Source organism: Triplophysa rosa, unplaced genomic scaffold (assembly GCF_024868665.1).
Source record: "Triplophysa rosa unplaced genomic scaffold, Trosa_1v2 scaffold221_ERROPOS574315, whole genome shotgun sequence".
Classification (NCBI taxonomy): Eukaryota; Metazoa; Chordata; class Actinopteri; order Cypriniformes; family Nemacheilidae; genus Triplophysa; species Triplophysa rosa.
In genome coordinates, this window is record NW_026634236.1 from 28,807 (window position 1) to 171,920 (window position 143,114).

At 41.2% G+C, this 143,114-nt stretch overlaps 9 protein-coding genes across 12 annotated transcripts in view; 5 read left to right on the top strand and 4 right to left on the bottom strand.

Annotated features, from left to right (window-relative positions):
- The first annotated feature begins 42,145 nt into the window (after positions 1 to 42,145).
- Positions 42,146 to 51,250, top strand: hs2st1a (heparan sulfate 2-O-sulfotransferase 1a). Its single transcript, XM_057327367.1, has 7 exons — positions 42,146 to 42,557; positions 46,336 to 46,568; positions 46,652 to 46,737; positions 47,928 to 48,066; positions 48,284 to 48,381; positions 48,459 to 48,616; positions 49,468 to 51,250. Exons 1-7 carry the CDS (start codon positions 42,434 to 42,436, stop codon positions 49,692 to 49,694), a joined length of 1,065 nt encoding a protein of 354 aa, XP_057183350.1. The 5' UTR covers positions 42,146 to 42,433; the 3' UTR covers positions 49,695 to 51,250.
- A 3,365-nt stretch (positions 51,251 to 54,615) lies between these two features.
- Positions 54,616 to 56,530, top strand: lmo4 (LIM domain only 4). Of its 2 annotated transcripts, none has more exons than XM_057327361.1 (4): positions 54,616 to 54,800; positions 54,998 to 55,250; positions 55,635 to 55,731; positions 55,889 to 56,530. In XM_057327361.1, exons 1-4 carry the CDS (start codon positions 54,770 to 54,772, stop codon positions 56,051 to 56,053), a joined length of 546 nt encoding a protein of 181 aa, XP_057183344.1. In that variant the 5' UTR covers positions 54,616 to 54,769; the 3' UTR covers positions 56,054 to 56,530. The 2 variants fall into 2 exon arrangements, with proteins under 2 accessions (XP_057183344.1, XP_057183345.1); XM_057327362.1 differs by having other exon boundaries at positions 55,028 to 55,250.
- Positions 56,531 to 57,551: 1,021 nt separating this feature from the next.
- On the top strand, positions 57,552 to 75,870 carry pkn2a (protein kinase N2a). Its single transcript, XM_057327359.1, has 22 exons — positions 57,552 to 57,858; positions 60,937 to 61,228; positions 63,923 to 64,077; positions 65,480 to 65,609; positions 66,345 to 66,490; positions 66,645 to 66,873; positions 67,115 to 67,300; positions 67,385 to 67,494; positions 67,603 to 67,746; positions 68,347 to 68,422; positions 71,309 to 71,468; positions 71,765 to 71,882; positions 72,109 to 72,233; positions 72,311 to 72,398; positions 72,528 to 72,619; positions 72,703 to 72,879; positions 73,004 to 73,066; positions 73,382 to 73,458; positions 73,540 to 73,682; positions 73,818 to 73,925; positions 74,041 to 74,121; positions 74,200 to 75,870. Exons 1-22 carry the CDS (start codon positions 57,838 to 57,840, stop codon positions 74,401 to 74,403), a joined length of 2,925 nt encoding a protein of 974 aa, XP_057183342.1. The 5' UTR covers positions 57,552 to 57,837; the 3' UTR covers positions 74,404 to 75,870.
- Positions 75,871 to 75,894: 24 nt separating this feature from the next.
- gtf2b (general transcription factor IIB) lies at positions 75,895 to 79,382 on the bottom strand. The gene is made up of 7 exons (XM_057327360.1): positions 79,315 to 79,382; positions 78,143 to 78,252; positions 77,901 to 78,034; positions 77,677 to 77,823; positions 77,459 to 77,588; positions 77,002 to 77,283; positions 75,895 to 76,565 (listed from the first exon to the last, which is right to left on the bottom strand). Exons 1-7 carry the CDS (start codon positions 79,329 to 79,331, stop codon positions 76,432 to 76,434), a joined length of 954 nt encoding a protein of 317 aa, XP_057183343.1. The 5' UTR covers positions 79,332 to 79,382; the 3' UTR covers positions 75,895 to 76,431.
- Positions 79,383 to 80,843: 1,461 nt separating this feature from the next.
- lrrc8da (leucine rich repeat containing 8 VRAC subunit Da) lies at positions 80,844 to 85,532 on the top strand. Its single transcript, XM_057327358.1, is given in 2 exon segments — positions 80,844 to 81,089; positions 81,875 to 85,532. A coding segment is annotated over 1 exon segment (2,502 nt). The 5' UTR covers positions 80,844 to 81,089; positions 81,875 to 81,876; the 3' UTR covers positions 84,379 to 85,532.
- Positions 85,533 to 86,197: 665 nt separating this feature from the next.
- znf644a (zinc finger protein 644a) lies at positions 86,198 to 96,556 on the bottom strand. 3 transcript variants are annotated; one of them, XM_057327365.1, is made up of 6 exons: positions 96,444 to 96,556; positions 93,283 to 95,149; positions 89,821 to 90,369; positions 89,021 to 89,146; positions 88,732 to 88,834; positions 86,198 to 88,640 (listed from the first exon to the last, which is right to left on the bottom strand). In XM_057327365.1, exons 2-6 carry the CDS (start codon positions 95,123 to 95,125, stop codon positions 88,433 to 88,435), a joined length of 2,829 nt encoding a protein of 942 aa, XP_057183348.1. In that variant the 5' UTR covers positions 95,126 to 95,149; positions 96,444 to 96,556; the 3' UTR covers positions 86,198 to 88,432. The 3 variants fall into 3 exon arrangements, with proteins under 3 accessions (XP_057183348.1, XP_057183347.1, XP_057183346.1); XM_057327364.1 differs by having other exon boundaries at positions 92,656 to 95,149; XM_057327363.1 differs by having other exon boundaries at positions 86,199 to 88,640; positions 92,521 to 95,149.
- Positions 96,557 to 97,532: 976 nt separating this feature from the next.
- On the top strand, positions 97,533 to 109,630 carry hfm1 (helicase for meiosis 1). The gene is made up of 38 exons (XM_057327354.1): positions 97,533 to 97,639; positions 97,757 to 97,866; positions 99,161 to 99,307; positions 99,980 to 100,021; positions 100,160 to 100,230; positions 100,311 to 100,443; positions 101,205 to 101,356; positions 101,679 to 101,756; positions 101,859 to 102,014; positions 102,099 to 102,299; positions 102,389 to 102,477; positions 102,679 to 102,722; positions 102,814 to 102,915; positions 103,014 to 103,159; positions 103,372 to 103,466; positions 103,579 to 103,712; positions 103,789 to 103,836; positions 103,942 to 104,022; positions 104,148 to 104,239; positions 104,314 to 104,420; positions 104,508 to 104,555; positions 105,119 to 105,216; positions 105,324 to 105,458; positions 105,576 to 105,661; positions 105,747 to 105,830; positions 105,921 to 106,078; positions 106,160 to 106,263; positions 106,371 to 106,580; positions 107,184 to 107,261; positions 107,339 to 107,460; positions 107,584 to 107,660; positions 107,764 to 107,858; positions 107,955 to 108,026; positions 108,696 to 108,950; positions 109,059 to 109,131; positions 109,231 to 109,264; positions 109,356 to 109,477; positions 109,564 to 109,630. The coding sequence occupies exons 1-38, from the start codon at positions 97,569 to 97,571 to the stop codon at positions 109,628 to 109,630; spliced, it is 4,017 nt and encodes a 1,338-aa protein (XP_057183337.1). The 5' UTR covers positions 97,533 to 97,568.
- Positions 109,631 to 109,997: 367 nt separating this feature from the next.
- cldn18 (claudin 18) lies at positions 109,998 to 112,017 on the bottom strand. The gene is made up of 5 exons (XM_057327366.1): positions 111,613 to 112,017; positions 111,032 to 111,196; positions 110,682 to 110,877; positions 110,442 to 110,540; positions 109,998 to 110,329 (listed from the first exon to the last, which is right to left on the bottom strand). The coding sequence occupies exons 1-5, from the start codon at positions 111,830 to 111,832 to the stop codon at positions 110,224 to 110,226; spliced, it is 786 nt and encodes a 261-aa protein (XP_057183349.1). The 5' UTR covers positions 111,833 to 112,017; the 3' UTR covers positions 109,998 to 110,223.
- A 13,911-nt stretch (positions 112,018 to 125,928) lies between these two features.
- LOC130550021 (cytidine monophosphate-N-acetylneuraminic acid hydroxylase-like) overlaps positions 125,929 to 143,114 on the bottom strand; it is a 35,918-nt gene continuing 18,732 nt past the window's right edge. Inside the window, exons 7-13 of the mRNA XM_057327355.1 lie at positions 135,505 to 135,642; positions 134,660 to 134,795; positions 134,373 to 134,516; positions 133,296 to 133,470; positions 133,069 to 133,185; positions 132,799 to 132,914; positions 125,929 to 126,917 (exon numbers count right to left, since the gene is read on the bottom strand). Of these exons, the coding sequence (XP_057183338.1) occupies positions 126,797 to 126,917; positions 132,799 to 132,914; positions 133,069 to 133,185; positions 133,296 to 133,470; positions 134,373 to 134,516; positions 134,660 to 134,795; positions 135,505 to 135,642 (947 nt within the window). The 3' untranslated portion in view covers positions 125,929 to 126,796. The remainder of the gene's footprint in view (positions 126,918 to 132,798; positions 132,915 to 133,068; positions 133,186 to 133,295; positions 133,471 to 134,372; positions 134,517 to 134,659; positions 134,796 to 135,504; positions 135,643 to 143,114) is intronic.

Sequence of the window (143,114 nt, forward strand, 5' to 3'; positions counted from 1 at the left end):
TCCCTGCGAGCCACACACATCCCAGGCGTCCTGAACCAGACAGCCGATGTGCTCTCTCGTCAGTTGACGCCTTGCGGAGAGTGGCGACTCCCTCCCCGCGCAGCCGGCTCATTTGGGGGCAGTTTGGCCAGGCACAGGTGGTCCTGTTGCCTCCCCGAACTCCTCCCATTGTCCGCTTGGGTACTCCCTGTCCGAGGTACCCTCGGCACGGATGCCCTTGCGCACAGCTGGCCGCGGGACAAGCGGAAGTACGCTTCCCCCCAGTGAGCCTCATTGCACAGGGCCTGTGCAAGGCCAGGGAAGAGGAGCATCAAGTGGTACTAGTTACGCCCCTTCGGCCTAACCAGGACTTGGTTCTCGGAGCTGAGGCTCTGACAACAACTCCCCCCTGGCCGCTCCCCCTGGCGGACAGCTTCCCCAGGGGAAGGGGCACGTTACGGCATCCCAGGCAAAACCTGGTCTCCATGTCTGGACGGGACGAGGAGATCCTGAGTGACCCACCCCCGGTCCGGTTGGGACGTCACTCAGGCTAGGGCTTCGGCCACTGGGCGGCTATACGCCCATAGGTGGCGCCTCTTCTCGTCCTGGTGCTCTTCTCGGCGAGAAGACCCGCGGAGTTGCTCGGTCGGGTACGAGCTGTCCCGTCCTCAAGAGAGACGGGGGAGTAACCTCTCCCCCTCCACACTGGGAATGTATGTAGCCGCTACGGCCGCTCATCATGACCCAAGTGCTGGGTAGCCTCTGGGACAGCACGACCTGGTCATTAGGTTCCTAAGGGGCGCGAGAGGGTGACCACCTTACCCCGCTCCGTACCCTCTTGCGAACTAGGTGGCGGGCCTCAAGAGGCCCTGCTCCCTTCGAGCCTTTCGGAGTTACCGCTCTTTCTCAGTCTTGATAAAGACGGTGTTCCGCATTGCGCTCACCTCCAAGAGGGTAGGGGATCTACAAGCACTCTCCGTGTCCGCAGATTGCCTAGAACTCGGGGCCGGGATTCTCACGTTATCTTGAGACCCCGCCCCGGCTACGTGCCCAAGGTTCCCACCACTCTCCCGAGAGACCAGGTGGTGAACCTGCAGGCGCTCCCCACCGGGGAGGAAGACCCAACCTATCCGTGCTGTGTCCAGTACGCGCACGGCGCCTCTGCTTGGACCGCACGCAGAGCCCAGAAGCTCTGAGCAGCTCTTTGTCTGTTTCGGAGGTCAGCAGGAGGGCTGTCTCCAAACAGAGGCTGGCGCACTGGATCGTGGATGCCCTCGTTAGGGCATACCGATCTTTTTTCCTACCCGTTGGGGGTGAGGCACACCCCTCGTGGCTGGCTCAGGGCGCCTCTCTGGCAGACATCTGCGGAGCTGCGGGTTGGGCTATGCCTAACAACTCCGTGAGGTTCTAATACCTACGCGCGGAACCGGTGTCAGCCCGCATCCTGGCAAGGTGTGGGACCGGCAGCCGGTAGGGCATACGCCTGCGGAAGCCCTTCCCCCTCCGGGGGGAGCAGTGGCGATCCCGCCTCACTTCTTTCCCCTCGGGTAAAGAACAGGCATTCCATCCATCACTAAGCACCCTTCCAGGGGACAGGCTGGGCAGAGCAGCCCTGCCCCCTTAGGCCGGGGAACAGTTGAGTTATCTCCCACATAGCTCTAACCGGACCTAGTGCTCCAGACGTGGTAACCCCCCCTCCGTGGGCTGTTCCGTCTGATGTATCCTCATGAATGGTTCCCACCTTGGCAACCCATGACCTCCCCAGGTGGACTCCCACCTTGCGGTTAACTCCTGCAGTCCGCACATTCCTCCCATGAGTTCTCCCCTGATGGTGAGACCATGTGGTGTCTCCACTAATTCCTCCCTACGGTAGGTAGTGGCCTCTGCAGCGTTTTTCCCCCAGGGGGGAATGATGCTTACCCAGTGGCCCGTACGGTGCCGGGCGGCTTCTCGCCATTTAGAGAATCAGGCCTCCGTCCGTGACGGCCGGCGTTAGGGGGCTTCCCAACTTTTTGTGGAAAGCTCTGGGTCCCCCTTCCTCTCCACTGGAAGGTCATAATTTCGCGCTAGCGTGTTCGTCTGACTCGCCCAGGCCAGTCAACGTCGCTCCGCAGAGATTGTGACGCGGCTCAGTGCTGTGGCGTTTTCCATAGGAACCCCATTCTGTCGGTTCGACACAACGTCGAGAGACCGACAGAAAGGGAACGTCTTGGTTACGGATGTAACCTCGGTTCCCTGATGGAGGGAACGAGACGTTGTGTCCCTCATGCCACAACACTGGCCGCCCACCCCAGCGGTCGGGGGAGGATGCTTTAGGCTCCTCAGACCAAAGGTGAATGAATGAGCACGCCGGCTTCCCTCTTATACCCGGACATCCGGGGAGGAGCCCGGCATGCAAATTTCATTCGCCAATTTTCATTGGCCTTTTCTAAATACTCAGAAGATGATAGGTTCTCAAGACAAACCCCATTCTGTTGGTTAGACACAACGTCTCGTTCCCTCCATCAGGGAACCGAGGTTACATCCGTAACCAAGACGATTTCATTAATATCATTTATTGCATATAAGCTAAAGAAACTGGACCATGATCCGAGATAACAATAGGATCATATTGGCACCTTGCTACTCTTGGAATCAGGTCATTAGAGATCAAAAAATAGTCAATACGAGAATGACCCTTCGTCACTGTAGAACAACATGAATATGTTCTTTTATTAGGGAACAACGTTCTCCATGGATCAGACAGATTTAGTTCTTTTATATAGTCCCAAATCTTTTCCTAGTCTGAGTGTGTGAAGAGATTCTCTTCATCTCTTCACGGGCTTCCTGTTTCCTGCATCGCTGCCGGCGGCTTGTTTGTATCAGTGCGCTTACCACTTCGCTCTAATATTAGTGTATTTTATTATCGTTAATTATTATTGTCGTTGCTAACTTATCCTGATATCTCTATAACCCTGTTCTTGTTATTTACTTGAAGAGTCTAAACCAAAAGTGATAGTTAACTTAATGCCGTTAGCATAGCAATAGAATGTTAGCTTGCTTTCTGTTTACACTGTGGAATATCATCTTGCCTCTGGTTTGTCTTGTGTGCTAACTGTTTCTCTTTTTAAGCCAGTATACTACGATCCATCGAGCAACCTTGGTAAGTTGGAATTGCACTTCAAATCCGGTGAGTTATGGCTTCTATTCCTATTATTGTTACTTGCACCTCATGTCATATGTTTAGCTTAGCCTTCTCTGTCAGCGGCGAGGGTTTTATACATGCGATAAATGCAGGGAAATAGTTAGGCTGACAGAGAAGATCTTAGAATTAGAGTCTCGCATCCAATCTTTATCTGAGGATAGTAAGAGTTTAATGACGATAGAAAACACTTTGGATGCGAGCAACATTAGCGCACACAGCTCGGTTCCGGTTGAAAATCCCCTGCAGATGGGAAACTTCGTGACTGTGAGACGGCGTAGTCGCAGGACAAAACATCACTCGACCGTTCCGATTACAGTCTCGAACAGGTTTGCCCCGCTCAGTGACGCACCGACTGAGAAACCTGCTGAAAGTGCCCTAGTTATCGGTGATTCTATTGTTCGGAACGTTAACATAGAGGCACCAGCCACCATAGTCAAATGTTTACCGGGAGCCAGAGCGCCTGACATCAAGTCAAATTTAAATGTGCTGGCTAAGGCTAATCGTAAATTCAGTAAGATTGTCATTCACGTCGGCACAAATGATGTTCGACTCCGTCAATCGGAGATCACAAAAGATAACATTAAAGAGGTGTGTGAGCTCGCAAGCATGATGTCAGACACTGTAATATTCTCTGGCCCCCTCAATGCTTATCGTGGTGATGAGATTTATAGCAGATTATCATCACTAAATGGCTGGTTGTCTGAGTGGTGCCTGCAGAATGATATAGTTTTTATAAATAACTGGAAGAGTTTTGAGGGCAGACCTGACCTGTTGAAACGAGATGGTCTCCATCCCTCCTGGGCTGGGACTTCCATCCTGTCTAGAAATATGGCAAAAAGTCTTAATGCTAATGCTAAAACTTGACTCGCTGGGGCCCAGGTCAGGGAGCAGACAGTATGGCTTAACCAACTGTCTGCTTGCCGTCTCACGTCGCAGAATACACAAAATGTACAACATGTAGTAATCCGTTCTCCCAAACATCACAAAATAGAGACTGTGTCTGTCCCCCGGATTAGCAAACATAAAATAATGCGTAAACCTCTTGAAAGTAATTTAATAAACGTTAAACAAACTAAACATGAACAAAATACAGATAATCAACTGTTACGACTCGGATTGCTAAATATTAGATCTCTCTCTAATAAAGCACTTTTTGTTAACGATATGATAACAGATCATAAAATAGACATGCTCTGTTTGACAGAAACATGGCTAAAACCAGATGATTATATTGCTTTAAATGAATCTGTCCCCCAAGATTATTATTATAAACACGAGCCTCGTCTAAAAGGCAGAGGGGGAGGTGTCGCAGCACTTTACAATAACTCTCTTAGCATTTCCCAGAAGTCGAACTCTAAATATAATTCTTTTGAAGTCATGGTTCTTCATGTTTCAACACCTAATACTAAAGATAAAACACTTTTTAAATTGATTCTAGCTATTGTATATAGGCCTCCAGGGCACCACACAGATTTTATTAAAGAATTTGGTGGGTTCTTATCAGAACTAGTACTGGCCGCAGATAGACTCCTTGTCGTTGGTGACTTTAACATCCACGTAGATAACGTTACAGATGCCTTAGGAATGGCTTTCAAAGACACTCTTAACTCCATGGGCATTAGTCAACATGTGTCAGGACCCACTCACCTTCGTAATCATACTTTAGATTTAATACTGTCTTACGGTATAAATGTGGACGACGTTAAAATCCTTCAGCAGAGTGAAGACATTTCGGATCATTATCTGGTATTATGTTTGCTTCACTGGCCTACGGCTGCAAATAAAACTCATTGTTACAAATATGGTAGAACAATAACTTCAACTACCAAAGATGCGTTTCTCGATAATCTGCCCGAATTGTCTCAAATCATGAGAAATAACGTTGAAGATCTTGACATTACCACTGAAAATTTTAATTCCACCTTCTCGGTAACGCTAGACAAAGTTGCTCCACTACGTTTAAAGAAGATTAAAAATGGCAGCCCCACACCGTGGTATAATGAACACACTCAGGCTCTAAAGAAAGCGGCCCGAAAAATGGAGCGCAACTTTAAGAAAACTAAATTAGAGGTATTTCGTACAGCATGGAAGGATAGTATTCGAAAATACAGGAAAGCCCTAATAACTTCTAGATCCGCCTACTTTTCATCACTAATAGAAGAAAACCAGCACAACCCTAGGTTTTTATTTAACACGGTGGCTAAATTAACAAAAAATAAATCGTCAGTGACTTCTGATCCTGTATATCAGCATAGCAGTGATGAATTTATGAACTACTTCACATATAAAATCCAAGATATTAGAGAAAAAATTATAACAATGCAATCAGAAGTGAAACCCGCTGAACAAACTAACTACAGCGCCCTTAAGGAGAAAATGCAATTATTTTATACCGTAGATCAAGATGAGCTGTCTAAAATTATTAGATCATCTAAATCAACAACATGCATACTAGACCCTATACCTACAAATCTACTGAAAGAGATGCTCCCAGAAATTATAGATCCTCTTCTTGGTATTATTAACTCATCTCTGACATTAGGACATGTGCCTAAAGCATATAAGGTGGCTGTTATAAGGCCCCTTGTCAAAAAACCCCAACTCGACCCTAGAGAACTAAGGAACTACAGGCCTATATCGAATCTACCTTTCATATCTAAAGTTCTGGAAAAAGTAGTTTCAACTCAATTATGCTCCTTCCTCCAAAGGAATGACATCAATGAAGAATTCCAGTCTGGATTTAGAGCATGTCACAGTACAGAGACTGCTTTGATCAGAGTTACAAATGATCTGCTATTGGCGTCTGACCGAGGTTGTATCTCGTTATTGGTGCTGCTAGACCTTAGTGCTGCATTCGATACCATTGACCACAGCACACTCCTACATAGACTCGAAAATTATGTCGGCATTAAGGGAATAGCTTTGAAATGGTTTAAATCTTATTTATCCGACCGTTTTCAATTTGTAGCAATAAACAATGAGGTGTCACGCAAATCGCAAGTCCAGTACGGTGTACCACAGGGCTCAGTCTTAGGGCCTCTGCTCTTCGCATTATACATGCTACCTCTAGGAGATATAATAAAGCGACACGGAGTTAGCTTTCACTGTTATGCTGATGATACTCAACTTTATATTTCCTCGAAGCCTCATGAAACACAGCAGTTCCATCGAATAATGGAATGCATAGTCGATATAAAAAACTGGATGAGTAACAACTTTTTATTACTGAACTCGGACAAAACGGAAGTGTTACTTATTGGACCGAAAACTGCTATAAGTAACAACCAAGAATACTGTTTAACTATTGACGGATGTTCCATAAAACCCTCGTCGTCAGCAAAGAATCTTGGCGTTCTATTCGATAGTAATCTGTCATTTGAGAGCCACGTCGCCAACACCTGTAAAATTGCGTTTTTCCATCTTAAGAATATATCTAAACTACGTCATATGCTGTCAATCTCAGATGCAGAGAAGTTAATTCATGCATTCATGACATCAAGACTAGATTACTGTAATGCACTGTTAGGTGGTTGCCCTGCAGGCTTATTACAAAAACTCCAATTGGTCCAAAACGCGGCAGCTCGAGTTCTTACACGTACAAAAAAGTATGAACATATTAGCCCGGTTCTGTCAACCTTGCACTGGTTACCTATAAAGCATCGCGTTAACTTTAAAATCTTGCTTATTACCTATAAAGCCTTACATGGTTTAGCTCCTCAGTACTTGAATGAACTCCTTTTGTATTACAGTCCTTCACGTGCATTACGCTCTCAGGCGTCCTGTCAGTTGGTAATACCTAGAATTTCAAAATCAAGTGCAGGTGGTAGATCCTTTTCCTATCTAGCGCCTAAACTTTGGAATAGTCTTCCCTGCACTGTCCGGGAGGCAGACACACTCTGTCAGTTTAAATCTAGACTAAAGACGCATCTTTTTAATCTTGCATACACTACTCTTCCATAATATAAATCTTCAGAGGGTTTAGGCTGCATTAGTTAGATCAACCGGAACCAAAAACACAACTGATGTACTTGTTGCATCAAAGAGTACAGAACAGTACTCTACTCTCAGCCAGTCTTGTCTCATTGTTCCAAGGTTACCACAGCGAGCAGGATGCAGTTCATGGCCTGACCTGATGGTAGAGCGGAGAATGGGAAGTGGGGACCTGACAAGAGCTGAGATGATAGAGCTGGATAAAGAAGGACGCGGTCTCTTGACATGTCTTCACCACAAAATTTCAAATGCTATTAGATTATTAATGATAATCTTAAACTATAATTTATTATATTAGTAAATTTATTTATTTTATTTAGCCTTGTTGTGCAAGCTCTCTGGAGCTTGTGCAGAGGCAGCAGCTTTTGCCAGAGGGGAACTGGAATCCCCTGGTTGGGCCTGGGTTCTCCTGATGTTTTTTTTCTCGATTAGAGTTTTGGGTTCCTCGCCACCGTTTGCATACTGTTTTTGCACTATCTGCCTGGCCGGGAGGGCTGCTTTAGAATTTTAAAGTTTTACTTAATTAATATTGCATATAGGAATTTATAGTCTGTTATATTTGACCTGTGCTTCTCTCTCCTTTATCCTAAATGTGTGCTCTCACTGAGCGTGTGTGTTTGTGTGTGTGTGTGTGCGTACTTGTCTGTGTAAGTACGTGTGTGTGCCTGTGTACGTACGTGTGTGTGTGTGTGTTGTGTGTGTGTGTGTGCGTGCGCATCCGTGTGTGTGTGTGTGTCTCTTCCATCGAGGTTGAGACAGCTAGAGGATACGTCGATGTCCCCCAGGTGGAGTATGCCGCCGCGGTGCACTCGTGCCCGTAGGCGGCGGCCACCTGGAGGGGGGTTCGACCTAGACTCCGGTCCAAAGCATGTGGGGTCTCAGCATCTCTGGTGTCGAGAGCTTACATTGCGGCGGACCAAGCTGCCTCCTCTCTCCACGCAATGGCTCCTGCCAGGCCAGGGCGTTGAGAGAGCTCCACGAGGGTAAGACCGACCCAGCGCTTATGCAGGAACTCCGCGCCGCCACCGACCTCACTCTACAGGCAACCGAGGAGACCACGCGGGCCCTGGGTCGGACGATGTCCACACTTGTGGTCCATGAGAAACTCCTCTGGCCGATCCTTGCGCAGATGAGTAACGCCGAGAACGTCCGCATTCTCGACGCACCCGTCTCGCAAGGGGGGGCTGGTTGGTGTTACTGTCGAGCCGCTGCGGCCCCGCTCACCCCGCGCCCGTCGGGGGGCGCGAGACCCGCACGCGGCCTCCCCCGGAGGGTTCTCGACGTTAAAGAAGCAGTCCTCCGTGCCGCGCCTCGGCCGCCTCGGCCGCCGAGTCCCCTTTGATGCCTCTCCAGCTCTGGCGCCCCCCACTCAGGTGCCCCCCCCTGGAGGAGACAGCGAAAAGGAGACCATCGCCCCATCAGCAGCCACGGTGAAGCGGCCCTCATGGGAAGACCTCAGGGGGATCAAGGCTACCATTGGGCCCGACCCCAGCCACATCGCTGGGAAGTCGGATAGGGACGGATCCTGCCCGTCTCTCCATCTGCCGGCCCCCTCCGGGGGGCTAGCGCCCACTTACTCTCTAAGGAGAGTTTCCTCTCTCTCTGGGTTATCACAGCCGCTCCCACCCTCTGCACGACGGTGAACGGTAAACTCGACATTGCGTCATGGCGAAGCGCAATGTCGAGTATAAACACCAGCCCTCAGCACTCTCAGTCAGACAGTGCGTTGAGCTGCGCAGTCGCCAGGCAGGAAAAAGAGCAGAGCCAATCTCCTCCCCGGCGGACCTCCCCCGGCAAGGAATCCGTACTGCTAGCCATTGAACCACCAACCGGGAGGATGATGAAAAAGATCGCACCTTTAGTCCCCGTCTCATTCTGGGAGCCTGTTCAGCTTCCCAGACTGTCAGGCTGGCTAGGGAAGACGATACGTCTCGGCTACGCGATCCAGTCGCCTCACGCCCGCCAAGTTCAGCATCCGATATACCTCAGTCAGAGGCTAGGAAGCTCCCCGACTTCGGGCCGAGGCCGCCACCCTTCTGTTGAAGGGAGTGATCGAGCCCGTCTCACCAGCCGAGATGTTCAGCGGGTTTTACAGCCTGTACTTCATTGTCCCCAAGAAAGGCGGGGGGTTGCGCCCTATCTTGGGCTGTGTGTTCTGAACAGGCACCTACACAGTAGCTGCCTTTCAGGTTGATCACACAGAAGCGCGTCCTGACGTCCGTCAGGTGTCAGGACTGGTTCATGGCAATCGACCTGAAGTATGCGAGGGAAGGAGGTGTGCGGGTACTAAACTATCTCCACGACTGGCTCAGTTTGGCGCACTCTCGAGATCTGTTGTGTACACACAGGGACCTGGTGCTCCGGCACCTAGATCGGTGGGGCTACAGGTCAACTGAGAAGTGCAAGCTCTCCCCGGTGCAGAGCGTCCTCTTTCTCGGTAGGGAACTTGACTCTGTCCTCATGAGTGGCCCTGAAGCTTTCAGACAGTCAGCGGGAACGCTGATTTCAGAGGCTCCTGGGATACATGGCATCCTCGGCAGGGGTGGTCCCCCTCGGGTTGATGCACATACGACCGCTCCAACACTGGCTACAGAGTCAAGTTCCTTGGAGAGCGTGGCACACCGGCAGCAGGCGTATGGTCAAACGCTTTCTGCCGATACACCCTAACCCCCTGGTCTCCATGACCTTCTTGGGGTTGGGGTGCTGTGTGCAAACGGGCAAGCACTGTCGGGGCGGTAGACGGGCCCCTGCCTGCGTTGGCATTTCAACTGCCTAGAGTTGTTGGTTGTGCTACTTGCATTGAGGAGGCTACTACCTCTCGTGCAGGGCAGGCACGTGCTGGTCCGGTCGGACAGCACAGCTGCTGTGGCGTATATCATTGGATTCGCTCACGGCAGCTAAACATGACTCGCCCGGCGCCTCCTCCTCTGGAGTCAGCAGGTGATTGTCCATTGTCCGCTTTGGTACTCCCTGTCCGAGGCAACCCTTGGCACGGATGCCCTTGCGCACAGCTGGCCGCGGGACAAGCGGAAGTACACTTCCCCCTAGTGAGCCTCATTGCATAGGTCCTGTGCAAGGCGAGGGAAGAGGAGCATCAAGTGGTACTAGTTACGCCCCTTGGCCTAACCAGGACTTGGTTCTCGGAGCTAATTCTCTGACACGACTCCCCCCTGGCCGCTCCCCCTGGCGAACTGCTTCCCCAGGGGAAGGGGCACGTTACGGCATCCCAGGCAGAACCTGGTCTCCATGTTGGACGGGACGAGGAGATCCTGAGTGACCCACCCCCGGTCTGGTTGGGACGTCACTCAGGCTAGGGCTTCGGCCACTGGGCAGCTATATGCCCATAGGTGGCGCCTCTTCTCGTCCTGGTGCTCTTCTCGGCGAGAAGACCCGCGGAGTTGCTCGGTCGGGTCCGACCAGTGGCGCAATTCCCGGAAGGGGGAAGAGGGGACATTCCCCGCACTTTTTGACACTTGACTTTTCGAATTAAAGCTTAATGATAAACCATGAAGTCTTGATTCTACATTTAGCATTAATTACATTTATTCCACTATTTGCATTAATGACCAGCATATTTATGAAAATACAACAACGTTTGGCAGAAACCAAATGGATAGCGTCCTTGTTATATCAATAAAAAGTAGTTTCACTTTTGACGATAGTTGTCTCTTGCCGGCCTAGTTGGCGCAGTTAGGCAGCGCGTCAGTCTCATAATCCAAAGGTTGTGAGTTCGAGCCTCACACGGGGCAGCATGGTAGTTTTATTTTTCAACAGCTTTCAGATGTGTCAGGGGTTTGGGCGTGATCAAGAGGCAGCGGCGCAGAGAACTGACTGCTGATGGTGGTCGTTTTCTTTACGAAGAAAGATGCAAAATCATCAGCTGTTAAGTCCGATGGAGGTGAGGGGGCAGGCGGGCAAAGAAGAGCAGAGTAGGTTTTTAAGAGAGTACGAGAGTCAGGCGAGTTGTTGATTTTAGCGTGGTAGTACTGGGTTTTCACAGAGGAGACATCAGCAGAGAAAGAAGATAGGAGAGACTGATAGAGACGGAGGTCAGTAGGTTCTTTAGATTTGTGCCACTTTCTCTCAGCAGACCTGAGCGTGGCACGATGCTCACAGAAAACATCAGCTAACCAGGGGGCAGAAGGGGATGCACGAGATGACCTAGATGTTAGAGGGCATAAACTGTCTAAGCAGAAGTTTAGTGTGGAGCAAAGAGTGTCGGTGGTGCTGTTAGTATCCACGAGAGAGAACTGTTCAGAGGGAGGGAGCGTGGCAGAGAACGCAAACATATTATTATGTCTATGATAAACACAACAAGAGGCTAAACCTGTCCCTGTATAGTGGCGTAACATCATCTGATTTGCTGATAAGGAACTATGCAATTGTGCATACAGAATAAAGCCTCGGTCACATTGTAGTTTGAGCACGCAACTATTTGTCATATGCAGCTGCGAATATGGGCGGGGAGCAGGATATGAGGTGCAAGAATGGAGGAGAGTCACATCCTGAGGAGAGAAAGGTCACGCTGTGACAAATCCATCTGGTCGCACATCTTCACGTGATGCGAATTCGCAGGCCAGAGTTCACCAAACTTGAACTTTGGAAGGCAGCGGCATGCGCAACTTTGCAGCAGAAGCTTGCGTTTCCGGTCTGTCGCATTCACAAGCGTATGAATGGAAGACAATGGAGCAAAGATACAGTTGTGGCCGTACCTTAACACATTCAACAATGCATAATTATTAAACCAAACACTATAACAATGTAAACATAATTAAAGTAAGGAGAAATAATGAATTACAATATGACAACATCAATACATCATCAGAGCTGTGTCTAAACATTAATGTTTTGCCTGATAAAGGTAGCTGATTACCTGAGATTGTCAAAGCTGTTTCACATTCAATTTTTAAATATATTTCATATAGCTTTTATCTGTTTAAAGTCTATCTAGCATCATAAGATATTTCACGCTATATGTTCCTCACACAGAACGGTTGTATTCCACCAGAGAGGACTGCGACTGCAACGCATCGTCATTTGGACTTTGGTATTAAATTATTGTGATCGCTTTTATCTGTCTGTCATGTTTTTCTATATACCGTACATGTTTTTAGAAATAGTTATGGCTAGGTTTAAAGGTAGGAGTAGGATTACTATACTATAAAATATATTTGGTCTAGTTTTATATCTTTTTATATTCGCTATAAAATGGGTAGGTTTAGATTTGGGGGTAGGTTAACGGGTCTAAAAATATAATTATAAAAAATTATAAAAAACAAACTGATTCAAATATTTTTATGATATAAAAGGTTCATAAATATTATATGTTTTTTAGCTAAAAATACGTACCAGTTTTTACGTTTTATACATTTCCGTAAGTTTTGTGCTTATAATGACTGAAGTCATTGTTTTTGGTAACAAGGATGAAACTAACCAGGTAAACTCATACCTTGATTTAAGAGGTTTAAAGACACAAAGTAAGGTAAAACATCTTGGTGTCATTTTAGAGTCTGACCTTAGTTTCAGCAGTCATGTCAAAGCAATAAGCAAATCAGTTTACTACCATCTCAGAAACATAGCCAGAATCAGATGTTTTGTCTCAAACCAAGATTTAGAGAAACTAGTTCATGCTTTCATCACCAGCAGGGTGGATTACTGTAATGGACTCCTTACAGGTCTTCTCAAAAAGACCATCAGACATCTGCAGCTCATACAGAGAACGCTGTTGCCAGGATTCTGACCAAATCCAAAAAATCTGAGCATCCACACATCACTCCAATCCTCAGGTCCTTACACTGGTTACCAGTTACTTTTAGAATTAACTTCAAAGTATTATTAATTGTCTATAAATCACTCAATGGTCTAGAACCTAAACACATTTCAGATATGCTTATTGAATATAAACCAAACAGACTTCTCAGATCATTAGGATCAAGTCAGTTAGAGATAACAACTGTTCACTCCAAACAAGGCGAGTCAGCGTTTAGCCATTATGCCACCCGTAGCTGGAATCTGCTTCCAGACGACATCAGACATTCACCAACAGCAGTTACGTTTAAATCCATATTAAAAACACAACTGTTTAGCTGTACATTTACAACATGTGCATTTACAACCTGCACTGTACTGGTTTACATCAACTGCACTTCTATTTCTAATTTCTCTTTCTTTTGCTCTTATTCTTTTTATATATACACTCACATTTTTAATCAATTTTATTGCTCTTTTATTGTCTCTTAAAATCTAAAGTATTTGTGATCTTAAATCATTTGCATTTAAATATACGTCTTATTTCTCTCTGTCAATCATTTTATGTAAAGCACTTTGAATTGCCCTTGTGTATGAAATGTGCTATATAAATAAACTTGCCTTGCCTTGCCTTATAAACTTTATGTACGAATAATTACGTATAAACAATGAGACCAGGCTGAAATGCCAGTGGGAGGAGCCCATGATGTGATGTAAATTGGTGTATGTATAGTGCTGTAGGAAAGTCATATAAGAATGAATCTTCCTTGTGTCATCACATGATGTATCCACAATTTTTACATTTGTGTATTTTATTTCAAAGAACTACAACAGTAAATGCTTTTGTTATTGATATGAGGAATGTTTCAATATATAAAACTGCAGGATGTATTCATTATACCAAGGTCTCTTAAACAGTATGCCAAAAGCTCAAACGATACTTGATAACCCACATGTTATTACCCCTTTAAAATATATTTAATGCATCTCAGTCACCTCATTAATACCCATCCCCTGAATCAAGTGAAAGTAATGAAATCTTGAATGGAGTTTCTCCTGAAGCTATTTTTTGAGCTGCTGCTCTGGTATTTTATGGAGCTCGGACACAGCTGTCAGTGCAGCTGAGAGGATGGGAGAGTGTAGGAGCTCCTCATTCCGTCTTCTGCGGTCTTCATCGATCATTCTCCAGAGGGAGGCTGTGAGTCCTCTCCGTGAACCCAATCAAAGCGGGTGTTCATTGAAAGTGTCTGCCAAGTGCCAAAAAACACATCCAAGCCTGGGTTAACCTCCAACAAGCAGAAATGGATATATTTTTCATCACTACGTTTGCTACATGTGTATATTATCAATGTGTTTTTAACTGATTGTCTAAGGCCTGCAACACATAATTACTGACATAATAATCAAATAGGTGTATTCAAGAATAATGCTCTGTCATGTACTGTGTCAGTTGGCTAAAAATATTGTTTTTGCTTTTAGGACCAACTGCAGTGAAGTGAAGTTACTACTTTGCTTAGTTATTGATTGTTTTACACTTGGCGTCTTGTCTGCTCTAGTAGTTTCTTCAGGGTCATCTTACTGTTATTGAGGCATTTGTTATGAGATATATCTATATGTATATACAGTATCTTTCAACTTTCATATAATTAATAAATATGTCAGTTCCAGTGGCAGCTAGTACTATGGCAAATATGCAAAAATGAGTTGGCATGTTTTGATTCATGGGCTGATGCTTTCTTTTATTATATTTTCCATTACATTTTAGGATCATGGACATTCTTGAAATTTACTTAGAAATATCATTAGATCCATTGACAAGTTAAAGACGAAGTGTAAAATACTGTTCCTTTTCTGTCGGTCTCTCGACGTTGTGTCGAGCCGACAGATGGGGTTCGCTCTTGAGAACCTATCAACTTCTGATTATTTAGAAAAGGCCAATGAAAATTGGCGAATGAATTTTGCATGCCGGGCTCCGCCCCGGATATCCGGGTATAAAAGGAAGACGGCGTGCTGCATTCATTCACCTTTTGGTCTTCAGAGCCTACGCATCTGATGATCTTTCTGCGATCTTCGTTGATCTACTTCTGAAGAAGCTATCTTCCTGCTGGAATCTACGACGTGGTGCAGCAGACGGTCCCTTCCTGCAGCGACTCTCCCCTGGGCGTCTCGGCAGTTCTGGAGGTGTTCGAGCAGATTTCCTTTTCTAAAAGAGCAAATTTCTCCAGCGTGGCATGGCCCGCTGTTCCATGTGACCATTCCCTAAGAGACGGTCCTACCCCGTCTTGTTCCTCGGCCACGTACTCGGGAGTGCGTGATGAAGATGAGATGTTCATTGCAGCATCGGAGGGTGACCTATTGGCATCAGACCCCGATGATTCCTCGGAGCTACCTCCCTCGGGGGGTCGAGCCCAGGAAGAGGCGGATGTCGAGATGTCAACCATGCTATTCCGGGCCGCCGCGAGCATTGGGCTGCAGTGCACAGCACCGCCTCTCCCCCAGCGCTCGCGGATGGATGGATACATGGTACCTGGGGTCCGAGCGCGACTCCCGGCCCTGGTCCCGTTCTTCCCGGAAGTGCATGAGGAGCTCAGTAAGACGTGGAACGCGCCCCTCATGGCTCGTTCCCGTCAGACCGGCCCTTACTTCCCTCGATGGTGTGGCAGCCCGAGGCTATGTCGAGCTTCCCCAGGTGGAGCGTGCTGTCGCGGTGCACCTGTGCCTGCAGACGGCGGCCACCTGGAGGGCTCGGCCTAGACTCTCGTCCAAGGCATGTAAGTTTTTGGCATCGCTGGTGTCGAAGGCTTACACTGCTGCGGGCCAAGCTGCCTCCTCCCTCCACGCCATGGCCATCCTGCAGGTACACCAGGCCAAGGCATTGAAGTAGCTCCACGAGGGTAAGACCGACTCAGCGGTAATGCAGGAACTCCGCACCGCCACCGATCTCGCTCTACGGGTGACTAAGGTGACGGCGCGGGCCCTGGATCAGGTGATGTCCACCATTGGTGGTCCAGGAGAGACACCTCTGGCTAAACCTTGCACAGATGAGGGACGCCGAGAAGGTTCGCTTTCTCGACGCTCCCATCTCGCAGGGTGGGCTATTTGGTGATACCGTCGAGGACTTCTCCCAGCAGTTCTCGGCGGGGAAGAAGCAGATGGAGGCGATAAAACACATCCTGCCCCACCGCTACTCGGCCGCCTTCAGGACTTCGAGATCCTGAGCGGTGTCTGCTCCCAGGCAGCCCCGGCCCCCTTCAACACCGGCTCCGGCTCCAGCGCCCCCTCCCCAGGCTGCCTCCCGGAAAAGGACATCGAAGGGGAAACCGCCACCCATCAGTGGCCGTCGCGGAAGCAGAAGCGGCCTGACGGGGGGACCCAGGGAGATCGAGGCTACCATCGGGCCCGACCCCAGCCACTCCAACACTGGGGGATCGGAGAGGGATGGTTCCTGCCCCATCTCACCACCTGCTGGCCCCCTCCGGGGGGCTAGCACCCACTTACTCACAAAAAGAGTTTCCTCTCTCTCTGGGTTGTCACAGCTGCTCCCACCCTCTGCACGATGGTGGACGGCAACTCGACGTTACGCCATGGCGAAGCACAACGTTGAGTATAAACACCAGACCCTCAGCACTCTCAGACAGACATTGCGTTGAGCTGCGTAATCGCCAGGCAGGAAAAACAGCAGAGCCGATCTCCTCCCCGGGGGCCCTCCCCCGGCATGCAAGGTATCCGTATTGCTGGCCATCGAGCCACCCCCCGCGTGGGGCGATGAAGCAGATCAAACCCCTAGTCCCCCTGTCTCAGTTCCTGGGAGCTTGGCTTCAGCTTCCCAGGCCGTCAGGCCGGCTAGGGAGGATGATCCGTCTCGGCTACGCGATCCAGTTCGCCAGACGCCCTCCCAAGTTTCAGGGCATCCTTTCCACCTCAGTCAGAGGTGGGGATGCGCCCGTGCTTCGGGCCGAGGTTGCCACCCTTCTGGCGAAGGGAGCGATCGAGCCCGTCCTACCAGCCGAGATGTTCAACGGGTTTTACAGCCCGTACTTCATTGTCCCAAAGAAAGGCGGGGGGCTGCGCCCCATCCTAGATCTGCGTGCCCTGATCAAGCACCTAAACAAGCTGCCGTTCAGGATGATAACGCAGAAGCGCATCCTGACCTCCGTCAGGCGTCAGGATTGGTTCATGGCAATCGACCTGAAGGACGCGTACTTTCACGTCTCGATCCTCCCTCGACATCGGCCGTTTCTGCGGTTCACTTTTGAGGGGCGGGCATATCAGTACAGGGTCCTCCCCTTCGGTCTCTCCCTGTCTCCACGCGTCTTCACAAAGATCGTGGAAGCCGCCCTCCTTCCCCTCAGGGAAGGAGGTGTGCGGGTACTGAACTATCTCGACGACAGGCTAGTCTTGGCACACTTGCGAGATCTGTTGTGTACACACAGGGACCTGGTGCTCCGGCACCTAGATCGGTTGGGGCTACAGGTCAACTGGGAAAAGAGCAAGCTCTCCCCCGTGCAGAGCATCATCTTTCTCAGTATGGAACTCGACTCGGTCTCCATGACAGCGCGACTGACTACAGAGTGCACCCAGTCAGTGTTGAACTGCCTGAAGGTCTTCAGGCAGTCAGCGGTCCCCCTGAAACAATTTCAGAGGCTCCTGGTATACATGGCATCCTCGGCGGGGGTGGTCCCCCTAGGGTTGATGCACATGCAACCGCTCCAACACTGGCTACAGAGCCGGGTTCCTTGGAGAGCGTGGCACACCGGCAGCAGGCATATGGTCATCACGCCTTTCTGCCGACGCACCCTGACCCCCTGGTCGTCCATGACCTTCTTGCGGACAGGAGTCCCCCTAGGGCAGGTGTCAAGGCACGTTGTAGTGACGACGGATGCCTCCCTGCAGGGTTGGGGTGCCGTGTGCAACGGGCACGCAGTGTCAGAGCGGTGGACGGGCCTCGGTATGCCTGCGTTGGCATATCAACTGACTAGAGTTGTTGGCTGTACTACTTGCACTGAGGAGGCTACAACCTCTCGTGCAGGACAAGCATGTGCTGGTCCGGTTGGACAGCACAGCTGCCATGGCGTATATCAATCGTCAGGGTGGCGTTTGCTCACGGCAGCTAACACGACTCGCCCGGCGCCTCCTCCTCTGGAGTCAGCAGGTGATTAGCGCCCTGCGAGCCACACACATCCCAGGCGTCCTGAATCAGACAGCCGACGCGCTCTCTCGTCAGTCGACGCCTTGTGGAGAGTGGTGACTCCATCCCCGTGCAGTCCAGGTCATTTGGGAGCAGTTCGGCCAGGCACAAGTGGACCTGTTTGCCTCCTCAGACTCCACTTTGGTACTCCCTGACCAAGGCACCCCTCGGCACGGATGCCCTTGCGCACAGCTGGCCGCGGGACAAGCGGAAGTATGCCTTCCCCCCCAGTGAGCCTCATTGCACAGACCCTGTGCAAGGTCAGGGAAGAGGAGCATCAAGTGGTACTAGTTGCGCCTTACTGGCCCAACCAGACTTGGTTCCCAGAGCTGGTGCTTCTGACAACAACTCCCCCCTGGCCGATTCCCCCGACAGAGGACCTTCTGTCACAGGGGAAGGGCACGTTATGGCATCCCAGGCCAGACCTCTGGAACCTCCATGTCTGGTCTCTGGACGGGACAAGGAGACCCTGAGTGGGCTATCCCCGGCTGTGGTGGAGACCATCACCCAGGCTAGGGCCCCTGCCACTAGGCGGCTGTACGCCTTGAAGTGGCGCCTCTTCTCGTCCTGGTGTTCTTCTTGCGGAAGACCCACAAGACCCACAGAGATGCTCGATCAGGCACGCACTGTCCTTCCTACAGGAGAGACTTGAGAGGAACCTCTCCCCCTCCACACTGAAAGTGTATGTTGCCAGAATAGCCGCACATCATGACCCAGTGGCTGGAAAGTCTCTAGGACAGCACGACCTGGTCATAAGGTTCCTTAGGGGCGCGAGAAGGGTGAATCGAAGTCGCCCGCGCTTCGTACCCTCTTAGGACCTGGAGGTGGTCCTGGGGGGCCTCCAGAGGCCACCCTTCGAGCCCCTGGGAGAGGCCGCTCTTTCTCACCTTACGATAAAGACGGCCCTCCTGGTGGCGCTCACCTCCATCAAGAGGGTGGGGGACCTGCAGGCATTCTCTGTGTCCACGGACTGCCTAGAATTCGGGCCTGGAGACTCTCACGTTATCCTGAGACCTCGGCCCGGCTACGTGCCCAAGGTTCCCACCACTCCCTTCCGGGACCCGGTGGTGAACTTGCAGGCACTCCCCTCAGGGGAGGAAGACCCAACCCCATCCGTGTTGTGTCCAGTACGCGCACTGCGCCTCTACTTGGACCGCACACAGAGCTTCAGAAGCTCTGAGCAGCTCTTTGTCTGTTTTGGAGGTCAGCAGAGGGGGAGGGCTGTCTCCAAACAGAGGCTGGCGCACAGGATCGTGGATGCCGCCGTTATGGCATACCGGTCCCAAGATCGCCCCTGTCCATTGGGAGGGAGGGCACACTCCACCCGGGTTGTGGCCTCCTCGTGGGCACTGGCTCAGGGCGCCACTCTGGCAGACATTTGAAGAGCTGCGGGTTGGGCTACGCCCAACACTTTCGCGAGGTTCTACAACCTGCGCATGGAACCAGTGTCAGCCCGCGTCCTGCAGGGCAACGTGCAGGACCGGCAGCTGGTAGGGTGTACGCCTGCGAAAGCCCTTCCCCCCTTCCGTAGGGGGGGTCAGCGGCTATATTCCGGCTCCCTTCTTTCCCCACTTGGTAAAGAACAGGTATTCCATCCATCACTAAGCACTCCCTGGGGACAGGCTGGGCAGAGCAGCCCTGCCCCCGTTGGCCGGGAAACAGCTGAGTTATCTACCACATAGCTCTAACCGGACCTAGTGCTCCAGACGTGCTAACCCCCCACCATGGGCGGTTCAGTCTGATGTATCCTCATGTATGGTTCCCAACTCGGCAACCCATGACCTCCCTAGGTGGACCTCCACCCTGCGGTTAACTCCTTCAGCCCGCACATTTTTCCATGAATTCTCCCCAGATGGTGAGACCATGTGCTGTCTCCACTATTCTTCCCTATGGTAGGTAGTGGTCTCTGTAGCGTTTTTCCCCCGGGGGGATTAATGCTTACCCAGTGGCCCTTACGGTGCCGGGCAGCTTCTCGCTGTTAGAGAATCAAGGCCTCCGCCCATGACGGCCTGTGGCAGGGGCTTCCCACCTTTTCTTCAAAAGCTCTGGGACCCCCTACCTCTCCACTGGATGGTTACAATTTCTCGCTAGCGCTCGCCTGACTCGCCCAGGCCAGTCAATGTCGCTCCGCCAGAGATTGTGACGTGGCACAGTGCTGTGGCGTTTTCCATAGGAACCCCATCTGTCGGCTCGACACAACGTCAAGAGACCGACAGAAAGGGAACGTCTTGGTTACGGATGTAACCTCAGTTCCCTGATGGAGGGAACGAGACGTTGTGTCCTTCTTGCCACAACGCTGGCCACCCACGGCAGTGGTCGGGGGATGCTCTCAGGCTCCTCAGACCAAGAGGTGAATGATTGCAGCATGCCGTCTTCCTTTTATACTCGGATATCCGGGGCGGAGCCCGACATGCAAAATTAATTCACCAATTTTCATTCGCCTTTTCTAAATAATCAGAAGATGATAGGTTCTCAAGTCAAACCCCATCTGTCAGCTCGACACAACGTCTCGTTCCCTCCATCAGGGAACTGAGGTTACATCCGTAACCAAGACGTTATAAGGCCCCTTGTCAAAAAACCCCAACTCGACCCTAGAGAACTAGGGAACTACAGGCCTATATCGAATCTACCTTTCATATCTAAAGTTCTGTAAAAAGTAGTTTCAACTCAATTATGCTCCTTCCTCCAAAGGAATGACATCAATGAAGAATTGAAGTCTGGATTTAGGGCATGTCACAGTACAGAGACTGCTTTGTTCAGAGTTACAAATGATCTGCTATTGGCGTCTGACCAAGGTTGTATCTCGTTATTGGTGCTGCTAGACCTTAGTGCTGCATTCGACACCATTTCCTACATAGACTCGAAAATTACGCCGGCATTAAAGGAATAGCTTTGAAATGGTTTAAATCTTATTTATCCGACCGTTTTCAATTTGTAGCAATAAACAATGAGGTGTCACGCAAATCACAAGTCCAGTACGGTGTACCACAGGGCTCAGTCCTAGGGCCTCTGCTCTTCGCATTATACATGCTACCTCTAGGAGATATAATAAAGCGACACGGAGTTAGCTTTCACTGTTATGCTGATGATACTCAACTTTATATTTCCTCGAAGCCTCATGAAACACAGCAGTTCCATCGAATAATGGAATGCATAGTCGATATAAAAAACTGGATGAGTAACAACTTTTTATTACTGAACTCGGACAAAACAGAAGTGTTACTTATTGGACCGAAAACTGCTATAAGTAACAACCAAGAATACTGCTTAACTATTGAAGGATGTTCCATAAAACCCTCGTCATCAGCAAAGAATCTTGGCGTTCTATTCGATAGTAATCTGTCATTTGAGAGCCACATCGCCAACACCTGTAAAATTGCATTTTTCCATTTTAAGAATATATCTAAACTACGTCATATGCTGTCAATGTCAGATGCAGAGAAGTTCATTCATTCATGACATCAAGACTAGATTACTGTAATGCACTGTTAGGTGGTTCCCCTGCTGGCTTATTACAAAAACTCCAGCTGGTCCAAAACGTGGCAGCTCGAGTTCTTACACGTATAAAAAAGTATGAACATATTATCCCGGTTCTGTCAACCTTGCACTGGTTACCTATAAAGGTTACCTCTCAGGCGTCCTGTCAGTTAGTAATACCTAGAATTTCAAAATCAAGTGCAGGTGGTAGATCCTTTTCCTATATAGCGCCTAAACTTTGGAATAGTCTTCCCTGCACTGTCCGGGAGGCAGACACACTCTGTCAGTTTAAATCTAGACTAAAGACGCATCTTTTTAATCTTGCATACACTACACTTCCATAATATAAATCCTCTGAGGGTTTAGGCTGCATTAGTTAGATCAACCGGAACCAAAAACACAACTGATGTACTTGTTGCATCGAAGAGTGCAGAACAGAAACTCTCAGCCAGTCTTGTGTCATTGTTCCAAGGTTACCACAGCGAGCAGGATCCAGTTCATGGCCAGACCTGATGGTAGAGCGGAGAATGGGAAGCGGCGACCTGACAAGAGCTGAGATAATAGAGCTGGATAAAGAAGGACGCGGTCACTTGACATGTCTTCACCACAAAATTTCAAATGCTATTAGATTATTAATGATAATCTTAAAACTATAATTTACCTTATTAGTAAGTTTATTTATTTTTATTTAGCCTTTATGCAAGCTCTGTGGAGCTTGTGCAGAGGCAGCAGCTTTTGCCAGAGGGGAACTGGAATCCCCTGGTTGAGACTGGGTTCTCCTGAGGTTTTTTTTCTCAATTAGAGTTTTGGGTTCCTCGCCACCATTTGCATGCTGTTCTTTTGGACTTGCCTGGCCGTGGGTGCTGCTTTAGAATTAGAATTTTAAAGTTTTACTTAATATTGCATATAGGAATTTATAGTCTGTTATATTTGACCTGTGCTTCTCTTTCCTTTATCTTAAATGTGTGCTCTCACTGTGCATGTGTCTGTGTGTGTGCGTACTTGTCTGTGTACGTGTGTGTGTGCGTGCGTGTCCATGTGTGTGTGTCTATGTCTATGTGTGCATATTGTGTGTGTGGAGTATTTTGTATGTGGGTATGTCTGTCTTCTGTGTTTTCACCTTTTTCTTGTTTTTACAGGTACATATTTAATTGTTTTGCTTATAGTCAGTATGTCTTATGTACAGCTGCTTCGTAACAATGAAAATTGTAAAAAGCACTATATAAAAAAAAAGGTGATGGGTTCGAACCCAGGGATTTCACATACTAAGAGACAAAAATGTATAGTATAATGCACTGTAAGTCGTTTTGGATAAAAACGTCTGCCAAATGCATAAATGTAAATGTTCTATGTTGTTGTTTTTTTCAGCAGGGGGATGACACTCAAAATAGTAGGGGTGAGCAGGGCAAAAACTGACGCTGGGTTAATTGTGTAAATGGATGTTTTGCATAGTTATGTAGGGTTGAGCAGTTTGTGCTTTTGCTATTTTTCTCTCGCTGTCAGATTATGGTCTTCTGTGAATAAAAAAAAATGGATGTGTTTTCATGGATATCGTCGCTGTCGGGCGGAAACCTCCTATGTCCAAATTTGGTCAATTTCATATTTTTTCACAAATCGATGCTATTGGTCAGGACCCATGTGGGTCTGTTATTTTTACAAATTATTAACCAATCTAAAGTGTTTAAAATAGCTTGAGAGCAAATCTCTTAACTCCATTGGACACTTCAACTGTCTGAGAAGTCTCGAAACTCCACATCTTCTTCACTCCACGGGAGCCTCTCTGCATTATTTATGTCTCCTGATTGAACGTTTTTTAGTCAATAGTTAGGTTAGATACATTTGAGTAGGCCTGTTTTGTTAAAAATCGATAGCTGTAATGCTTCGGTGCAGAAGGAAGCCCGCGAGCCACGAAGTTAAGTTTGCGAACAGATTCGGCTAATTTCCGCCTATTAGACAGCCTAGTCAGCTCATCGTTTTTGGATTACATCACTTATAGTTCTTAAACCTTTAAAATAGAGTTTAGGAAGATGTATGTAACCACAATCATTAGCTTTTAAAGCCTCGTCTCTTGTCAAAAGGCTCAACGCAACCGCAGATTTTGATGAACACTGCTGGCAGCAGCGACGTCTGTGTCCGTACCATTCTTATCAATGACAGCGTAATCTCGTATCTCCCTGCTCCCAAATTATAAACCTTGTATCTCCAATTAAACATGGTTTTGGGGAAATGTTGTGTTAATGTTGGTACACAACAGTATATGATAGCAATATAAGGTATAATACCAACTTTAACGATACAATGTTTAATAATTCAAAAAATCGTCTTGGTTACGGATGTAACCTCGGTTCCCTGATGGAGGGAACGAGACGTTGTGTCGAACCGACAGAATGGGGTTTGTCTTGAGAACCTATCATCTTCTGAGTATTTAGAAAAGGCCAATGAAAATTGGCGAATGAAATTTGCATGCCGGGCTCCTCCCCGGATGTCCGGGTATAAGAGGGAAGCCGGCGTGCTCATTCATTCACCTTTTGGTCTGAGGAGCCTAAAGCATCCTCCCCCGACCGCTGGGGTGGGCGGCCAGTGTTGTGGCATGAGGGACACAACGTCTCGTTCCCTCCATCAGGGAACCGAGGTTACATCCGTAACCAAGACGTTCCCTTTCTGTCGGTCTCTCGACGTTGTGTCGAACCGACAGAATGGGGTTCCTATGGAAAACGCCACAGCACTGAGCCGCGTCACAATCTCTGCGGAGCGACGTTGACTGGCCTGGGCGAGTCAGACGAACACGCTAGCGCGAAATTATGACCTTCCAGTGGAGAGGAAGGGGGACCCAGAGCTTTCCACAAAAAGTTGGGAAGCCCCCTAACGCCGGCCGTCACGGGCGGAGGCCTAATTCTCTAAATGGCGAGAAGCCGCCCGGCACCGTACGGGCCACTGGGTAAGCATTATTCCCCCCTCGGGGGGAAAAACGCTGCAGAGGCCACTACCTACCGTAGGGAGGAATTAGTGGAGACACCACATGGTCTCACCATCAGGGGAGAACTCATGGGAGGAATGTGCGGACTGCAGGAGTTAACCGCAAGGTGGGAGTCCACCTGGGGAGGTCATGGGTTGCCAAGGTGGGAACCATTCATGAGGATACATCAGACGGAACAGCCCACGGAGGGGGGGTTACCACGTCTGGAGCACTAGGTCCGGTTAGAGCTATGTGGGAGATAACTCAACTGTTCCCCGGCCTAAGGGGGCAGGGCTGCTCTGCCCAGCCTGTCCCCTGGAAGGGTGCTTAGTGATGGATGGAATGCCTGTTCTTTACCCGAGGGGAAAGAAGTGAGGCGGGATCGCCACTGCTCCCCCCGGAGGGGGAAGGGCTTCCGCAGGCGTACGCCCTACCGGCTGCCGGTCCCACACCTTGCCAGGATGCGGGCTGACACCGGTTCTGCACGTAGGTATTAGAACCTCACGGAGTTGTTGGGCATAGCCCAACCCGCAGCTCTGCAGATGTCTGCCAGAGAGGCGCCCTGAGCCAGTGCCCATGAGCGGTGTGCCTCACTCCCAACGGGCAGGGGCAAAATGAGATCGGTATGCCCTAACGAGGGCATCCACGATCCAGTGCGCCAGCCTCTGTTTGGAGACAGCCCTCCCTTCTGCTGACCTCCGAAACAGACAAAGAGCTGCTCAGAGCTTCTGGGCTCTGCGTGCGGTCCAAGTAGAGGCGCCGTGCGCGTACTGGACACAACACGGATAGGTTGGGTCTTCCTCCCCGGTGGGGAGCGCCTGCAGGTTCACCACCTGGTCTCTCGGGAGAGTGGTGGGAACCTTGGGCACGTAGCCGGGGCGGGGTCTCAAGATAACGTGAGAATCCCGGCCCCGAGTTCTAGGCAATCTGTGGACACGGAGGGTGCTTGCAGATCCCCTACCCTCTTGGAGGTGAGCGCCATGCGGAAAGCCGTCTTTATCAAGACTGAGAAAGAGCGGCAACCCCGAGAGGCTCGAAGGGGGCGGGGCCTCTTGAGGCCCGCCACCTAGGTCGCAAGAGGGTACGGAGCGCGGGTAAGGTGGTCACCCTCTCGCGCCCCTTAGGAACCTAATGACCAGGTCGTGCTGTCCCAGAGGCTACCCAGCACTTGGGTCATGATGAGCGGCCGTAGCGGCTACATACATTCCCAGTGTGGAGGGGGAGAGGTTACTCCCCCGTCTCTCTTGAGGACGGGACAGCTCGTACCCGACCGAGCAACTCCGCGGGTCTTCTCGCCGAGAAGAGCACCAGGACGAGAAGAGGCGCCACCTATGGGCGTATAGCCGCCCAGTGGCCGAAGCCCTAGCCTGAGTGACGTCCCAACCGGACCGGGGGTGGGTCACTCAGGATCTCCTCGTCCCGTCCAGACATGGAGACCAGGTTTTGCCTGGGATGCCGTAACGTGCCCCTTCCCCTGGGGAAGCTGTCCGCCAGGGGGAGCGGCCAGGGGGGAGTTGTTGTCAGAGCCTCAGCTCCGAGAACCAAGTCCTGGTTAGGCCGAAGGGGCGTAACTAGTACCACTTGATGCTCCTCTTCCCTGGCCTTGCACAGGCCCTGTGCAATGAGGCTCACTGGGGGGAAGCGTACTTCCGCTTGTCCCGCGGCCAGCTGTGCGCAAGGGCATCCGTGCCGAGGGTACCTCGGACAGGGAGTACCCAAGCGGACAATGGGAGGAGTTCGGGGAGGCAACAGGACCACCTGTGCCTGGCCAAACTGCCCCCAAATGAGCCGGCTGCGCGGGGAGGGAGTCGCCACTCTCCGCAAGGCGTCAACTGACGAGAGAGCACATCGGCTGTCTGGTTCAGGACGCCTGGGATGTGTGTGGCTCGCAGGGAGCTGATCACCTGCTGACTCCAGAGGAGGAGGCGTCGGGCGAGTCATGTTAGCTGCTGTGAGTGAAAGAATACGCCACAGCAGCTGTGCTGTCCGACCGGACCAGCACGTGCTTCCCTGCACGAGAGGAAGTCCCTCAATGCAAGTAGCACAACCCACAACTCTAGGCAGTTGAATGCCAACGCAGGCGGGGGCCCGTCCACCGCCCCGACACTGCTTGCCCGTTGCACACGGCACCCCTTAGGGTGTGTCGGCAGAAAAGCGTGTGACCAACGCCTGCTGCCGGTGTGCCACGCTCTCCAAGGAACTTGACTCTGCCGCCAGTGTTGGAGCGGTCGTATATGCATCGACCCGAGGGGGGGCCACCCCCGCCGAGGATGCCATGAATCCCAGGAGCCTCCTGTTACAGGGGGACCGCTGACTGTCTGATCTCAGGCAGTTCAACACTGACCGGGCGCGCTAGACCTCGCGCCCCCCCCTGGGGGTGAGCGGGGCCGCCCGTGAGGACAGAGTCGAGTTCCATACCGAGAAAGAGGATGCTCTGCACCGGGGAGAGCTTGCTCTTATCTCAGTTGACCTGTGGCCCCACCGATCTAGGTGCCGGAGCACCAGGTCCCTGTGTGTACACCACAGATCTCGAGAGTGTGCCCAAACTTGAGCCAGTCGTCGAGATAGTTAGTACCCGCACACCTCCTTCCCAACGGGGAAGGAGGGCGGCTTCCACGACCTTCGTAAAGACTCGTGGAGACAGGGACAGACCGAAGGGGAGGACCCTGTACTGATATGCCCGTCCCTCGAACGCGAACCGTCGGAACGGCCGAAGTCGAGGGAGGATCGAGACATGAAAGTACGCGTCCTTCAGGTCGATTGCCATGAACCAGTCCTGACGCCTGACGGACGCCAGGATGCGCTTCTGCGTGACCATCCTGAAAGGCAGCTAGTGTAGGTGCCTGTTCAGAACACACAGACCCAAGATAGGGCGCAACCCTCCGCCTTTCTTAGGGACAATGAAGTACGGGCTGTAAAACCCGCTGAACACCTCGGCCGGTGGGACGGGCTCGATCGCTCCCTTCACCAGAAGGGAGGCGACCTCCGCCCGAAGTACGGGGGCATCCCTGCCTCTGCCTGAGGTAAAAGGACGTCCCGGAACTTGGGCGGACGTGTAGCGAACTGAATCGCGTAGCCGAGACGGATCGTCTTCCTCAGCCCGCCTGACAGTCTGGGGGCTCCCAGAACTGTGACAGGGGGACTAGAGGTTGATCTGCTTCATCGCCCCCGCGGAGGGTGGTTCGATGGCTAGCAGTACGGATTCCTTGCCAGGGGAGGCCCCCCGGGGAGGAGATCGGCTCTGCCATATTTCCTGCCTGGCGACTGCGCAGCTCAACGCACTGTCTGACTGAGAGTGCTGAGGGCTGGTGTTTATACTCGACATTGCGCTTTGCCATGACGCAACGTCGAGTTTGCCGTTCACCGTCGTGCAGAGGGTGAGAGCGGCTGAGGTAACCCAGAGAGAGAGGAAACTCTCCTTTTTGAGAGTAAGTGGGCGCCAGCCCCCCAGAGGGGGCCAGCAGATGGAGGGACGGGGCAGGAACCGTCCCTATCCGACCTACCAGCGCTGTGGCTGGGGTCGGGCCCAATGGTAGCCTCGATCCCCCTGAGGTGATCCCATGACAGCCGCTGCCCGCGGCTGCTGATGGGGCGATGGTCTCCTCTTCGCTGTCTCCTCCAGGTCACTGGAGGGCGTTGAAGAGGACCAGGGCTGCTGGGAAGCAGACAGTGCACGGGACTCGACGGCCGAGGCGGCCGAGTCGCGGCACGGAGGACTGCTTCTTTACTGTCGAGAACCCTCCGGGGGAGGCAGCGTGCGGGTCTCGCGCCCCCGACGGGCGGGGGGTGAGCGGGGCCGCTGCGACTCGACAGTAACACCAACCAGCCCCCCCTTGCGAGACGGGTGCGTCGAGAAAGCGGACCTTCTCAGCGTTACTCATCTGCGCAAGGATCGGCCAGAGGAGTTTCTCATGGACCACAAGTGTGGACATCGTCCGACCCAGGGCCCGCGTGGTCACCTTGGTCGCCCGTAGAGCGAGGTCGGTGGCGGCGCGGAGTTCCTGCATAAGCGCTGGGTCGGTCTTACCCTCGTGGAGCTCTCTCAACGCCCTGGCCTGGCAGGAGCCATAGCGTGGAGAGAGGAGGCAGCTTGGTCCGCCGCAATGTAAGCTCTCGACACCAGAGATGCCGAGACACCACATGCTTTGGACGGGAGTCTAGGTCGAGCCCCCCCAGGTGGCCGCCGCCTACGGGCACGAGTGCACCGCGGCGGCATACTCCACCTGGGGGACATCGACGTATCCTCTAGCTGTCTCAACCTCGAGGGAAGAGAGGGTGACGGAACTTTGTTTGACGTGAAACGTGCCGGAAAGGGGCGTTCCAGGTCTTACTAAGTTCCTCATGCACTTCCGGTAAACACGGCACTGGGGGCGGGCGCGGCTTGGAGCCGCGCTCAAACCCGAGGCGCCATGTAGCCAGCCGCGAACGCCGGGAGAGGCAGTGCGGGCACTGCAACCCAACACTCACGGCGGCCCGGGAAAGCATGGCCGACATCTCGACATCCGCTTTTTCCTGGGCTCGACCCCCCGAGGGAGGGAGCCCGAGGAATCGTCGGAGTCGGATGGCAGTACGTCACCCCCCGATGCTGCAAGAGACATCTCATCATCACGCATCGTGTCCGAATACGTGATTGAGGAATAAGACGGCGGACCGTCTTTTTTGGGGAACGGTCAGACAAGCGAAACGAGGTGTGAACGGTCCGTGAGCCGTGGCTGGCGGATTATCGCTCACAGTAATCCTCATATCACCCTCGCTGCTTGCCATAGCGGACGGCAGGGCCGTAGTCCTGCCGCCACGGAACGGGGAGCAAACGAGGTGGTGGCTGAGTCCCGTGGGAACACAGCCACCTGTGACGCAACGTCTGAATCGTCACCACCCGCAGTGCGGGCAGGACGTATCCACAACGTCTGCCCCAGCGTACTGGAAGCAGGCATTGTGTCCGTCCCCCTCCTCGATGAGTGTGTTGCACCCATGAGAACAGCGGGACAAGCCACGCTGGAGAAATTTGCTCTTTTAGAAAAGGAAATTTGCTCGAACACCTCCGGAACTGCCGAGACGCCCAGGGGAGAGTCACTGCAGGAAGGGACCGTCCGCTGTCCACGTCGTAGATTCCAGCAGAAAGAATGATCACCCAGATCGTAGAGAAGCTCATCAGATGCGTAGGCTCTGAAGAACAAAAGGTGAATGAATGAGCACGCCGGCTTCCCTCTTATACCCGGACATCCGGGGAGGAGCCCGGCATGCAAATTTCATTCGCCAATTTTCATTGGCCTTTTCTAAATACTCAGAAGATGATAGGTTCTCAAGACAAACCCCATTCTGTCGGTTCGACACAACGTCGAGAGACCGACAGAAAGGGAAATGCAGTTTTTTTAACTTCCTGAAAAATAATGGTTTTGGAGATACGAGGATTCTGCCCGACAGCGACGATATATTGGACAAAGAGTATTTTAGCAGCATGAAAGTACATTTTTTATTATATGTTTTTTATTTCTCAGTTGGGAGTTTACGTCACCAAAATCCAAGATCATATTATCTTAATAACTGTATTTGTGCCTAAAACATATAACCATATTGAAACATGTCAGCCACTCTTATCAACTGTTAAATAGGTTTTGAAGGAAATGTTTACACAGCAGGGTTAGTTGTAACAGTTTTACAAATAACCCCACTGTGTGAAAATGTATACAAGACAATGAGATCAAAATAATGTAAATAACTGACAAATAATGACAATATCAGCTAAAGTAATTCACATTTATGTTGTTGTTTTTTGTTATAATTGTGCAGCATTTTCTCATATATCTATTGATCTGTAGGATCGTAAAATGAGGGGTGGCTGGATGATAGATTTGTGGATATCTGTCTATTATAGACATATGTACAAACAATATACACCTCTAGTTTATAGATGGAATAATATTGAGTTATTTTTGCTTTTAAACATAATTTTCTAACAAGTGTTACTAACCCTTGGAGTAAGTTGCATTTGCACTTATGTCACTTTTACAGTAATTGTACGATAACGGTATGTTCTAGAAACAAACGTTTAGTGTTCATTTGTAGCAGAGTTGTGTATGTTGCTTCTAAATATGATTAATCAAGCTCATATGATTAATCAAGCTCAAATATTGAGTGAATGAGCTAAAACCAAAAAGCTTCAGGTTGTGCACCGCTCTCCCCTAACTGAACTAATTTAGGTTTAGTAAAGTAATCAGTATTAGCACAGTGCAAGTTCCAAGTCCGTCGATATATACTGCAACTAAGCGTAGTCGACACTAACCGTCCATTGCCATAAAGACTAATTTGGAAATTTCAGAAAATGCGTAAATGCGGACGCCTTGACATGCTCCAGAGACAGTGAACACACATCCGTCACAGTAATTCTGATAGCCTCTGGAAGATGTCCGTTCTGACTCGTTTCTGCCATCTACATATTTGCTCATGGTTAACATGCAGCACCGGGGAGCTCTCTGCAAAACACCGTCTGCAAATAGTCAGTGAATGCTTCTGTCCTGCACTCATTGCAGTGTATTTTCTTTTAAATAATCTGTCCACCTTTCCGTGGGTTTATTTGGATAGCTGTTCAGTTTGCAAACGGGATTCTCAACGCATTAATACAAACCAATGGAGAAACAGACAGCAAATGAAACATGGGAATAAACGGGTGGCGTTCGAAAAGGAATAACTGATCTGGGATATTTGTCTGATCTAAAAGTGCGTGGTCGTTTACAGCACAACTTGGTGGAAAGTACAGATGAATGTTTTGCCAGGACTCTATGGTTTCAGCGCGGGTCGTTGTGCATAAGAATGCACATTGGCTCCGTTTTCTGCCTTTCTTTACCTTAAACGAGGAAAGATGTGTTGAAACCGTCAACGAGAGATTTCCTTAGAATTAGTGCAACCAAAGTGGGTGGATACGTTTTCATTTATTAAGGTAGGTGAAGCGCTTGAAACAATAGAAACATCATTTAACAGTATTGCTAAAATTACTAGCATTTTTACTGGTTATGGCATATCGCATTTAAACAAGCATGTGTTCATAAACCCTGCCTTTAATGTTCGCTTATAGCCTGTATTTGCAATAAAGACAGAATTGGTGCATTTCATTTGCAGATGTTTGTTGAGTAAAGTTAAGGGGAAGACAAAAATGTGAAATGTCTTCATTCTTGCTCCTCATTGATCGTATCAGTGCTGACAGTTGGTCGTGTCATTTAGATGGAATTATGACATAATTCCCATTTAAATGACACACAATTATTTTTTTGCATTGGGCGAATATGATTATTCAACTGGATTTTATAGGGTTTCTTCGGATACTTCGCCTCTAATGCAGTCGGCATAAATGGCTGTGGTGTAGTCTTATTAATCTAAATGTTCCTAGGGTTAAATTAGCTGTCTTTGAGTACCCCCATTGACAATGCAGCATGATTAGCTAACCCTAAACCTCCAACCCCCCCCCCACCCACACACCTAATCATTACCAGATGCATAGTGTGGAAATGGGGGGAGTCATTATTTAGTAGAAGTCATTTTTCGACACCATGCTGGCTTTCCCCCTTGTTATGACTAATGCACAATTTGGAAATAAATATAAGCAAATGCAAACACTTACGTTAATGCACTTAAATGCTTGTACTCACCGGTGTTAATAGGAGGGGTCGACGAGTGTTTGACTATGGCTATATACTCGATATAGCATGTCATGTTAAAGTCGGCATGAAATTAAAAATGATCATTCTAATTGTTTTACACAGTGGTGAAGTATTTATTGTAAATTATTTATCCATGCACATCATATTATTTTTATTCATTTGCACTTGTAATCTTTAATCAAAAACCTACCCCCTCTCGAAACGACCTCTCTTCACTTCTGGTCAGGAGGAATGGCACGAGGGCGGGGCCGCAATGACTGACAGATTGCAAACTGGCATTCAAATCTTTCACTTTTTAACGATCCAATCAGTTGTATGAAGGTATTTTTGGTGCAAAACTACCGAGCACCTGTGAGAGTGGAGCTTGTAGTTGTAAAGGTCGGCCACACATGTGTATCAGTAAATTTGTAGTCAAAATTTGAAGTTGCAAACTTGTAGATTTTTTTTCTCTCCCGCAAACACAACGCAACAGTTACACCTTCTTGAATCCTTCAGTGCAAGTGCACAAATCCAGTTCTACAAATCACAAACTGAGATACTTGTGCACTCACATTTTTTTGCTACAAATGCTGCAGTAAATATGGTGCAAAACACATTCACACACCTGCACCAAAAGACGTGCGTCCACAGACGAGTTTTGCACATCCGCAAACAGTATGTGAATTCATGCAATGAGAGTTGAATGCTTGTCAAATATTTTCTCACAAATTAAAGGTTTTATTCTTGCACATTGTTCTAGCACAAACACAAGAGCATAACTACAAATGCTTGAATCTGCTGCTGCGAGTCTCTGACACAAGTTCACACACACTCTCATTTTGCACCACATATCTGTGTGATATATGGTGCAAAAGTGATTTGTGCATTTGCAGCCAAACGAGCTAGTTTTGGTGGCCAGCAGGTGGCGCCCTAACGCGCAAGTGAAAAACTCTGCGAGAATCATCCTGAGCTGCTTTATTTTCCTGAAATCACTAATCGTAATAGAGTACATTGGTTTAGTTTAAATAAGTGTGCTGGTCAGCTACGTTGACAATCCCTTATGAAAATTACAGGCCTACAGTTAAACAAACAAAACACACGTTTTTCTTACAGTTAAAACAACAACAAAAATATGGTTGCTGTAGTAAAACCATGATTAGTTTTCGTAAGGGATTGTCATGTAGCGGACCAGCATATTTATTTAAACTAAACCAATGTACTCAGAGCCGATCCTGCCTATACGCAGACTACGCAGGTTGCGTAGGGCATCTAAACCACCAGGGGGCCCCTTGAGTACCGAATAAAAAACACTATTGTAAACAATTAAGACGCTATTTTTATAATTTGTGGATCCAACTTTAGAGGCATTATTTGGAAATGTCCTTTTAGTACTTAATTTATTTAATGACTGTGACATTCTTGGACATCAGTGCGGGGCAGGGAATGACGTGCGCGTGATGTGCTGCTGATGTCCCTTGCCATGGTTTTAAACGGCGCCATCCATCTGGAGAGAAAAAAAAGGTAAACGCCAACAACGCAAAGTAAAAGAACAAGAGGCATGTGTTTTCATAGTATTTTAAACTCTTGTTTAGTTTTTGCCAAATTATGCAACAACCTATTTACAAATTAAGTATGGACACACTTAAATTCGTTGCTTGAGGTTGGACGTTTGATATTCGTGAATTTAGGGACCGTCTCCAATGTTACATACACATTAATACACGTTTCTAACTTCCGTAGCATTTAAAGGGGATAACTTAGACCACAAAACCAGCTCTACAGTGTTCATGTGGGTGTCAGCTATAATGCACACCTTTTGATTTTTTATATTTATTACAGCAAACTGTGAAGTCACAAGTAAATATTGCCATGTGTTTTGCTGTGTATATTATACCCATCTACTATATGGGTTCCTTCAATATATACTGTATATATATTTACAGCTCAATAACATTTAGAGGGAATGATTTACAGGACTAAAACAACTACATTGTTCATGTGAGTTTCCGCTATAATGCACACCACTGCAATCCACTGCATTTGGTTTGCCTATGATAATATGTAAAACATTTAGAGAATTATTGATGTGTTTTCGTATACTTGGCTTTATTAAGTAAACTATATTTATCATGCTTTATTTTTGTTAATCACTCATTTGGTTAGAAAAACACACCACTTATAGTTATGCCACACCACATAACGTTATAGTTTTTTTTACAGCTAGATGGTTCCAAGCCACGTGTTAATTAAGGAAAATAATAATTTACATGTCAAACAAAATGTGAACTTTATTTTAGAATTAATTGTTCTTACTGTCTGTTTAATGTTTTTTATCTTTCAGTCTTTATTCGTTTAAGTGTGTTAATTGATTTATATGTTTTATTTCTTATAGTCTACAGCTATGCTTATATCTAGTTTGAACTATTATGACAAGGGCCCTTCAAAAAGGTTTGCTTAGGGCCCCCAGATGTCTAGGTTCGGCACTTGTACTCTATTACGATTAGTGATTTCAGGAAAATAAAGCAGCTCAGGATGATTCTCGCAGAGTTTTTCACTTGCGCGTTAGGGCGCCACCTGCTGGGGGCCAAAACTAGCTCGTTTGGCTGCAAATGCACAAATCACTTTTGCACCATATATCACACAGATATGTGGTGCAAAATGAGAGTGTGTGCGAACTTGTGTCAGAGACTCGCAGCAGCAGATTCAAGCAGTTGTAGTTATGCTCTTGTGTTTGTGCTAGAACAATGTGCAAGAATAAAACCTTTAATTTGTGAGAAAATATTTGACAAGCATTCAACTCTCATTGCATGAATTCACATACTGTTTGCGGATGTGCAAAACTCGTCTGTGAACGCACGTCTTTTGGTGCAGGTGTGTGAATGGTTTTGCACCATATTTACTGCAGCATTTGTAGCAAAAAATGTGAGTGCACGAGTATCTCAGTTTGTGATTTGTAGAACTGGATTTGTGCACTTGCACTGAAGGATTCAAGAAGGTGTAACTGTTGTGTTGTGTTTGCGGGAGAGAAAAAAAATCTACAAGTTTGCAACTTCTAATTTTTACTACAAATTTACTGATACACATGTGTGGACGACCTCTACAACTACAAATTCCATTCTCACAGGTGCTCAGTAGTTTTGCACCAAAAATACCTTCATACAGTTGTCCTTGGATGAAATCAAGTCCTGCCTTACATTTTTTTCTTATCTCAGAAGTCGTTTCACTCAGGTATACGTCATGATCTGGAAAAAAAGACAATTGCTTCTTTCGTTTCATGCTGACTTTAAAACCTAGTTTGAAATAGCTATAATGTTCAGGCACAGGGTGGCCATCGAGTATGAAAGCATAAAATCACGTGAGATCATACTCTCTTGGATAAATAGTCTTTGCACACCCCCCTAGTTTGCATAGGATTGGAGATATGGGGTATTGGAGATCTAAGAATATCAGCACCATGGACAGCACCCGTAATTCGTTTTACTAGCGATGCTTTACGCATTTTACAAACGGCCACTGAGAGCCAGTGTATGCTGCATGGAAAAGTCTAAGGAACTAAAAAAGAAACAGGCTGCAAGCACAAATTTAATTTGATTAGAACTCACTTGCATCTGCTGCTGTAATAAGTCCCTTCCCTTTGTTTACCTGCTTGTTTAATCTTTCAAAATATAACGGATAATAAAGGCTGCTATGGTCTTAACAGCATTTGTGGGTTGTCCATATGTGCATATCAAGCCATTAAAATCTTGAATGTATCTGATGCGTAATTCTTGTAACACTCCGTCGGTCCCTTAGTTTGTTTTTCCCCGTTTTTGCCCCAGGACGTTCATTTCCCACGATCCCTCATCATTGACTCTCACACCTGACACTCTTTACCCGGACTCAATATAAATTCTCACCCTGTTCTTGTTCTTGGTCTGGTATTAAAGTAACGTATCGTATTGTTTGATGGATTGTTGTAAGTGGATGTTAACCTGTTTCTGGATACCTGTTTCCCGTGGATGTTTAGCTGTTTTTGTATTTACCTGAACTGTAAAAAATGTCAGTAGATTTAACAGTAAAATACCGTATAAATGCTACAGTATAAAACCGTATTTCATAAAACATGCGAAACCCGTAGAATTTACAGTGGAAAGATTTTTAAGAGAGAGTTTTTGGAAGAGTTTTACGGAGTAAGACTGTACATTTAACAGGTAAAAAACATATGAAAATACGGTTTATTGGAGTAAAACATTACAGTACAGTGTATTATTTGCCGTAAAAAAAGAACGTCTTAAAAATATTCTTATTACAAATAGGCTACATAAACATAATTGACTCCCCTGTGCAGTGTGCACTTAAACCAGTTTTAACATGTGTTATAAAATCATCTTTTTCTGTGTAAAGTTGTAATATAATGACTTCTATACATTGTTTAGCTTAAATTGTCTGCCTAACCCCCCCAAAAAATTTCACCTTGACATTTGTCACTTTTGATAATTTAAATGTTGTTTTTATGTAATTAGCAGTGATTTTACATTTTTAGATTGTGTGAAACGAATTTTTTGTCTCTGAACTCAAGAATGTATTTTATGGTAAAGCAATCAACTCAACAAGCATTTAAAACATAACCGTTAAGCATCATCCAATCAAGACATACGTTGCGCCTTGGCTTCGTGAACAAAGGATGTAATTGGTTGAACACTCATTGGCGCGGAGCACACAGTAACGTAAAGTTTGCGTTCCCGCATTTCAACAGTGACGATTCTGATGAAGCACTGTCGGAGCTGAACTACAAATCAGTGGAAACATTGTATATATATATATATATATATATATATATATATATNAAAGTGATTTGTGCATTTGCAGCCAAACGAGCTAGTTTTGGCGCCAGCAGGTGGCGCCCTAACGCGCAAGTGAAAAACTCTGCGAGAATCATCCGAGCTGCTTTATTTTCCTGAAATCACTAATCGTAATAGAGTACATTGGTTTAGTTTAAATAAGTGTGCTGGTCAGCTACGTTGACAATCCCTTATGAAAATTACAGGCCTACAGTTAAACAAACAAAACACACGTTTTTCTTACAGTTAAAACAACAACAAAAATATGGTTGCTGTAGTAAAACCATGATTAGTTTTCGTAAGGGATTGTCATGTAGCGGACCAGCATATTTATTTAAACTAAACCAATGTACTCAGAGCCGATCCTGCCTATACGCAGACTACGCAGGTTGCGTAGGGCTCTAAACCACCAGGGGGCCCCTTGAGTACCGAATCAAAAACACTATTGTAAACAATTAAGACGCTATTTTTATAATTTGTGGATCCAACTTTAGAGGCATTATTTGGAAATTTCCTTTTAGTACTTAATTTATTTAATGACTGTGACATTCTTGGACATCAGTGCGGGGCAGGGAATGACATGCGCGTGATGTGCTGTGATGTCCCTTGCCATGGTTTTAAACGGCGCCATCCGTCTGGAGCGAAAAAAAAGGTAAACGCCAACAACGCAAAGTAAAAGAACAAGAGGCATGTGTTTTCATAGTATTTTAAACTCTTGTTTAGTTTTTGCCAAATTATGCAAGAACGTATTTACAAATTAAGTATGGACACACTTAAGTTCGTTGCTTGAGGTTGGACGTTTGATATTCGTGAATTTAGGGACCGTCTCCAATGTTACATACACATTAATACACGTTTCTAACTTCCGTAGCATTTAAAGGGGATAACTTAGACCACAAAACCAGCTCTACAGTGTTCATGTGGGTGTCAGCTATAATGCACACCTTTTGATTTTTTATATTTATTACAGCAAACTGTGAAGTCATAAGTAAATATTGCCATGTGTTTTGCTGTGTATATTATACCCATCTACTATATGGGTTCCTTCAAAAGATATATATTTACAGCTCAATAACATTTAGAGGGAATGATTTACAGGACTAAAACAACTACATTGTTCATGTGAGTTTCCGCTATAATGCACACCACTGCAATCCACTGCATTTGGTTTGCCTATGATAATATGTAAAAAAATTTAGAGAATTATTGATGTGTTTTCGTATACTTGGCTTTATTAAGTAAACTATATTTATCATGCTTTATTTTTGTTAATCACTCATTTGGTTAGAAAAACACACCACTTATAGTTATGCCACACCACATAACGTTATAGTTTTTTTTAAAGCTAGATGGTTCCAAGCCACGTGTTAATTAAGGAAAATAATAATTTACATGTCAAACAAAATGTGAACTTTATTTTAGAATTAATTGTTCTTACTGTCTGTTTAATGTTTTTTTTTTTTTCAGTCTTTATTCGTTTAAGTGTGTTAATTGATTTATATGTTTTATTTCTTATAGTCTACAGCTATGTTTATATCTAGTTTGAACTATTATGACAAGGGCCCTTCAAAAAGGTTTGCTTAGGGCCCCCAGATGTCTAGGTTCGGCACTTGTACTCTATTACGATTAGTGATTTCAGGAAAATAAAGCAGCTCAGGATGATTCTCGCAGTTTTTCACTTGCGCGTTAGGGCGCCACCTGCTGGCCGCCAAAACTAGCTCGTTTGGCTGCAAATGCACAAATCACTTTTGCACCATATATCACACAGATATGTGGTGCAAAATGAGAGTGTGTGCGAACTTGTGTCAGAGACTCGCAGCAGCAGATTCAAGCAGTTGTAGTTATGCTCTTGTGTTTGTGCTAGAACAATGTGCAAGAATAAAACCTTTAATTTGTGAGAAAATATTTGACAAGCATTCAACTCTCATTGCATGAATTCACATACTGTTTGCGGATGTGCAAAACTCGTCTGTGAACGCACGTCTTTTGGTGCAGGTGTGTGAATGTGTTTTGCACCATATTTACTGCAGCATTTGTAGCAAAAAATGTGAGTGCACGAGTATCTCAGTTTGTGATTTGTAGAACTGGATTTGTGCACTTGCACTGAAGGATTCAAGAAGGTGAACTGTTGTGTTGTGTTTGCGGGAGAGAAAAAAAATCTTAGCAACGTTTGCTAAGCTTCGAAGTTTTTTGCGTACAAGTATTTAGTCTGATCGGAGGCCAGGTTGAGAGACAATTACGTATTATGAATGTAAATTGATCATAACCGCTAATCTGTTATGCTGAATCGTGCTGATAGAATGCGTGTAGTGACGTCGCCACTCAGGGTTAGTCACTCGGTTGTGATTATTCAATTCAATTTATTTAATAATTTTAATTTAACAATGTTAATGGTTAAGTGGTTAACAGCTGAAGCTGGGGGGTACCAAACGAAAACGTTTTTCAAGTCATAGCTCAGTCTCTTGCGTTACCAAGGCAGCGAGTGACGCGTGACACGTATTTGCGTTTACATTCTAAAAAGTTCAATTTAGGCCTACATACAGGCTGGCCCAAAGCAGTTGAGCGATTAAGCAAAGCAACGAGAACGGTTCGGCGCGATTGTGGAAAAGCACTAAGATTTTATTAATCGTGTTTAATATTTATACACTGGCACCTGCCATTGATAATCAAGGCTGCACTGGAGATGGTTCAGAAACAATGAGAGAAATGCTGAGAAAAAAATAAATGAAAAACTAGTTTGGGTTATTATATGGATGTTTTAAAATGATGAAAAATAAGTTTTACAGGAAAATATATTCTTTATTAATTAATTTAAACCGCCAACAGCGGTTGCAATTAGAACAAAGTTTTATCATTTGTGAAAAAACGTTAGGTTAAAGTAACACAAAATGTTTTGTCACAAAAATAACGCAGTAAATGTGTGTCTGTTTGTGTGTCTGTTTTAACAACCATTTTTAGAGTGCACAGTAAAGAAAACCAACGTATACAAAAAGCAATGGAATTATAAGGTTCGGGATGTATAGCCTAATACTTGTTGTACCCTATAGCTATTACTTAAAATAAGATATATCCACAACAAGCTTACAATATCCCAAGTTTCTGAATCGAAAGCATGCAGTGTGTTGGTAAAAGGACACAAAGTTTTTTTTAGAGCAAAAGAAGCTACTTTAAGCTCACGTAGAGAGAACGGAAAACGCATTTGTTGATTATATTTGGAGAATAGCTGCAATTAATAGGCCTGTGTTGTTTATAGTTTAGTTCAATTTTTTGACAAAAAAAACAACAACAACACAATAGTAGTAATATGTACAGCCATTTACATAAATAAAAATATAAAGCAGATTGTTCAATTTACATTTATTCATTTGGCAGACGCTTTTATCCAAAGTGACATTGCATTCAAGCATTAGTATTCCCTTGCAGTCGAACCCACAAACTTTTCCGATGCTAATGCAATGCTCTTATCACTGAGCCACAGAAACATTATTTAACAAAAATGTATAACCCAAGTAAAATAGTGAGACACGGCCAATAATTTTAGCAAAAAAACAAACATTTTTAACAGACTATTTTAATGCCTATAGCATAATCTTAATGGACCAGATAAAATATTTACATTCACAGCAATAACATATTTTATTATGTCATAAAACTACAGTCCGGTAAAAATATCACGAACACTTAACGCACTTTTTAAATTTCATAGTTTCAAAGAACTGAGTTTTGACCAATGAACTGTTACACTGTAGAAGTCTCAACAATTTTTATCAGACATTTCTTCTTAGCAGGAAGCCTGTAGTGCAAGCATTCATGCATGCAGAATAAATAATTTCTATGCAGGAGAGCTGTGGGAACGCGTGAAAGCCAGTGGTTTTTTAGCTGACAGTGCAACTGCCACCTGCCAGTTGTTCTCACCGTACTTTGAGCGCTTTAAAATGCAAAAACTCCACACAAAATGTTGTGCATGCACAAGAACACATCCATACGAACAAACGCAGAATAAAAAATATTATAATTTCTATACAGAAGAGCTGCGAGAACGCGTGAAAGTCTGCGCATCTTCTGGCTCTGTTTAGCTGACAGTACAAGCGCCACCTGCCAGTTGTTCTCACCGTATTTTGAGCGCTTTAAAACGCAAAACCTCCACACAACATGTTTCTCATGGACAAGCTTGACATCCATATAAACAAATGCAAAATAAAAAATATTAAAAATTTTATACAGAAGAGCTGTGGGAACGCGTGAAAATCGGCTCTGTTTAGCTGTTAAGTGCCGGGTCACGTGACCTGCCAGTGGCGGGAGTGCCGGGTCACGTGACCTGCCAGTGGCGGGAGTGCCGGGTCACGTGACCTGCCAGTGGCGGGAGTGCAGGGTCACGTGACCTGCCAGTGGCGGGAGTGCCGGGTCACGTGACCTGCCAGTGGCAGCTCCTGCCAGCCAGCTGAAGATTGAACCCCCTCTCTTATACGACTTGACATGTTTATTTCCGTATAACGTTAGCTCATTTTTCTCCGTTCACTAGTTGAACTTGGATGGTTGCAGAAAAGATATAACTTACTGGTTGTTTTGGAAAATGTTGACATTAACACCAGTGCTGTTTTATGTCATTGACAGACATAAAACAGCGATATTACACTTCTATGCATCATTTACGCAATTGGCCGGTTAACGTTAAATGGTTGAGCCACGTCATGAGCTAACGTTAGCGAACCGGCTAACCAGAGCCTTAAACTTTAAAGATTCACTATTTACCCTGCCATGTGCATTTTATGCAATGCCATAGTATTTTCAATCAAAGTCTAAAGTATAGAAGCGTATTTTATTTGCCTACCGTTTGTAAAAGCGGCAGTAACCAGAGCAGGTACACCTCCCCCGCCATCAGTAAGTGTGTTTCTCTTCCTGACTGTGAGTTCAGCAGGAAGTACGTCACACACAACAGTTTTAGCTTTTTCATAAAAGTCTTTCACACATTTATGTGCAGCCGCTGTTACATTAAAACAATTTATAATACAAATATAAGTATTTACAAACACAGCGATATTGTAAAGGTGATTGTGTTGTTTTCTGGTCAATTATAATATCGAAAGTTCGTATAGTTGTGTGAAATGCGATTCTCCAGTCACAGAGCGACAGCTGAGCGAGTGACGTCACGTCTTTCGAACACGCATGCGCACTGACACAACGTGACTCTGCTGCTCAGATTTAACAACAACAGAAGCTACACTACTGCTGCTCAAGTGCAGTCTCAGTTTAAAGGAATAAGAATTATACCGTGTTTAAGGGTATCTGCTCGTTGAGGCTGTAAGTGTAACGTTACACTGCCGTATAGTTTGCTGTCTGTGATTACACTCGAGGGCTGTGACTCCGAGGATCATGAAGTAGCATCGTTGTTGTCCGTTGCATCCGTGAACTATCAGTCATAAACTTCTCAATGCCCTTTCTGTGTTGGATTCTTTGATGGGGCTTTTACGGATAAAGATGCCACCCAAGTTTCAACTTCTGGCTCTGTTGGCTTTCGCGATTGCAATGATCTTCTTGGAGAATCAAATTCAGAAGCTCGAGGAGTCACGGGGGAAGCTGGGTGAGATTCTTTATGTCGCTAAACACCTTGAAATTATTTGTATACTACAATTCAGTACACCCTCCTGTTGTCCCAACATGTTAACACAATATTGATGGTAGGTAACAAGCTTCCGTGTGTTTGTAACGTTACTTAGTAGTCCTGTCTATCGCAGCTGCATTTGCATTCATATTCAAGATTTAATTTCAGTTTACACAGATGTGCAATACATTTTTAAAGAAGCATTTATGTTAGGGCCAATAATATTGTCCTTTCTAAACAGAACAATTAAAGCAACAGGCTGAAACTGTGAGCTTGTGTGGTTTTGCTGTCATTCACAGGCCAACTGTCTAACAAGTTCATGATACAAGTCAAACTCACACATGCCTGGAGTGATTGGATATGGGCTATTTAGTGTCTGAATACTTTACCATTTGGACTTCAATACATTGCACATCATTTCTGTTTCACAGAACCTTCACTGATATAACCCATAATTTTTTTAAAGTTATGTCATGCTTTGTCGAATTATCAGGCATTCGATTAAATATTGGCAAGCAGGTTTCTACCATGCTAAGTTGTTAGTGTCAACTAAGATGTGGTCTATGTATAGTTCAACAACTGAAGAGGAATATGAGACGCATTAGCAGACTGAGAGGTAAGGGTAAAGGTTTTCCATCTGCTTAAAACTTGAGAGAGCTGTCAGCCTCAGCCCTTTGTGAATTGATGTTGTTTTTCAACCTTTTGTCCTTTCTCATATTAGTTAATTGCAAACAAATGTTATTTTGTTATTGCTCTTGATCTCCTAAAGAATAGTGAGTTGACTATTTATTCATATTTTTTAGAGTTGTTGAGAAATTGATTTATTATGTTTTTCCATTTGCTCCAATGATGGCAGATGACATGCACTCTCACGGTTCATTAGCATTGGAAAGTTATTTGATATTTAACCTGATATTTGTTTGTCTCGCTAATGGAAGTTCAGGTCTGTACTGTTTTTAGCCCTGATGGGGCTGCGGAGGAACCTAAGCCATATGTTGTGGCTTGGCACACACTACATTGACTACTGTACATTTTAAAATCTAAAATAGCCCTGTGTTTATGGCTGTTTTTATGACGTCTCATTGAAAGCTCTGCTGATTGTTAAAAAGGTTTTGGAGCCCACGAATGACATGTAACCTAAACAAATACTTCGCTTCCCTTAGAGACATAAGTAGCACTGTATGGTTTTGTAGCCTCCATAGATTATAAATATGTTTAAAACTGATACATATGCATCAAGGCCCACTAAACTAGTAAGAGCTCTGTGTAATATTGAAGAGAAAAAACAATTGAGAATTAAATTTTTGGAAAAAAGTCTCTTTCTTTGGATCTCCTTAAGATGGAAATTATAGATCTCTTTTATGAGCTGAAGACATGCAGTTTAGTCTATGTATGATGAAGAGAATTTCAACGCAATGATGAATCTAACCACCAAAATAGCCACAGTGTGCTTTCAGTTTTATCTTAGAAGTTAATACATACTAATCATACTTGTATGTTGGTGTCAGTCAATGTTTTATACCTGGGGTGTATTATTTTTTTGTGTTTTCTGTTGGTTTATATGGCCTTGGTGTTTCCATCCATTGCACAGACTACATCCCACTCTCTTATTTCTCTCAAGGCTGTGTTAGTCATTCTATAATGGTAGTAAACTTGTGGCATGATAATGAAACTAACAGACCTTGTTTATTGAGTGTCGGCATAAAAATGACCCAAAAATCAACTCTGAATTGTAGTCTCTCTCAGAGTTTGTTTACTTAATATTATGAATGACAGTAACCCGAACTGTGTCATTGAAAAGGCATCAATCATGGTATAACTTGTCAGGTTTGACAGCTGAAAGAGATACATTCTCCTCTCCTCCTGGTCAGTTTGACACTTGAAGATATTACATTTCATTCCCTCATCGTATTATTTTGGGCCTTTACTGGATCATGCCACTCGCCTTTCACACATATATACATACTTTTTTTTTTGCATTGTCATATCACAAGTCAAGGTTTAATATTTCTGTTTTATAAAACATTTTTACAAAATATTAAAGTCATACACAACCCTGCTGTTTTTCTTCTGAAATTGTGCTCAAAGCCCTGGCGTGTGATGTCCAATAAAAGTGAACCTTTATTTGAAATGGCTATAAACACGGTCAGCCTGAGGGTCCAAACACTGCCCTGACCTGACTGTTTCTAAATGAGCACTTTTTTATTCAGCATAATGCAGCAGTTGTGTGTCTCTCAGTGGGAAATAGGTAATGATTCAGACTGATTTTCTCATTAACTTGCAATTATATTATTGCATTAAGTTAGGTATTGCAGCAGTAATGAGAAATAAGATGATAAAGCGGCCTGCCACAGTCTTTCATTAAATACTTAAGCCTTGACTCTTCTTTTATCACTACCAGTTGAAAAATTCCCTGTTATAGCTCATTACACATAGTAAATTATAGGATTGTTACTGTATATGCAATAGCTTAAAGCAATTAATACAACCAATACAAAAGGTGGATTTATATTTCTTAACGTCTTTTGTTATTGTAAACATTTTAAGATAGTGTTCCTTGCGGTTTTAAAATATCTAAATACGGCAATTCCAGCATTTTGGATGTGACATTTTCAGTCAATACTTGGAATATATACTCTCCTAGAATGTATTTATTACCAATATATTGAACCATCTTCTTATATTGTCCTAAACTCCTGTGGATAGAGTCCAGACATCAGAAAAATATCAGTCTATAATATACACATGGGATTTTTTTTAGACGAGGCAAATACACGTGTTATGGATGACACAAAAAGGACAACGTTTTTGAGAGACAGCATACTTTGTAGGTTTCTGTGAATTAAAACAAACAGAAGCAAGAACTCAATAAATGGAAAAGGGATGACTTCAATAGAACATAAAACAGTTAGTATAAGTTCATTTTCTTGCGCCCATTTATGAGGAATATGTGTTGTTATGGGTGCGGATGTGTAATTCTGAAAGCAGCGCTTACCAGACTATAGAAAGTCATACATTGTAAGGCTTTAAAAACGTTTACAGAGACCTCTGAAACCTTTGGTACTACAAAAATTTGACCTTTTCATGGAATTGCCCTTTTCTAGAGCAACAAGTTAAAGCTGCGAAGTCTGAAATCATAATGTAGCATAGCAACAGTTGTTGTCACGGGCGCCACGATTTGTCTGTGTGGTGGTTTGTACTGGAGGCTTCTGTGTTTTTTTTTTACCCAAGAGCAGTCTTAGTTGGGTGGGAATCTGCTGTTGTTAGCTTGATATCATCACCTCACAGGAGCAGCTGCCCGGACACCAGACTGACGTTCACACGTTACTGTCAACACATTATATAAACTGTCAAGTTTCCATCCTGAGGTCCCATGAGTATTTCCAAGGCCAGAAAACATTTTCAGTTTCTAATTTACTGACAAGCCTATATTTTCTACATAAAACAGAATCAGAAAGGGACATTATTTTGTTTTTATTTCACTATTTATTTTATGTGTAATTGTGAATATATATTATTTTGTCTAAAATTACAACAATTATATAGCATAATTGCTTCTTTGTAGGTTTTTTGTCAAATGTTTCTGTTACTCTTTTGATTTAAAGTTACAATTCATGTAATATTATTGAATATAGATTGTACTTTATCTTGCAATGCTGTGTCATTTGTTAGACAGCTATTTAAATGAATTATGCAAAAATGTCCCCTCATCCTAGAGACCTTATTGTGTTGAACAACTTTTCTCCCTCCATTGTAGAACGAGCTATTGCCAGACATGAGGTACGAGAGATAGAACAACGGCACGTTCAGGAGGGGCTGAAAGAGAACTTAATGGAGGAGGAAGATTTGGTGATTATCTACAACCGAGTACCCAAAACAGCCAGTACCTCCTTCACCAACATCGCCTATGACCTGTGCAGCAGAAACCACTACCATGTGTTGCACATTAATACCACCAAAAACAACCCTGTCATGTCCCTTCAGGACCAGGTTAAAGAGACTTTTGTCTTGTTTGTTTAGATAAAACTCTTAAGTGGTTATTTCTTAACTTGTTTATTTTATTTGTTTTGCAGGTCCGGTTCGTAAAGAATGTGACGTTATGGAAGGAGATGAAGCCTGCTCTCTACCATGGACATGTGTCGTTTCTAGACTTCACTAAGTGCGTGCTAGCTGTTCTCGATTCAAATTCCCTTAATCTGTTGTGGTCAATTTGTTTGCACGAATGGAAACAAAATGCTGTTTAGAGTGGTTTCAGATTTTGTGTTCAGTGCCAACACAAAACAGCAATTTGGCAACATTCTGCATAACTTACATTAGACATTTTGGTCAGTTGCAAGGAAAAGGCAAAGCATATGACTTTTTTCCCTACTCCCAAAGTGGTCAGCAAACATTTTGATAATGCTTACTCCTGGTTGTTATGGAAGGAACTGCACAAATCAAAGCATATTCTTAAACCATACACCTACAGTACTGTCCAAATGTCTTAGGCACGTTAATATTCCCCCCAAAATGGTTTAAGCCAATTATTTACATTTTATATTATGTTATTACTTTACAGGTATAGGTTTCTTCAAGCATCTTGGAGACATTGCCACAGTTCTTTTGGATTTAGTCTGTTGTAGTTTGACAGAGTTTGACAGTTGACAGAGGGGTTGGCCAATGGAACAGTATCATTCCACATTATACACACATAAATTCAGTACTCCCCTGCATAGGCGTAATTGCGGGTGGCACTTTTTTAAAGTATGAATTTGCTAAAGGCATTTATTAACGAAACAACATCTACACATCATTTTTCATAATCTAATTTATATGTTTAACAAACGTCTTTGTGCGCAAGATAAAAGGCACGCAGTCCGTACAGGTCATTAATGCTGCGCGCATTCGAGTTATGCTCTATGAATCATCAGTAATATTGCTCGTTCACGTTACGCTGTATTGCTCATCTTGTTATGCTCTATTCCAATGGATTTGCATTATTTTTGCGTGTTCTTGTTATGCTGTAGTGTCCTCAATGGTATGTGAGATTTCACACGCAAGGAAAGGTTTATACCGAAAATAACATTGTATTTAAAGCAAAATTACTCGACTAAAGCAAATAAAAACAAATTTCAGCACCGGTTTAAAACGGGTAATTTAGAAATGGTCGAAACGTGTTTGCCAATGTCGTCATCCAAAATCCCGTTTGCGGCACAGCAAAGTGTCATAAATCATCTCTAAGCCTGACAATTAAGATTTAGTCCTACACTTCATTTAAGTTACGAGTGAGATGCTTTATAGCTAACTTATATACAGTATATAGAGTATAAGACTTGAATATAAAGCTTGATTGTTCCTTTTCTTTGCTAGATTTGGAGTAAAGAAAAAGCCTATTTACATTAATGTTATCCGAGACCCCATTGAACGTCTGGTGTCTTATTACTACTTCCTGCGCTTTGGTGATGACTACAGACCAGGCTTACGGCGCAGGAAGCAAGGAGACAAAAAGGTCAGCCCCGTAGTCCTTATTTGGAAGTTACATAGTTTTATGAGAGCTGTTTGTCTAAATGAATTCTGGCTTATATAGGTATTTAAGTTCACAAAAGGCATTGATTAGTATTTTAAAAAATCGCTGTTTAATTTTGCGGTCAATAGTATTGTCATGTAAAGTTGTCATGTATTTTTTCAAGTTAACGTGTCTTTCTGTAAACATCTGTAATTTGTAGACCTTTGATGAGTGTGTAGCGGCTGGAGGGTCTGATTGTGCTCCAGAGAAGCTATGGCTTCAGATTCCCTTCTTCTGTGGTCACTACTCTGAGTGCTGGTGGGGTTCATAATTCTCTGTCTAATTGAAGCTACCACTTTTTGGACTCTCTTTACTAAATTATCTTTTTCTTATAGGAACATTGGCAGCAAATGGGCTTTGGAGCAAGCCAAATACAATCTAGTGAATGAATATATGCTTGTTGGGGTGACAGAGGAGTTGGAGGACTTTGTTATGATGTTGGAGGCTGCTCTTCCTCGTTTTTTTAAGGGAGCCACAGAGCTCTACCGAACAGGTATGATTGCAGTATTTATGTAAGCGTCAACATAATGCCAACAGCAGATTAGCTGTAATTGTGAAAAAAGAGGTCAGAAATAAGAAATTCGACATCTGACCATACTGTTGAGGAAGTGTCTTCACTTGTCAATGTACAATGAATACAACGTTTGTTCGATGTTACATACACAGTAGGACGTGAAACTGCTTTTAAATCAAATCTTACCATTCAGACACATTTGTGACCCTGGATCACAAAACCAGTCTTAAGTAGCACGGGAACATTTTTAGTAAAAGACAAAAATACATTGTGTGGGTCAAAATTATCAATTTTTCTTTTATGCCAAAAATCATTAGGATATTAAGTAAAGATCATGTTCCATGAAGATGTTTTGTAAAGTCCTACCTTAAATATATAAAAACTTTATTTTTGTGAGTGGATGGTCTGCCACAGTGCCCCTGATTAACAACTTCAAAGGCAATTTTCTCAGTATTTTGATTTTTTTGCGCTCTCAGATTCCAGAGTTTTAAACGGTTGTATCTCAGCCAGATATTGTCCTATTTTAACAACTCCTATAGCTATAGAAAGTTTATTTATTCAGCTTTCAGATTATGTAAAAATCTCAATTTCGAAAAATTGACCCATAAGACTGGTTTTGTTGTCCAGGGTCACATTTTATAAAATCACATTTCAGTCAGATTTCACATCACATATGAATATGGTTTGAATCCGGGTTGTTAAAATCAGATTGTGTTTGCTGTTCAGACAACAAAAAAATAATGAGGTGAATTTCTAACACCATAAACATCATAATGCATGTCATTAATGTGTGATGACCATCTTTACGTTGTGTGTTTCTATTTCCAAAGGGAAAAAATCACACCTAAGGAAAACAAGTGAAAAGAAGCCACCCACCAAAGAGTCAATTGCCAGATTGCAGCAGTCGGATATCTGGAAAATGGAAAATGAATTTTATGAGTTTGCACTAGAGCAGTTCCAATATGTCCGGGCCCATGCGGTGAGGGAAAAAGATGGAGAACTGTATCTACTGGCACAGAACTTTTTCTATGAGAAGATCTACCCAAAGACTACTTGAGACTCGAGCGCACTCCATCAGGCTAAATGCTGTTGTTAGAAACACTGGAAGGGTAGAGACATTCATAGGTAACTCTTCTCCATCTGGATATGTACATTTAGGGAAACAGATGCTATTAAATGAAGAGTCTTCAGGCCATATAGCTGCCGTGAGCTTTAGCCCTCCATACCCATCATTTTAATAAACGAGCTCGCAGCTGAGCTTTGAGTGACTGAGATCTTTTTATTAATGCCATTACAGCTGCTCTGCCATGTGGATTTTATACAGGTCCTGACACATTTCTGAAAAGTTTTCATTTACCAACACTCATGCAATGAACTATATTTACAGTTTTGACTGAATGTTGTTCTGTTGAGAGTTATTACATCTTATGTGTAAAACAGAATAACGATGACTACTGAACATTCAAAATATTCTAAAGTTCTTTATTGTAAAAGATTTACTGTACTGTTTGATATAGAAAAAAAAAAGTTATTCTAAAACCTTTCTGGTACTTTCAAAAGGCTGTTTATGGACAATATAGGGAGTAAATGAAATGCTTTACAGTGGTAAAAACACTTCATAATTCCACAATTGCTATTGTTAATCCAGAACCGTCTGTTCGCAAGCTTGCAATTTATTCCTTTTTTATTAATTACAGAAAATATTTTTAATATGTGTATGTAAATACTGGTCGTTACAATGGGACCAAACATTTGAATATGGAAGGATAAATGATTGCATATGTTATTTTATTTTGAGCAACCGTATGTGCATGTGTGCCACTTTATTGCTATCGCTTCAGTTGTAAAATGCTTTTTTACTTGCTTATATTAATATTTGATGACTGTATTATCATATTTTTAACAATGTTTGAATGGACATTTCAAAGATGTGCATGTCAATCCTCTTATTTCAACATACAAATAGTTTTCTGCTTGATGATTTAGAGGTGACGTGGGAGTTAATTGGAAGAAACAATCTAAAATTTCATTGGCACTGTGCCTTCATTTTTTATGACAGTAAAGCATCTGTGAGACAGAGCTGTTGCTACAGCAAGTGTAAATATCACTTGACACTTGATCACTATCTCAGCATGTGAATAGGTCACCAATGGTAATGATGGATTGTCATATCAACCTCAAAGTTGAAACAGACAAACTTGATGATGGTATCAAAGAGTGGATCTCGCTTTTTCGATAGCAGGAGGTTGTCTCAAGAACACATTCAACAAATATAGAATTTGTATGTATGGTCTCACCACAGATTTGTGCATGCATCACAGAATTTGCTTAAAAATATGTGCTGGAATTGAACATTTGTCCTCAAAATCATCCAGGACACGAGATGAATAATAATAGGTCTTTGTGACAAAACATCACTATGGAGGTTTAATGGGTCCTTATGGTGTTTTTTTAGAGCAATCTATACAGATAAAATGAGGTATCTGTGTTTCTAAATGTTACAATCTCTATTTGTTGTTTTTAATTCTAGACTAAATGTGTGTGCTGCGAGTGTTTTAAAACCGAGAATTTTTTTCAGTAGATTTTGTATGTCAGCCATAATAAAGACAGTCTGATTTATTTGTTTTTCTCTTTGTTATTCTTTTTACAATTGTAATACTAACTATGGTATTTAAGTTTTTGTCTTAATTTCATTTTAAACACCTGAAGTAAAGTGCCTTTGAACAGTACAATATAACAGTGTAGGTGTGTTATATAGATACAAAGGTAAATACTGCTTAATAACTCATTGACCACTCTTGTGCCACAGAGTAGCTCACCATAGACATTATATTAAGGGAGACACAAAGACATTGCTGTGACAGAGACTACCTTAGCAGTGCTGTGCACCAATGCAATAACCTCTCGTTCGGAACCATTCCGTTATCTCATCTGAGCCAAAAACCTTCAAAGAGTAGACGTGCTTTTGAGTCCGTCTTCGGGAAGCTGTATTCAGCATGACAATTAAAGTATTATTAAGTCACTTTTCAATGGCATGGCCTACGTAATTGTGTAAATAATTAATTTTTCTATTAACTCATTGTTGTCTCTTTAGCTTGCCTCTCAACACACTGGGAACAGATACCATGCTGCCTTTCAGAGATATAATTTTTCTAATTAGCACTCAAATGAAAGGCTGTCTGTAGCATCTGATGGTCATTGTCAGCGTTTTAGCTCCCCCCGCACCCACCCTGGCAAGATCATAATGGGTGATTGAGCTGTCGCTGTGACTAATAAAGGGCTATTCAAACAACCCCTTTCTATATTTGAGCGACATCGAGCGTCACTTCATTTTTAATGAACATCATAATTGTTGGGTGAAGTCAATGGGGAAAGGATACATGTATCAGCAGAATGTTTAGTTATGACTTACCACTTAGAACAATTCAGTAAATTGAATTGAAAATGTTTTTGCAATGCGAGAATAGAAATGTAGATGGTTTTTGCTGACGAAATTTGGAATTGATGAAAAAGTGATGATGAATTCATGTTTAAAATAACAGGGCTGGTTCTCCCAATAATAAATTGATTGTCTCATTGTGATGTTTATATAAATAGATGCTCAGACCCTTTGTTAATGTGACTGGTGCTTTACCTGAAATATCACAACATGCCTCTTCTCACCAGAAAATAATTGATTTTCCATTTCCATTTATTCATTTGGCAGACGCTTTTATCCAAAGCGACTTACAAGTAGGAGAGCATATAACATTTTGTCAACACGCTAAACAGTACCGTTAGTTTACAAGACCATGCTACTAAGGATTTCACACTGATTTTGTGTTCCACCATTAGATTAATGGCATTACATAAACATTATAATTCAGTATATGGGGGATGCTGGTCCCATTTACAGGAAGACTGGCAAAACCGACAACACATTAAAATAATCATTATGCAGTAGAGCATTCATACTTACAGTATACTGATGCATGTTTTTATTATTTACATATACTGCTAATTCCAAGCCTATGTTTCTGTTTTACTTTCAGATGTCTCATTGAAATGTTTGCATTCGTAGACAATTTACTTAATTTACTTAACTGCAAAATGCATAACCAATATTTGTATTTAATAAAGTGCAACCAAAAATCTGGTTAAGAATGGTTTTGAATGATGAGGTTTCCGAAAGCAAACAACATGCACACTGTATCAACAGTCTTCAAAATGAAACCTCACTTATGTTGTTTGTCATGTCACCACAGAGTAATTTTCTACATTTAAAGACCTTCCAAAACATAAATAATGAGTGACATTATTTCTCTCTCTCTCTCTCTCTCTCTCTCTCTCTCTCTCTCTCTCTCTCTCTCTCTCTCCGCTCTCTCTCTCTCTCTCTCTCTCTCTCTCTCTCTCTCTCTCTCTCTCTGTGCCTATCTCTGTAATCTAGAGTGTGCAGCTTTAAATAAAGATCAATTGATAAACAGTTTTTCTTGGTTCCCATGGTTACCACTTTGTACCCAAACCCTTTAGATTGTATTTAATCTGATAGTAATCTAGGATAAATGACAGACAGATGATAAAAGAGGCAGGATCTTTCTCATGGATGATTTTCTATTACCACCCAATCAGAGCCGTTGAAAAACAGAGTTGCGACACACTTTGATCGCGTGGTCACGTGGTTCATGGAGCGCTCAAAAGTTCCAAACAAATCCGTGCTGTCAACCTATTTGAATGGATTGTAGCGGGACAGCCAACATCAACTATATTTGCATACATTTTGCTAAATATATTAGCGCATTGTGAACTCTAAATTTTACGTTGACTACATTTATAGCAGCATTTTGTCTGGAGAGTAATATGAACATAAGATCTATAAATATAAGATCTATGAATATAAGATATGTCCGCCAACTTGTTAAATTGTATAAACATGCCGTTATTTCTGTTTCTATTTCATGCCGTTAACTGTACAGCAAATGCGTTAGGGAGACATTGAAATGAATGGGCTTCAGTGCAATGTTTGGAACTATTGATAATAAAGTCCTTTTGTGGAAGTCGTGCCACTCGGCGGCCATGTTTGCAACGCCCCTGGGCAGCAAGTCCACAGTCCTATCTACTGAATGGGGGAAGGCAGATATTTTTTAAATCGCTGGCAAAAATCACAATTAAACAGCATATGTCCTATCAATAATTAAACCTGACATGACCATAACTTGGGTTTGCTAAGATTAAATTGCGCTAAAAATCACCTTTTGAGATCGCTTCATCCACTGTGCATGCGCACAGGCTGGTAAGCGCCTCACGAGAGCCCCGCCCCAGAGAATCTTAGTAAACACTGATTGACGATTGGCTCGTTTCATGGAAGACGGGACTTCCTTCGCTAGAGCGGCCATATTGAGCGTTGCATTCCTCCCCATTCAATGTAATAGCAGTGGCGCATCTTGTTAATATTAATATCTTTGCTATTTGTCACTCCATGACACGAGTTACTTTCGCATTCCATTCTTCCAACGGACTTCTATGCGAGTGTCTTAACTCTGTTTTTAAGCGGCTCTGCACCCAATCACACTGCTGTCAAGGTTCTTTTCTTTTCATGCGATTTTGCCATGACGCTGTGTGTGGTGTAATTAGGTTTTTAATATAAGTTATTAAGAAGCCATTGAACCTCACTCCAAATTTGACATTTAGGGTAGTTCTTCAAAATATTCTCTAAACACTTCCTTTTTCAAATTTTGGCGCATGCTTCTGACTGTGGGCCAGTTTTGCTATTTACAATTACATTTTAACAGCCCGTTAAATGAAGTCAAATTCACAGTATGATTGAGCTATTTAATGTGGATAACATCAATAATAGTGTTGTGTTTCATTGCTGGAGCATGAACCAAAATTCGCAGTATAGCGATTGGCTGAAAGGTACCTGACGTCACGTCATGGATGTTTAAAGCGGACAGACGTCCCTTAATATAGCTCAGCGGTAACTTTGAGATGCTCGGCGTGCGGGATATACAAAAGAGACATACGTTAAGTGTCATTAAATGAAGCCTTTTTCGTCTCGATCAGATTTTTATTTCCATTAAAAACAGATATGATCCGCTAAGCGTTCTGAAGTGAAGAGGATCTGTCGTTTGGCTGTGCACGCTTTATTTGTTCAGTATGTGTGAAATGATCGTTAATTATGATAAAGGTAAGAGATAAGAGTGCATGCTCCTGTCCAGCAAGTTATGTATAACTACTTATTTACTGTTAAGATCAAATAACCTATCTGACTGCTATACAGAATTAACATGGCTAGTTGTTTAAATAGTTTCATACCGAGTAACTGTAAAATTTGCTGTTCTCTGTATGTAATCTGAACAAATGTTTCATAACAATCTATTCTAGGCAGTGACCCATTTATTATGATAAATACAGCTGGCAATGCACAGCCACCTGAGGACAGAATGGGGGCCCTGGCATGGAAATGCTGTGTTGGATGCGGATGCAAGATTTCTGACCGGTTCCTCTTGTTTGCTTTGGATGGATACTGGCACTTCCACTGTCTTAAGTGCTCCTGCTGTCAAGCCCAGTTGGCAGAAATTGGCTCATCTTGTTTCACCAAGTGTGGCTTGATCCTCTGCAAAAGTGACTATATAAGGTCTGAGTACAGGAACGCTCTGTTTTTTTAATAGCATCTTTATCATTTACAATCATTACACTACATAACTGAGAGCAGGTAATGCATGCAAGATGCATGCCATGCATCTAACATGGTTTTCAGCAACTGTAACAGTAAGATTATAACACTGAAGTTGTATGTAAACAGCAGAGATTGAGAGGTTTTCCTCTCAACTATATCAAATCAAACGGCATCAATAACCGTTTTAAAGAAGTAAATTGCTCTCTGTGTTACATTAGTAATACATTAAATTATTAACATAGTTACATTACTTGGTTACATAGCCTAAATAAAAGAAATGACTTGGTTATTAAAAGGTTGTTTTATATTTGTTTTATATTTTGATTGTGCTGTTCACTACAGACTATTTGGTAACAGTGGAGCCTGCATGGCTTGCAGAAAATCCATCCCAGCAAGTGAAATGGTTATGCGAACACAAGGGAATGTGTTTCATGTCAAGGTATGCCATTAAAATGCACTTCATCCACTCATCTATGATGTTCATTCATTGCATATATATACTGTATATAGCTTGGAGGCTGAAATGCAAAACTGTGGCTTGTAACTTGTGTTCTGCATTGCAACGTTCATACCAGTCTCTTAACTTTTTGTTACAGTGTTTTATTTGCTCCATCTGTCATAACCAGTTAGTACCTGGCGACCGTTTTCACTATGTGAATGGAAAGCTATTCTGTGAGCGAGACACGCCAGCAGCTTGTGCACACAGAAACGACCACTTGGATTCACTCATGGAGCACAAAATATCAGAACAGAAGATCTAGTTTTACATTCAGGACTTCACATAACTCTGTAGTTGCTTCATCAGCTGCAGACAATTTTATGAAAGTGTAATATTGTGGAAATCAACGTGTGCGGTAATGTAACGCAGTTTAAATGAGGTTAACCATCGGAGCTGAAAAGCAATCAGTGAGCATCCTTGCGTATCATAATCAATTATGAATTGGTTTCTACAGAATGACCTTTCTTATGCATATTGTGGACCTGCATTTATTTGGTTGTGGTATTAGTCTACTTCGGTACCTCTGCAACTGTGCCTGTTTATAGAGTAGACTGGAAAAATGCCATCTTCCACTGGTTTGTGAGTGATGTTTATCTTTTGTTTATGGGGTGGCTATTCTCCTGGTTTACAGTTACAGTATTACTGTAATCAACCTGATGTCAGTACAGAAGCGTCCAAGAAGTCCAACTATCTTTGCAAATCTATTTAATTTTCTGTATGTATTGGAATAAAAGGTTGTATGTGATGTTTTTTCTTTGGTAAAGGAAAATGTTTAATAACAATTTAAACATTTCAAGTTTAAAAAGTACACAACACAAAGTAATGTTTGCTTTATTGGCAACAGTCAAAATCTTAACAAAATGTTTAAAAGCATCGTCATAACATGAAAAATTACAAAGTTTCATAAACATGGAAGAACCGAAAAACATGGCAAACAGCCCCCTCTGTCGGCAAAAAGCGATGGCCATGTAAAATCAAAGTTTGCAAAACCTGCAAACAAATGTGTACAGTACTTATTTTTTTTAATACGCACTGTAGATGTAAAAAGCTTTACACAAACCAATCTATAAAAACAATCTATGGCGCTAGCAAAACCAAGGTTATGGGTTCGATCCCAGCACATCTCAGAAACAAATGTATAGTATAATGCAATGGAAGTCGCTTTGGATAAAAGCGTCTGCCAAATGCGTAAATGTAAAAGCTTTACACAAAAAGTTTTTAGGGTTAGGCTCCATCGTTTCACCTACTTGTTGTAAAACTGATATTCTTCTTGTAACACAGACCAGTATATATCGCTATTATATACAGTATGTTGATACTTTTTTACCAACTGTAAATTCATATTTCTGACATGGATGAGCATTATATATTTATTAACACGTCTAGAGTAAAGATTTGTATTTTATATGAAAGGTGTTCCTCCTACAGAATAAATCTCAATAGATTTCTTTTACTGTATAAAAATATATAATTAATTAAATATAGGGTCTGACCGTATTTATATGGATAAAACCACAACAGATTAAAAAGTGTGCATTAGAATAATCCCTATAGATTCCAGTCTTTATAGTGGTCCTCCTATAGAATAAATCCCAGTAGAGTACAGTTGTTTGTCTTATATATGGAATAAGCCCCCCCAAATTCCCAAAGGAGTGGCACTGCTCATATAAAATCAGACTGTTGTGCCACAACAATTGTGTTTGTGAACCATGTATTGATCACATGATCGGGGGGTGGACTGGTCGTGGCTGAACTGGGTGAGGGAACAGAAACTTGTACTTGGGGAGTTCTGCCACCCGCCCCCCTTTCCATATTAGCAGCAGCAGCGTTATGTGTCGTGTTCACCCCAGACGGACGGATCTTTCCCCTGCTTTTACAACAAAACAAGACCTTAACCATGGGACTTCAAGCACCTCCCGGTCACTCGGAGGATCGTACCCCAACTAAAGCGCTTTTCACTTGAGACGGAAACACCAGACTTGTTTTTTGGGAGTGACTCACCTCCCCTTCCCCACAGAGTTTGATTCAAAAGATTTCACAACCAAGATGGCCGCCGATTCCATGCAGGTAGGAAAAGTTTTTTATTTTATGAAATAGTGATGTAAAGTGCACGCCAGATTCTTAAAGTATGCACCTGGACCTTTAGGTTTTTTAAGCATAATTTGCGCCCTACGCGCAACTCTCTCTGTGTGTTTACGAGTTTTGCATTAGGGAGAAGCTGCTGCTCCTTCCGCCGCAGAGCTCATGACATGGGAAAACGGAATGGGGGGCCTCAAAACACTTATGACAATAGTCTGGAAGATGTATTTACCCCGTTGGAGTGTAGTAGTGTCTCTGTATAAGAACCCGATTTATGCGAGTTTTCCCAAAGCAAACACACATTTGTGATGGAACAAACGAACTCAACATATGTCGGAATTGTGCACACTGGCTGTGTCTCAAAACTTTCGCAGACATTATTTGCGGATGCATTATTTGCATCCCTATACAGTGAAACTTTCTTGTTGTTTACTGGGAAGTTAAGAATTTATGTTGAGATTTGGGTTTTATTGTTTAGTTATTTTCGTTCAATTTTGTTCACTCTTATTAATATAAACTAGTCATCAAGATAAACAGCAAGTGTTTACAACGTACACTTTTCTTTTAACAGTTAACACCCAGAGTGGTTACTAAACTAAACTTAATTGTATATAAACAGTTCTTTCTGTTTTAGAAATGGTTTTATGCTATCTATGATATTGTTCTTGGTACTTGTCTCACTGCAATGAGATGTCATAACAGTGCTGTGAAATGTCAAAGTGGTTATTTATTAGAGTCCATCCGCTGTCAGTGTTATGGTCAGAAACAGGCATCATTATTTCATTATGCAACAAGATTTCAGAAATCTTAACTTTTGTGTGTTTGGTTGCCTGGTATGCAGAACCATATGCTGACAGATGTCATTTTGCTCGGGTGGTTGTAAGATGTGTCAATGTGCAAGTTATTGTTAACCACAAGTTGAACAATCAGTGCATAACACTAAATGATCAAAAAACATATTCTTAATAGTTCAAATTTTTGTCCTTAAACTTGTGCTGTATCAGTTGCTTGTTGCCCATTTTTGTTGTCTTGCACAGCACAAGTGAGGAAGAGATAAGGTGTAACTGGCTTTTCCTACAGATAATACCTAATGTAGGAAATAAGTTTCCTGACCTTCAGCTGACCCATGAGTCACACTTGTATGTTCAAGTCGAGTGTTAAAACATTTACATCAGTTATTTTTATTTTAGTTTCTTTGCACACGGTGGAATTTCAGAGGCTCACACGGATGTAAACAAGATCGTCACCAGAGGGACAGTTTCAGAAGATTCACTCCATTTGCACTTTGAATGAACACCGCAGAACAGACTATTGCATTGTTCCTTTATTTACATAGATTTCTCAAATATCTTATGAGAATTTGTGAATTCAGATCTGTTTTGCATGTGTGGTTGTCTTTGCGTTGTTGAAGAACTTCGCCCCAGACCTGAATGAGCACATTCTGCTGAAAGTCTTCGAGGCAAAAATCGGCCTTGTTTTCAGCTTTATTTACGGTTACACTTTCCCCTGGAGGAAGATTAGAGGACCTGTGCTAGTTCTCTTGTTGTCTGTGAGCTGGTGAAGAGCTGTCTAAGCAGGATTTGGCTCACCCACTCAAACCAGTTATCCTCCCTGCTGATGTCAGTGATATGTTGTTACTTTATGTGTTTGTTTATCTGTGTGCGTATGCATGAGGACATGCTTCTGGGCTTAGTGTGCAGGATGCAGTGGTGGATAGTGAATGCAATCTAATGACTCGTGTTACTGCAGGTGATAATTATGCCATAGGAGAGAATTTTCTTTCAGGTGCTGACCATGAATGTTTTTATTTTTTAATTTCAAGCAAAGCATAGAGGAGATGATATAAAGCCATAGTTGGATTTATCAGCAAGTGCTTATCACAACGTAAACCGTGATTGAGTGATTGTGTGTTAGCCTTGTATCATCTTTTATTGGTTTGTTTTACGATAATGAGAGGCTGACTGTAAGCGATCATGTTTATTAGACATCTATCAAGTAAATAAGTGGACATGAAACGTCGTTAAATTGTTATTATAAAGCTGCAATCTGTAACCTTTTGTTGTTGTTGATGCGAAAATAAACAAAAAACAATTATTGAGCAAGTATCCAAAAAACTCTGAATCATATAAGTAAGGTTATAATAATGATTTATTTTTAGCTGTACGATTTTGTGCGAAATGTAAATTTGACGTCATTTGAATTCAACCCATGTAAAGATAAGTATATAAAGTAGCCTGCAGTTTTATGTGTCAAACAAAGATGGTGATATACAATACAATAGAGGAAAAAATTACAAATTGCAGCTTTAAATTGAAATTATTTGATTAGGTAAAAACAGTATTTTCAGAGGCGATCACTGAAGAGCGGATTGTCGCATTATCGATTAGCAATTTTTTTTCTTTACAGAAAATAAGTTATTCAAATATAGGGCTCTCAAACTATTATTTGTGACTAATTGTATGCTAAATAAAAGGTTTTCTTAACATCATTTTTGTGTATACTGTGTAAAATTATTTATATATATATATAAACACAAACGTGCAGGTATAATTTTAATAAATACAAAAAATTATTTCACCTAAGTGTGAAAGTTCACCCAAAAATGAAAATTCTGTCTTCATTTACTCACCCTCAAGTTGTTCCAAATCTGTATAAATTTGTTCTGATGAACACAGATAAAGATATTTGGAAGAATTTTAGCAATTTTATTTCTGGGTCATTGTTGACTACCATAGTGAAAAATAAAATTTTATTTTGTTTCTGTTGAACACAAAATGAGATATTTGAAGAAAAGCAAACAGTTCTGGGGCACGTTTGACTATCCTTGTTTTTTTTTCCCACTATGGTAGTCAATGATGTCCCAGAACTGAAAATTGCTAACATTCTTCTAAACATCTTCCTTTGTGTTCAGCAGAAAAAAGTAATTTATACAGGTTTGAAACAACTTGAGGGTGAGTAAATGAAGACAGAATTTTCATTTTTGGGTGAAGTATCCCTTTAAATATATACTTTTAAATGTAATTGTCTGTGCACTAAATTGTCGATATCGTTGTTTATTTTGTGCAGGCTCACGTGGTTTCGGAGCGGCTGGGCCTGGGGCACAACTTTGACCTGTCTGATACCATGGTGCAGCAGAAGCTGGACGAAATCAAGGAGCAGATCAAGAGGGAGATCCGCAAAGAGCTGAAAATCAAAGAGGGGGTGGAGAACCTAAGAAAGGTCACCACGGAAAAAAAGAGACTGGCTTATGTTGATAATATGCTCAAAAAGTCCAACAAGAAGTTAGAAGAGCTGCATCAAGAGCTGCAGGAACTCAACGCACACATCGTGGTAAAGGATCCAGAGGATCTTCTTTTAGGTATGAACAAAACTGCTGTCAGAAAACTACTTCAACCATACAGATACATACATACATACATACATATAAATGGTAGTCATCATGGCAACACCCACTTGTTATTTAAAAAAAATGTGGAATGGATTTATTAGACTAAATCCTACCGGGCACTAATGGTATAACAGATGTAGCCATTCATAAAACTATAGTATAGAGTGGTTACAGTACACTTCCCTGAGCTGAGACATCTTTTAGACTATTTCATGGTGAACTCCATTTGCCATCTTGCCTTAATAGGCACATTCTCATACACACAGTATCAAACGTAGCTTGGCATGAAAAGCATATCTGATGAGAATTGGGCTTTTGTTTGGTGACACAGCAGTAGAGGAATGTGCGCTGCGTGTCACACCTCTGTGTCGACCTCATCTGTCCGTCTCCGCTAATCAGAAATCAGCAAATCTTCTTGTAGACATTGCTGGAAGACAACAGTGCTCTAGTGTGATTCCCTTACTGAAGTCATAGTCACTTTCTGTTTCTCCATGATGACAGTGGAGTGGGTGAGGCTGCTTCACGCTGGAATCCTGCAGTGACCCGGGAGAAGCCCTTTGTTTTGGATGGGCCCTCCCATGTCTGTATTTTGCATGCTAGCTGTACCACTATGGAATATTATTACTTATTTCCCAGAGTTAAAGGGAAAGGTCACCCAAAAATAAAATATTTTATTACTTACTCACCCTCATGTCATTCAAAAGCTGACTTTCTTTCTTCTGCAGAATACAAAAGATATTTTGAAGAATGTTGGTAAACCAAACTTTGGCCCCCATTGTCTTCCATTGAATGGACAAAATTGAGACCTTTTGAGACATTTCTCAAAATATCTTCTTTTGTGTTCAACAGAGGAAAGAGTCATTTACAGGTTTTGAACAACATTATGGTGAATAAATGATGTGTTGGTGTGGATTATGATTTGGGTATGTGTCTAAAAATATCTCACGTATGCCAAATCAGAAACTGGGGAACAAGGTCATTTTTTACGTAGCGTTAACTTTTGAACGCATTAGGTATGCTAGCTAACTTAGTTATACAACTAGCAGTTAACTAAAAAAACATAAAGGAAACTGTTTGTCATCTCTTTTTCTTTAGTTGTCACAAGTGCATTGGGGAGAGGGAACAGTGAGAATGCTCATGTTATGTGTCAGGTTTGTGTTCAATTAAATGCATTTGCTAACATTTGCCACTGTTAGTACACGCAGGCATCTATAGATGTATATACTCTCAGTTTATTTTTACAAAGCACGCTTGGTTTCTCTGTCTGGTAGATGTCAGGCCACTTAACTGGAGGTAATCCTGTCAGTTCGTCCCTGGATCCATTGAGTGAACGCGTACAGGTGGGCCAGGTTCCTTGCGTTAAAGTTAACATTTTCAAAAACAATCGTGGTCCTAGACAGTGACCTTACATGTTAAAATTTAATCTGATTTTTTCTAGTCATTGTCAAAAAGCAAGCAAACGAAACGTGCTACCTAGCATTAGTAATGCGGTCAGGGAGATCTTTCTGCCTCCACCTAAGCTCCGCCCACAAAACGTGTCACAATGTTTACTAACAGAAAAGGCGTCTATAAGACACGAAAATTAACTTTAGTACTCATGTGCTATGTGACAGCTGGTGTCTTTGTGAGTGCACGCTCATGTCAGAACGCCCTACACATCAACACGTCTTTTTTATCGGCAAAGCATATCGGCATAATTTTTCATATCGGGGCGATGCCGATATTTAATTTATAAGCCAATATCGGCCGATAATATCTGCGTGCCGATAATATCGTGCATCCCTGGTTTGTAATTGTTTGTCTGATGTGTCGTTTCCCTTTAATCTACGTTGAGCACATCTGAGGTCTGATTGTAATAGATTGGCATTGGCAGTACCTGCTGTGGGTGCTGTTCCCTTACCCTGCACAATCTGTTTATAATACCTACAACTGAGCCGTCTGTATTTATGCCTTACATCATTATGTGACTCAGAAGTCTACAGGTGCTTAACTAAAGACAGTTCTTTCTCATTAACATGTGCTTCCCATATTGGGGTGCTTTGTTAAAGATGCATTAATCACAGTCTGCCTTCTTCCTTCCACAGTCAACCTCAAACCAGCGGTGCATTTGTGCTTAAGCCAATGAAACTACAAAGCAGAGAAGCCATATATCAGAAGCTGTCAGTTTTTGTTTAAAGCTATTTTTTGTAGATTCAGGGCTGTTAAAAGATTAATTGTGATTAATCCAGAATAAAATTTTACATAATATATGTCTGTGTATATTGTGCATATTAATTTTGTATTTATAAACCAACACGTATATATTTAAGACAATTATAAACATCCAAATCAATAAATGTTTATAAATAATTTAAATTGTATATAAATATATACATGCAAATATTTCCTAAACAAGTGTGTACGTGTTTATAAATACAAAATAAATGGCCACAGTAAACAGACATATATGATGTAAACATTAATCGTGCCATGTTAAACTTTTCAATCAATCAGAAAGAATTATCATGTATCATGAGGTTGTTGACAATAGAGTCGTAATCTGATCTCTCAATACATCTCTTATTTTTACCTTTAGTTTAGTCACATGAAATCGCTGATTTGCTCTTGCATGTTGGGTATTTATTTGTTAGTGTTAATTGTATACTTTTTAACACTTTTTCCCAGAATGCCAGCTTACGTTGGACAGCCCGAAAAGTGAAGCTCGAACATGCACTAGCAGCAGCAGACTAGCTGCCTTGAAAAAACAGAACGACATTGAATTGAAGGTGAAGCAGGGGGCCGAGAACATGATCCAGATGTATTCAAACAGCTCCACTAAGGTAATCTACCATTTGGTTTTATTTAATGACACTTTCCGCTTAAGGCATTTTTTTTACTGGTGATGTCGAATCCAGGTTTCTGTTGTTTACAAAGCACCGGAGAGAAGGCTGACTGTGAGAGGAACCGTGTTGGCCTGCAACCCACAGATGTGCAGTTTTCAAAACCATTACAAGAAATAGTTAGCACAAAAGTTACTTTGTCATTATTTAGTTAACCTCACGTTGCTCCATATCGACATGACTATGGTGGGATATACAGAGTGAATATTTAAAAAATGTTCTGTTTTTGTACAAGAAAAGTGAGTGAGTGTCAAGCTGCTAAATCGCAAAAGGCCATAACTAGAAAAGTAGTCCATTTCAGATGTCTTCTGCAGTAAGGAATAAGATTGTATGAGGGGCAGATTGAAAATTTATCTTATAAACTACATGTGTGGCCCACAGAAAATGGACTATGAAAGTACAGTCTACAAAAATGGGCACAATGTGTGTTCTACAAAAAAAGTCTTAAAGGGATATTTCAGAGGCAAAACAAAATTTCCCCATGTTTTACTCGCCCTCAAGGCAATCTGACTGAATATTAATTTCTTCTTGAAGAATAATGCAGTCGGAGTTATAATACCACATATCCTTTTTCTTTCAAGCGGCAGAATGGTAGTGAATGGGGGGCAATTTTTTGAAGCTCCAAAAAGTGCATCCATCGATCAAAGAAATGCTTGACACGGCTCCGTGGTCTTAACAAAGATCTTCTGAAGCGAATCGATGCGTTTGTTTAAGATAAATATCCATAATGAGAGCGCTATTAACGTGAATGTATAGCTTCCATTAACCCTCTGCTGCGCGTGAACCTGAGGCTTGTTTTAGTTCTTAATCTGCATTATAAATGCAGTAGTTTTTTTATTTATGAGTTAAACAGTACACAATTCCGTTCATTAGAGCTACCTCAAATTGAATGACCTCAATGTCAGAATGCAGTTCCTGTAACGTTCATGATAGGTTTGGCCAGAGGAGTGACCCTGACTGCTGCTCCCACACACACTTATCATGACAGGAGCCCAGGTCAGTCCTGTGGGAAATTAAGCATTTGCTGATGTCAACCAGGAAAAGACTTGTAAACACATGCTTTTCCTTATCGCACACCTCAGCGTGGTAACAGTCTCTAGAATTTGGAGAGAATTTGTTTATCCTCTGGCTGGCTTGCACAAAAGTGCTTCCAAGTCCAGCATTAAAAATATATTACCAAGGGTCTGGTGAATGTCTAAAGACATGTGGAAAAAAGTTTATACTGTAGCAATAAAACATTTCCAGTCAGCGGACATAATACAATCTGTGTTTGTGTGTTTGTTTGCACACTTTTATGACACTTACGCTATTTGTTGACACTGTTGTTGTCATTGCTTCACAGGACAGAAAACTTCTTGCAACGGCACAGCAGATGCTTCAAGACAGCAAAACCAAGATCGAGTTTATAAGAATGCAGATCCTGAAAGCCAGCCAAACCAGCGAGCTCAGCTTTGACAACAAGGATGTTATTGGTAACACGATCACTATATTAATATACACTACATGGGCAACAGTATGCAGACAGCCCTTCACATACCAATTAAAGGAACAGTTCACCCAAAAAATGAAAATTCTGTCATTTACTCACCCTGAAGTTGTTCCAAATTTCTTTGTTCTGAAAAACACAGAGAAAGATATTTGGAAGAATGCTTGTAACAAAACAGTTTTTGGCCACCATTGACTACTACTAAAACTACCATTGACTACTATAAAATTGCTTTATAAATTTCTTGTCTGTTGAACACAAAAGAAGATATTTTGAAGGATGTAGGAAAGCAAACAGTTCTGGGGCACTTTTGACTACCATTGTCATTTTTCCTACTATGGTAGTCAATGGTGGCCAAGAACTGTTTGGTTACAAGCATTCATCCAAATATCTTTCTCTGTGTTCATCACAAGCAAATAAATGTATACAGATTTGGAACAACTTGAGGTGAGTAAATGAAGACAGAATTTTTATTTTTGGGTGAACTGTCCCTTTAACGAGTTAAAAGACTATTTTAAGATGACTAAAATCTAGCATACAAAGTCACTGTATATTACAGTGAGCCATACATTTGTGATTGTGTCTTTCCTTGTTGAGAAGTATATAGCAGTGAGCTGTATTGACACTGTTATCTTGATTACATTATATTTGTAATGTTAAGGTCACATTTATTGAAACATATCTGTAGTGTATACTTGTGTCTCTGGTGGTGTTTATACAGCCAAGCCCATCATCAGTCCGCTGGACCTCCGGGTGGAGGAGCTGTGCCATCACACACGGATAGAGTATGCCGTGGCGGAGGGGGCCAAAAATGTCATGAAGCTGCTGGGATCCGGCAAACTGGCTGAGAAGAGATCCCACTCGGAGGTACCTTCAAGTGTATTGTCATCTAATATAGCCAATGGACAATGTGGCCTGTGCTTCTGAGAAAACTGGTGTTTTGTTTTGTTTCTGTGGAACACTTTTTTTTTTTTTAGAATTCCTATTGACTATTTCTCTGCTGTAATTCTGTGTAATCCAGGCTCAAGCCCGATTCAATGAATCCAGTCAGAAGTTGGATCTGTTGAAGTATTCCCTGGAGCAAAGACTCAATGAGCTTCCTAAGAACCACCCTAAGAGCAGTCTGATCATGGAGGAGTTATCTCTCATGTCGTCTCCCGCCCTCAGTCCCCGCCAGAGTTTTATATCCACTCAGAACCAGCACAGCACTGTGAAGAACCAGTACAGCACCAAGCCAGCTGCACTCACAGGTGACCAACAGAAATTCAGATTCACTTCAATGGTACTTCAAGATGTATTCTGTAAAGTTTTGTTTATGTTGCACCAACACATAGCAAAGTAGATTTGAATATACATAAACATCAGATTTATTTCCCATAATCAAAGTGTCCAATAGCAAAAATGACTCATGTCACCTTTAAGTGTTAAATAGAGTTTTAAATGCTGTAAATACACAGATCTAATCATGTGTTACTTGTATCGACAAAATAGGCAAGCTAGAGGTTCGACTCATGGGATGTCAGGACCTGTTAGAAAATGTTCCCGGTCGCTCCAAAGCAACGTCGGTGCCACTGCCAGGCTGGAGTCCCAGTGAAACACGCTCATCGTTCATGAGCCGTGGGAACCGTAGCAGGGGAACCAGCGTTCGAAATCTCTCCAAGAACGACGACTTGTCCAGTTGAGTGACTCTCGACAGACTTTTCGTAATTATTGAAGCAAAGCGTTATGGCAATTGAGGAGTTGAATTGTTTTTGTCTCCAGATGAGATTAGTGCTGTTCTGAAGCTTGACAACACAGTCGTTGGACAGACCACTTGGAAACCTGTCAGTAACCAGTCGTGGGATCAGAAGTTTACATTAGAGCTTGACAGGGTAAACTATGGGCTTTCTCACTGTAAATGTGTAAAAAAGTTTATTTACATGTGTTGCATTCATAGCAGTGCTGTAATGTGGTGTTGTAAATATTTGTGTGTACTGTAGTCACGGGAGCTGGAGATCTCAGTGTATTGGAGAGATTGGCGGTCTCTTTGTGCAGTGAAGTTTCTCAGACTGGAGGACTTCCTGGACAACCAGCGCCATGGAATGTGCCTTTACCTTGAGCCACAAGGGACTCTGTTTGCAGAGGTAACTTTACAATGTTGTCTCTCACCGATCAATACTTCCCACACAACGAGGCCTCTCATTCCCAGCCTAGAGTACTGAGGGAAAATCACAGAGGAATCTTAACACTCACTGGCCCCTTAAACCCTCCGGCAGGTTTTCCTGTCCTTGCTTCAGAGAAACTGAGCCTTAAGGGCTCGGCATACTACATTCGAAATCTAAAAACGACCGTCTGACCTGATTTCGAACAAAATCTGGTCCAAACGACTAGTTCGCCGCAGCAAACCAAACAGAACTCTCCGGGAAAGTTTGTGTTGGCCGGTAAACACCCTCGAGCCACCATTGGTCCATGGCCTTTACGTAATAGGTGGGTGTGTTATGTAGCGCCGCCTGGTCTGTGGGAAATAACGCGTCATTTTATTTGCATACGTCATGTAAACCCCGCCTCCAGAAACAAAGGGGTGTTGGATTTTTCGAAAACACTATACCGTCTCTCAACGTTTTCGAGCTTCCTTTTACCCCCAAACGCAGAACGAAAGCGCAATTCGCCTGGACTATGCCGAGCCCTTTAGTGTGGTTTCACTCGTTTGTTAGCTTGATCTGAAAGCCGTTTCTGTATTACAGGTGACCTTTTTCAATCCTGTCATTGAGCGGAGAACCAAACTCCAGAGACAGAAGAAGATTTTTTCAAAGCAACAAGGTGAAGCATTTCTGAAATTATGCTTATGACTTCTGAAAGCAGTTTGTGTGGTTGAAAATGTTGAATTTTTTGACATCTGCCAATACAAAACGATTAGATCTTTCCTAAATAATAGGGGTGTAACAATGCAAGTTTACTGTGTATATATGATATATAATTTTGGAAGTAACTTATTCAAAACAATAATAATTTATCCAAAATTATAATAAAATAGCAAATGTCATTTTTGAACATTGTTAACATTTGACAACATTCAGGTTTAACTGAACTAGGTCTGTCAAACGATTAATCAGGACTAATCCTTTACAAAATAAAAGTGTTTGTTTACATAAAATTTGTGTGTACTGTGTATAACAATCAAGTACACATAAATATTTTTTGAGAAAAATTATACATTTTATATATTTATATACAATATAAATATAAAAATGTATATACACGTATTTCTTAAATATATCCGTATGTGTGTCTTTATATATACATGATTATTATAAAAACTTATATAAAACTTGTTTTGCAAATGATTAGTCACGATTAATCGTTTGACAGCCCTAAACTGAACCTTCTATATGTAAATTAATATAAATGAAATGGGTCTCTTGCTGTAAAATAAAACTGAATTTCAACATTTCAATTAATGAAATTAGAAAAGCTAACATCCAAGAGAAACCTTCCTAAAGCAGTAAAAGCAGAAAATTCTATATGTAAATATGTATTTGTAAAAACATATGCTGATGCTGGTCATGTGTTGCCAGCTTAACCAATAGGATTTAACATGTCATATAGGGCTGCAACTAACGATTATTTTAATTGTCGACTAATCCTATCGATTATTATTTTTTATTAATCTAATAAAGATTTTTTGGATTTCTTTATTAATCCTTTGGCAAACTTTGCAAATAAACAATAAGTTCTAGTATTTTCTTACATTATAAAGCATATCATACTTTTTACTCCACTACATCTTATAAATAAATATTGTTGTTTTAACATTTTAATCCGTGTTTACATTAAAATCACTATCTTCTTTTAATAAAGTAGTTTTAATTTTAAAAGTAAAAAAGACAGATTTTTTTATGTACTTAAGTACTGTATTAAAGGTAAAAAAAATAAAAATAAAATAAACTTAGCTCTGTGTACTGTGGTAGGCTATATGAGACCAGTTTTTTTATTGCACTTATGCTTTTTGTTGTCCTTGTGTTGTTCCAATTGCTTCCATTGTTTTTTCTCATCTGTAGGTTGCTTTGGATAAAAGCATCTGCTAAATGACTAAATGTAAATGTAAAAACATTTAAAAATGTGTTTATGAAATAATAGAGCATGATATATATACAGTATATGCTAAGTACTATCCGACTCAATTTTCAGTCTCATAATGTAATTGAGTAAAAGTAAAAATACTACTATCTATCGGTTTATTGTACAAAACTATCACCGTATAAAAGACTCTAATGCAGAGTGGCGTTAAAGCGAGCCCGCGCACCCTGAACTCAGAAAGATGCGCTTAATGCATTCGCTTCGTTATTTACAGTTGGCACCAACGGAGGTCAGAGTTTCTTAATTATGCTATATTGGTTTATTCCTCACATAAAGCTATCGAATGACATAAAAAGTGCATTGGTGGTTTCATGATAGTCAGTCCTTTTTGAAGCTTAAGAGTAATTTAAGCAGGGTCACAATCTGCAAAGGTTCACATACACTAACTTACACTAGTACAATAGCGTTAATGTAAATCGTTAATGTAAAGCGTAGTGTTAAAATAAAGTAATTTATTATGAAAGGCTACATCTACGTCCCCCTCTCCGTCCGTTTGTGATTGCGTGTCCATGCTGTGATGATCCCATTCCGGGGGTAACGTTAGGGGGAATTCCTCCATCCATTCACTAACTTACTGCGTCCGAGGCTCTCGATCGCTTTTTGTCGGGTGTATTATACTTTCTCTTGTTCTGCTGATTAACTTACACACGCCCGGGAACAGAAACTGCTATGACAGCAGATAAACGTAAATAATACGATGCGTCGACGCATTTCACGCACCGTGCACGGCGGGCAGCTCTAATGTCATATAACAAAACAATCACCATGGCTCTTCGATGCATATTTTTTTTGTATCGTGATGTGATATCACAATATTGTTTAAACCCTAATAAATAATTTTTTCGTTTCCTTTTTCATGTATTGTAAATGTAGTAGCCTGTTGCTACTATATTCCTCTTACTATAGCTGTTGTATAGACGGTTTCATCTTAACAACATAAAAACCAATACTGCGCATGCGCACTTTTGTGACCCCAACTTAACTTCCGGTTAGACATTCACAAACAATAGAGTGCTCTAGAATGGTCTATATTCTTTTTGTATTGCTTGAACTCAGACGGACCCCTTCATGCTTGTAACAGTGCAGTGTAGTTTAAGTAGATGGTCTTTTTGGACTGGCAAAGGACTTTTTGAGTTATGAAAGTTACAGTATGATTACGTAATACTTGAAACTTGTGTATTTCAAAACTAGATTTGATTTTTAATAATATTGCTCCTAAAAGCAGATGTTAACTTTTAAAACTGCTATTAAAGTGGATGACTTTAACATAAATATCTTTATAGGCAAGCCAATTATAGATGCATTACTTTCTATCATAGGCAGACTGCTTGCAGTAGAGTAAAACTGATTTATTTTCACCTAATCAACATACCCAGGCTTTTGGCCCAGATCTGCACCTGCATCGCATCTGATTCTTTGTGAAACACCATTTGGTTCAAGTTACAGTATTTTTGTTTAGCCTCTTGTTTATGTTACCCTGATCTGTAAGTGATGTGGTTTGTAGGGGTGTGTTGAATGTGTTTCCTCTTCCCTCTTGGTTTGATCTGATGGCCGCTCTCATGTCTGTAGGGAGAACATTTCTGTGGGCTCCTCAGATGAGCATTGGGACCTGGGGCCGACTAGTGAAGAGGGCCATCCCCTCTCCAAATAACTCATTTAGTCCTCAAGTAGCAGAGTTGGCGGCTGAGACTGGACACGGCAGTTATCCAGGAACCCCTGCTTTGAGGAGGTACGAATGGACACGGAACACGAAGAAGATAATTTGAGAAATGTATTTGCTTGTGTCCATACAATGAAAGTCAATGGGGACCCACTGTTGTTTGGTTACCAACATTCTTCAGAATATCTTCCTTCGTGTTCTGCAGAAGAAAGAAAACCATACAGGTTTGAAATGATGTGAGGGTGAATAAATGATGATGTAGTTTATAAACATGTAGTGTAACATGCCTACTGTAAATAAACACACTTGCTAGTTAATGTTTGTCCAGTGAGGGGCTTAATTTAGCTATTATATCCCCTTTGTAGTGACCCAATAGTGACAAAACTGGATTTTGGCACAGACGCTACACCAAAGCATTACCCCCCTGCTAATATTAGAGAAGCACTGCCCGAGGGCAAGATCCCCGGCAAAGACAGAGAACAGGTAACATCTGATACTATCATGTGCTTACTGTACAGGCATCTGTATTGGTTCCATCTGTTTCTGTGTAAAGACTCTTATACTCTGAGGATATACATCTGAATCGTACATATCATTCATGTTTTTCTCATTTCTTTGAATTGAAAGAAACAGGAAATTGTGGTTGTCCAGCTATCCCTCGGGTTATATAAAATACCTGAACTCATTTTGTCCTTTTTTTTCACTTCAGGATACCTTGACTACGTTTGACTATAGAAATGACAGGAACAGCATCATTGTCCCGTCTAACCTTGAAGAAGTTGTTGAGCATGAGACCCAGCCACTCATATCTGTTCAAAACAAAACAGACATAAGGTGAAAAGGGTTTTTTGTACTGACAAAAACACGCTCAAGTTTACTTAAAGACGTATTACGTGTTTTCTTTTCTGTAGGGATGATGAAGAGGAAGAAGAACAATTTCATTTCAGTCTGAAAGACTTCAAATGTGTTGCCGTGTTAGGCCGGGGACATTTTGGAAAGGTAAGAATCTGTTTGACGTTTCTTATTTTGAAGTGCACAAGGTTATATTTGGAACAACTTGCATAGCACCTACAACACCTCTCACATTTTCTGTTAGTTATCGTCTTGATCATTTGCCTTTTCCCACAGGTATTACTTGCGGAATACAGTATCACAGGTGAAATGTTTGCCATCAAAGCCCTTAAAAAGGGAGATATTGTGGCTCGTGATGAGGTTGAAAGGTAAATTTTCTTCCTCTCTGTTTTGAGTGATTGTTTGAGAGCAAGTTAAATCAGTTACAACTGTTTACTCTTAATTTTCCCAGCTTGATGTGTGAGAAGAGGATATTTGAAACCGTGAACAGCGTGCGTCACCCATTCCTGGTCAATCTTTTCGCATGTTTCCAAACCAAGGAGCATGTGTGTTTTGTAATGGAGTATGCAGCAGGAGGAGATCTCATGATGCACATTCACGCAGATGTGTTTTCAGAGCCACGGGCCACGTAAGTGACGCACACGTCAAGACTGCATGCGCAAAGCACTAACCTGATATTTCTAATGTGTATTTGAGCCTTGAGTTTACATTTTCATCTTTTTGTAACATCTGTATTTGTTTGATCATTGCAGGTTTTACGCAGCGTGTGTTGTTTTGGGATTACAGTTTTTACATGAGCACAAGATTGTATACAGGTATAAAAATACAATTTTACATATCGCTGCTGTCCTTCTGTAACCTCGTATCTCCATATTTCGTGATTTTTTTTATTGTTTGCCGTAAGTCATTATTATTAGTCTCACTTTATGTTTGTCACTGGGTTTTGAAAATAACTAACCAATAAAAAGAATTAATAAATAGTTTAATAAAAAGTTTTTTCTATTTCCTGAAAAACAGTGAATTTGGACATCCAAGGTTTCGGAAGAACAGCGACGATTTGGACAAATTTGGATTTTATTTTAAATTTAGTCTATTTAGCTAATTCACAAACAAATCAATCCTTTTTGCAGAGATCTAAAGTTGGATAACTTGCTGCTTGACACAGAGGGATTTGTCAAGATTGCTGATTTTGGTCTTTGCAAAGAAGGTAGGTCAGTTTTTGTTTAGCTGTTTCTGAATACTGTAATACAAGCAGAAGCAATAAGCATTTGAACTGTTTATGTGTTAGGAATGGGTTACCAGGACAGAACAAGCACTTTCTGTGGCACTCCAGAGTTTTTGGCTCCAGAGGTTTTAACTGAAACGTCGTACACACGTGCGGTGGACTGGTGGGGGCTTGGCGTGCTCATCTTTGAGATGCTTGTCGGAGAGGTCAGGGCTCATCCACATCTACTTATTTTTTCTTCTCATAAGCATCATGTTACTTTCACATTAGAGGTTTTATTGCAAGCTTTTATTTGACCAAGTATATTTCCAGTATAACTGAGTGGATTTATGTCTCCACAGTCTCCATTTCCAGGTGATGATGAGGAAGAGGTGTTTGACAGTATTGTGAATGATGAGGTTCGCTACCCAAGATTCCTCTCAACAGAGGCCATTTCTGTTATGAGAAGGGTCGGTAGCAGTATACGTTTTACCCTTTACTAATCAAAAAAATGTTGAATACTACAGTACATGTAGGTTCATTTTGTAGCAAAATCAGTCTTCTTTCTTTCACGTTTGCCCATAGCTGTTAAGGAGGAATCCAGAGCGACGGCTTGGAGCTGGGGAACGTGATGCAGAAGACGTGAAGAAACATCTATTCTTCCGAGTAAGTGAAGGACCTTCTCCTTTAGCGTTCTTAAGATTGTATCTCTCCTAATATAATTTCTACCTTGTTTTCCTCCAGAATATGGACTGGGATGGACTTTTAGCTAAGAAAGTGAAGCCACCTTTCGTACCTACAATTCAAAGTTCCAGTGATGTTAGTAACTTTGACAATGAATTTACCTCAGAGGCTCCAGTGCTGACGCCTCCCAGAGAGCCACGGCACTTAAACCAGCAGGAGCAGGACTTGTTTGCAGACTTCGACTATATTGCAGACTGGTGTTAGCAACGCCCCCTTCACTCTTTACACACACAGATGCAAAAAAATGTGAATTAGACCACTTTATCCACTTGCAAATGTTATACCCTGTTGTGTTCTCAGTGTTAGTTTAGGATCCATTTGCATTTTAAGTCAATGAAGAGACTTTTATTGAAAAAGAACAATTATGTATTGTTACCGCCTTGTTCACGTATGGGCTAATTTATCAGAAAATATCACTGATAATGATAGACAGCACTGATAATGAAAAAAAACGTCAATGTCAAGAGGTTTTCCACAATGCTGGACTGTCTTACTGTACAGATCTTATTGAATTGTTGTGCCATGTGTTCAAGTGCCTCTGCTCTCAAACGCCCCCTAGTGTTCTGGATGTTACAGCCACATTAGTCTTAGAATTTCTAGCTCACAGATTTTCATTAGGTGTGCTTAAAGCACGACCATTGATTTTTATGCTTTTGTATTTTAGGTATTTACAATGTGACTGGTTAAAACGAGTCTGTCAGATGTTGATGTTAATTATTTGTGAAGTATTTTAAAGCCATAGACTGATGAACGGTACCCATCATCAAATATTTGTACCTCATCAAATTGAATGTAAAATGCACCATCATTACCAAAACAGACATAACCTCTAAATAGTTTTATGCAAATGAGTCTTTTCCCCACCTGTTAATCCAATACGACTCTTTATGGTCAAGCTGCAGTGAAAACTACAATTTTGAAGTAGTTGTATGATTATTGCACAGTGATATAAAAGAAGCATGTTTTGGTTACGAGACTTAGAAGGGACGGTTCACCCAGAAAGCACATTTAATTTGTAATTCACTGTAATTTCCAAACCTGTATGACTCCTCACTCTTTACTGCAGAACACAAAGATATTTTGTCCACATGCAAACGCAGTATTAGGTCACTAAAACTGAACTTTCTTCACAACTACCTGCACTGGGTGAAGATTTTCAGAAACTGAAATCGGAATTGCTTCTGGACCAGTGTTTACATCTTGTGAAGTGGTCTATAAATATAGTCGTATGTGTGTGGAACTGTCCCTTTAAGCTTTTTTTGTGACAGGCAATCATGTTACCTCATTAGTTGATTTAGGGCTAGTTGTGGCTGATAACCAGTGGAAATGAGACAACCAACTGGAATCCTTGCAAAACACCAAATATTAAAAAGAAATACTAACAACTAGACATTCTAACCAGTCTAGACGCTTATTCAGAGCAGAATAACGTAATAAGCCATCCAAATGGAGGGGTGGATGCTACTTAAGGTATGGCATGTAGACAACACTACGAAAGCACTAATTCTTTTCTAAATTATCTGTGTTTATACCTATACAAGCGTGAAGAAAGATGACCTTTCAATGGTACACGGCCTTAAACTTCAACGTGACAATGGTGTAAATAACCAGTTCTGCTGAAACTGTTCATCATGAATGCAAAAAAAATAAATGTTTGTGTAACTATCGTTAGTGGCTAGTATTTTGTAGACCTGGTTGTGTTGTAAATTATTTATTGTCTCTTCAAAAGATTGTGACGTTTATAATTGAGCCGAGTACAGGAACAGAATCACAAACAGAAACCTCTGCTTTATACCATGTACCCTCACAAAATTAAAGAGGAGAAATAATAAAACCATTCATTGAGCAACTCACTTCATGCTTATTCAAAGTTCAAGGTATTTCTAAACGTTCTTGGGATTTTCAACATGCTTTCCTGAAAAGCATTTATTTAAATTACTAAATAGAAGGCAAAAAGCTAACAAAATAATTTCCTACAAAAGAAAATGTTTACAGTAAGAAATATGCCTAGATGCAACCACCAAACAAATTCTCACTTAGACATATGTACAGTTTATATACACAAATGAAAGTACAGGCTGCAGTCTGTGTTAAACCTTGGAATGTGTCTCAGTACTCTGTCGAATCCCTGCCGTCATCTTTTCAAAAGGCTCGTCTCTTCACAGGGAAAACATTTTAAAGAGAGAAGGGCAAAAATTCTACAAGTACAAAAAGAAGTGAGCACACATGCGTTCACAGCTGAGGCAGTTTATCCACCGGTGTGTCGAATTTGAAGTCGGGAGGAAAGAGATCGGCAGCACGGGGGTAAATGAGTCTGTATGACTGACGAATGGTTACGTCTGCCACTCCGGCGATGTCCCCAATTTCTGCAAAAGAGAACATTCATTTTCCATGCAATTTTTATACCTTACAATTTTACATGCTTGAATATTAATAAAAAAGTTTGCCAAACATTCGCATCCAGAATAAAAGTTTGTTTACATGATACATGTCTGTGTTCTGTGCATATTAATTTTGTATTTACACACACATACATGCATATATTTAAGAAAAATATAAAATTATTAAATGTTTATGTATAACTAATTATTGGTAAATATAATATTTCCTAAGTATATATACACATGTATGTTTATGTTTTTGTGTTTATCAATACAAAATGAAAATGCAGAGACATATGTAAACACAAACTTTTATTCTGGATGCGATTCATTGTTTGACAGCCTTAAAATATAAACATAGTTATTGAATACTGTTTCCCAGACCTCATACAATAACTCATACATGGCCCCAGTTTCTTACCCTTCTGTGTCTTCTTCTCAGCGGATGCTTGAGATGCCATATAAATAGCCGCGGCTGCCACAGAGATGGGACTGCGCCCTGGAACCAAGTCTAGTTCCACTGCCTTCCTGGCGATGTAGGTGGCCGCCATCTGCACCTGTTTGGGCAAACCCAAGTTGGAGCAGAACCGTGACATGAAGTCTCCGGTTGTAATGAGGTCCACACTTGTCTCTAGAGCCTTCAGGATCAGCTTGAAACAACGACCAATCTCTTTCTTGGAGATCCGAGAGACAGCGCAGATTTCTGGAGTGAAGGAAAATATTTAAATTGTTTAAAAGACATACATCAAGACATGTTAGAATGTCAAATTTAGAAAATTCACTAGTGAGCGTGATTTTGAAGTTCTAAAGGTAGATGCAAATGTAGCGTAGTTTAGTGCATCGGTCACCACAATGTTAGACGACTTTTGCATTTTTACCTTTAAATGTTCTAGGGACACCTTCCTGTCTGCATGCTATGTAGAGGCAAGCGGATGCTATTGCATCATTACTTCTGCCCTTCAGACTCTTCTGTTCGTATACTTGTTTAAACAAGTTGTTTGTTCGGTCCTAACGGATACAAAGAGAATATTTTCAACAGGTGCACATCACCAGAGAGGATGGGTTTTCATAATGAGAAAGGATGCGGGACACTCACTATGATGTTTCTGGGAAGGTTGATCCTGTCAGCCATGGTGGTGATTTCCTTAAAGGCATTCAGCATGGCTCGATCAGAGCTGCTCATGGTTCTACGATTCTGGTATTTGGAGTTTCCAAACTCATCAAAACTCGCTGCACCTGTTCCCTGAAAAATAATATGGAGAACATTCAAAAAACACAATGGTTTGGTTAAATAAGCGTGAATTTGGTAAAGCTCCTTACCTTGCTGATCATGGTGGTGAGGTCTCCTCCGTTGAGGAGAGGGTTCTGAGCATCACCAACACGAGAAGGGTCTTTAGTTGCCTTCTCATTGGAGAATGTTCTCCACTCTGACCCTACATCAATTACACGGTCACCTGAGAGAGAAAAGAAATAGATTAGGTTGCCAGCAATGAAAAACTTTGCCATGTTCCATTTCTGAGAATTAGTCTTTGGAACAGGTGGAAGTTCAGAGGGCATCATACCTACTACAAGGCCACACTCGGGACAGATCATGTCTCCTGCTCTGTAGTCCTCCACCAGCAGTGCATCCGGGTGATTTGGGCATTGCACCTTAGGTAGAGAGGAATCGCTACTGTAACAAAAAAATTCACAAGTAATACACATTAACTTTTGACTCTACGGTCATGGGTAAACAATTATTGTTTGTTTGTGAATTAGGGTCTATCAGCCTAACTTGGCATCCATCTAAGCATAAGGTGTAAATCTGTTAATATTCCATTCAGAGGACTTATTAAAAAAGTAAAAGGTTTTTCAACTTAAGACCAGTGTGTTTTTACAGATGTAAATTTGTGGGTACATTTTTATTGTACAGTATGAGAGTGTTAATGTTTATAAAGACTTTTAAAATTTAGTTTTCACAGAGTAGTGTGCCTTTCAAGTTTTATTATTTAATTATCTATTTGTAGTTTGTTTTGTTATTATTTACACAATTATGAGCACACTGAGTTTTAAAAAACGTGTTTGACACCCCTGACCTAAACTGTCACACTTCAGACATGCATTTTAGCCATTCGTGAGTTCTACCCTTTGTAAATTGACAAAACGAAAATACGTAATGTAGATGAAATGGTTTCATAACTTGCAAAAGGCATGTGGTGACATAAAACACTACCTCTGTTGTTTAAAACTGTTTAATTCAACCAACTACGAAATAAACGTTTTTATTAAACACTTAATCTGCATAATTTCTAAACATCCAAACAACGAAATCTAGGTCTATTATATAAATAAACAAACAAAGGTAAAAACTTTAAAGTGCCCATCTTGTTTTTGAGCTACGTACTGCTAGCATTGTTAGCTGTGATGCCTGACACAACCGAAACCAAACATCCCTCTGTAACTTACAACCAATATGAAACATTAACTCAGACGGTGTTTAAAGTACGTTACGTCCCTAAAAACAAATCTGACATTAGAATCACGACTGGCCGCTAGCAGAAAATGACACAATATCTATGTTATCTACGACAGCTGCCAGTCTGACAAACATCTCAGCCGCATCAAACTCTCACTAACTGCTTTAAAAAATAACGTTAAACGTCGGAGAAATTCAGAGGCCCTGAATGCCATACGGGTACGAATCAATATCTCACACACGCACACAAGTCAATATAAAGCAGCAGAAAAAACTAACCGGCTCGTCGACGCCATATTGTTACTATGCCTGTCGTCTACGGCAGTGCCTCTACTAGAGACAATGGACGCGCTCTACCCCTATTTATAGTTTTATAGGTCACGTGTGCAGGTTAGAGACGGAAAGCCGCAAGATCCAAACTTCATTCAAAACGACAATTTTTTGCGAAAGATTAATTCATGCTAAACACCAACAAACGAAGAGGCTACCTGCATTTCTTGTCATCAAATTACTTCAGATAAACATATTTATATTTCTTGTGTCATTTATCCGAAATATTTAATTGTGTTATCATATAAAAAATAAGCATAGCCCACCCATTGGAAAAATAGAACTGTTTCCTTGTGATAGTCAGTCAGAACTGAGTCAGAACTTCTGTATTTACTCAGAAACACAAAAAATATTTTTTTCTTTTTAAACTTAAAATGGCTCTTGAAGGAAAAAGCAGACTAATGCATTACAATAACTGGACGGAAACACTGGTATTTTTAGGCGGCAGTATTTTACTGAATGTAATCAAAATTACATGATTTTGTAATTACAAAAATACACGTGACTTCATTTTAAACTATTCATCACGTTTCTTTTTAATTACGTTGTTTATTGACAGGGCTTTTCAAGATCTAAGGTTCTTATTGAGAATGCACAATCCTTAAATGTGTGATTCATGAATAATTTATTATTCATTAATTGTTCTTAATGATTCAGATGTATGTGTCATACAAAGCCGAGCTGTTTAAGTGCTCTAAAACAAGGGTTGGGCCCTAGCATTACTCTCACGCAGAATTTCCGATGGGATCATTTGTTCCCTTTTAATTATACCCAAAGAGAAGCAAATGGGCTGAACAACAAGCCAAGAGGATGATTATGTTTCATATACTTGCCAACTGTTTTTATAAAACAGTATGCCTTTGTGATAAAAGGCACATTTTCAAAGACGTATGGAGATGTATTGATCATTGTGGGTTGAAGTGTGCTTCAGTAACACATTACAAAATCGTTATATTTTATCATTAGATTAAAAAATATAGCCTAGTATTAGATAAACTATACTCCAACAAAGTTTTGAAAGGAACAAGAAATGTCAAAAGTGGAGAAGATGAGAATTATGCTAATGACATCAAGGGAAGAGCAACATTTCCCTTAAAGACTAACTGAAACCTCAAGAAACCATCTTGGGTGGTTTTACCCACCAAGACATTTCCTCAAATTACCCTGTGCCAGCCAAACAATGCCCTTCTTTCAAAATGCTCTCTATGCATCTGGGTCCTAGTTTCCTAGTTGCGCACTCAAGTGTGTATTTTTTTAAGCAAGCAATTGTCATAATTATAATAAAACAAAATAATACTTAACAGACTCCACCTATAATTAGATTTATGTCATTTGTGTAAAAGGCGCGTCTTAAGTGGTTTTTAGTGACAGCTAGTTCATCTTTAACCTTTGGACACACGCTGTGTTCACAAGCGCTGCTGTTATATCATCCAATGAAATACGCAGTTGACGAGCGGAACAACTCCGTCACTGACGGCATAACGACAAGTCGGAGCAGGTCGGACAAAGCGTCGCATATTTCAAACCTCTCGCCGAGCACAAACTTTGTGGGTAGTACAGTTCATTGACGGACACTTATGGGGTTTCAATAAAGATACTGTGCTGAAAAGGTCGTTTATGCATTTGACCATGTTTTCTCCTCAAGGATAACTTTGTCGATAAATCCACCGTCTACAGCGGCAGCCCGTACTCTTCCATATGAGTGAAAAACGTTAGCAGAAGTAGTAAGTATCCTGTTTAACTATTGTCTGTTTTACTTATTTCCGTCATTTCCTTGAAATATATTCCCAGTGGTTAGTGCAGTGTGGGTTATGCGAGTTCAGTCTTTTTGTTTTGATTCAAGTAGGCTATACCTCATATGTGCATATCCTAGAATATTACTGGAATAAACGAAGCTAAATATGTTTTGTTTTACTCTCCATTTTAGCACAGCCTGACAAAACATATTTACAAAATTCTTAAACACTATAAATAGTTAACGCGGATAAATCTAATGATTAACAGCTGTCTTGTGTGTTTTCCTACTATTTCTCACGCACTGGTGGTAGAAACACAGCAGCTGTTAAAAACTAAACGATTTGAATGAACAAATAATGTATCACATGCCTCACGAACATGCGAGAGTTCTCATTGAAGCGGGATATAAACCGTGACATGCTCTCGCGATTGTTCTGTCCTTTCATGTTGTAACTTGAAACCACATGTGGTTTGCAAGCATTTGTCAAATTTTGCGCAGTCAGTAATGTCCACTCTGTGATGTGTCATGCAAATGTGTAAGTTTTTTGTATGCTTGGTGGATATTAAAGTATACATTTACAATTAGTCATTTGGCAGACTCTTTTATCCAAAGCGACTTTCAGAGAGTTCAGGGAGCAATAAAGCGATCAATTTACCTTCAGTTGAACACTTTATGCTTTGATGTTGGAATTGACATATCTAAATATGTGATGATGAGATAATGGATGAGTTTTGTTCAAACATGCACTGACTGCAGTCCTTTTTATTGTAGAGATGTTCAGTCTCACCGAAGTTGCCTCCCTTAATGATATCCAACCAACCTACCGTATTCTGAAACCATGGTGGGATGTATTCATGGATTATATTGGGATAGTAATGCTGATGGTAGCAATCTTTTCTGGGACCACGCAACTAACCAAAGACCAAGTGGCGTGTCTTCCCATTCTGGAGCAAAGGGGGAGATCGCAGAGCACAGGCCCTGGCATGAAGCTAACTCCTGAGACCTCCACTACAGTTGTCGGCACTTCACTCTCAACAACTAAAGATCTTCCTGACAGCGTTGCACATGAAATCCAAAGCACCCAACCTACTCTCTTAAAGGCGGCGAGTGAATCTACCGAACTCCAAGCCAGAGGACGTAAAACAAACCTCGATTATCAGCAGTATATTTTTGTCAACCAAATGTGCTACCATGTCGCCTTACCGTGGTATTCCAAATATTTTCCTTACCTTGCACTCATACACACCATAGTGCTGATGGTGAGCAGCAATTTTTGGTTCAAGTACCCCAAGACCAGCTCGAAGATCGAACACTTCGTTTCCATTTTGGGCCGGTGTTTTGAATCGCCATGGACAACGAAAGCTTTGTCTGAAACGGCTTGAGAGGATTCCGAGGAAAACAAGCAGAGGTTCACAGGTGGTTCGGTTTACCACAAACAAGTGTCCTCAGATGTGAAAGAGGACAGCAGTCAGTCTACTCCTTTGATCGAAAGTCCTACCGTGCATTTTCCAACAGAAAGGCTCATGGCGGAAGCCCCCAGCCTGACCATCTTGGACAAAAAAGACGGAGAACAGGCCAAGGCTCTTTTTGAGAAAGTGAGAAAATTTCGAGCTCACATAGAAGATAGTGACTTCATCTATAAACTCTACGTGGCTCAAACAATGATAAAAGCAGTTAAGGTTGTATTAATCTTGAGCTATACATCAACCTTTGCATCAAAGATCGAATTCCGCCATGTTTGTGAACCTAAAATCGAACAATTGACAGGTTATGATCAATTCTTCTGCACACACAACATGGCATTCATGTTGAAGAAACTCCTCTTCACTTTCATGGCTATGATATCTCTCTATGGACTGGTGTGTTTGTACACGCTGTACTGGCTATTCAGGAGGCCTCTTAAAGAGTACTCATTTGAGAAAGTCAGAGAGGAGAGTAGCTTTAGTGATATTCCTGACGTAAAAAATGACTTTGCATTTCTTCTCCATATGGTAGACCAATATGATCAGCTGTACTCCAAACGTTTCGGCGTATTTCTCTCGGAGGTGAGTGAAAACAGACTACGAGAAATTAGCCTGAACCACGAGTGGACGTATGAAAAATTGCGTCAGCACGTGACGTGCAATGCCCAAGATAAACCAGAGCTTCACCTCTTCATGCTGTCAGGCATTCCTAACGCTGTATTTGACCTCACTGACCTAGACGTCCTCAAATTAGAGCTCATTCCTGACGTCAGGATTACAGCCAAAGTTTCTCAAATGACTAATCTACAGGAACTGCATCTGTATCACTGCACTGCTAAAGTTGAACAGACCGCTATCAATTTCCTCCGAGACCATCTGCGATGTCTTCACGTGAAGTTTACCGACGTTGGAGAAATTCCGCCATGGATTTATCTGTTGAGGAACCTCAGGGAAATGAACTTATTTGGTAACTTAAACTCTGAACACAACAAGATGATTGGCTTGGAATCGCTTAGAGATCTGAGGAACCTCAAGACACTGTATCTCAAAAGCAACCTCAACAAAATACCCTCATATCTTACAGATCTGTCACCACATCTCATCAAACTGGTCATACATAACGATGGAACCAAGTTATTGGTACTAAACAGTCTCAAAAAGATGACAAGCCTGGTGGATCTGGAACTGCATAACTGTGAGTTGGAGAGGATCCCTCACGCCATCTTCAGCTTGACTAACTTGCAAGAACTGGATTTGAAAACAAACAACATCCGGACCATCGAAGAGGTCATTAGCTTTCAGCACTTGAGGAGATTGTCCTGCCTGAAGTTGTGGCACAACAAGATCATTGCTATTCCACCATCTATAGGCCTTGTAAAGAGTCTGGAGTCGCTGATTATGTGTCACAATAAATTGGAGAACCTTCCTCCATCTCTGTTTCATCTTCCCAAACTGAGACACATAGACCTCAGCCACAATTCAATCTCAAGCATACCAGCTGAGGTAGGACACCTTCAGAACCTTCAACATTTTGCCATCACAGGAAACAAGGTAGAGGTCCTTCCCACTCAACTGTTTAAATGTACCAAACTGAAAGTTTTAAGTGTGGGCAACAACAGCATCACGTCCGTCCCCGAATCGATCGGGCAGTTAGAACAGCTGTCACAGCTTGAGTTAAAAGGAAACTGTTTAGACTCCCTTCCAGTCCAGCTTGGCCAGTGCCGCCTTCTTCGCAAGAATCTTCTCTTAGTGGAGGATCATCTTTTTGACACACTGCCTCTTGAGGTAAAGGAAAGTATCAGTACAGACTGATTGAGACATTAACAAATGGGCCTCATTGGCAGGAAGCAAAACACTTGTGTGGCAAAATATAACAGGAACATTGCATAAAACAGGTTTGTGTTTGCTTAAGATTGCCTACTACAGACTAAAGTAAGTTGCTTTGTAAGTTTGCCTGTTCATCCATACTGTTTTTATGCACATTTATATTACCACATTTATTATGCAGTATTGATGCGTTTTTTTAGTTAGATTTTTTTTAGGCTGATTATTTGTTTATTACTTCTGAAATCGTATTTAAAAATATTGTTAACTCTTAGTTTAGTGTAGTAGTAGACTTCCAAACTGCTTTATTTGAAAGAACATGGGACTGTTATATCCCACTTGTTACTGTAAGCACATGATGCACATCAACTGAGTTTTATTAACCGAGTGACAATGATAAAAATGTTCCATGTTGAAAGTAAAAAAAATGTTGTTACAATATTGTATTATGATTTGTTGAATTTGCAGCACTTCTCAACATTTTATACAATTATAAAGACATGATCTGACATGAGGAGAGGCATGATGAATGTTTAACTTTGCTGTTTTGCAATATTGCATCACACTGTTGAGTGTGAAGATATGTTTTTCTTTTGTTGAGTCTTTGCTGTTTCCATTTGTACTTTGCTGATAAGAGACATATCAGGGACCGAGGCCTGGCAGAAGGGAGGATGAACACCCTGCACTTCTTTTGATTGGAACCACAGTGATATTTTAAAGCTGCCTGGGCTTTACTGGCCCTGCTGTATGTATCTTAGATGATGTCACATGCATGCCATAAAAACAGCCTTTGAAAGTCTGCTGTAATTATTAATGCCTTCATATTTTTTTAAATGTCATTAAATGTTGTGTGAACTAGGTGCTTATGTTACCGTGTTTTAAGAAGTAACAGATTACCCTTCAGTTTGACTGATATAAGATTCAATTTAATTGTTTGAATGTTGTTTTTCTGTATTGCTTTCAACTGGTGGGTCACAACACAAAAAAATGGGTCGCAGATCTGATTTGCTTGGCTCACAGATATGCAAATAATAATATGCAACTACATAATCCTAAAAGTGCAAGATTTCATATTTATTTAGTGTCATGTAATTAGCTTGTTGTCTAGCGTATGCAGTTCATAATAAAAATAAATTTGTATGTTCGAAAATAGTTTTGGTTCTTTTTTTATTGTAATTGTACAGTTTGGTTCCTAAAGTAAAACCAACATATCACTGTTCTAACACCGTGTCTACACCGGACGCGACACATGACACACGGCTTGTTCTAATGGCATTGTCACATTTTAAATTATTATGGGTTCTAGTGCGTTAGTGTCTTTTGTCGTGTCGCATCGTGTCAGGTGTAGACGGTGTTATGTTTGACAGTCACCGTAAGGTGCAGAGTAATCTGGTAGATTCAGAATTGTACCTAACATGCTGCTTCATACAGGTATGCATCTTGTCTTGTAGGTGTAAAGAGGTTCAGCGGCAACAACAAAAACAAACATCATGTGGCCCAAACTTAACCTCCGTTAGATCTCTGCAAAGAATCAATTACTGTTGAGTAGTTTTAATTTAATTTAATACCATTCATGTACAATAAAATATGAATATAAATTAATATTAATGTAAACTAAAGATAAAATTTATTATTATAACCAAACACAGACTGAAAGTTAAGTTCGGGCCAGGCGTGCACGTCTAATGAAACCATCTATAGGCCATTTTGCAATGTAATCAAAACTGGTCCAGAAGCACTTATTGTTTTAGCCTTTTACCTTTATTTTTAAAATTCACATATAACATTTTGAAGATGTTTGTTTAACATTTTGATTCAGTTCTATATTGTTATGTTGGTAGTACTTTGTTGTAACGTTTGTGTAGTTTAAAATAACCAGTGTTGTTTACGTTTTGTAAAATTTTCAGTAATTGTTGTACATTTAAAAAAAACTCCCTTCACTGCAGGCCATTCTTTTATCAGTATTGGCCAAAAAAGGCTCAGTGTTGTTTACGTTTAGCAAAATTTTCAATTGTACATTTAAAAAGATACCCTTTAGTCCAGGCCATTCTTTTACCAGTGTTGCCCAAAGAAGGCTGCAATGTACTCCTTACATTTGTACAGTTATCAGCAAGGGGTGATTTTTTATTTAATTATTATGTACAATCAAATTGGCTTTTCAACTTGCTGTTTTCAACTTGGTCCAGTGGTGAGTTGCTGTAACATACAAAAATACGTTTGATGAGTTTATGGAATGTGAAACTTTTTAAAAATGTAAGATTCTGTTCAAATAACAGTTGCATTTTCATTCAAATAGTGAAAACAATCATATTGGGCCAGTTGCATACACATAGTTAATACAGTCTCACTGGCTAGCAAGTAGTTAGGATTAATTAGTCTTTCCAGATTTCAGTTAGACCAATCTATCTTTTTTATGTAACTGACTTGAACTTATAACCTTTTCTTGAAGAAAAAAATTGATGACTAACATGCAACACTAATCTAAGCAGTTTATGCAACTGGCCCATTAAGACCAAGCGTGTACAGTTTATGCACTTTAAAGGGATACTTCACCCAAAAATGAAAATTCTGTCATCATTTACACACCTTCAAGTTGTTCTAAATCTGCAGCAAACAGTTCTGGGGCACTTTTGACTACCGTTGTATTTTTTCCTACTATGGTAACAAAGAAATGTATACAGATTTGGAACAACTTGAAGGTGAGTAAATGATGACAGAATTTTCATTTTTGGGTGAACTATCCCTTTAACCTGACACTTCAATTCTCTCACTCTCACACTGTTCACATATAAATGATTATAGAACCGTATTATATGAACTGCATGTAAATGTCCCTCAAATATAGTCTGAAGTGTGTCTGAATGTTTGAGTTATCCAGGTCGATTGGCAGAAACCGCGTGTTAGGGTCACTTTAAGCAACGGTTTCACAAAAAGCGTTGACAATGTAATACACACCATGTAACAACTAGCACTAAATGGCTCGGTTTCACAGACAAAGTTTAGCTTAAGACAAAGCTATGACTTAGTTAAATTAGGATATTTAAGATATTTCAGAGCAAGATGTTTTCAGTTAAGACAGCTCAAACATTTATAATATAGTCTGGGACAAGCCTTGTTTATGAAACCGGGCTAATATGTCACATCTTACTGACAAGCATGTCTTTTTATGTGTGGGAAAACACTGCCACCCTTGGCAACAATAAAACCATGTGGCACATATAGTTACTATAAACACATTCATGTACACATTGTTACATTCAACATGCAAGGACAACATAAACATTTTATTCCAAACAACAAAATTGTTTATAATGATTTACATTTTCACATAAATTACCTAAAAAGGTTTATACACAAAAGTATTTGAACCGTAAAAAATGGCCTACACAGGTAACAGTTAATGTTTTTTTCCAGCACATGTGGCAGACATACAAATGTAAAATAAAGTGTAATATGTGAAATCCAAAATGTAACGCGTATGGAAATGGTCTAATAAGAGTAATGACATGCATACGGTTTGAACTGCTAAATATCAATATAACGGTTTGTTTCACATAATGACTGATGTGTTGGTACGAGTCAAACATCTGAATCAAGTAGATATAGAGACTTAAAATTTCTATACTGTACATATGCATCATCTGTGCACCTTCCAACAATAGGACAACAGAGACATAACTGTGTTGAATCTAAAATTAAAATGGCTTGATATAAAAGTGAAATTAATCGTAATTTCAGTTTTGTACGGACTGTAAACCTGTGACGATAGATCAAACCCAATGCGAGAAGCCTTAAAAATTATCTGAGGTATAAGTTGTCTTTTGGTGGTGGGTGAAATCTCAACACATTCACCCACCGTTCGTACGATGAACTGTATACAACACCAGCACAATGTAACAATATTTAAAAAGCAGTTTATGTCAAGAACAACTTCCTGCTACGAGGAGTAAAAATACTATTCATTACTGATGACCATATAAAATTGAAGTCGGAACCAAACGATTTACATATAAGTGATATTCCGTGGACAAAATGTGCGTCTCTACAGTTCCTGGTCTAATGAGGATGTTTGCATCACTGAAGGTTGTGCCTGTGGCTCTGAGTTGGAGCAAGAGTTTGTTGGGTAGGTGGTGACCTCCACCATTCCTGCCCCTGTGCGTGGTACAGCAGTATTCATAATGTGCCTCTGTAAATGCTTTATCCAGTCCTCCTGGACTGACAAAGGGCCCTGGAAGACTAGATCACAAAACCTACACATGGAAGAATTCACACAGTCAATCACAACTACGAACAGAAACAATCTTGAACGGAAATATAGATATATAAATACATGTAACTTACCTGCACTTAAGTCTATATATTTCCTCTGGAGCATGCAACAATGGAAAGGTTTTCTTCTTTGACCCAGACCTCGATCTTTGCTTTCTTTGTTTACAGTCATAGGCTAAAACAAAGAAAAGTGTGTTTAGCCAAAACTACACAGGTATAAAAAAAACTTGGTTGACCCAAGTAGTTTTATTTTCCTTATTACAACTTAATATACGGAAAGTGTGATCCTCAGGGTGAACATACTGTAGGTGATGGTCACCGGACGGTCATACACTACAAATATGAAAAATAATTTACATACTTATTCCATCAGAAAGGCCTTTCTTCTTTCGGTGTGCGTATGCCCTCATATGATTGGACAGGCTAACACCGCTGTGGAAAGTGGCATTACAGTGCAAACACACTTTTCTACTGACTTCACTTTTGTCTGTAAGAATAAAAAGAATGTAGAAGACAAGTCATTGTACACACTAAAATGATCTCTAACGCTTCATTTACTTCTCAAATATCTGAAGTAGTGATTTTAGAGATAGCATGAAAATTATTGGACAATCCAAAATGCTACTTTTTTAGCAGTTTCAAGCACCTATAACATCCATTTAATAGGAATTGTATAAAAAGGTTCTAAAGTAAATAGCTTTTTGTTAAACAAATGACGTTCAATGTTGCAATTGTGGTACTGGTTACGCCCCTATAAAAAGTTCACTATATTCTAAGTAAATTGTTGGAAACCTGTCCGCGACAGCAATATCCAGCCAAAAATCACGAAGTGTGAGCTTGCCATTATTTGTAGCAAGAGAAAAAATGTACTTCTTAATAAATCTGTCTTTGAATAATAGTAATAGTCTAAATGATTTTATGTTTATATTTCATAGAACAACTTAAAATACATACTTTGTATACACATTTTTAAATAACTAAATAATAAGTCTAAACTGACAAAGTAATAAAATGGTATTTTTAAATGCATTAGTGTAAAATCACTTAGTATACTGAGAACTATAACTATGTTATAATAAATTTATAACAAATATTTTGTTAATAAAGAATCTACAGTTGATGAAAATATCGTGAAATTCAGTTTATGTTGATGAAATTCACCTGCTGAATTTGAATTTGGCACTGCTTTGAAAGGTTGTATCTCTAGGCCACGCTCTCTGCCTGAAGATATACTGAGAGCCTTTCTCGCTGTGTGGGATGGACACTTCGCTTTGGTCTCTTCGTGGGCCCTTCTTTTCTTCAAAATTCCAATCAGATCACTTGGCGGCGAGCCTTTATTAGTCACTATCCTTTTCTTTTCCTCTACCGATCGAGAATGTATATATTTATGCTGTTTGACCGTAGATGAGAAGGTTAAACCGTTATTCAGTCTAACAGGCTGGTAAATTCTGGAACCGCGGTACTTTCTTTCCAGAACTTGCAACTTCAACTGGAACTGCTTCTTGTCACGCATCAGTTCCTTCAATATGACCACTGGGGATTTCGAGGCAGTGGAAGTTGGTTTTCCCAGGCGCTTAAGATGGCCTCGTACGTGATTTGACAGCCCGGTCCTATTGTCGAACCACTCTCTACACAAGGGACAGACTAGCTCTGTTTGTTGACAGTCAGTTGGCATTTCTGTCTGTTGACCAGTCTTGGATGTGTCCACCTCTGTTGGGATAAGAAAGTTAAAGTGAAACCATATGTATTGAATGTATTTTGAAAGAAAAAAAGTTGTTTATCATTGAGAAACAAAATATATGTTGTCCAAACTAAAATATCTACATTAACTAGCCTGCAACTTTTACGCTACACCATTCAGACCTCTACCTCAAAAAAATATGTTAACATCCACATGCATCTATCAGCCATACTCCAACACACCCCTTCCCTGACTGTAAACAAATCAAGTACATGTGGCCAGGATGTGGACATCTGGAACAGAAACAACTGTGGAAAATGAATAATCAATGGCAGGATAACATGTGACGTCGTAAGAACACAATTTCATTAGCATATAACTATGTACTTCTAGTCTCCACTGTTATAAACAGAAACTAACGTCACAATCACTAACAGGTCAATTAGCAAAAAATGACTGGCCAAATGCATAACATGATGTCAAACGTCCTTACCCAGCTTTAAAGTGTTGACAAACTGTCAAAAATGACAATTTGCTGTTAATTTACTCACCCTCAGGCCATAAATTAGAATTTGCCCTAAATTTCAGATGTGCTAAGGATATTTAGTGGAGACGAAGATTATCAGTAATAATGTTATAAATAACGCTCAGTTTCCAAAAAAGGCAGATTGATTTGCTTAAAGGATAGTTCACCCAAAAATGAAAATTCTGTCATCATTTACCCAAGCTCAGGTTGTTCCAAACCTCTATAAATTTCTTTGTTCTGATTAACAAAGTAAAGGAATATCTTCAAGGGAAGATATTTGAAAGAATGTCAGTAACCAAACAGTTCTTCCATAGTAGGGAAAATAAATACTATGGAAGTCAATGGGGGTTTAGATCTGTTTACTGACATTCTTCCAAATATCTTCCTTTGTTTTTAGCGAAAACAAATATTTTTTTGGTGTAAAAAAGTGTAAAAATAGTAGTAAGTTCTGTTTACACTAAGTGAAAATAGCAGCATTTCTTAGCGATATGCTATTTACACTAACCAAAATAGCTGTAGGGCCTATTTTCTTTGGATTAAGTAGAAATAGTAGTTAGATGCCTTTTACTTATAAATAGTGGCAGATAACGTTACTATTTGCACCTCAGTGTTGTTGTGCATTAAACATTATGCAATAATAACAGACAGTAAATCATTATATTTATAAAAATTATTAAAATGATGGCAACTTATTGAGATATTACAGCCCTATACCTACCCATAACCTTACCCTAAACATAAAGTTTATGAATAAAAATTTGATTGAAAACAAATGCCTTTATGATCTGTAAAGTAATAAAAAAGGTTAAAGAAGGTTTTCAGCGGGATTAGAACCCTGGTATCCCATGCCGCGCTATACAGACTTTACACTTTGTGCCACTTGAGTCGCTGTTTGAAATGGCATCAATCTTACACTTTCTCTATTCCAATCCCATATAGGTGGGCGGAGATAGTATAAATAGTCTCTGCCAACAAGGCAGGCTATTTGTACTCGGTGTAAATAGACACTACGTATATTTTTACAGGTTTGGAAACATCTGAAGGTAAATGATAACAGAATTTTCATTTTTGGGTGAACTATCCCTTTAACAAATTCATTGATATATTGTTGTTGCCTGTATCTGCTTTTTGACTCTCAAAGACACTTGAGAACTTGCATTTTATGAATCACCAAGTTTCAGATAAAAATCTTCTTAGGCTTTTCACTTTTGTCTAGGAAGGCCTAAAGTATTTTTTTTTCTTTTTTGTTGAACTAACAATTCAAAGGGACAATTTACCCAAAAATGAAAATTCTGTCATTATTTATTCACCCTCTTGTCATTTCAAACCTGCATGACTTTCTTTCTTCTGCAGAATACAAAAGATGACATTTTGAAGAATGTTGGTAAGCTTACAATCGTTGTACCCATTGACTTGCATTTGTTTTGTGTCCAAGCAATAGAAGTGAAAGGGCACAGCTGTTGTTTGGCTACCAACATTCTTCAAATATCTTCTTTTGTGTTCTGCAGAAAAAATAAATTTATACAGGTTTGAAATGACAAGAGAGTGCATTAATGATGACAGAATTTTCATTTTTGGATGAACTATCCCTTTAAGTTTGAACTGAATTAACAAATGGAATTGATTGAAAACATACATGTAAAAGAAGCATCACCTGTTTTGATTTGTGGCACTTTTTTTCGTTGAACTGGAGGGACTTTGTCAGCTAACTTAGCTACAGATGCAGCTTTGCGTGCTCTCTGGCCCACTCTGTACAAATGTCCTCGTATGTGATTAGAAAGACTAATACCTGACTCAAATACAGCAGGACAGTAAGGGCAAGCCTTTAGATCTGTCTCAAGATCTGAGCCCGATTCACGTTTTACAGCTGAAATCGACTCTGAGCCAGCATTGTAAACCTCTTCATCCTTGTGTTCTTCTTTGACAGAAAACATCCTTGAAGAACTTTGATCTCCCTTTGCAGGTGATTTCAGTGCACACTGATCATGTTTATCCTCCCATTCTTCGCTCAAGCATGAACCAACTGTATGATCAGAATCACGTATCAAGTCATCGTTATTACTATATTCCTCATCCTTGGATGTTTCCTGTTTCTTGAGATTTTGTCTACATTTTGGAAAATCTAAAAGAATATCTTGGCCTTGCATATTGTGGAATGGAGTTGACATTTTTCTTTTGGAAGGTGACTTCAATGTTTGCTTCTTTAAATGTATGGAGTTTGGTGGAGATCCTTTGTAAGAATCACAATTTCCAATACTTTCTGAACAACTGACATTCCCATCAGATTTAGAAGTGCTTTTAGTGATCCCCTCTTTAGAACTGAAATATTTTTTTAAACAATTTGAGGAGGGGGAAGTCCTTTCTGTTTCAGATGTTGCAGTTTCACATTCGAGGGAATCATTATAATGGCATTTACCTCTGTCCAGAAACCCTGTTTCATTGATTCCATCAAGATTCTGGAAAGAGCTGCATTCAGAGGCACTCTGGTGCTTCTTTCTGGATAAAACCGTGTGAACTGATTTGTCAAGTCTTTGGATTTGTTTGCTGTTCGTCTGAGCTTTACGTAACTTTTTGTCCTTTTGCAACCGACTACATTTACCATTGGTTAACCGACTTTTCTTCTTGTCTGATGTCTGAAATTTGACAGACAATTTTGGCGACCTTGCTGGCAGTTGTGCACGTGTAGTAAGAACTTCATTACTGCTGTCAAGGGAATGAAAAGCTTTCTGGTCTTCATTAAACTTCTGCAGACATGAAGTATCAACGTGATTTCCGAGGATGTTTTTAGTTTTTCTTTTAAAAGAGTTTGAGATTGAAGAAGGTGCTGCTGCATTCTTGTTGGCTTTGTTGACTTTGCGTGCCTGGAAACCATCCGATTTCCATACAGTCAGATCAGCGTCTCTCTCAGAGTGCTTATGAAGCAAATGATTTCTCATTTGAAATTCATTCATTTCCACGAAATCACACTTATTACAACTATAATACCGCTTGTCTTTCTCATGGGTCTTGGCATGCTGGACAAATGTGTTTGGACAGTTGGTTCCAAATGTGCACTGGGGACACTGCAATGTTGCATTTTTACCTTCATCTTTCATTTCATGGAACTCGTTTCTTTCTTTCTTAGTTTTCGGATGCTTTGCCTTGTGAACATCTATGTGATGTAACAATGAACCCCGGTCATGAAAACACTGTCCACACTCTTTACATATGAATGGCTTTAAACTGGGTGTGTCTGTATTAAACGTAATTTGTCTGTGTTCTTGAGGTTTCTCTTTAAAACTGTTCTTACGTGGAAAAGGTGCAGGCTGTTCCTTAGCACCTGGGTCTGTTGGCAAATTTTCTATAATCAATCCCAACTTTTGAGTTTTGCTAACAGGTTTTTTTGCTGGTTTGGGAAAAAGGTGTTTGACCGCCTCAGCACCTCCGTTTAAATACTTGTTAGTTTTTACGATGGGTGATCGTGGTTTGGATGGTTTCCTTGGAGAACGTATCTTCTTTACAGGACTGCATTCTGCCTGGCTTCCTTCACCCTGGTGATCTATTTTTGAATCAAAATCCAAATTAGGATAGAGGTCCATTGAGGGATCTACTTTCAATACAATTTCAGCTTTACGTTTTCTTTTTCTATGAACGAGTGGTGACGGAACATTAATTTTATGATTGATGGGTGAAGGAACAGGGGACAGTTTCTCCTCCATTTCAAGAGCATTTTCATCATCCCACAGGAACTTCATAAATTCCTTCTGGGGATTCCAGCTAAGGTCATTTGCATCATTGTAATTATCTAGTGAGCTTTCTGGAGATTCGGTATCAAATCCCCATATCCCCCTATTTTCCACATCTTCTGCTGTCAGTGTTTGCCTAATTGTTATTTCCCCCTCTTTTCTGAGTGGATCATGTCCTTCAAAGTGGACGTTGGCTGTGACAGAATTCTGTGCATTTAAAGACTTAGGAAGAAATCCTGGTACATTTTTTGAAATATCCAACAAGACTTCATCTGAGATATGGGGTGAGGTGGATCCATTCACATAAGCAGCTTTGGGTGGTCCATCAGAGCAGATAGAGTCCATAAAACCGACACTGGTCAGGAGGTCTCCTTGGTCACAAAGTAGTTCCATCGTCTCTTGAGGACACTGGACTGATGGTTCTAGTAAAGTTCCCTTCGGAGAAAATACCCCACTGTTCAGAAGGTCCTGAGAGATGTTTGACATCAAAGTGTCATTTTCCTCTAGTTTGGAGCTCTTGCTCAAACCAGACATTCCTAAGAGTCCTAAGGACTGTTTCTGTGGAAAAAAAACAGTAGATGAGCACCTGAATTCAATATTGTATACTGTGTTTTATCACTTTTTCACTTATATTCAAAAACATTTGAAATATTTGTTTTGCTCTATTTTTATGGTTCTGTCACTCTTTCATCAACCAAAAAAAACTCCATAACACTTGCAAAATTGATTGCACTGTGATGCATCTGACAATCACTAAGCTCCGCCCTCTTGATCACTGCTGCAAGGCCTTACAGCCCTTAGATGCAAAATAAACTCAAAATATTACCATTTTCTCACATAAACCTATAATTTTGCTTAAGACATGTATTAACCCATTGGACCATCTAAAATATATATCAGGATACCTTTGTGTAAAAAAAATCTTTATAATTTACAAAATATACTGCAAAATTATTCATTACAAATGTATTTACTTTCTCAAAACAAGCCACTCCTAATGATCCACTTCTAACTAATGTTTCAACATTTATAAATTTGGTAAGCCAATGTATATGTATACTTTGTGTCCCACCGGTTGGTCCTGCTGACTGAGTATTAATTTATCTGAAGAAGTACAAATGGAATATAAATTCTTATACAAACCTTGAAATGGATGTGCAGCATACTACTGTCAATAAGGATAGATAATGACAGGAGTATATATAATAGTACTACAATATCATAACCTAATACAGTAAGGTACATGGCCACAAATTGTACACTTTACATAAAACAAGAACGAAAATGCGTTAGCTTATGTGCTTTACAACGTACTATACAGAGAAACCCGTAAACTGTAGAGATTGGAGGTTGAGTTCTCTTTAAATGGCACAATGGTATGTGAACCTCATGCTGTGCGAGTAGGAACAACATCTGTGTAAACGTATAGATAACACGTTCACAAGCATTAACACATTAACACACATAAACTCAGAAATGGTCGTGATTCAATTTCTAAAACAGCACAATACCTTTCTGTGGATCGGAAACTATACTGCATATATAAGGGTTATATATAAGGCATAACATGATTACATGCAACCAATTTTCCCATAAACAGACATTTAAAATAAATCAAGCTGGCAATTCGGATTAAGAAATTGATGCATTCATTGTAGTCTAAAAAATGTTTTGCCACCTTTCTGTTGCAGACATTACTGTTAACACATACTATTGAAAGAGTGCTAGCAAGGTAGCAATCAAGCCCATTATGCTGCTTCACATCAGGCTAAAAAGACCTGCCCTCGCAAAATATTGAAGGCACGTTCATGGCTAGACCCTCAAATGTTGTTGACAAATTCATTTGGCTTACCTTTCTGCACGTACAACTGTAAACAATGACACTGAAGCGAAATCATTTCATTTTGTTCGCTCAAGCTATCAATCTATTGCGAAGCCGCCATGTTTGTTCGATGGTCCCCAGACAAAGGCATTGCAGCTCGCCAAGGGGGGTTACAAAACTAAATGAATAAAGAATTAACAATAATTTTACAAACGGGATTTAACACTAGCACGTACTTCTTTAAAACACAACTTAACTTAAAAAAACGTGTTTCGAACGTTTACTCGTGCGAATATGAGTTATTTATATTCGTCATGTAAGCAGCGCCCCCCAAACTAAAAGTGGACTATTCCAAATAGGTGTCAAGTAGAAGTACCGACGGTGAGTGGAACAGACTCGGAGAAAGATAAGCAGTGGATGAAATGGAAAGACTGACAATGGCTCTCCTTATCAATAAAACACGTTTATAGCTTGGTACATTACAATTTAAGGTGAACAGTTGATTTATACACGCATCAACTGTACAACATGACTGATTGGGGATAAACCAAATTCCTTCATAGGTGTTTATCTTTAACCGGACAGACAGCTGTCGGTATCCTACTCTAAAAATAAATTGCATTAACGTTACTTTTATAGATTATTAACACTGTGACTTATTTTAACACCAACGTTACCGTTACATTAATTACATACCCAGTAATGTAATTAAACAAAGCTGTTTAGTGATGGCTTGATGACCTGACCCTGCGCGCGATTACACATATCGCGGGTTTACTCGTTCTCTTCAGGGAGTGGCAGCTACAAAGTATTTCTCACACCAATTTTTTGCATTTTAGTACATAAAATTCAGTAAAACTGACATATGTGTAATGTCTTTTGCTCATTAATACTTTCTTTACAAGCTTTATTCACATATGATTTTAAAACGGACATTCAGAATCAGAAGCTGTTAACTCGTTATTTTACCTCAGAGTAACATTAGCAAACCGGCTAATCACAACAGAACTGTTCATGAGACGACACTTAACGTTACACAGATCTATTGTCATGTCCCAGGCGTTTCATATCTCAATGATCTATATTACAATTGGTCTTTGTCCTTTTTGTCTTCTAGGATGACAAATGTAAATGTAATACATTGACGTCCACAACATGTTCGATTCAGAAGAAGGCGCATCTTCGCTGGATAACCTGTTTTATGACGGGCCTGTGATTCATAAAGTGTGAGCAGGACTTTACACCATGTTAACGCCTGAAAGCAGACATACCAAATGATATGAGAATAAATGAAATGCTTGTCCAGCTCATACTTTTATGACAGCATGTGTTCTTCTGTATAGAAAACCTTTATGTCATGGACAGTATTCCAGGATATTCAATGCTCCACCCTCACTATCAGAAATAACTGCAACGCAAGGCATTCAAGGCAAGGCCGCAACACTCTCATATGGTAAGTCCTGTTTGGGCCAAAGGTTTTTATCGGAAAATATACAGATATTTGATTTACAATATCATACAGACTATGCATTGTCTGGCTCTGCATGTGTATTGCTCCTGTTAAACATCCAGTGTATGAAATTTAGCGGCATCTAGCGGTGAGATTGTGAATTGCAACCTACAGTTCACCACTCCCCCTCCCTTTCGAAGCACTAAGGAGGCTGACACAGGACTAAGATGTTGTCACGTTTTCGCTTCTTTGCCGAAGGAGATAACGATTTTATGAAACTGTTTATGAAACAGTTTGTCCGTTTAGGGCTACTGTAGAAACAACATGGTCAATTCTATGCATGGGGACCTGCGGTGTAGATAGAAATGGCTCATTTTGAGGTGGTAAATACATAACGACTTAACGCTTCATTATGTAAGGTCTTTATACACCTCTGAAGACATAGTTATGTACAGCAGAGTCCTGCACGGGTCCTATTTGGTAAACCCGCACCCGCAGTAATTAAAAGAACACTCAACCCGTCACCCGACAGCAGCACTAATTTCATTCCGTACCTGACCCTACCCGTTTGACATACACACCCGAACCGCACCCACATTAAATAGACGCATTAAAATTCTCGCAAACTTCGGACTTGATTGTCGACGACGAATTGTGAACTATTTTTAAATCACACTAGCCAGATTCTTTTTCACGTCGGCCGATTCCATTTTAACGTTCCTTTCACCGGATGTGATAACAGGAAGACAGTTTTGGCGGTCTCATGAGCATCTTCCGCTGTAATCACGGACATAATAAAATATGAAATGCATGAAAGGTGTAAATAAAGAAAGTCACTATCCTACAATTCAGTATCCGTTACCAATAAGCTATCAGCAAAATTTCACTATTCTCAGTATTAATTTCGTTATCCAACTATTGCAACACAGGCCGTCAAAATTGTAATTAATTAAAAAAAATGTAAACATAATAGCATATATCTTTAACAAAAATATATAATAAATTAAGAAAAAAGTACATTAATAATAATGAAGCCTTTAAACATTTTTCAATTAATTAAACAAAAGCATAAGTGCACTGATGTACAGTATATTATATTGCATTTCTGTCAATAGATCCTCCAAAAATATACACACAGCACCTTTAAGAAAGCACATATCTTACTTCCATGCTGCTGGGTTAATTAAAAAGTAAAGAAATGTCTTATTCGAGACTGACAGCAGAGAGTAAATATAGAAGTAAATCCTCCTCATCATTCATTTACTAATAATCCTCCTCATCATTTACTTTCATTAAGGTTACGCTCAGAGATCAAAGAAGTTTCTACCTCCGCCAAATAAGATCAATTGCAATCCTGTTGAAACTGTCCAAGTGTCCAAGACTATGAAATCACAGGAGCTGGAGGAATCTGTTCTGTGGACACGTGAAACCTCTGGAAAAAGAGGTATCTCTATGGGTGCAGTGCAGGATATGGATTGCCTTTTGGAAACAAGACCTTCACCTCCTGCCAGTTACTCTGCGTTCAAGACTCAGTACTCTTTGTTTTTTGTTTGATTTAACAAAATTTGCTTATTTAACTAGTAGTTTTTTATTTACATGGATATTGGCATTGTAACAATACGCGGGTAAATAGATGCCTTTTAAATCTTCCCTTAGGCTGTTCAGAACTCCCGCAAAGATGTCTGGGAATGGTGAAGACGGTATAACAAATCAGTTGACAGCAATAACAAATGACAACCCTTTCCTGGGTCAGGTTGCTATGACAACAAGAGGTCCGCAGAAAGCGCATGCTGCTACTATCTGTAGTCCGTTTATTGGGATGGGCCGAGCAGAGCAGGGCCATTCTGCAGAGCAAAAAGGTGGTTTTCATGCAAAGACAGTGTATGATCTCCAGCTTGCTTCTAAACCAATAGAATTTGAAGGTAATTTAAAATACTAGTGCACTTTTAGTTCTCTGTTCAAAATTCCATTACCATTGTCAATTGTTAATAGGTTTAATATGAATTTACAATATTCACCAGTCATCATCATTTTGGTCTAGTCATTCTTCAACTATGAAAAATGTGATCATGAATTCTTATTGTAAAATATTACCATATAAGTAATGTTTTCAAAGGGTCATCTGGAAAAGGAACTCTCCGTCCAGTCTCTGAAATTCGTATCCTCTTCAATTCAGCTAACCTGGAAAGAAATCATTTACATTGGATGAACAGAATTTGATGCATATTTATACCTTTAAATTGTGGATGACAATGTATAATTGTCATGTTGAATGTTTTCCTTGATATATGCATAGCTGCTAAATTCAGAAGTGTATTCAAAGAATTCCCCTACTTTAACTACTTACAGTCCCAAGCATTGGATGATGTAAGTAGCTGCCATTTGAACATTGTTCGATTGTTAATGGTCATAAATGTAGTTTGTGGCAAGGTATTGCTCTATTTCAGATTCTATACACCAGTAAAAACTTTGTTGCCTGTGCTCCTACGGGCTCTGGGAAGACCGTTCTCTTTGAGTTGGCCATTATTCGTCTTCTGATTGAGGTTTCAGAGCCCTGGCACAATGTCAGAGCTGTATACAGTGAGTTGGACATTATTTATTATTATAAATGTATTCACTCCTTTACAGGGTTTTTCCTGTATAGAGAAATTGGAGGCGGTCGCCTCCGTCAAATGTCGTGCCCCCTCAGGCTCTCGCCCAAATTATGTTGAGAGCCTTCACAAGAAATGCTGCGTGCATTTAACAGACTGTCATTTGTAACTGCAGTTGCGACATTACGCCACAGTGGAGGCACTGTTTCGTTATCAGCACACTGAGGCGCTAAAAAAAGTTGAAGAACAAGAGTTGTTTAACGACTGTTTGTTTTGCATCCAAGTACGTTTAATTTCTTGAAATTTCTTAAATTAACATGACGTACATCATTGTAATGTCTTTAGCTGTGCAGTTGGATCGTTGAATCAGCGTATACTGTACACAGCGAGTTCGCCAGTATGAACGCACATTGCGTTCAGAACGACTCGCACACGAATGACTCATTTGAACCGATTCATTTTAACTATTGAACTTTTTAGTCACTAGCGAATATAAGAGATCTTCTGTTTGGTTGAATAAAATTAATGTTTTATATAACTTAATAATTCTCATTTTTATCTAATTTTATTAGAACTTTTAATATGTCAAACTCAAAGTCACTTTGGTTAAGCCACTTAAAGGTACGGTAGGCCTACGTGTGTGTGTGTGTGTGTACAAGATCAGGATGGCACCACCTCAGCCTCATTTTGAGCCAGGAAAAACCCTGCTTTAGTAGGTAGTATTTTATATTTTTCTGGTTTATACTTCAGTGGCACCAATTAAGGCTCTTTGCAGTCAGCAATATGAAAACTGGAACCAAAAATTTGGACCTCTCGGACTAAAATGCAAGGAGCTAACAGGAGACACAGAGATTGATGACATGTTTGAAGTCCAGGATGCTCATCTAATTTTGACAACTCCGGTAAGTCTCCATAGTAAGGCAGCTTATAAAGCAGCTTTTATGTATTTTCTAGATAATTTTAATTTACTTGCTAAATTAATAAAAGTCACTAAACCTGGTAAAATTTTTCAAAACTCAGTATATCACTGTGGTTGGATCTAAGCAAGACTATATTTCCATGACTTTATTGTGCAATGTCACACCATCACATTTGGTTGCTAGATTAGAGTGATTTCAGGTTTTGTGTGCAGTACGGATCAGACAGTCTCTATACAGACTGGGCATTGTGAGTCTTCAGATGAAACATCTTTTTACAACGCTGAAAAATTCTTTCCTTTCAAAGGAAAAATGGGACAGCATGACAAGAAGGTGGAAGGATAACTGTTTATTGCGGTCTGTTCGTCTCTTTCTCATCGATGAGGTATGTTTCATGTACACCCACCTGATCATTAATACCGGTATTTCAAAATAGGTGGCAGTGATATTATTAGTGAATGACATTAGTGCTGTGTACTGTCTCTAGGTACATGTGGTGAAAGACAAAACCCGTGGAGCCACTCTTGAGGTTGTGGTCACCAGAATGAAAACCATGTATTCATATAGCCGGGCTGTAAATCCAGAGTCAAAAGCTTCAATGAGATTTGTGGCTGTTTCAGCCACCATCCCGAATATTCAGGATGTAAGGAGTTTTAGGAAGAACTGAAGTAATTTAGAATGTGTGGGTTCTGTATTAATCATTTCTGTGCTGCTTGTCATTTTGAAGATATCTGAATGGCTGTCAGATGAATCAGGGCCTGCCACTTGTCTGGAGATGGATGAGAGTCATAGGCCAGTGAAACTGAGGAAGGTCGTGCTTGGGTTCCCCTGTGGAAACAACCAGAATGAATTTAAGTTTGATCTTTCTCTAAACTACAAAATGGCCAATATCATTCAGACCTACTCGGATCAAAAACCATCACTTGTGGTATGTGAATCTTTGTGAATGTGTATGTGTTGAGCTGTTATTTTTTAAATGAAAAGCACAGTGATTTTATTCATCTGATATTTTACTAGTTTTGCTCCACAAGAAAAGGAGTTCAACAGTCTGCTGCTGTGCTTTCCAAAGATGCCAGATTCATTATGAGCATTGACCACAAAAAGAGGTACAGTATTTGATCATATTACAGCCATAGTCTATTAAAATACATTTCCTGTTAGAAAGTCTTTCATAAGTCAAAATATGAAAATAGTCAAATGGGGCACTTTTGTTTTCCTTTTCTTGTTGCCTTAGATGTTTACCCAACATGAATGACTCTTATTACTTTATATAAGAAATGTTAAGTAACTCATAACCTCTTTCATAGGCTAATAAAGTATGCAAACTCAATGCTTGATTCAAAACTCAAAGGTGTGTAAGCTTTATTTATTTGAGATCCATAAATGCTTTGGTCTTTTTTACATGAAGGTGAACTGACGTTTTTTTAACCAACCTTTTTCAGATCTGATTCTTTGTGGCATTGGATATCACCATGCCGGTATGGGAGTGTCAGACAGAAAAGTGGTTGAAGATGCATTTACTATGGGTGACCTGCCAGTGTTGTGTAAGTTTATAAACATATCACCCTTTCATTTTAATGCTCATTATTCAGTTCACAATGTATTGTCATGAAACTAAGTTAAACTCTTTTCTCTTATACAGTTACAACCAGCACCTTAGCCATGGGTGTGAATCTTCCGGCCCATCTAGTGGTTATCAAATCCACACTGCACTATGTTGGTGGCGCATGTGAAGAGTACAATGAAGCTGACCTGTTGCAGATGATTGGGAGAGCAGGCAGACCACAGGTACTGCTGACACTGTTAAAACTGACAGATGTCTTTGGGATCTGTGGTGCTTATGGGTTTCATTTACAATACTCCAGAAACGTATAAACAATGTGCGTGGAAATGAAACACATACTGCAAGTGCACTTATGCAGTGATATAAGAGGGTAGGTTAGGTCAAGCATTTAAGGTAAACTATTAGCAATTGCAACATGGCTTTGATTTATGTTTAGTTTGATACAACAGCAACTGCAGTGATCATGACCAGGTCTCAAACAAAGGACAAATACACACAGTTTTTGAGTGGCATAGACAGCATCGAGAGCAGGTACATAAATCAGGGAGATGTCTTTTCAGAGAGAATTGTTTAAACATATGATATACTGTATACCAGTTGGTTTATTTACTACTTATGAATGTAATGAAAGTTCTGGTTTCAGTTTGCACACAAACTTGGTGGAGCACTTGAATGCTGAGATTGTTCTCCACACCATATCTGATGTCAACATGGCTCTAGACTGGATTCGCTCCACCTTCTTGTACATCCGTGCTTTAAAAAACCCCAAGCACTATGGTAAGGCCTTAACTTTTGGTGATTTTAAAGTTACAAACTACTTTCTATTTATATTACTTTCCATATTTTGTCTTAGGTTTCCCCCCTGACCTTGACAAATGTGGAATTGAAATTAAATTACAAGGTATGACAAAAGTGATAAACTATTAACCGTGTCATCTAAGCAAACTAGCTGTTTGGCTACCAACAATCTACTTGTGGTGTGAATAAAGCTTTCACCCTGTTTTAGAACTGTGCTTGAAAAACCTGAACTCTTTGGCCTCATTGAATCTGATTACCATGGATGAAGACATTAACATCAAACCCACAGGTGACAGATTGCTTTGTATACTTCCTTCAAATATATGGTGGTTTAAATAACTTTTCTGTTTTGTGTATTACATAATTGGTACTCTTTGGATATTGGCATTGATTGTAATGAAATGTCACGCACAGAGACAGGAAAACTCATGGCCAGATATTGTGTCGCCTTCGACACTGTGAGGCAATTCAGTGAAGTGACAGGAACCGAGACTTTACCTGAGCTGGTAAGAAAGCATTTGGAATCACTGTAGCTTTTATTGATCTGCTTGAGAACAATATAAAATTTGTTGGTTTTTAGATTGAAATGATATCTAAGGGAAAGGAATTTAGTGATGTGCAATTGAGAGTAAACGAGAAAAAAACCTTGAACATGCTGAACAAGGACAAGAACAGAACTACCATCAGGTCAGAGTTCTCTCCAGCAGTTTTAAACTCACTGTTAATATATGAGTGCACTAAAAAAATGTAATATATGTAATATATCTTTTTCAGGTATCCCATGGAGGGAAAGATCAAAAGTAATGACATGAAAGTAAACTGGTAAGTTCTTGCTATTGCTTTTTGGAAGATAATTTGAATTGGGTTTTCTACAGGATCCCCATTTCTTTTTAATTTTACATCCAGTGGCACAGAGCCAAATTGATATTTTCAAGGGCCTATTTTGTTCCTTGCTGTCCATGACCGTATCAAAACAGATCTGCAATTGAGAACCACATGTGTAAATTTGTCATTCCTGTTAAAATGACTTTTATAAAACGGTCAGTTCTGGTCCTTGATTCTGATTGGCTGAGCCGAGTTCTAAGCTGTTATAAAATAACCCGTTTTATAACGGCTGACTGCCTTACATAGCCTAAATATCACTTTATTTACTTTATTTTATGAAACCTTGCTATTTGGAATAACCGTTTTATAAAAGCAATAAGCCCCGCGAAGCAGTGGGTTACAGTGCATTTTATAACAGCCACAACGCCCTTAGCTTTTATAAAATGCACTGTAACCCACTGCTTCTTGGGGCTTATTGTTTTATTATACAGTCTTGTTGCTTCTTTGGTATGTTTGTTTCGATTTTTATTTAATTTATGTATGAAATGTTTTTTTTCCAGTCTGATTCAAGCTCAGCTCGGCTGTATCCCCATTCAGGAGTTTGGACTCATACAGGACACTGGAAAGATATTCCGAAATGCAATTAGAGTCAGCAAATGTGAGCTAAAGTCTCTTACTATCTCACTTTGGGTTGTTTTTCTCTGATGACATGGCTTTGACATTGTAAGTGTACTGTTTTTTTGTGGTGTTTTTGGTCTCTACCAGATCTGACTGAGTTTCTCCGTCATCACTCCCAAAAGAATTTCTCTGCTCAGCTCAACTCTTTGATACTTGCCAAATGTTTCAGAGCCAAACTGTGGGAAAACTCACCTTATGTTTCCAAGCAGCTTGAGAAGATAGGTTGGGGAACTCCTCCTTAGAACTTGAAATTTATTTTCATATAGAAAACAATAGTGTCTTTATATACTGGATATTTAATAGATTTGTTGAATATTTGTGGTTTCTTTTGTACTGCAGGGCAGTCATTTGCCACAGCCATGGTGAATGCAGGGCTTACAACATTCAGCAAAATTGAGGAGACCAGTCCTAGAGAGCTAGAGCTAGTAGGCCTAAACCCATAACTATATAAAAATACATTTCCTAAAATGTAATTTCCCATCTGTAATAATGACGGATCATTTTTGACAGATTGTGAACCGACATCCTCCCTTTGGAAACCAAATAAAGGAAGCCGTCAGCAAACTTCCAAAATATGAAGTGAATTTGGAACAGGTAACATTTCTGAATTTTTATGTTAAAAGAGAAACATTTAAAAGTTATTTTTAGGCCGATTAGAATGTTGTTTTGAATATTTTTTTCTAGATTCAACGATACAATGTGTCCACAGCTGAGATTGTTGTCACTGTGAACTCAAAGAATTTTAAAGAGATGGCAGTGAAACAGACAGCACCAGACCACCATCATGTCACAATCATTATTGGGGACTGTGACAATAATGTTGTTTTCCAACAGAAAATTATGTAAGCTCTATGAGATGTAAAAATCATTTGCAAAATATCAAATACCCAAATAAAAGATGGAATAGTAGCTTTTTTTTTCAGGGATGCAGTGCTCTTGAAGTCTGGGAAATGGTCAAAGAGAATTGAGGTGGAGAGAATATCCAAGGGAGAGGAGATCAACATTCATTTGATAAGCTCTGAATATGGTCAGTGTTTAAAGGCATTATTCAATAAACATTTTAATCTTTCCAATAGCGCAAACATAAACATGTAGATTGTCAGATTTGGCAATAATGAATTGATGTTGATATAGTGGGTCTGGACATACAGAAGAAGTGCAGCACCTTCTTCTTAGGAGAGAAGAGTTTTGGCACTGAATCTCACATCATACAGAGCCCTACATGGAGAATGCAGAGGGTTCTGAAACCATTTAGAGAAAACCCAGTAGTGACAACTCAGACAAACAGAGTTCACAGTCCTAGACAACAACAACAACAACAACATGATCAGTCCTCAGACAGAGGTACAACTGGTATAAACTGCATTAGCTTATTGACATTCTATGGAGTCTTGTGCATGTACAGTACAGTCAGTGTTGGGTGTAACTAGTTACTAAATAATTAGTTACTTTAATTTAATTACTTTTCCTTTAGAAAAAGTAAAGTAAGGGATTACTCTTATTTTTCTGTAATTTAATTAGTTACTACTGATGTAATTGAACTAAATACTGAGTAATATATTCAATAGAGGAAATGACATAAAAATGATAAGTCTAACTTTAAAATGTATGCTTTAATGTATCCTTCTCACATTTGTAATACTTTGGTCAGTTAATAAGAATAATTAGTGTAGTTTTTATTATTTAGTTGAACGAATTAAATAAGCCGTTTCATGTCTATCCTTGAATCAATTCTAATCAAGGTTGATGTAGGACATGGAAAGTAATTAGTAATAAGTAATTTGTACAGTAATTTAATTACACTATTGAATATGTAATTAGTAACTAGTAATTAATATATTGTATGTATTCCAGTTTTTTATATTTATAGCCGCACATAATCACTCTAATTACAAAAATCATTAGTGTGTTGGGCTCTTATATGACACATTCTCTGGTTCATAATAGATCAAACTACTCCAGATACTTTAAAGAGACAGTGTAATCATCTCTGCAGAAACAAGGAGCTCTGTGGACATGACTGTTGTGAGTACTAAACTTTCTACATGACTCACTTTTTTCTGTGTTTCGAATCGATGTGATTAATTTAGTTAACCCTTTAGGCAAAGTTGGAGTTGAAATTATACTGAAAAGACCAGCAAATCAGTCCACTTTCTCATCATACCTTAAAGATATGAAAATGAGGAATGTGAGACTCACAGAGACTCCTGTGAAACGCTTGAAGGTCGGTGTTTTGAATTTGACTACTAATGATTATATGTAAATAATTGTCAAGAAATGTGTAGTCCGTTAGAAAGATTCATTAACGTTTCAAATATAACAGTGACACTTGCTTTTTTTCTTTTAGATGATGATGAATAATGAAACATGCAGCATGCAGCAGTTCTCAAACAAACCCAAAGACACACTTCCTGCTGTCAAGAAGTATTCTGTGTTTTCTAGTTTTGACCACCAGAAGTTAATGCTGAGCAAGGTCTTATTGTTCATATTTTAATATGCCTTAATGTTGTCTGTGTTTGCTTTCAAGGATTAGGGTAAGTCAGTGTTATACTCAAAGTAGATGTGAAAACCCAGAACTGGAGGAAGGATTTGTCATACCTAGTGATAATTCATCTTTTGAAGGTACAGTATATTAACTCATGTCACAGACACTTAAGTGACAAAGCATAATTTGTTGACAAATACCAATATAATTTTAAATGTCACTTTTATCTGCAGGTTACGATGACTATATGGGAGGCTTTTATTCTGAAATTGGAGATCTTGGACAAGCTGCTACTTCAGCTCAAGGTTCAGTACATTAGATTCTGTGGTGTTTGACACATATGTGACCTTGCCTGTGAAAACGCAGCTTAAGTCATTTCTTTGTTATTTACTGTTTTCATGCAAAAAATTATACATAATAAAAAAAAACATAAAAAACATTCTGTAAAAATATAATTTTAATATATTGACTTAGTAAGGCCATATCAAAGATTGAAATCGATGTTTAGGAAACCAGCTCTCTGTATTTTTGTGCAAAAGAATAAAATGCAGTGTAAATAAAATAATTAATTTTAGTATTATAACTGACAACTCGATCTCAAAATTATAATGTGTTATTTACAGTGTAAAATATCCTAAGAGTTCAGATGCAAAAGCCACCTTAATCAAAAATGAAATGAGAAATGAGAAACCCACTAAATGCAACACTATCTGTGTTGATATATCTGGTATTGCTGAAAGTCAGGAGAAAATACTCCTTTAAACGAAGTCGTTTTTTACAAATGCATTGTTTACGTCATTTTATGGCTAAAACTACTTTTATGCTCCTAATCTCAGTTAGCCTAGATTTCACAGACATTCGTAGTCTTGCTGTTTGTGCTTCACCATCAAGCCGTTGTTAACAAGCTGTTGTTAATAAGCCGTTATTAGTCATTGAACTGAAAGAGTTTGTTTTGTTTTATTTTCTTTACAAAGTTTTATGTGGTCAACTGAAGACCCTCAAACATAAACAGATGGATGGAATCACCTCTCATAAAGCTGATGTTTATTCAACCCATGCAAATCCAGAGCACTGCTCTGACTGGGCTGGTACTCTTAATGTGACCTTTGACCTGGGAGTGAATGATTGGGATGATTTTGATGACGGTCACTTGCTCTGTGCTAGTGAGTTGTGTTGTGAATCTGAAGCATGCGATCTAAAGATGGGCCATTATCAACCAACAAATGCTGGTTTGTTGAATTTGTTTGTCATCTTTATGTTTCAAGACTTTGAAAAATAATTCATGAATTATAAATCAACAATTATTGATTGAAAGAGTGATTTGTTTTGTGTGATAGGGTGTCTGTCTGCAGTAGCACAAACTCAAGCCCAAACCAAACAAAAAACATTAAGGTCCATCTTGCCACAAAGGTAATGAAAGGAAAGAATTGTGATCGGAAAAGAAAACCTTATGCTTTTCCTGTTAATGCCTCTGAAAATATTGTTTTTAATATGAATAATATTTTTCAGAATCCATCTTCCAGTGGCTGCTACACCTCAAACTGTAAGTATTACAGCATTTAGTAATATATAAATGCTTATAAAAGGAATTGCATCAAACCTTTTTTCTAAATGGTTGAGCCCTTATTTCTCAGAGAGTGTCCTCAGAAATAAGCATGAACACACCTTCAAACCAGAGAGAGACCAAAAAAACTTCACTCCTTGATATTTTCTCAAGGGTAGACACAGCTCAACAGGAAAAAATATATGTTAACAGGTATTTAAAGAAACGATAACGTTTTACTTATATCTACATTTCTATATGTGGTAATATTATGGTAAAATGTTGCCTTATTATTATAGGGAATGTGCAAAGGACAGCAACAATGAGGCAGATGTTTATATTGATATATTTGATGGTCTGTTGTAAGTTTTAGCACTGCTACGTTCCTGTGCTTTTTCTTAGATGTTTTGTGTTAGGCCATGCAAAACATGTACAATGTCAGAAAACAATGTCTTACTTTCATTATTTTGTTCTGCGTGTAGAAACAAAGTTATTAGATGCAAGAGCATCCTATTGATTTTGAAAATACTGTTTAATATACTAACCTTCTTAGATGTTTAAATTCTTGTGAAAAAAAGAAAAATGTTAGAAATATGTGTTATACGTTAAATATTAAAGTAAAATGTTAGAAAATGAAAGGTCATGCCGAAGTCGAAGTCAGGCAAATCGAAGTCAGACAGTTGTGGCTTAATTTTATTTAAATCTTGAGTTTAACAGTCAATCATACATTATTTACAGTGATTTTTAATGGATATTAATAAACCGCCCTGTTTACCTAAATTCATGCTTTACCAAAGTACTGTAAATAATATTAATACATTCTTTCTTACTGTATAGTAACATTAAGAATTAAGTAACACATTCATTATTGCATTAATCCGAGCACCCAAGGAGATTACTACAGTTCTTCAATGCATGGTGTTTTACACAACTGACATGAAACATTAATCTTGTCTTCATTAATACTTTTGACATCCTTTTGGTCTCTCAAGTTCGACCTCTTCATCAGCTGCCCTGCAGTGGGCTGGGGCTTTGTAAACATATCCCTTTTCTGTTTCATTGTTGCTAAAAAAGAACAGGTTACTTAGTGGGGAATCCACATACATGTCAAATAAATAAACAGGGTATTTTTTTAAATGATAGACTTCAATGTTAAAAATACAATCCAATGACTTACCCCTGCATTCCTTTAAATGCAATGCACTTCAAAATTCCTCCCAGGAGTAACAAAGCTGCTCCTACCCAAGCTACAAAAAGGGCGGGGCCGAATGTGTACCTGACCGTTGAAAGACAAACCAGATAAGAGAACAGGAAGTGATGCATTCAATACCTAACAAACACCTCAGCAAATGCGATACTACTAGTCCGTTGCGGAAAATTAGGTACACTTGTCATCAACACATTTAAAAAATCTTACCTGGGACCATGCATGTCCATTCCACCCATGCCCATTCCACCCATGCCCATTCCGCCCATGCCCATTCCGCCTTTTCCTATTTCTTCCCCGTACTGGCCCATGCCTATCTTTCCTTGATTTGGACTGTAGGTGGTCATCATGAAACTAGCCACTATGTCATTGGCGTACACTGATGGGCCAGAAATGCCACAGACGGCTGAAAACAAGAAAGAAGATGTGGTTCTTAAGTGTAATATTGTGATATGATGCACAGAATTGTTAGTTAAAATGTAATGTTTATAAAAATCATTCTGACTATAGTACTAAAGATCAAAAGCTAGCTACTGAGCAATGAAAAAGTTGTTGTTTACCAGCAATGACAAACATAACTCCTGCACATAGAGTCATTTTGGCCTTGGTGGTCTGCTCCATGCTTCTCATTTTGACACATTTTAGAGAAAACAGTGAGATAAAAACTGCGATCACACTCAAGACGATAGCAACTACCATCAGTGCTCGTACAGTTTGAAAGTGTCCTGAAAATGAAATCAAGAACAAGAAAACAGAAAGTGTCACTATTGCCAGTGGCTTTTGTTTGATCGGTTTCTGATATTATTGTTGACAGTGTGTAAACTCTACATATCACACATGGCGACAACACCTATACTATTTTTTGCTCACATGTGGCACACAATCTAGGAATATGTACAGTATTTATACAGTACAATTCCATTTTGTTTTTAATAAGATCTTTTTTGTTTTTCATATTAATGGCTTTAGCAAAATACTTTTCACGTTGCTCACATTGGTTACATTTTCTGTTCTCCTTGTATTGTTAAGATAACATACCCAGTGAACAGTGCACAAAAGTCAACTCCTCTGCCACAAATACAAACTTTTGAAGACGTCTAAACCTTAAGTCGTGTACACAAAACAATCAATGTCAACCTACCTGAATAGCCTATAAGGCCATAGAGTGGTCGGCACTCTGTGAATCCAGCATTGGACACTTCGCAGTTTCGCCACAGTCCTTTATAAGTGTATATAGACGTGATCATGTCCCCCTGCCGATCTTTGACACACCAGTTATCCATAACAGTGGCAGCAAAAACTAAAGCCATACCGATGAGGCCTAACACAAAACCTCCATTCTGCAGCATTGCGAAAGCCATTCTTCGTCTGTTCTGGTTTCAGCCGTGGGTCGCTGGTCTGGAGAACCTGCTGGTGAAAGGCTTGTAGGTTAACTGAGGCTAGACAGGGTGAGGCTGCTTTTAAATATCAAGAGCGTGCGTGTGAGGCTCACATGCACGCTCCAAGGGTGATGCTCATGATAAGCTTCGAGTGGCCGTGATTTCACCTACTTCCACCAGAAACTTAACATGACAACTATATTCCTCATGCACTTCATTTGTCAAAGCATTTATTAACACAACTTATACATGAGGTCACTTGATGTGTAATGATTCCGAGCCATTCAGACAGGCTTTAATGTGGCACACCTAATATTTGGATCATTTGAAGTATATTTAAAGATTTGTCTGCCGAATACATTGTCCTTAGTGATGCATGAAGCAAATAATGAGCAAACAATAAACAGCATTTGATAACAATGAGTAATCAATTGAATTAAAAACAAAATGTGAAATCATACAGCATGAACTGAATAGTGTGTCATGAGCAAGGGATTACGAATTAAGAGTTTAAACATTTTTATAGCATTTAGACCTATATGGTAAGATGCATGTCATCTAGTTTGACAGTGAATAAATGCGAGTTGACATCAACATTTTGTAGCTCAGAAAACCAGTGTGTCTGGCAGTTAATTTGTTTTTTAAACCATTTGTTGTATAAAGCTGACAATATATGTATGACATCTAAGAAAAATGTGAGGTCATTTTACTTTACTAAATGAGAACATAAAAGAAAACATGGAGAGATAACTATAATACAATTAAGATGAAAAGAATGAAATGAATCCTAAACGTCTTCAAATTGTGTCTTTGGCCTGGTGTTCTCTGTATTCAACAAATAAATTGATTAAAAGAATCTCAGAAGCATAGAACCATACAGGGGCTTAACAGGTTCTTTATACCGAAGCGGTGCTATAGGCTATAGCACCTCAGTCATCCTATAGAACCTCTGAAGAATCACTGAAGCACCAAGATATGGTTCTATATAGCACTTAAAGTGGTTCCCCTATATGATTACGAGCCAAGAACCACTTTTAGTGATATATAGCACCATTTTTATTGTGTGTACATTCAGATAAACAACCACACAAAATTTACAGCAGACATCTCTTAGGGGGTGATATCAGGCAATATCAGACATCAAAAATCGCTTGCAAAAACCTTCACTCATTCAGTTCACCTCTGGTGGAATGAACTGCCAGCCTCCACCCGAACTGCAGCATACTCTTTCAAAAAACAACTCAAAACATTCTGCATTCATTTGACTAACCAATACCTGTCTATGTCTTGTGTCTAATAAAAAAAAAAGTTTATTCTCTCCCTTGCTTACTCCAGCTTTAATCCTTCTAGTAGCATGGCCTTGTAAACGACTGTTTAGCGTGTTGACAAAATGTTTATATGCTCTCCAACTTGTAAGTCGCTTTGGATAAAAGCGTCTGCCAAATGAATAAATGTAAATGTTAATTGCTCGGGACACTTACAAAAACCCATGTGTGACATTTATCTGTGTTCTTATGACTAAAAAAGATTTTTGTGTTGAATTGATGTAATAAAATATAATTGTTCACGCAGCCCTACAGGTCTTGAAGCATTAGCTAACCCACATTTTTTGAGATAGCAGTGTTCAGGTAAAATAGGCCAGCTGATCAGCAAAAATGGGCCAGTCAAACCGCATTATAATTATATAATGTAACAGTGTAACAATGCATTTAAATTACATTAGAACATCAATAAAACATAAATGTAATGATTTTTTTACAATAACAATAACAAGTACCCCAAAGTTATGGCAACAGTTTACAAGTTAACAGCCAATGACTTCAAAGAATTTCAAAGAGAAGAGATAAGACACTCAAACATTTAAATCAATTTAATCAATGAAACAAATTTCATGAAAAAAATTAAACAATAGACATAACAAGCAGTGTTATGGCAACAGTTTAACACCAGTTGTATTTGTGCCGCAGACATCCTGACAATCTCCTTTGTTCCTTTCTGATCCATTCTGTTTTTCATTGGGTCTATAATAGTTTAACATAAGGATACTTTACTTCAACACATATTATCTATAAAATTAGCATTTTATCTCACAGAGGCCATCAAGACATGAGTTATGAATCATTATTTTTAAATGTGCATTTGTTTTTAAATTAATTTATCAACCTTATTATTGAGAAGTAAGATTGGATATACGTCTGAAATTGGGGCATTGCCTCTCCCCCCTTAGCAACCTCAGACCAATAAAATAATTAGCTAAAAGTACTGTTATGGCATTAGTTTGAAATTATTTGCAGTCATTGGCTGTTAACTTTTAAAGAGTTAAGACACTCAAACCTTAAATGGCCCATTTACCTGATGTCACCCCTATATGTTTTAAGAGATATGTGTTTAGAGATATGTTTTTAGAGTGTATAACCATTTACATTTCTCTAGAAACTACTGTCACATGGTATTCCTTATCCTTGCGTCAACATTTCCAGGGCAGGGCAAAAAAAGAGATTTCCTATTCTTTTCTTATCAGTCACTTTAGAATGAATACTGTGAGGATTTACAAACTTTCCCATGGTTTACCATATGATTATAATCCAGAACTCCTAACACCTGTCTTTTCTAGTTCACCGCTGACAAACACTATTAAGGGTTTAGGGTTGAAGAAAAACTGTTTTCAAATTTATTATGGAAATGATGTTTAAACAGCAAAAAAGACATGTCAAATCAGCCAGATAAATTTTATTCAAATATAATTCCAATTATAGTAATTATTACAATGGGAGGAACAAATAATGAATGACAAAATAAAAGAGGATGATAAGAGTTTGGGCTAAATTAATTAAGAGAGAAAAATTAATAATAGAGAGCTAACGCAGTGATTAGAGAAAACTAATGAGAAGATACACTGAACACATGCTCATAAAATATGAATATTAACAAGACAATTGTAATTACAAATGCTGTCATGAAAAGAAAACACAATTTATTTTCATTATACAAAAAATGCATTTCATTAGGATTTTGGTTCCAGTTTAACAAAGAGGTATTTTTAAAGTCTCACTTTTAAGTCTTTCTCTGTATGTGGCTTTAGGATTTTTCTGCTAAAAGTTTAGATTCTTTTAATATCCATATTAACATATTATACACCAAACAATTGCCTGTCCAACCTAATGCTTTAACATAGTTCCATGAGCCAAGAAGATTTCAAAATAAAAGCAGACAGTTTTGCATGGACATCAACATCAGAGGGGCTGAATAGATGTAGATTTATGCTGTAGTCACTGCAAAAAATACTTAAACATACTGTGTTTCAGCAGGTCATATATCTACACAAAATTGTTTATTTGACTGTGTTCAAATCATCACTTTCTGGCATTTGCTTGTAGCCTTAATGGATCTTTGGCTCTGAGCAGCAAGTAATGCATCATTAACAACCCATTTAGTACTAAACTCAAGTACTAAGTGTAACATAACAACATAAAAGCAACAAAACAAACAAACAATAAATAAACAAACAAACAAACAAACAAATACATTAGCCTTTGAAAACATACAGCTATGCTACATAAAATAAAATATCAATTTGTTGACAAATTGTCCTTTAACTTGGACTAAAATTGTGTCTGTTTTTTTAAACAACCTTAATCCTTTAACGCAAAGTGAGAAAGGTAGATTTAAGCCTAATTTTAAGGTATAAGTGAATTTAGGGATTCAGTGCTCTGCTGAGTTGCAGTCTTGCAAAACGAAGTAGGCAACTGGTGGCATCAAACTGGAAGACCAGAGCGCACAGTTAAATGACAGCAGCTGGAGAGAAAGGCAATGAAGCCGGTGTGAAAGCATGTGGACGTTTTTCGTTTTGAAAAGCAGTGATGTTGATGTGGCTCAGTTCCACAAAAGGATATTGGATGGACGCGGCTGAAGCGGCACCGGATGAGATGCCTCGAAAGTCTTGGTCACCTTTGTATGGTAAAGAGAATGAGCTGTCCATTTTTAGCAAGTCGTGGTCTATATTTATAATCTGGTTGCTCTCTCATGTGTTGTGCTTGAAGTCTTTTGGCCTCGTCGATGTACAGCCTTTTTTCAGACCACATCTCTTGATGTGGTCCATGGGTTGCTTTGCCATAATCATGAAATGTATTTTAATGCTTTGCATCACTGTCGAAAAAAGTTTCTGTGCCACCTGAAAGTGTTTCAAACGGTCTGCAGGAAAGATGGAATTGTTGCTCTGGTGATCTAAATTCAATAAGAAAGTGTGCGTTATTTATTTGCCTCTAGTGCCGAAGTGTGCAAGAAAGAAATATGATTTGAGACATATTTGTTTCAAATATCTGTCAAGTGCGACGAAATAAATCTTTGGTGTAAGGAGCTCATGCTCACATCGCCTCTTGCACCAAATCGGCTTGTATAAACACCAGGGCTGCCAACTTTTGAGTTCAGCTTGGAGTGAGATTTTTCGGCCCGTGGGGGGTTACGTTGTGGAGGAGCTGCAAAGGGTATGGGATGGCAGAAAGTTGAAAAAAAAAACTTGCATTAAAAGTATTGTGATTGTCAAAAGAGTTGAAACAACTTTCATTAATTTTAGGTGAACTGTCCTTTTAAATTGAGCACAGACCAGACAAGAGCTGCGTCTCAAATCGAAGACTGCGTGAGGGGTGGACTAGGACTAAAAAGTGGCCGTGGACTTCTTCACCAGGAGCAGCCCACAATGCCAGGCTGTCAACATAAAACACCAGCTTATTGATGCACAAATCATTCTATAACACCACAATTTAGAAACAAATGTTTCTAAAGACCTTTTAACGACACATTGCAAAGCCAACAAAACAACAAACATTAAACAGTAAAGGCCAGTGCAGTCTAAGCAACAAACAGAGATCAGAATTACATAAAAGTAGTGATGTTACGTTCTGTGCCGAGGCTTCGGAGCGTGTGTAGAGTAATCCCGGAAGCTTTCAGTGAAGTGCGTATCGAGGATTGTATCGCTTTAGACCACTGACGTCATAGGTGACGTTTGAAGCCTCGCTTCCGCCTGAGTGGTTCAGCAAGCGGTTTGAATCTTGCCGCGACATTTTGACAACCATATAAACCAAGTTATACAAGCACATTCACTGCCCTCTGCCCAGTTAAGCCCAGACACTTTCCAGTTTTAGAAAAATAATATTGCCCCTTCTGCCTATTATGACCAAATAATTGATTTACACACATTTGATAGCCCCATTCATTTCAGGCCAATACGTTTATTATACAGTTATATTATACAATCATTATATACCACCAGAAAATACACATTATATTCATATAAATAGATTAGTCTATGTAGAAATAGATTTTTTTCTTCACCGTTATTTCTAAGCCTTAACTGGTGCAAAATAAAGTGTATCAGAGACCACATCAGGCACATCTGTAATGTTTTACACTCTTTGGCCACCAGGTGGTATTGTGAGCAAATTAAGCCTCGAGAAATGAACCCTTTTGTGAACCACTTGGCTGAAAAGCTTCAATGCTTCATGGGGCTTCATCTCGCCACAAATACATAAAAGCCTGCCTAAACATGCCAGTGTAATGAAGGATAATGTATTTGAATTGTTTGTTAATGACACTTTACTGACCATGACATGTAACACCAGAATCAAGGATTCAAGTTTTACCCTGTTTTAAGGGTGACGACTTACTACTTATGAATAATTTCCTAGACAAGAGAATTTACTTAAATGCTGCCAAAAAAAGGTGTGACTAGACTTTGAAAGTGAAAGTGACCTATTTGTCAGATATGGTGACCCATACCCAAAATGTGACCTCTGCTTTTAACACATCCAGTGAGTAGTGAACACACGCACAGCAAGTCATGAACACTTGTACAACTAGAGCACCCAGAGCAGTGGGCAGCTATCACTGCAGCACCCAGGAAGCAAGTGGGGGTAAGGTCAGGGCACATCAGTCATTACCTGCCAGCCCTGAGAATCGAACCAAGCAACCTTCTGGTCACGAGTCCGACCCTCTAACCATTAGTCCACGACTGCCCCTTTGCTAAAAAAAACTTGTTTTAATACATCAAATATAAAGCCCAAAGCAACATACAAGTCTTAACAAAAGTGAGCATTTAGAATTATAAACCGAGAAGAGAGGAGAGAAACATTCACGCTTTGGGCTTAATAACTTGGCTTTAATGAAGTAGCTTCGATAAGCATGATAAAACTGTACATTTTACCAAAAACAGTCATTTCATTACCTGTGATAATAGTTCTGCAATCTATTGAATTCTTCAAACATTAATTAAGTCCACCATATAACTTACACGGTCTTATTTTATGGCTTGAATGGTATAAACCAGCGATTCTGAATCCTGGTCCTGGGGCCCGTTTCAATAAGGAGGTTCAACCAACACAGAGTTAAAATGTGAACTGAGTTGATTTACACCGAGATGTGAAACTTTGAGTTTTTGGTTTCTGAACAGCTGATTTGAGTTAGTTCTATCAACTCTGGGTAGGCTTACCTTGAGTTAAGAACTTGCACCACAACTACGACAAGCCATGATCAATAGAGCTCCGATATTACGATTCACCATGGCAACGGCACCAAAAAAAGCAACATGGTGGCAGAAAGTGCTTGAGAGCGAGGCATACTTTCCGCTCTGCATACAGTGCAGGGCTCGACATAAAAGACTGCCCGATGGCCCGGGGCCAACATGGGAGATCCTCGGGCCAGTTGAGAGAACTGTCATTTGCCCGGTCGGGCCAGTGCTGTATCGTCATGGAAAATTATAATTTGTACGTTTTTAAGACTTGCCTATTTAAATATTTCCAAGAATATGCAAAAGAGGACTGGATTCTGTTCTCACATTTCCCTCTGATTTTAGGGGTAAGTTATGGTTAGGGTTGGGCTTTGGTGTGGGTTTAGGTTTTATTTATAAATATGTTGCCCTGAGGACATCAACCACTTGGCAAAATCAGGTCGAGCTCTTCACATACTGTCACGATCCCAGTCTGTGTTTCCCCTGTGTTGGTGAACTTTTCTGTTACTTCCTGTTCTGTGCCATGTTTTGTTGTCCTTTGTAGTTCGCTTTCTGTCGGTCTCTCGACATTGTGTCGAACCGACAGATGGAGTTCGTCCCTGAGAACCAATCGCTTCCGACTTCTTAGAAAAGGCCAATGAAAATTGGTGAATGAAATTTGCATGCCGGACTCCGCCCCCGGATATCCGGGTATAAAAGGGAGATGGCGTGCCTCATTCATTCACCTTTTGTTCTTCGGAGCCTTCGCTCATGATCAACAGACTTCGCTACAAGTAGCAACTACAAGACTGCCGGCTCTACGACGTGGTGCAGCGGACTGTCCCTTCCTGCAGCGACTTCCCCTGGGCGTCTCGGTGGTTCCAGAAGTGTTCGAGTTTTTTCTCTAAAAGAGCAAATTTCTCCAGCGTGGCATGTCCCGCTGTTCTCGTGGGTGCAACACACTCATCGAGGAGGGGGATGGACACGATGTCTGCTTCCAGTAAGCTGGGGCAGATGTTGTGGATACGTCCTACCCGCACTGCGGGCGGTTGACGATTCAGACGTTGCGTCATGGGTGGCTGTGTTCCCACGGGAGTCAGCCACCACCTCGTCTGCTTCCCGTTCCGTGACGGCAGGACTACGGCCCTGCCGCCCGCTACGGCAAGCAGCAAGGGTGATATGAGGATTACTGTGAGCGCCAATCCGTCAGTCACTGGCTCGCGGACCATTCGCACCTCGTCTGACCGTTCCCCATGAGACGGTCCCACCGTCTTGTTCCTCAACCACGTATCGGAAACGGTACGTGATGATGAGATGTCTGTTGCAGCATCGGAGGGTGACTTACTGGCATCAGACTCCGGCGATTCCTTGAAGCTCCCTCCCTCGGGGGGTCGAGCTCAGGAAGAAGCGGACGTCGAAATGTCAGCCATGCTTTCCCGGGCCGCCGGCATTGGGTTGAGGTGCACCGCACTGCCTCTACCAATGCTCGCGGCTGGATACACGGTACCTTGGGCTTGAGAGCGGCTCCAAGCCGCACTCACCCCCAGTGCCGTGTTCCCCCGGAGGTGCATGAGGAACTTAGTATGACCTGGAACGCCCCCCTTCGGCGCGTACATGGCAACTAGTTCCATCGTCCTTTCTTCCCTCGATGGTGGGGCAGCTAGAGGATACGTCGATGTCCCCAGGGGCTCGACCTAGACTCCCGTCCAAAGCACGTAGGCTTTTCGGCATCTGAGGTGTCGAGAGCTTACTCTGCTGCGGGCCAAGCTGTCCCCTCTCTCCACGCTATGGCCATCCTGCAGGTCCATCAGGCCAATGCGCGGAGAGAGCTCCACGAGGGTAAGACCGACCCAGCGCTTATGCAGGAACTCCGCGGCGTCACCGACCTCGCTCTACGGGCGACCAAGGTGGTCGGGCGATGTCCACACTTGTGGTCCAGGAGAGACACCTCTGGCTGAACCTTGCACAGATGAGTAACGCCGAGAAAGTCCGCTTTCTCGATGCACCCATCTCACAAGGGGGGCTGTTTGGTGATACTGTCGAGCTGCAGTTCTCGACAGTAAGGGAGCAGACAGAGGATATCAAGTATGTCCTCCCCAGCCGTGACTCGACAGCCCTCTGGCCACCGAGATCCCGTGCACTTTCTGCTTCCCAGCAGCCCTGGTCCTCTTCGAGACATCAAAGAGGAGACCACCACCCTCGTCAGCAGCCGCGGCGGAAGCCAAAGCAGCCCTCATGGGAAGACCCCAGGGAGATCGAGAATACCTTCGGGCCCGACCCCAGCCATTCCATTGCTGGTGGTCGATCCAGGACGGTTCCTGCCCCATCCCAACAGCCCACTTCTAAGAGTTTTCTCTCTCTCTGGGTGTTTATCACAGCCGCTCATACCCTCTACACGACGGTGTTCGGCAATAATCGAGCCGCGGACTCCACAGGAGAAGGCGTCGGGCGAGTCGTGTTAGCTGCCGTGAGCGAATGCCACCCTGACGATTAATAACGCCACGGCAGCTGTGCTGTCCTGACCGGACCAGCACGTGCTTGCCCTGCACGAGAGGTTGCAACCTCTTCAGTGCAAGTAGCACAGCCAACAACTCTAGGCAGTTGATATGCCAACGCAGGCGGGGGCCCGTCCACCACCCCGACACTGCGTGCCCGTTGCACACGGCACCCCAACCCTGCAGGGAGGCATCTGTCGTCACCACGACGTGCCTTGCCCCTGCCCTAGGGGGATCCTGTCCGCAAGAAGGTCATTGAAGACCAGGGGGTCAGGGTGCGCCGGCAGAAAGGCGTGATGACCATACGCCTGCTGCCGGCGTGGCACGCTATCCAGGGATCCCGTCTCTGTAGCCAGTGTTGGAGCGGTCGCATGTGCATCGACCCGAGGGGGACCACCCCCACCGAGGATGCCATGTGCCCAGGAGCCTCTGAAAGTTTCAGGGGGACTGCTGACTGCCTGAAGTGCTTCAGGCAGTTCAACACTGACTGAGCGTGCTCTGAGTCAGTCACGCTGTCATGGAGACAAAGTAGAGTTCCATACCGAGAAAGAGGATGCTCTGCACAGGGGAGAGCTTGCTCTTTTCTCAGTTGACCTGTGGTCCCAACCGATCTAGGTGCCGGAGCACTAGGTCCCTGTGTGTACACAACAGATCTCGCGAGTGTGCCCAGATGAGCCAGCCGTCGAGATAGTTAGTACCCGCACACCTCTCTCCCCGAGGGGAGTGAGGATGGCTTCCACGATCTTCGTGAAGACTCATGGGGAAAGGGACAGACCGAAAGGGAGGACTCTGTACTGATACGCCCGCTCGAAAGCGAGACATGAAAGTAAGCATCCTTTAGGTCGATTGCCATGAACCAATCTTGACATCTGGTAGACACCAGGATGCGCTTCTGCGTGAGCATCCTGAACGGCAGCTTGAGTAGATGCCTGTTCAGGGTACGCAGATCTAGCAACCCCCTTTTTTGGGGATGATGAAGTACGGGCTGCAGAACCCGCTGAACATCTCGGCCAGAGGGACGAGAATGATCGCTTGCCAGAGGGGTGGTGACCCTGGCCCGAAGCACGGGAGCATCCTAGCCTCTGACTGAGGTTGAGAGGATGCCCCAAACTTGAGCGAGCGTCTGACGAGTTAGATCGCGTAGCCGAGACGGATCGTATCCCATAGCTACCGTGATGGTTTGGGGGCTCTAATCAGGCTCCCAGGGACCGAGACCGGGGCTAGGGGTACGATCTGCTTCATCGACCTCCCACGGGGTGGTTCGATGGCTGGCAGTGCGGATTCCTTGCCGTGGGGAAGCCCCTGGGGAGGAGATCGGCTCGGCTGACTTACCTGCCTGGCGATAATGCAGCACAACGCACTGTCGACTGAGAGTGCTGAGGGCTGCTGATTATCCTCGACATTGGGTCTCGCAGTGACGCAACGTCGAGTTGCCGAACACCATCGTGTAGAGGGTGAGAGCGGCTGTGATAAACACCCAGAGAGAGAGGAAACTCTTAAGAGAGTGGGCTGTTGGGACGGGGCAGGAACCGTCCCGGATCGACCACCCAGCGATGGAATGGCTGGGGTCGGACCCGATGGTATTCTTGATCTCCCTGGAGTCTTCCCATGAGGGCCGCATCTGCTTTCGCCGTGGCTGCTGATGGGGCGATGGTCTCCTCTTCGATGTCTCTTCCGGGGGGGCCGCCTGAGTGGGGGCGCCAGAGCCGGAGGGCGTCGAAGAAGACCAGGGCTGCTGGGAAGCAGACGGTGCACGGGACTCGACGGCCGAGTCAAGAGACATCTCATCATCACGTACCGTCATGTCCGAATACGTGGTTGAGGAACAAGACGGTGGGACCATCTCCTGAGGAACGGTCAGACGAGCGAGACGAGGTGCGAAAGGTCCGTGAGCCAGTGGCTGGCGGATTAACGCTCACAGTAATCCTCATATCACCCTCGCTGCTTGCCGTAGCGGACGGCAGGGCCGTAGTCCTGCCGTCACGGAACGGGGAGCAGACGAGGTGGTGGCTGAGTCCCGTGGGAACACAGCCACCCGTGACGCAACGTCTGAATCGTCAACCGCCCGCAGTGTCCAAGTCCGAGACAAGTCCGAATGCAAATACCAACGAGTCCAAGACAAATCCGAGATCATAAAAAAACGTCTCGAGTCCGGACTCGTGTCCGAGATCGGACTCGAGTACTACAGCACTACCTTCGCATCCAGATCATGAACAGCGGCAGAACGTAATTATGCACAAATAGACAGAGAAGCACTCAGCCTTGTCTGGGGTGTAAAAAAATTCCATCATTACCTGTATGGTCAAAGGTTTACATTGGTCACAGACCACCAACCCCTGGGTGCAGAACGATCTGAATCCTGTGAAGCGGCGGATTACTCACTCGTAGCGCGAAACGCAGAACACAAAGAGCGTTGGATGAAGTGGATATGAATCTATATCTATACAATCAAAACTGCAAATGTGTCATATTGTTTGCCAGCAATAATAAATGCCCGCCATATGCGCGCACCCGCGCGACCTGTTCGTCAGACACCGCAACATGCGCGTTACCTGTCAGACACAGAGACGTGGGCTTGCAGAAATATACATTTGAAGAACAGAAGGAAGAAAACTTTTTGATGGGTGTGTGGTTCACGGTTTACTGTTTGTTTACAAGTAAGAGCGTTTCACAACACACACGTGACAAAACACAAAAAACACTTAAATTTCATTTAAGAGAGCACTGCAGATGTTCTAGATCATCTTAGGAAATGCTCTGAGTTTAGTTAATGCATTTTAAACGCAAAACTCTGCAGGTTTTTATTTGCCTGGTTTTATTTTTAACTTAACTAATATTTTTATATTTTGTTACACTTATTGATTACATACGCTATTTCTAAGTAAAAAAAAAACTTATTTCTGGAAATCATCTTGCGACCACGCCCTCGCGGGGGGAGGGGTTGCAAGACGATATAAAACAATATGGACACACTGGGGCTGCGTCCGAAATTGCCTACTTCCATACTATATAGTAGGCGAAAATGAGTATGAGTCATGAATAGTATGTCCGAAACCTCAGTATACAAAAAACTGTAGGCGAGAAATACCCGGATGGTCTACTTCCACCGAGATTCGTGAGTGTGGATCGGATGGACACTTCTCTATCCCATGATGCCATGGGAGCAGAGCAAAGGTCAAATTTAAAAAGTAAATCAAATAAATATAGCGGAAAACTTTAAAGCGGACTTACGTTTTTAATGTAAGTGCCAATAAATTAATTTCTCGTGAATAAATTATGTTCCCTGAGAGGAGGGAACGAGACATTGCGTGAAACGCTAGGGGAATCCCCTTCTCCAACCTTTACTGAATCCTTATTGAATAACGGCAGTGAAAAAAAAAATGTAACTGGCCAATGCCAGTCAAGACGGCGCTTAGGGGTGTGCGCCACCCCTATATAACTCGCTGTCTGGACCGCATTCCTCAGAATCTTTCTCCTTCACTCACCTTTTGCATGCTGTTGAGGATACGCTTCAGAGAAGAGGAATTCATCGGATCCTTCTGCTCGTGTGTTCCGGTATGCCAATATGTAATTTATGTTCGGGGCACATCGACCCGCAGGACACGCACTCACACTGCGTGCTCTGCCTGGGTCTGGCCCATGCAGAGGGGGCTCTCTCGGAGTCTAACTGCCCGCACTGCGAAGACCTTCCGGTTCAGGTGCTTAAGGCTCGGAGAGTCACCGCCCTCGGAGATTTTGTTAGGACCGAGGTTACGACAGTAACCGGAGACGTTTTATCAACTCTCACGTGTAGGTTGTTGTTAATACGTCATAGGTCAAAGAGCATACGGGTCACATGATCATAAAACATGGCGGACGCAGTATGTCCGAAATGTATTCATACTAATCCCACTCATACTATATAGAACGTACTGTTTTGACTGCCGATAGGTAGGTACTTATTCAAATTCAGTACGTACTGTCACAGTATGCGATTTCGGACGCAGCCTGGGACATACTAACAGGAAACGGAAGTGGCCGTTGTTGCCTAGACAACATTGTGGCCATTAACTGACACACACATCAAAATACAGCTCTTCTTTCCATTTAAGTATTCATTGTTTCATATGTAATGTTAACGCTGTGCTTATATTTATTAATTTAGTGACGCATCAGTTATTTAATATTTATTTAATTTTATTAATGCAGTGGAGCGTCACTTAACTCCGCCTACTCGCGGTGAGTTGTGGGTAATATTAGCCGTTAGAGTGTGCATCATTCTGCACTTTGAATTTCCACCGGAAGTAGTAGACCATCCAGGAATCTTTGGAATACTCTTTTCAACATACTATGATTTGGGACATACTAATTCTTTTTTCGAATACTATTTAGGACGGATAGTATGCGAATTGGGACGCAGAATTGGTTTCGGTTAGCGCACGCCTACCGAACTTCTGTATTCCAGTCTTCTTCAATTTAATTGGCTGAAACGTCTGTCTTTTTCAGTTTGATTGGTTTAAATTCTGCTTGGCCTGTAATTTGATTGGCTAGAATTCTCTAAACCCTGTTTGATTGGCCAACTTTTTGACATTGAGGAGCGCTGTTACCGCTGTGGCTAGGGCACAGAAATCACAACTATAACAAGTGAACAAAATTAATTATCATTATTATTTCTTTATATTCTACAGTGGGCTACTTTTATTATCATTTGCGTTAACTTTTATTAAAATAAAATCTATATTAGGCCTACTCTGCATTTACATTTAGTCATGTAGATGCCTTTATCCGAAATAAGGTGACATTTATTTTTTCATATTTAATGTTTTCTTATCTTATAGTTTTTTGTTAACTTTCTGTTAATTTACTATTTTTATATTACTAAATTGATCATATTATTTAAACACTTTAATGCCCAGTAAAAATTAATAGATTTAATTAGATTAGATTTAGATTAGATAGTAAAAAGCTGAGTTATATACTTTACTGTTTATAACTGTTAACAATTATATCTGCGATCTTAGATTTTAACGACGTTGTGAATGCAATTGCATCAAAAAAAGGACAATATTGTGTTGTTTGTTGTGGGAAAATTTTTAATGATTAAAAACCTTAAACCTTTTAACAGCTAATTTGTTTGACAGAAATTTATAAGAGCATTTTAAAATGTTTATCCACATTTCATCAGGTCTTAAAATATAATAATGGTACAGATTAAAGCAAGCAAACAGAAGTAAAATTCTTCTGCATCAATCATTTAAGTTGAAATATATATATATATAGTATATAAATAGGCTAGACAGCAACGTAGATGTAGACAACAACATGATTGGGAGACTGATACAAAGGCCCTTTTATCAAGGAAGACTAGTGAGGAGTATAGCTGGAAATTATTGCACTTACTTGGTAAACATAAGGCATGTGAAAGTGTAATTAATATCTGTATTAATAAAGGCAATAGATGCTGCATTTCTTAGGGATACCGAAAATAGCTGTATTTTCTTTGGATTAAGTAGAAATAGTAGTTAGATGCCATTTACTTTACTTTTTTGCTATTTGCACCTCAGTATTGTTGTGCATTAAACATTATGCAATAATAACAGAGTGTAAATCATTATAGTTATATAAATTATTAAAATGATGGCAACTTATTAATATTCTTACACTTTTTCTATTCCAATCACATATTGGTGGGCGGAGCTAGTGCAAATAGTCTCTGCCAACAAGGCAGGCTATTTATACTCAGTGTAAAAAGACACTTCAATGAACAAAACCGGTTAATCATCTCATTTCAAGTGTTGTGTGCATGCCAGCTTTTAAACAGAATTCTAAAGAGTAAAAAAATCATAAATTTAGTCCAATCATGATGATAAAAACATCAACCCCAGTGACCCTATAATAAAAGTATAAGTTTCAGACAGGTCAGCAGGTGACCTGTTTGAAAGTCAGTTCCCAGATCAGTTTGATGAGGTCAAAATAAGGCATAAGTCAGGTTTAAGACTGCGCACAGAAACCATTCTCCTGTTTAAGATCTGTGTGTTTAGAGATAGTCTGAAGAAAATTATCCCAGTCTGGAGCTGATGGAGGTAATTCAGTCTGGAAATGATTCCAGAACCTGTCAGTAAAAACAAACATCATACAATCATTTCAATACAATCCCCAAGACAAAAGCTGTCTCTGAGAAACACAAGAATTCCAATGTATGTATATTGTAATGTGTAATAAATAAACTAAACAAAAAATACTTTGTAGTGCCTGATTAAAATCCTACAGACTATTTGAAGGGACATTTGCATGCCATGTATTCTGTACTACAATGTATTACATAATTGTTCTCTTTTTTCATTTATTTTATTATGTTGGCTTGACAGAGCCAACATACTGTACAGTTCTTGTACTTAAACGTATTATGTTGGCTTGACAGAGCCAAAATTGTTGTGATTCTGCCTCATCTTGTCATGTCTTTCTTGATCTTGTGGCAGAATCACGGCAGGATCCCTTGTTATGTGTGGAGAGAGTAATTTTGACCCTTTCGGCCTTCGATACTCTCTCCGGTCTTTGTCTGTGTTCCCGCCCTTTTCTATCCCTCGTTATTGGTTGTTTATTAGTTCATGTCCCGAACCTGTTCCCTCTTGATTTGCTCCCCTTTAAATAGTCCTCATGTTTCATTGTCCTGTGTTGGTCATTGTGTTTGCTGTCTCTGTTTATACATCTGTGCCTTGTGCTGTTTTTGTTACCTGACTCTTGCTCGTGTTCGTGTTCCTGTTCGTGATCCTTCAGTAAGTCTAGTTAGTGTTAGTTCATTGTAGTTTTGTCTAGTGTTGTACTAAGTCTTTGTTAGTTTAGTCTAGTCAGTTTATGTTCCTGTTTATCCTTTGTTACTGTTTTACCCCCACGTGGGTTCTTGTTTTGTGTTTTATCTTTTGTTAAATAAAGTCCTTTTTAACCCCTTCATTCCCCGCTGCCTGCAATTGGGTTCTTCCCCTGCTGTTCATGACACAAAATACTGTTCTTGTACTTAAACTTATTATTATATTGGCTTGACAGCCAACATACTGTTCTTGTACTTAAGCTTATTAGTGATGCTTTTGAAAAAAGCTCACTATTACTATTGCCTCATACTTATTATTATGTTGGCTTGACAGAGCCAACATACAGTTCTTTGTTCTAAGCTTATTAGTGGTGCTTTGAAAAAGCTCACTATTACTATCTTGCGAGCATATTATTATTATTAGTGATGCTTTTGAAAAAAACTCACTATTATTATTGCCTCATATTTATTATGTTGGCTTGACAGAGCCAACATACTGTTCTTGTACTTAAACTTACTATTATTATTATTATGTTGGCTTGACAAAGAGCTTTCAAGCTACATCCACCAAACTTTCCACAAACCTTCAGTCTGGTCTGACTTGAGTTGCAATATCTTTTCTAACTGATCCGGGTTCTGGTTTTCGAAAACCGGACTCTCAAAATCCCCTAAATTCCCATTGACTTAACATTGCGACAAACTTTGAAGGCTCATAACACAAAGTGAGGATGTCGTAGAAACTTGTGGGTTACCCCGTTTGAAGAGTCTGGCAGGCTCTGTAAGAACATACATCACAATGGGGTGTAATTTGCACCCCTGGGGTGTAAGAGCCCCCCAAATTCACCATTGACTTATAATGGAAGAGGAAATATGCCCATATAAGGCGTTATAACTGTCCCATGTTGAATATCTTCGCAGTACAACCACTTAGAGACAAGGGGGTGGGCTCATTTTACTCAGGCAACCAATCAGTGTCACATGATCATCATGAAGCTATTAAGCCACGCCCATAGCAACCATTTACAGCAACCTAGCAACCGATCCCATAGACTCCCATTATAAAAAGTCCAGATGGATATCTTTGCAACACAGTGTCGTAGAGACAAGGGGGTGGGCTCATTTGACTCAGGCAACCAATCAGTATCCCAGGAACTTCATTAAGGTACGAAGCCACGCCAATAGCAACAAAACATCTTAACTTAGCAACCGTTTAACAAGACATATGTCTGCATCAGAACATCGTAGAGACATGGGGGTTGGTTCGTTTTACTTGTGGCTTGGAGTATCATACTAACAACATGTTAATTATGCTAGCAAACATGCTAATCGTGTTAACATAATGCTAGCAAACATGCTTACAGTGTTAACATCATGCTAGCAAAAAGGCTAATAGCGTTAACATCATGCTAGCAACATGTTAATCGCGTTAGCATTATGCTAGCAAACATGCTAATCGTGTTAGCATCATGCATGCAAACATGCTAACCATGTTAGCAAACATGCTATTCATGTTAGCAGACATGCTATTCATGCTAGCAAACATTCTAATCATGCTAACAACATACTAAGCCCGGTTTTTACACACTGGGGTCACATTATTCTTTCCATCATCTTAGAAAAAGTATAACGATAAAACCTTTCAAACTATTTCAAACTCTTCAGGACAGTGTGGCGAGGAAGGCGGGACGGGAGCCGTGGGGTGGGGCTGGTGGTGTGATTGATAATGGAAATCAGCTGTGCATGCACCGGTCCCGCATCGCCCACGGAGGAGATTGGGAGCATAAAGGGAGGAATCGACGGGACTGCCGACGAGAGAGGACCGGGCCCGGACATGTTAAGTTTTGTTTATGTTTGCGTGGCCGGCAGTCTACCGCGAGGTGGCTGTCGGCCATTTTACTTCCGTGTTATTGTTTATTTATTTTTGATTAAAGTTTGGTGTTAAATGTTCGCCGGTTCCCACCTCCTTCCTTCCTGTTTTATTGAGTGTATTACACAAACATAAACAAAACTTAACATGTCCGGGCCCGGTCCTCTCTCGTCGGCAGACCCGTCGATTCCTCCCTTTATGCTCCCAATCTCCTCCGTGGGCGATGCGGGACCTGTGCACGCACAGCTGATTTCCATTATCACTCATGCCACTGGCCCCGCCCCACGGCTCCCGTCCCACCTTCCTCGCCACAGACAGGCTTTGTCAAGCCAACATAAAGTTTGTACTCGAACTTTACTATCTAGTTTTCATTATTTCTATACTATTTTCCTAAAATTTATTTTCATTACAGATTCTTTTCAACAATGCAAAATCGTGAAAAGCACTGCTGAAGTGAATCTGAATTTAATTTAATTTAAATACTAAAAATATCCTTTATTATGCAGTTAAAAATGTATTATTTGTTGAGAAATATGTAACAGTGTCACGGTCCCACCGTCTTGTTTATGAAATTCTAGTCGTGTGGTGGGATCGGGGCAGAGTCCTTGGGTTTTATGTGGGAAGGCCATGAGATGTTTGTTTTTACCTCTCATGTGTTTTTCCAGTGTCTCGTCTCTGTTCCCGCCATCTCGTTTCCTCGTTATCCTTCCCTAAGTGTTTGATTACCCACACCTGCCCCGTGTCGTTATCCCTCGTTTGTCTTCCCTTTATATACCCTCTTGTTTCTTTGTCTTGTGCTCGTGGATTGTACTGTGTATTATGTCTATGCATGTATGGCATTGTGTTAGTGTTCATGCTCGTGTTGTCACCCGTGTTCCTGTTCCTTGCCCTGTTCGTGTTTTGTAAGTTTTGTGCCTTGTATTATTTAAGACGTTTGGTCGTGTCCTTTTGTTTAGTTTATTGTTCTTGTTTTCATTTTGCCCCCTCGTGGGAAGTCTTTTGTTTTATATTTGTTTCTTAGTTCGGTTTTTCCCCATTGTGGGTGTTTTTGTTCTGTTTGTTGTATAAATAAATATATCTTGTTTAACCCCTTCACTGCCTGCCTGCGCTTGGGTTCTTCCCCTTACCAATCGACGATACGAGCCATCATTTGAACCCAGCAGGCAAGATGGAGGCTAGGCGATCCAGGCAGGCCCATCTCCTCTGCGGTCTGCGACAGGGCTACTCCGATGTCTTGGAGTTCGCTGATCGATTCTTCGAAACGCAGGGGAGATGGTCCATGACTGAGCGTGGAGCAGATGGCCTGTTCAACGGCGGTCTGAATCGAACCGCTGTCACGGGAGAGAATGAGGATGCTGAGACCGCTGGGCTTCACGGACATGATAGGTAGCCATGAATCGGCCGGAGCCCAGGGTCTCAGCCCAACCCATCATCTTCCCCTACGCCCGTGATCCCGTAGGGTCGTCCATGCCAGATCGGAGTCGTGGGCATCACCACCGTCCGCCTCTCCCTGCAGCCTCTCCCCCCCCATCAGCTCCGTGGCGGCGCAGACGAAGGGAGTCGTGGGACTCCCCGTCCGACTCCTCCGGTCGGAGTACCGGGCTCTCCCATCGCTTCTCAGCAACCGGCCACATGTCCTGTGGCCGGTCAAGGAAGAAGAAGCCGAGGAGGGGGAAGCAGATGCCGGTGCAGCCGACGTTCAGCCGGTGTCACCGGCAGGTCCTGCCGGTGTCTCAGTCCGGGTGTCGAACCGCGTCCAGTCCGCGGTCGAGCCGGCGTTCCAGTCCGGTGTCAGCACGGCGTGCGTCCAGTCCGGTGATCCAGCCGGGTCCAGTCCGTGTCCAGCCGGCGTCCAGTCCGGTGTCCAGCCGGCGTCCAGTCCGGTGATCCAGCCGGCGTCCAGTCCGGTGTCCAGCCGGCGTCCAGTCCGGTGATCCAGCCGGCGCCCAGTCCGGTGATCCAGCCGGCGCCCAGTCCGGGATCCAGCCGGCACCAGCCGGCTCCAGCGGTGATCCAGCCCGTCCAGCCGGTCAAGACCCTGTCCAGCCGGCCTTCCAGCCGGCGTCAAGCCCTGTCCAGCCGCCTTCCAGCCGGCGTCAAGCCCTGTCCAGCCGGCCTTCCAGCCGGCGTCAAGCCCTGTCCAGCCGGCCTTCCAGCCGGCGTCAAGCCCTGTCCAGCCGGCCTTCCAGCCGGCGTCAAGCCCTGTCCAGCCGGCCTTCCAGCCGGCGTCAAGCCCTGTCCAGCCGGCCTTCCAGCCGGCGTCAAGCCCTGTCCAGCCGGTCCCTGGGAGACTCCCAGGGCCAAAGACTGTTCCCCCCGGGACTCCTCCTAAGTCCCCCAGGACTCAGCGCCCTCGAGCGCAGCCGGGGACTGGGACTGTTCCACCCAACCCTTTTGGACTGCCTCCTATGTACTCTTGTTTTGCCCCACCCCCCTCCCATGTTTGTTGTTCTTGTTGTCTCACCCCTAGTCCTGTAGTCTTGTTGTCCTGTCTACCCCTTGTCTTGTTCACCATGTTTGTCTGGTTTTTGTCTTTGTCCAGTCTGTCAGGTCTTGTTAGTCACCCCTTGGTGAACACCTGGAGGTGTTCATTAAGGGGGGGGCTCTGTCACGGTCCCACCGTCTTGTTTATGAAATTCTAGTCGTGTGGTGGGATCGGGGCAGAGTCCTTGGGTTTTATGTGGGAAGGCCATGAGATGTTTGTTTTTACCTCTCATGTGTTTTTCCAGTGTCTCGTCTCTGTTCCCGCCATCTCGTTTCCTCGTTATCCTTCCCTAAGTGTTTGATTACCCACACCTGCCCCGAGTCGTTATCCCTCGTTTGTCTTCCCTTTATATACCCTCTTGTTTCTTTGTCTTGTGCTCGTGGATTGTACTGTGTATTATGTCTATGCATGTATGGCATTGTGTTAGTGTTCATGCTCGTGTTGTCACCCGTGTTCCTGTTCCTTGCCCTGTTCGTGTTTTGTAAGTTTTGTGCCTTGTATTATTTAAGACGTTTGGTCGTGTCCTTTTGTTTAGTTTATTGTTCTTGTTTTCATTTTGCCCCCTCGTGGGAAGTCTTTTGTTTTATATTTGTTTCTTAGTTCGGTTTTTCCCCATTGTGGGTGTTTTTGTTCTGTTTGTTGTATAAATAAATATATCTTGTTTAACCCCTTCACTGCCTGCCTGCGCTTGGGTTCTTCCCCTTACCAATCGTGACATAACAGAACAGTAACACAGTATTACCATGGTTAAAAGTAGGAATACTTTTGCCATGATATTACCATCTGATTTTTTTGTTTTTATATTTCGTGTTGATGTTGAGTATTGATCTCACTTGTGGTGGTAAACATCAGGGTCCCGGCTCATTCTGTTATTGAAGCCAATGTACAGGTCATCCCAGAGTCGCCCCGTCACAACCACATGTCTCATCACCCCCACTCTGTTTTTGATCTAAAAAATATATTTGTGTGATATTTTCCTCAGCAACTGTCTGGCAACCATCCACAACCCTCTGGCATGGTAACGATTGGCTGTACATGGGCAAACACTACTCACATTTTCATTAATAAATGTATAAATCTATTTCAGTTCTTTTCTCAGTTACCTCTTCATACGGGTGATCTCTCTTCGGTCTCTTGTCTGGAAAGGACAGATCCATGAAGTCCACTAAATAATCACACCCTCCATCCAGTAGCTTGAAATCATCATCCGTTTCAATGACCTGACACATAACATTCAGTGAGCGTAGAGTCCACACTGGTTTATGTGTTTGCTTGTGTTAAGAGCAGCTTTGAGATCCACCACCAGTTTGCTTATGAAAACATTCTTTACCCGTATGACCAGATTGTAGCCTTTAAATCCTGCCCAGTTATAATAAAACTGGATCCAGCTTTTGTGTTTAAAGATATCATTGGAAATGGTAGAATTCAGCTCATCCAAATACAAGTCAAAGTCCCAGCTGTCCTTATAGATCTTTGCACTGTTTGGGGGTTGAGTGATTGCATCCCTGCGATTGTTGTTGTTCAAGCACAAAGAGAAAATAATGCTTACTAAATAAAGAATGAACAGAATTAATAGCAGAATAAGAGATGGACATTATACTTGAAATACTTCTAAAGAGTATATCTCCAAACATATTTAGACTTTTCTGTCAACTTAAAGGGGTCATATGGCGGGATTACGTGTTTTTCTATGTCGTTTGTGTGTTATAAGTTAACCATGCATGTATTAGACACGTAAAATTGCAAAAATTAAAGTGTTGGAACAAAAGATGCATTCTATCTAAAAGCGAATGCACACCCAGACCTGCCTGAAACGCCTAGTGTAACCACACCCCCACAAATCTACGTCAGTTCGTAGTATGATTTGACTAAGACCGCCCAAATGTATACGTACCTGTCAGTACAATTGCTTTGGAACCTGATGTTTCAAATATGGTAAGAGGTGTTACAATTCCGTCACACGCTTGCAGTATTCGACCAATCACTACGCACTGGTTAACTGGCCAATCATAGCACACCTCGCTTTTCAGAGCGATGAGCTTTGTAAAAAATCTGCGCATTTCAGAGAGGCGGGGCAAAGAGGAGATACAAACATGAACGGTATGTGGAAAATACAGCATTTTTGAACCATAAATCGTGTATAAACATTGCATTACATCTAAAACAAATGATAATATTTGTTTTAGCCGTGTCATATGACCCCTTTAAGACAAGTATTTATTTTAAAGTTTAATTTTAAGTATATTTCTGAAAAAATAGATGAAAAGTAAACTGAATATAAACTTTCTAATTTTATAAAAAAGAAGTATACTCATAGCACACTTAAATAAACTTTGTAAGGGTATACTCATACTCACATCATACATACTAGCGCAAACATGCTACATACTGAGATATGAAAACAGACCTGTTTGATTGATCTGCTAAAGCCCAAGCCACATCCAGCACAGAGGAGGGTAAAGGGGTCCAGGTTAAGATATTTGGACAGCTCTTGCTTATGGAAGCATTCAGATCTTCTGCGCTGTTCTTAATATTTGTCTCCTTTATGTACCTGTTAGTCATGTTTAAATATTTAATAGTCATATACAGAAAAATCCATAACAAGGGGTTACACTCCCATGGCAAAACCATAGTATTTTTTTCATATACCATGGGTACAGTTGAAAAAATTTCTGATGGAAACAGGTTATTTACCGGTCTGAGGGATGGGCTTCTGTGAAGTAGCCGGCAAAAGGACAGTAGATCTTGGGCTGTAAACTCTTCACCAGCTGAGTCTTATAGTTCAGCAGTTTCTTTCTCTCATTTTTAATGAAATCTGCCTTCCAGCTTTCTATCAGAGTAAATGAACACAGAGAACAAACAGCAAATGTCATGATTCTGCCTCATCATGTCATGTCTTTATTGGTCTTGTGGCAGAATCATGTCAGAGCCTCTTGTTTTGTGTGGAGAGAAACATATTGTCGGCCACGACATAATGTGCGTTCTCTCAGGTCTCGTCTTTGGCCCCGCCCCTCTCGTTTAGCTTCCCGCCTGTGTCTCATTACCCACACCTGCCTATTGTTATCTTCTTTGTTAGTTCCCTTATTTAATGCCCTTGTGTCTGCTGTCCTGTGCTCGTTTGTTTTGTACCATTTGCTTGTTAGCTTTGTACCGTGATATTCGTACCTTGTCTTGATGCCTTGTTTTTCCAGGCAGTCTAAGTTTGTGGAAGTTTAGTTATCCCGTTCTCTTGTTTTTGCCCCCTCGTGGGAAGTCTTTGTTTTACAGTTTTGTGTGAGTTCATCTTTCTTCAGTTTTGGTTTTTACCCATCGTCGGTTTTGTTTTGAGTTTTAAATAAATCTTTTTTATATTAACCCCTTAACCGCTGCCTGCACTTGGGTTCTTCTCCCGCCTCCCTGACAGCGAGGTTGTGATTCCAGACTATGAGTCATTATTAGTCTTTTATAATACAAAAGTGTCATTGTGTGCTTTTAATCTCCGAATGCTCTCTTTTGTCACTTGGATCAAAACCACAAAACTCACAGGTTTCATAACTCACCGGTGTATTTCCCGCCATGGAAAGTCATTGGAAAGCCGGAAGCACCACCGGCGAAGTCGCTCATCATCACGTCGACACCGTGTGGAAGACGCCCGTTGTTTGGCCTGGTGCAGTCGACTGTATTCAGGATCATGTGACCTTGAGATAGTTTTCAGAATATATCATTTGGCACCTTTTTCATGTTTTTTTATTGAGCAGACACAATGAAGTGGGTACAAGATTATGTCATGCACTGAGTCAAGATTGACAAACTTTATTGTCTATCACTTGAGGTAGAAATTTGTCAACATTTGTACACACAAAATATTCAATTATTATACTTATACACTCTTAAGAAAGAAGAGTGAAAAAACTAACGTGCAACAAATATTTCCAAAAGTTATGACAGACTATTTGGCTTCGTTTAAAATAAACATGGTCAATGTTAATAAGTGTTCCTAAAAGCTCTTTTTATTGCAAGTTCAAAATGATCATTTACTGATTTAATGAAACATTAATTAAAATGCGTAACATTACTTTGATGAGTTAATGATGACAATAATAGTGCCGGTAATAGTGTGTAATTTAACATTAAATATATGTGGTAATTAGTAAAGATATTTAAGGTATAATAATAAATTGTTTTAATTTTTCCACATCATTTGAGTTCAGGATATAAAGGCTCCTGTAACTATTCAACACGCATGGACAATGTGTTTAATCATCTGATTTGATTTATGGGTTGCATGGGACTGAATAATGACAGTAAATGAAAGTAAAAATAAAGTGTAATTTTATGCATCTTTAATCAAGATAAGAGGAGGAGGAGATTTTATTATCTTCAGTTGGTGTTTGGTTAATGTTTTGTGTTTGTAGCTTTTCTTCAATATTGTGTAACCCACACATACATATTCTTCTTTCTCATATTTTATTGACTACATGTCTGTAAAAATATGTGAACAATATGTCACGAGTAGTATATATAGGGGACAGTGTCAAAATGATTGATGGTGACCTTTGACCTTTGCGGGGGGGGGTTGAATTACTTCCGGACCACCCAGGTTGAGGGCCCGCCCCTTTGCGTTGACCTTTGACCATATCCGCCCCCATTGTGAGGGACTGCCCCCTTTGTGTTGAACTTTTGCCCTTTGACCTGTCCACGTCATGAGGGATTGCCCCGCGTCTGGAGTTGAACTCTTGAACTTTTGCCCGTATGTTTACCGAACATTTTTCTCCATTTTCCAGGGATCATGTTTGGACATGTTTTTATGAGGTTGACATGTATCTTATGTGCGAATGAATAAATCAACGAGTGATTAAATAAAGGCATGAATACGAATAAGTAATTAAATAAACAATTGGTTATATAAGTGATTAAATAAATCATGAATAAGTAAATAAACAAAGCAAGGAATGAATAAGTAAATAAACGAACAAGTAATTAAATAAAGCATTCTATATATGAGAGAGGAAAGGCAGAGAGGACAGGAAGATTACCTGATGTTTTTCAGAGTTTTCACACAGTCTATAACATTCCTGAGAGAGGTGTCCGCACCAAGGCTCGTAAAGTAGATCACATGAAACAATGCGTGACGAATCAACTTGTGTGATCGATGCATTCTATGGGACAAACTATAATCTCGCTATATCTCTTTACTAATCAGAAAAACAACTCGCCACTAACATTCTGAGCATATCCGGGTTTAAAACGAAATGCTAAAACATATCCGCATTATTCATCATTATCTGTTTTGTTTAAACACACAACCTGAAAGGAATGCATGATCAATACCCCCTCTGATCATGTTACACCATGCATTTTCCATAGAGCAATGGCATCTTTTGGCCATGCAATGTCATGACTTCAGGCATTTCGTCAAAACGATATAACCAGCTCCTCAAGGTTTTCTGGCTCATTTCCAAAAGCTTTTAGAGACAGACAGCTCACGATCGGTCCAAATCAACCGACATTTTTTTCAAGATGGAATATAACGGTAAGTGACTTTTTATCGTCAGTGCTGTTGAATGAAAGAATGAGTGAATCAATCAATGAATACTGATTATTTAAATTATGAATACGTGACTTGTGAGTGGTCAAATGAGAATGTCATTCTTTTTAAATAGCCGTAATCTTGCCAAGATGCTGTCGACTCCCTAAAAGTGTCTTTTTAATTGATTATATTGCTTATAACATTGTTTCTAATGTATTGATTATTATTGACGCAGAGTGATTACGTACAGGCACCCTTGGGCAGTCGTGGCCTAATGGTTAGAGAGTCGGACTCGTGACCAGAAGGTTGCCAGTTCGATTCTCAGGGCCGGCAGGTAACAACTGAGGTGCCCTTGAGCAAGGCACCAACCCCTACTTGCACCTCCGTGAAGTTGGCACCCCATTTAAATAAATTGTCACCAAAACTATATCATTCGTTTGTGCTGTGTTTGTGCTGATTTGTGCCGCAAAAATGACCGTTTGTGCTGGTTTGGCGTTCAAGATATTAAACATTCTTTTTCTTGGCTGTGTGACGTCACTCTCCACCCCATGTCGTCCAACTCTTATCAAATTGGTGCCGTTCGTTTGTGCTCGATTTGTGCCCGTTTGTGCCATTAAAACAAACTCTGTAACTACTTTCCTTACCGAGATATAACAAGAAGAATTTTGGGGCAGTGACGTCACTTTCCACCCCATGTCGTTTAAATCTCCCCAAACAGGTGGCGTTCGTTTGTGCCGCTCCCGAAATGTTCTTGTTGTTTTTAACGAAGGGAAGAAGTTGCATGGTTTGTTTTAATAGCACAAATCGAGTTCAAACTCGACAGTTTAGAGTGATTTGGAGGACATGTAGTTGAGAGTGGCGCATCTACTCCTAAAGGCTACAGTCTTGTTATATTAAAGAAAAAAATCATTGTACACAAATTTCTTTTAACAGCACAAATCGAGCAACGTTTGGGCGATTTGGACGACATGGGGTGGAGAGTGACGTCACTGCCGCAAATAATATTTTTATTTCCAAGCCAGGGAAAAACATACAGTGGTGATTTTAACGGCACAAATCGAGNAGAGAGTAGTGAACACACGCACAGCCGGAGCAGTGGGCAGCTATCACTGCAGCGCCTGGGGAGCAAGTAGGGGTTGGTGCCTTGCTCAAGGGCACCTCAGTCGTTACCCGCCGGCCCTGGGGATCGAACCGGCAACCTTCTGGTCACAAGTCCGACTCTCTAACCATCGGGGCAGTTGTGGCCTAATGGTTAGAGAGTCGGACTCGTGACCAGAAGGTTGCCGGTTCGATTCCCAGGGCCGGCGGGTAACAACTGAGGTGCCTTTGAGCAAGGCACCTTACCCCTACTTGCTCCCCGGGCGCTGTAGTGATAGCTGCCCACTGCTCCGGGATACGTGTGTTCACTACTCTCTGGATGGGTTAAATGCAGAGGTCACATTTCGTTGCCTTGTACATGTGCAATGACAATAAATTGAATCTAAATCTAAATCTAAAAAAATTAGGCCACGACTGCCCAAGGGTGCCTGTACGTAATCACTCTGCGTCAATAATAATCAATACATTAGAAACAATGTTATAAGCAATATAATCAATTAAAAAGACACTTTTAGGGAGTCGACAGCATCTTGGCAAGATTACGGCTATTTAAAAAGAATGACATACTCATTTGACCACTCACAAGTCACGTATTCATAATTTAAATAATCAGTATTCATTGATTGATTCACTCATTCTTTCATTCAACAGCACTGACGATAAAAAGTCACTTACCGTTATATTCCATCTTGAAAAAAATGTCGGTTGATTTGGACCGATCGTGAGCTGTCTGTCTCTAAAAGCTTTTGGAAATGAGCCAGAAAACCTTGAGGAGCTGGTTATATCGTTTTGACGAAATGCCTGAAGTCATGACATTGCATGGCCAAAAGATGCCATTGCTCTATGGAAAATGCATGGTGTAACATGATCAGAGGGGGTATTGATCATGCATTCCTTTCAGGTTGTGTGTTTAAACAAAACAGATAATGATGAATAATGCGAGATATGTTTTGCATTTCGTTTTAAACCGAATCGCAGGAATGTGCATTTATGTTGCCACTACCTCAGATCCAACAATCATAAATGACAAACTACCGTGAGAACAAAGATAGAGAGAGAATAGAAAAGAAGAGAAGAGAAAAGAGGAAGAAGAGAAAGAAACAGGTCAAAACAACAGACCTCAAATACTGCAAAGAAAACAAGTTCATATTCACTTTTAAGCAATACAACAGTAATATTTGTACATATATGTAGGAAACTTTCAAGAAAAAATATGTGATAACCTCAATTTTTATCACATGTGTCTTGTCATGTTGTCAGTCTTTCACATTGCTGTTGGATGACTTTATGTCACTCCTGAGGTTTGATTTGTTGAAATTCAACAGACACTGGACTGAAATGGACACAACACATTTGGAAATGCTGATTAAATTAAAATATGGAATGGTCTCTTCATTTTTTCCACTGCTGTATATCCTATAATTCAATGCACATACTGTATCCCACAACTGAGTGCACTCGGTATGACCTCCAGGGTGATGAATAGCCCAGAAATAATATCAACCACAGAGTGATAATATTGACTTAAGATATTACACAAAAGTGAATTAAAAACGAAAAAATAACCTTTTTAGAGCTCAACACCACTCGCTGTTTTAAAGAAGCAATGCGATTAGTTCATAGTGATGATAATGCAGCAAGTTTTATAGTCCTGTTTCACATACTTAAAAAATGAACAACTTACTTAAATTACATTTATAATGAAATTAAACATGTTAAATAAATACTATAGAAAATAAGTGATTTACAGTGCAACTACACAATATTCTGTAAGCAGTAAGCTATGTAGCATTTCAATAGAGCCCATAATATCAGCAACGTGGGTGGTGAGGTTTAACTGGATATTAGTGGTGAAGAAAGTTGAATTGTTGTGGATGTTTTCAGGGTAAACAGGCTCATGAGGGTTTGACCTCATTCTTACAACCTCACATATTCAGGCTGCTGACAGACACCTGCTAAAATCTCACACTATAAATAAAATACACAAAAATAAAATGGCATTTGTCATACGTTTACACAATTGATAATCTGCATCAACAATGCAAAGGTCATGGGTTGGAAACCCAGGGAACACACTGAAAATATACCTTGACTGCACTCTAAGTCAGTTTGTATAAATGTTTGCTAAATGCATATACGTGAATGCAATGACTGTCAGAAGAACATGACAGCAACCGCTGCCTAAAATACTCACGGCTGGCAGAGTTTGACAAGGTCATGATCGGTAGTTCCTGGTGGTAACCCGCGGATGTAGAGGTTTGTTTTGCTTAGTTGCTCCCAGCCGGTCGTGCTGCTGCTACTACTGCTGTTGTTGGTGCTCGGACTGGGCGGGGCCATGGGGTGGGTGGGTGGAGCAACCGGCTGTCATGGAGAAGAACAACAATTTCATTGATTTGATGGAATGCAAAAGCTCAACCAATAGCATAAACTCTGTTTGAGCGACCAATGATTTGTGCAGTTTTGTTTGCTGAAACACAGAAAATGAATACCTTCTCATTCTTCCTTCATTATTTAACTCTTTGTCCTTAAGTTTATGATTAGAAAATCTTCACTCATTGAGACATTACAGGTATTAGAGCAAAAAGATAATACTCCTCTCTCTCTCTCTCCTCAAACATCAGGGCCAGTCCATTTGTCATGATGATATCTATAACTCTATCTGTAGCTGTGTGAACTGGTGTTATTATTGCACGTTCAGTCATCGCCAGTGAGTCTACCCACATCCCAACTCCCCACAGTCTAATTCCCATTAAAGCAAAGCACAAACAGGCCTACAGGCACATTCAGCCTTTCAACACTCATATCAGTCCAATCTACGCGTTCTTCCAGAACTGAAAGTGCTGGGATTATTTTACTGGAAGAAAGCCCATTTAACACTGCAGAAATTCATAATGCGGCACCTACTGCTTTCAATTCGTGCCACATCGTGACATTTCTGTTGTTATTAGTAGTCCATTTTTAAGGTTGTTTCACATTTGTATGGCTTTCTTACATTTGATGGACAAAAAAAGAGAAATTTAAAAAGTATTGATGCCTCTTTTACACACTGTCAAGAAAATCACGATAAGGCTATAGGTGCATCATAGCGTTTTTAAGCAGCTGAACATGCTAGCGCTCTTCTGAGGATGTTCGAGAGCGTTGCGGAGGCGCTTCGCCTGCAATGATACGAAATATCCACGAAAGTAATGTGTCGCTAGCATCTGATTTTGCAGATTGGTTTGCGATTTGTTTTATTAAAGTCCCCCTGCAGTCTATAATTTTGTCCCTAATTGTTGACCATCGAAATTACATATTTAAACTTTTTCCCTGTGAAAATATTTTTTCCTGCCTTAAAATAGCTTGAATGTAACTCTACACCAAAGCCCTTTTAAAAGGAAAGCCTGCAACCATTAGGCAAAAAAGCGTAACGGCTAATGCTAACGCCCTGGCTTCAGCGGAATGCAGGAAAGGAGACCGGATGCTAGTTTTTTGAATGGATGTCAATGGGTTTTGTTAGCCGTTACGGGATCTCCAATTGGAAGTATTACAGACTCTCCCATCTCTCCACTTAATCGCATTCGGCAATTCCACAGTGCTAAAACAGAAAAAGAAACTGAGAGCTGACATAGCAGTGCAGCGATTATTTTAGCCCAAATCTATGCAACATCTTTGCATATTTATGCCTCAAACTGCTGATCCACAGGGGTCAAATAAGTTGATGTGATTGGTTACAGGTTATGAAGTCATTAACCAGAGGCCGTTTCAAACAGCATTTTTTTTAGAGGCCATTCACACGGAGACACGTTTACGTAAAGATTTGGTATCGTATCGGCGTTTCGTCCAGACTGAAAACCGTTATTTTTGAAACCGGGTCCCAGAGTGGAAAATCTGAAAACGCCACCCTTGCGTTTTCGTGTGTACAGCCGATCCGTATATTTTCTAAAACGATGATGTCATCACACCAGCACGCAAAGTTTATGCACATGCTCCTTCTTTGTAGCAGAATTACAGCACCACATACTGATTTGGCATGTATACTACATCGCTTTGAGTCGGTTTCAATGGTTTCGTGTGCACGCAGATATTTTCTTGAGACGACGCCGTGAAAAGGATGGCTTTTAGGATAGAGAAAGCTCTGGCTTCGTGTGGATGTGGCCTTAAACTGTCTTGGTAAACTGCAGTTTTATGGTTTGTCTTAAGACATATTAAAAACACCACATAAACATATAAACAACATTAAAAACTAGATTTTCACCACAGGGGGTCATCTGGTACAAATGTAGATACTCAAAGACCAGCAATAATATTAACTTCACTTGTATTGTTCAGTCATTGTACAAGTAGGATGAGATGGTTGGCGATGGCGAAATTTGTCCCATCCTCCTGCACTGTGATTGGACGGCTGAGTAAAAAGTGAAAGTAATGATGACAGCAGCATTTTGCTTAAAGTTTCTTTGCAACTGGAAAAAAAACAGAAAGCTCCTAGTGCTCAGTTTGGAATAAACTGTTGAAAAAAGTCATCATTTACTAAAGACTGTCGTGAGTGAACCGTTCAGTTTTGTG

Excerpts from the sequence above, each read along its gene's own strand:
- znf644a (XM_057327363.1), bottom strand. The coding sequence starts at position 95,125 with ATGTCTGGTTTGAGCAAGAGCTCCAAACTAGAGGAAAATGACACTTTG. Across the intron at positions 90,370-92,520 it reads AGTGCCACAAATCAAAACAG|AGGTGGACACATCCAAGACT; the intron begins GTGATGCTTCTT and ends TTATCCCAACAG. Across the intron at positions 88,835-89,020 it reads AGGCCTTTCTGATGGAATAA|CCTATGACTGTAAACAAAGA; the intron begins GTATGTAAATTA and ends TCTTTGTTTTAG.
- pkn2a (XM_057327359.1), top strand. The coding sequence starts at position 57,838 with ATGGCCGCCGATTCCATGCAG. Across the intron at positions 67,495-67,602 it reads TTACATTAGAGCTTGACAGG|TCACGGGAGCTGGAGATCTC; the intron begins GTAAACTATGGG and ends TGTGTACTGTAG. Across the intron at positions 71,469-71,764 it reads GGAACCCCTGCTTTGAGGAG|TGACCCAATAGTGACAAAAC; the intron begins GTACGAATGGAC and ends TCCCCTTTGTAG.
- hfm1 (XM_057327354.1), top strand. The coding sequence starts at position 97,569 with ATGTTCGATTCAGAAGAAGGCGCATCTTCGCTGGATAACCTGTTTTAT. Across the intron at positions 100,231-100,310 it reads AGTCCCAAGCATTGGATGAT|ATTCTATACACCAGTAAAAA; the intron begins GTAAGTAGCTGC and ends GCTCTATTTCAG. Across the intron at positions 103,467-103,578 it reads ATAGACAGCATCGAGAGCAG|TTTGCACACAAACTTGGTGG; the intron begins GTACATAAATCA and ends TTCTGGTTTCAG.
- hs2st1a (XM_057327367.1), top strand. The coding sequence starts at position 42,434 with ATGGGGCTTTTACGGATAAAGATGCCACCCAAGTTTCAACTTCTGGCT. Across the intron at positions 46,569-46,651 it reads TCATGTCCCTTCAGGACCAG|GTCCGGTTCGTAAAGAATGT; the intron begins GTTAAAGAGACT and ends TTTGTTTTGCAG. Across the intron at positions 48,382-48,458 it reads GGTCACTACTCTGAGTGCTG|GAACATTGGCAGCAAATGGG; the intron begins GTGGGGTTCATA and ends TTTTTCTTATAG.
- lmo4 (XM_057327361.1), top strand. The coding sequence starts at position 54,770 with ATGTGTGAAATGATCGTTAATTATGATAAAG. Across the intron at positions 54,801-54,997 it reads GATCGTTAATTATGATAAAG|GCAGTGACCCATTTATTATG; the intron begins GTAAGAGATAAG and ends AATCTATTCTAG. Across the intron at positions 55,251-55,634 it reads TGCAAAAGTGACTATATAAG|ACTATTTGGTAACAGTGGAG; the intron begins GTCTGAGTACAG and ends TGTTCACTACAG.
- gtf2b (XM_057327360.1), bottom strand. Across the intron at positions 78,035-78,142 it reads CGAGTGTGGCCTTGTAGTAG|GTGACCGTGTAATTGATGTA; the intron begins GTATGATGCCCT and ends TTTCTCTCTCAG. Across the intron at positions 77,284-77,458 it reads TGTCCCTAGAACATTTAAAG|AAATCTGCGCTGTCTCTCGG; the intron begins GTAAAAATGCAA and ends CCTTCACTCCAG.
- cldn18 (XM_057327366.1), bottom strand. The coding sequence starts at position 111,832 with ATGGCTTTCGCAATGCTGCAGAATGGAGGTTTTGTGTTAGGCCTCATC. Across the intron at positions 110,878-111,031 it reads AGTTATGTTTGTCATTGCTG|CCGTCTGTGGCATTTCTGGC; the intron begins GTAAACAACAAC and ends TCTTGTTTTCAG. Across the intron at positions 110,541-110,681 it reads ATGGACATGCATGGTCCCAG|GTACACATTCGGCCCCGCCC; the intron begins GTAAGATTTTTT and ends TTCAACGGTCAG.